Here is a 143123-nt window from a genome sequence, read left to right as displayed (position 1 = left end):
GAGCCAGGGTTAGATGTCAAACCCAGGTATTCAGGGGCTGGCACTGTGGCATAGTGGGTAAACCTGCTGCCTGTGGTGCCAGCATCCTATATGGGCGCTGGTTCGAGTCTCAGCAGCTCCACTTCCGATCCAGCTCTCAGCTATGGCCTGGGAAAGCAGTGGAGGATGGCCCAAGTCCTTGGGCCCCTGCACTTGCATGGGAGACCTGGAAGAAGCTCCTGGCTTCTGGCTTCGGGTCAGTGCAGCTCCAGCCATTGTGGCCATCTGGGGAGTGAACCAGCAGATGGAAGACCTCTTTCTCTCTCTCTCTGCCTCTGCCTCTTTGTAACTCTGCCTTCCAAATAAATTTTTAAAATATTAAAAAAAAAAAAAAACAGGAATCCCGACGTGGGGTACAGCCATCTCAGCTGGTGTCTCCAGAGCTCAGCCACATGCCCATCCTGAGGCCTGGCATTTTCAGATTGCTTCCCAACTTGTCATGGCTTAGAATTTTAATCACTGTTAGATTCCAAAAACCATGTATTTTCTTTCATACTACACACCTCTCTTGTTGGGTACAAAACTAACGACAAAAACAATTTTTTTCCTTTTTTGGATAAAAATGTGATTAATGCTGCCTTTGCTTCTGGAAGAGGAAGTTTCTAGCAAATGGCCAGAAGTAATCATCTCTAAAGTACCTGAAAATGGTTGGAGGACATTTTCAGAATCTTTGCTGAAATTTGCATTTATTTCTGTTCCTCTTTGAGTGATTTTGGAGCTCCCCAACACAGATATTTGAGGTTGAAAAAATGTACCTCGTTCACTCTATTTGCTTTTGTATTTACTTTCATTACCATCATTGAAACATCTTGTTCTTGCTGTTTGTCCTACAAATAGGTAGAACTGGACCAGCATCAATGCATAAATAGACCTCAGTGGGTTGATCTGGGAGCCCTACCACTTAGAAATAGCTTTTAGCATGTTCCAAAGGTAAATAAACAAATCAGAACATAATCCTTTAGTACACTGAACATGGCTAATTGGTGCCAAGTTACGAGCATGGATTAGAAGACTGACCAAATTAAAATCTCCGCTCTGCTTCTGCCTCGCTGTGTCACCTTGAGCCAGTCGCTTAACCACTCGAATCTCTGCTGCCTCTTTCCTACCCTGGGGGAACTGACAGAGCCTACTGCAGAGGACGTCTGTGTGCTACGCATGAGATCATACACAGTCAACGCTCAACAAATAATAGCTTTTTTGACCATGTTTGTAAGGTACCCATCAGGCCCTTGACTATTCAAGTCGGAAAGTAGAATGATCTGGGCCCAGGTTTTGCTTCTGGGGTTGCAAGGCCACTGGAGCATGAAGCCCAATGGTTTATTACCGAGGGATCTGCTGCAGTGGGGATTCTTGGTACGATCCTGAGCATGTCACCAGCTCTTGTGCCTCTGTTTTTCTTCCTTAGGATTTCCTACTTAAAATTGTCCATCCTTAAACCATTTATCTTTTCTGAGTTGCTACTGGCAGCAATGGCTTGAAACACAGATGTGAGCTCTCCAAAGATATGCCCTCCGGTCTTCGGATGAAGTCAATTTGAAACTATTGCTCTGGTTAAATGACTGTGTTGGTTTCACATCTACCTTCTGTTCCATAAACCATACACTTGTTAAAAGAGAGAGGATACTAAACATGCCTATTTACTTTTTACCTTTTCAGTTCAAAGGAATGAATTTGCTGATTGAAAATTATTCATCATATTGGCAGGGCATGCAGATTGTCCCTTTTTGGATCCTCGTGGTGTGTGACAAGATCCGACAAGAGTTTTCAAACATCATTAGGCTTGTCAAAGTTCTACTCTGTACTGTCAGGGCCTGCTACACACACTATCCATCTGAGAACTTATCAGAGACATGAGCCACCCCAGCAGTCTGCCTGTGCCCCTGGGGGCCCCTGCTGCACCTTCAACCCAAGGGGCCTGCATTCATACCCAGAAATCCCAGGCAAGAGTTCATCTGAAAAGAGGGTCCATGGCTAGCATGCTTGTGTGTTGTACATCGTGTCTGCTGAAGCCTTAGACCCGAAATACCTTTCCAGGCTGGGAAAAACACGTTAGCCATTTGTAGCGAGCCAGAAGAGTAGTGGAGGAACAACGGGAAATAGGGAAAAGAGAGGAAACTAAAGATTATGAAGACAGACAAGGTATATTTAAGGAAGGAAACATGTTTTTAAATTTGATATATTTAGGGGCCGGTGCTGTGGCATAGTGGGTAAAGCCGCCAGTACAGTGCCAGCATCCCTTATGGATGTCGGTTCAAGTCCCAGGTGCTCCTCTTCCAATCCAGCTCTCTGCTGTGGCCTGGGGAAGCAATAGAGGATGGCCCAGGTCCTTGGGCCCCTGCACCCACATGGGAGACCCAGAAGAATCTCCTGGCTCCTGGCTTTAGATCGGTGCAGTGAACCAGCTGAGGGAAGACCTTTCTCTCTGTTTCTTCCTCTCACTGTCTGTAACTCTACCTCTCAAATAAATAAATAAAATCTTTAAAATTTTTTTTGATATGTTTAACATATCCGTGAAATCTGAGTTTACTGCCAGTAGTTCATTGAGGATGGGAACTGGGTTTTGAACTTACTTTTGTATACCCTCAAGATCTGGTCTGGCAGAGATCAGACATGGTTGGATCCAGATGCTCAAAAATTGGTTACTAGTTTCCTTCCTTCTGGCTCTAGGCTCTTCTTTCCTTTGTTGGTGCCTTGTTCAGATGGGATTTCATGGTTCCTAGTGAGTGATCTTAGGGATGGGGATAAGGGATTAAAAAGCATTTCTCTTGGGGCCAACACTGGTGGAACAGTGCCAGCATCCCATATGGGCACCAGTTCAACTCCTGGCTGCTCCACTTCCAATCCAGCTCTCTGCTGTGGCCTAGGAAAGCAGTAGAAGATGTCCCAAGTCCTTGGGCCCCTGCACCCGTGTGAGAGACCTGGAAGAAGCTCCTGGCTCTTGGCTTTGGATCGGTTCAACTCTGGCCATTGTGGCTATTTGGGAAGTGAACCAGTGGATGGAAGATTTCTCTCTCTCTCTCTGCCTCTGTAAATCTGCCTTTCAAATAAAAATAAATTTATTAAAAAAAAAAAAAAGAAAGCACTTCTCTTTTCTAATATTACTAGGATCAGTCCCAGACCTGACTCTCATTGGCCTGACTTGGGTCATGTGTCCATCCATCAGCCAATCAATGCAGTTACAAAAATGAAGTGTTCTCATTGGCTGTTTCTGGGCTACATGTTCATTCACTCCTGGATCTAGGGTGAGGCAGTGAATCCTACATGCTATGCATGGTCCTGAGAACAAGGGAGGAGTGTTATCCCAAAGGAAACAGGATTCAACTCCCAAGAGGCAAAACAATTGATACATCTTATACCCCTGACGTTGCGCTCTCATCTCTCCTCTCTTCATTTCTAGGTTCTCTTTTGAGAATTTGTACACAGAGAGTTAAAACATCAGCTTTGTTTAAGTTCTGCTACTGTACTTACTAATTTGGTGTGTCCCTAGATGAATATTTAACTTCTTTCAACCTGGACTTTCTCATTTCTAAAATGAAATGATGATAGCATTTCTTCATTGGTTGCTGAGGATAATAAATGAAATAAAGGTAAAGCAACACTTGAGGCTGGTGCCGTGGCTTAACAGGCTAATCCTCCACCTTGCGGCGCCGGCACACCGGGTTCTAGTCCCTGTCAGGGAGCTGGATTCTATCCCGGTTGCCCCTCTTCCAGGCCAGCTCTCTGCTGTGGCCCGGGAAGGCAGTGGAGGATGGCCCAAGTCCTTGGGCCCTGCACCCCATGGGAGACCAGGAGAAGCACCTGACTCCTGGTTTCGGATCAGCGCGATGCGCCAGCCGCAGCGGCCATTGGAGGGTGAACCAATGGCAAAAAGGAAGACCTTTCTCTCTGTCTCTCTCTGTCTCACTATCCACTCTGCCTGTCAAAAAAAAAAAAAAAAAAGAAAAAGAAAAAGCAACACTTGAATGCTTAGACCCACTAAATACAGATTTGATGACATCTGCTGCACAGAAGCTCTACCTTCTGTTGACCCCATCCATGTGAGCAAACTCATTCTCCAATCCCTTATAAAACACAAAAGCACCATGACATGCCTATAGCATGTCACGAATATCTGGCTACTTCCGTTTCTGCCCTTGGAGTTGTAATTGGCCCCAAACCTGCTTACTCCTGCCATGCTTGTTATTATAATCACATAATTACAATAGCACTAATGCAATAGCCTGTAGAATTGAAAAGAGGCTTGTTTCTCAGGAGTTCCCCCCCCCCACTTTTTTTTTTTTGACAGGCAGAATTTCACAGTGTGAGAGAGACAGACAGAGAGAAAGGTCTTCCTTCCATTGGTTCACCCCACAAATGGCCACTATGGCCAGCGCGCTGCCCAATCTGAAGCCAGGAGCCAGGTGCTTCCTCCTGGTCTCCCATGTGGGTGCAGGGCCCAATCACTTGGGCCATCCTCCAATGCCTTCCCGAGCCACAGCAGAGAGCTGGACTGGAAGAGGAGCAACTGGGACAGAACCGGCGCCCCAATCGGGACTAGAACCCAGGGTGCCAGCACCACAGGCGGAGGATTAGCCTAGTGAGCCACAGTGCCGGCCTCTGGAGTCCTTTTGAATGCCTTCTGAATACTTTAAAGGACCCAATAAAAGTGAATTGCAAAGGGGGATTCCTGCAAAATTAGACATCAGTAAAACTAGTGTAAAAAAAGGGAAATATTGTAAACCTCTAGAAGGATTCCACACACACAGTGGTTTGTGAATGCGGCTGATTCAAGAAATACGATACTGAACTCTAATCACGGACCTCAGCCCAAATGCCTGTTGAATATCAATCAACTGCAGAGAATTATAATATTTTAAATTCAAATGATGCTTAAGGTTGCTTATGAATTTTAAAATATAACTTCCATGCTCTAGCTATTTTTTTTTCAATTAACTAAACAACAGCCAGTCCCATTTGCTTTAAATAGATAGGCAATAGCAGCCACTGTATTATTATTATTATTATTATTATTATCACCTATACTCATTGCCATCATTTTTAACTGCCTACTCGTTCCTCAATCATTTACAATCTGATTTCTATAACCACCACTCTCTTGAAACCTCTGCCTAAGAAATTGCCGGTTTCAATCCTCTACCTGTTCTGTAGACACTGGGGATTTTAGAATTCTCTCTGTTCTGAAAGTTCACACTCCAGGGGGGCCCTTCCAAACACTTCACAGAGCAGAGGAAGGAGAAGATCCAGTCTGGGGCCAGCATTGCAGCAAAGCAGGTTAAGTCACTACTCTGGAAAGCAAATGATGGCCCAGGTACTTGGGCTCCTGCCACCCACGTGGGAGACCCGAATGAGTTCTAAGCTCTTGGCTTCAACACAGCCCATCCCCAACTGTTCACAGCCATTGGAGAGAACCAGTGGATGGAATATTTTTCTCTGTCTTTCCTCCTCTCTCTGTCACTCTGCCTTTCAAGTAAATAAAATAATACCTTCAAAAGAAAGAAAGAAAAGCCAATCCATCTTTTAGGGATCCAATGCTGAGCCATCGCCAGCACTACCTGTGAAAACCCACGTGGTATGGTGGGTCCTTGCCCACTGCTGTAGTGATGTCTTTGTAGACCAGGTTACCTGCCCTGGTCTCTTGCTTGGCCTCCGACGTTCCAGGTCCTGGACTGGCACTCCCACACTCCTCACCACTCCTGCACCTTGCCCACCACGGGCTTAGGAGCCGAGGGAGCTCAACACTGAAGCTGGGCACGTGTCACTACTTCCCTCAGACTGGGGTCCTCCTTGGAACCCCTCTGCTTTTCTCCTTCAGCCAGATTTCATTAGGACAATCTCAACATCCCAAAGAGATTTGTACTGAAAAACAGATTTTAAATCAACCGAAAAGATTTCTAGGTGTCTCCACTGAAAAATAAGGTGTTTTCTAGCACATCTTTAAAAAAAAGATTTATTTATTTATTTGAAAGGCAGAGTTACGGAGAGGCAGAGGCAGAGAGACAGAGGTCTTTCACCCACTGGTTCACTCCCGAGATGGCCACAATGGCCGGAGCTGTGCTGATCCAAAGCCAAGAGCCAGGAGCTTCTTCTAGATCTTCCAAGCGGGTACAGGGGCCCAAGGGCTTGGGCCATCTTTTTTTTAATTAATATAAAATTTTATTTCTCTACTTTCACTTTATTTGAATGGCAGAGAGAAAAAGAAAGAAAGATCTTCCATTCACTGGTTCAGTCCCCAAATGTACAAAGTAAAGGCTGGGCCAGTCTGAGGCCAGGGGCCAGAAACCCAATCCAGGTCTCCCAAATGGGTGGCTGGGACCTAAAGACTTGAGTTATCACCTGTTTCCCCCCCAAGGTTTGCATTAGCAGGGAGCTGGGTCAAAAGTGGGAGAGACAGGACATGACCCAGATTGGGCCATCTACGACTTTCCCAGGCCGTAGCAGATAGCCAGATCGGAAGTGGAGCAGCCAGGACTCGAACCAGCACCCATATGGGATGCTGGCACTGCAGGCGGCAGCTTTACCCACTATGCCACAGCACCAGCCCCTCTAGCCCATCTCTCTGAGCTATCTGATTCAGTGGGGCCTCTGTGCTTCTGACTTTGAATGATTTTATAACTTGGATTTGTAGACAAAACACAGGAATGCAACTGCTAAATCTGTCTGCTGTGAGGCCCCTTGATCCCCCTTCTCACTTATTTGTAAATTCCTTTTAGCTTTCATGATTGGGCTATAGAAGGATAAGCGTGTGACACTTTGGATTCTCCATTGAGCGGCTTCACACGTCAATGAACGAGTTAACTAAAATCTGTCTGACAGTCGTGACGGCATGACTGTTGGGAACATTCTTCTTGAACAGCTCTTTGTACCCTGGATCCTTCCCAAGGGGAGCCTTTGTCAGACCAGAGTCATGGAGCCTCCTCTCCCAGGAAAAATGGCCCCTTCTTCCCATTCGTTCTCTACAATCCTTCCCAGAACAGAGACATGTTCTCTAAATGTTCCCATTTAGAGAAGCAGCAGGCAGCTTTCGCCCAGTGCCTTCTAACCAGGCACCTCCCTGCAGAGAAACATTTGCAAGCTCACTAGCCACAGTCTGGGTGAATCCGGCCCGTGAGCCTCTTGTATCGCCCTGTCCTACCATTCACTTGCTAGCTCCTTTTCGTGCAAAACCACATTTTATTTACCTGGTCTTCCCTGTGCTTCATATTGTGCCTTGGACGTAATAAATGCTCACAAACCATCTGCTGAATTTATTTCCTATTTTAAGGCAAAAATAAATAAAACAAAATGGCAACCTGTTAGAGCAAATATAGTACCAGGCTGTGGAATTTCAGAATAAAAAGGAACCTTAACAATCTTCCAGTGGATATGAGGAGGGGAGAATATTAAGGGGGAGTGGTAGCTGTCCTCGTGCCATTGTTTCAGACATCCCTTTGTAATGCCAAGGTCATTGTCTCCCTCCCTGATCCTAGGAACCAATGTGTTCTTATAGTCCTAGGCAATTTTCCGGAAAGTGCCTTTACAAAAACAAGGCTAAAACATTGTATCATTTCAAATCTGGGACAGGCTGAACTCACAAGGGCCAAGTGATTATGAGCCAAATAATAACCCAGCACTGGCTGTACAGGGAGCGCTAGATAATAGAAAAGTATTCTGCAGTACCTTGAGATTTGTTTGCAGCCAGCACTCAGCGATCCCAGAGGAGAGGAACACTTCCACCAAGATTATCTTGTTTCAGAAACCAACCCACAATGTCATCAGTTTAATGGAGAACACATGGCTTTGGCATGCTTCTGAAACTCGTTACATGACTGCAAATTCGAAGAACAGTGGCTGTCCATGGGCTTACCAGCGGATTGTTCGTTCTTGATACGCTTGTAAATGAAATCCCACAGAGTCGGTTAATGAGATTCAGTGCCTTTTGGAAGTGGCACATTCAGCAAAGCGGAATTTCGGAAGTGCAGAGCTAGGCTTATCTTGGCTTTTCCACGTTAGCATCAATGGTGAGGACAGTGTTTATAGTTTGTGAGCGAGGTGCAGCATCAGAAGAGGAGGAGAAGCCAACTCCTCTCCATGGGAGCTCTCCAGACCTGCGGAGTGTTAATGTTCTTTGGCCAAAGACCGCCAGGAGCGGCTGGCGTTGTGGTGCAGTGGGTTAAGCAGAAGCCTGGCTTCTCATAGCAGCACTGGTTCGAGTCCCGGCTGCTCGGCTTCTGTTTCAGCTCCCCGCTAACACGCCTGGGAAAGCAGCAGAAAGCCTGGGCCCGTGCCATCCACATAGGAGACCCGGATGGAGTTCCCGGTGGTGAGTAGCCAGCACGCAGAGCCAGAAGTGAGAGGTCACGCACTGTCAACCACTGACACACTTGATGCCCGGGTGCCTCAGAACCGGGAAAGGACAGAGGGTGCGTGTGCTCGGGAATGGCCAGCCGGACTGCGGGATCTTGACATGGGCCCTGTGTTCTCCTAGCTGTCTGTCACCGCGATTCCAGGATACTTCAGTCAGTGAGCCACCCGGCTTTCCTGTCCTCCCTGGTCCTCCACCCTCAGCGCTTCTGCTGCAGGAACGTTCATCCCCAAAGCATTCGGCCTTCTCCACTGGCCTGCCTGTGTTGGGGACTTGCCATCTCTCACACGGTCCACCTCCAGAAAGCAAAATTCTGAAATTCCCCTCAGCCATTTTTCCCATCACCCCAAATTCTTCCGCCCCTTTACATCTCCTCTTGATTCCCCCCTATCCCCCAAGCCCACCACACCCTCATGGCCTCATTTTCCTTTCCCACCCTGTGCCCCATCAGGGAACCACCAAATCCCTAAATATCCCCCCTCCCTTCACCTTCTGGCGGCTCTCAATCCTGACTCAGTCATCTGGATTTAGAACTCCTACCCCGGGCCAGGCATTGGTCTCAGCTCTTCTTGAAGACTAATACAATAATCCTATAAGCTAGGCACTGATACATCCTCGTGTTACAGTGAGGGAACTGGGGACTGGCACTGTGGCATAGCAGGGAAACTGTGGCCTGTGATGTTGGGATTCCATATGAGTGTCAGTTCGTGTCCTGGCTGCTCCATTTCCGATCCAGCTCCCTGCTAATGGCCTGGGAAAAGCAGTGGAGGATGGCCCAAGTGCTTGGGCCCCTGCTTACCCACATGGGAGACTCAGATGGTGCTCCAGGCTCCTGGATTCAACCTAGCCCAGTCCAGGTTGTTGTGGCCACTTAGGGAGTAAACCAGTGGATGGAAGATCTCTCTTTCTTTCTCTCTCTCTCTTTGTAACAGACTTTCTTTTAAGATTTATTTTATTTATTTGAAAGACAGAGTTACAGAGAGAGGCAGACAGAGAGAGAGAGAGAGAGGTCTTCCATATTCTGGTCCACTCCCCAGATGACTGCATTGGCCAGAGCTGCGCCGATCTGGAGCCAGGAGCCAGGAGCCTCCCCCTGGGCACCCTCAACGTGGGTACAGGGGTCCAAGGACTTGGGCCATCCTCCACTGCCTTCCCAGGCCATAGCAGAGAGCTGGATTGGAAGTGGAGCAACCCCTGTAACTGACTTTCAAATAAATATATACATCTTTTTTAAAAACAAGGAAACTGAGGCATGGAGTAGCTATATAACCAAGACCAACCAGCCATGAGAGGGCAGAGCTGGAATTTGAACACAGGCAGTGATGCCCCGGAGTTCACACCGGTAAACACCACATCACGCTGCCTCATCCATTGTCCTCTGCCGACGGCTGTCCCTGCTTCACTGCGTCTCCTACTTACTGAATGCAGGGCTCAGTGCTTGCAGGAAGTCGACCCACAAAGCTAAGTCCATCCAGTTCTCCCCCTCCTCCCCCAACTTTCTCTGCATGCTTTCTTGGTCTCTTCCTTCCTGCTCATCGGGGGATACGACAGACCTTGTCATCTGTAACTGAGTTATCTGATTTTTCTGTGCACCTTCCTGTACCACAAGCCAACTCTCACTACATGAATGCCAAGGGTATGTTCTACTTAGGGTTTCTAGCCGAAAGGCTCAGTTGTTAAGAAATCAATGCCTAGTAACACCAAGCACCCCATTTGCACAAGAGCAGGGGTTGGAATTTCTGTTGCTCTCCAAGATGGGTATTCACCTGGCATCAGTGACTCCCTGCATACCACGCAGCCACTCAACTAGAGCCGTCCATCCTCGCCCACATGCTGGGTCGGATCTGAATGGCAGTGTGAAGTCAGCCCTGTATGGACGGAACATGTGCCGGCCTTTTCTCTCGAGCGCTGAACCGTATACTGATCTCCGTTCACTGGCTGGAATTGTCCCTCATCCCTGGTGACGTTTCTCCTGGAACCAAAGTGAAGCCACCTACCACGTGATGCAGCTCATTGCTGCCTAAGGGCTCCTGTGGCCACATGCTCCTAACGGCATGGACTGCTCCAAGCAGTGCGTCCACCTTTGTGTGTTATGGACACACTGTCATGCACTTGAGGACCTGCTGAAGGTAAAGAAGTAGACCTCTTGGGGCTGGCACTATGGTATAATGGGTAAAGCCACCGCCTGTAGAGCTGGCCTCCCATATGGGTGCTGGTTCCAGTCCTGGCTGCTCCACTTCTGATCCAGCTTCCTGCTAATGCACCTGAGATAGCAGCAGAGGATGGCTCAAATCCTTGGCCCCTGCACTCATGTGGGAGACCCAGAAGAAGCTCCTGGCTCCTGGCTTCAGCCTGGCCCAGCCTTGGCTGTTGAGGCCATTTGGAGAGTGAACCAGCAGATGGAAGAGCTCTCTCTACCTCTTGTTCTCTCTGTAACTCTGCTTTTCAAATAAATAAATAAATCTTAAAAGAAAAAAAAAGGACACCTCTTTCCAGATATAGGTATCATTTAATTAAATATCCTGCAATTTTGCAAACAAATTAAAGATTTATAGATTTCCCCAAAGTTTCCTGTTGAACTACTCATTGTTGGGCCCAGTATAGCATCTGTATGTGGTACTTGCTAAATATTTGTTGAATTAAATTGCATGGGCTAAATCTCAATTTAGCAATCTTAAGCACAAAAGTAATAATTAGATTTATATGTTTGCTACCCTTTGTCTTGTTACAAAAATAGAACTTAAAAAATAAATGTCTAGATATTTACCTTCTTAAGGATTTATTTATTTGAAAGGCTTGAAAGGCAGAGATACAGAGAGAAAAGGAGAGAGAGAGAGTGAGCTTCCATCTGCTGGTTCACTCCCCAAATGGCCACAATGGTCAGGACTGAACCAAGCTGAAGCCAGGAGCCAGTAATTTCTTCCAGGTTTCCCACAGAGATGCAGGGGCCTAAGAACTTGGGCCATCCTCTACTGCTTTCCCAGGCCATAGCAGAGAGCTAGATTGGAATGGAGCAGCCAGGACTCAAACCAGCACCCATATGGGATACTGGTGCTACAGGCTGGGGCTTTAACCTGCTGTATCACTACACTGGCCCTGATATTTACTTCTTTAAAGCATCTTTCTAAGAATTAAACCTCAGTAGAGACCAAGCTTTTCCCCCCTTTAATTCAATAGGAAGTCACAGTTTAAAAAAAAAAAAAAGTTATTATTGGAATAGAAAATTTTAAAAAATCCATCAAAATCAATTAAAAGACATAAAGTTTGCATATTCCTTACCACAGCGGTTCTTAACCTCCCTCTGTCAGCGACACAAGGAGCTGTTAGCTTGTGATATCATCAAATAACTGGCCTCACGCAGGAGTTGCTTAGAGGAAAGCCTCATCTACCGGTGACAAGTGAGGAACTCCCCTCCTGGGAAACCAGGATGAAGGGCGTGTCAGGGATGTAGAGGGTGGGGGAGTGAGCGGGCTCTTCCTGCTCACGTGACAAACATTTTGATTCCAAATCTGACCCCACCTGGGCTTCTGCAGCTTTCCCTGTCAGTGGTGGCCTGGCCCCATGCAGAGCAGGATTGCAGGATTTCCTCGACTGGTGCTTCCAGGCCCTCCTCTTGCCTGAATCCCGCATTGTTGGTTGGGCCTCATCCTGGTTCAAGAAAGGTATTGGTAATAGCAGCTCACACAGACACAGATTCCGTGAGACACGGGTCAAGGGTCACCTATGTGTTTGGGGTCATGGTAGAATCTCTAGGGAAAGGCCAGAATTCAGAAAAAGCAGGGATCCTGATTCTCCTGCTCTCTATGGTCCCATTTCCCATTCGTGCTCTGAGATGGTAAGGTCTACCCAATCATTCACTCCATCCTAAGACAATTAGGTCTACCCAATCATTCACTCCTTCTGGCTGGTTGGGCACTAGACTTTCTATTCTTTAAATCTGGTGAGGAAAGCAGGAGATGCGAGTGGGGAATGTCTGGTCCACAGGCTATATACAGCCTGCAAAATCATTTGCTCTGGCCCTGCCAAAGCAACTGCAAGCAGCACTCAAAATTCAATCAATGCATAGCAGGTGGGGTTTTAAGTTGATCTGTTTGTACAGCCCGTGAATAACGTCAGAAATATCCAAAGGGCCCTTGGCAGAAAAGCGTTTCCCAGCCATGGTACAGAATTCTGCCTGGGTTTGAATCTTGGCTCTGCCACTTCACCTCTCCATGATGCAGTCCACTGACACCATCATCTGCCAAAAGCTATCTCCTGCCTGTAACAGAGCGTGGATCTGTTCGCATATCGGTGCGATTCTGTTGTGGGTCGGCCGAGACCAGGTTCTTGTCTCTCGCGCAGGATGAGACATGGCTGAAGATCCGCAGAGAGGTGAGACTTATTCACTTGGGAAGGAATGGGCACGTTCTGAAGAGAGAACTGCAGGAGATGGCGCTGTGGCTCAGCAGGTTAAAGCTGCAGCCTGCAGCTGGTTCGAGTCCTGGCTGCTCCGCTTCTGATCCAGCTCCCTGCTAATGTGCCTGGGAATGCAGCAGAGGAAGACGGCCCACGTGCTTGGGTCCCAGCACCCATGTGGGAGACCCAGAAGAAGCTTCAGTCTCCTGGCTTTGGCCTGGCCCAGTCCTGGCTGTTGTAGCCATTTGGGGAGTGGACCAGAGGATGAAAGGTATCTCTCTCTCTCTCTCTCTCTGTAACTCTGCTTTTCAAATAAATAAATCAATTCAAATAAATAAATAAATAAATTTTGTTTAAACAACAGAAGACAAGGGGCCGGTGCTGTGGTGTAGCAGGTAAAGTCACTGTCTGCAGTGCTGGCATCCCATATGGTGGCTGGTTCGAGTCCCTGCTGCTCCACTTTGGTCCAGCTCTCTGCTATGGCCTGGGAAAGCAGTGGAAGATGGTCCAAGTCCTTGGGCCCCTGCACCTGCATGGGAGACCCAGGAAGAAGCTCCTGATTCCTGCCTTCGGATCAACTCAGCTCCGGCTCTCCCTCTCACTGTTTGCAACTCTACCTCTCAAATAAATAAATAGAATTCTTAAAAACAAACAAACAAAGAGAGAGAGCAGACTGCACTCAGCAAGGTTCAGGGCTGTCCCTTTTTTATTTGATCTGGAGGCACAGGGGGTGGTGCCTGGGGTGGGGGTGGGGCTGGGGCTGAATCGAATATCCAAACAGGGCAGAGTTTGGGCAGAAAGCCAGTACCACTCATTTCTTTGCTCTTTTTTTTTTAATCTCAGAAATGTCATGGTATGCAGTGTGTGATGAGAAGGGAATGGGGGTGTTGGCCATGGTCATTTTGTCATAATAACCTTATCATGAGCTAAAGATCACTGCAGGGTGCAGCTGGCAGCCACGTCGGGTATTTTTAGCCATTGTTGGATCTAAGGGGCGAAGCCATGGAAGTTGTGGTTTTCTGCTGCACAGAAGCAGGGCCTTGGGGTGGCACAGGAGGGGCTGTGGCACAGATGGATCTGCGGGGAGGTGCTGGCAACCTCAGCTCCTGTAGCTGCCAATCTCCCTGCCTGCATTAATTTCTCTCGACCTCACATGATCGTATATCCTATCCTTGAGATCACCAAATCCTATCCTTCCACCAGCCATGAGTCACACTTAGTCAAACACGATCATAGAAATCTTATTCTTTTCAGCTAGGGCTTTATCTACAGCTTGCAACCCAACAAAGCCAGAGATATGCAAGGACAAATTGGCTGTGGCCAGGTGGGGGCAGAATCCATCCGAGTATGACAGATCCTTAGGAGAGGAAAATCCGCCCTCGGTCTTCCTGCAGGATTCTCACAGGACCCTGGAGGCGCTGCAACCTCAGGTGACCGGGAAAGGAAGGCAACCTGCAAAGAGGGAGGAGCGGAAGACGTGTGGGGATGGAGGGAGGACTAGGCTAGCTTATTATTCAGCCTCCGCTCCTGCTGTGGACTTTGGACTTCTCACTCAGTGAGAAAAGTAAACAATTCATTTGACAAGCACCAGAAAATTGTGATATTTACAGCAGAGGGTGTACTTATCTGATAGACTCAGTTTCTAACTTACAGAGCAAGGATAAAAATAGAGCCAACAAGAAAGGTAGAAATGACATTAGCTTTGTCCACAGATGGCAGGATCTTATATGTGAAAAGCCCTAAAGAGTCCATAAAACAAAGCAAATGCTTAGAACCAATTAATGAATTCAGCAAAGTTGCAGGATACCGAGTCAATGCACAAAAATCACTTGTTTTTCTTTGTACTAGCAACGTAACTGAGAAAACAACTGTGTTTACAACAGCATCAATTGTGCAAAGATGACACACAAATCTGTGAAGTGTTCCATATTTGTCACACATACAATAACATCAAAAAGAATAAAATACTTAAGAATAAACTTAACCAATATGAAGATTGACCCATACATTGCTTAACTGAAAGAAGGTAGAGAAGTCTGAAATGGAAAGATATCTCGTGTTCACTGGTTGGAAGATTGTCCTCAATGCAACCCCTTTCAAAATCCCAGTGACGGCCGGCGCCGCGGCTCACTAGGCTAATCCTCCGCCTTGCGGCGCCGGCACACCGGGTTCTAGTCCCGGTCGGGGCACCGATCCTGTCCCAGTTGCCCCTCTTCCAGGCCAGCTCTCTGCTGTGGCCAGGGAGTGCAGTGGAGGATGGCCCAAGTCCTTGGGCCCTGCACCCCATGGGAGACCAGGAGAAGCACCTGGCTCCTGCCATCGGATCAGCGCGGTGCGCCGGCTGCAGCACGCCTACCGCGGCGGCCATTGGAGGGTGAACCAACGGCAAAAGGAAGACCTTTCTCTCTGTCTCTCTCTCTCACTGTCCACTCTGCCTGTCAAAAAGTAAAAAAAAAAAAAAAAAAAAAAAAAAAAAAAAAATCCCAATGAGCTTTTTTTTTTTTCAGAAATAGAAAAAGTCATGTGGACTCCAAATAATCAAAATAATCTTGAAATGAAAAACAAATTAGGAGGGTACATATTTTCTGATTTTTAATTTAACTACATAGCAAAGGTAGCCAACAGTAGATTACTGCCACACACAGAAACAACCTGTTTTGTATGTGATCAAATGATAGTTGACAAGCACGCTAACATCATTCACTGGGGAAAGGAAAAACTTCAAAAGCTCTCTCCCATCCCTCCTCTTCTTTTTGTTTATTTGGAAGGCAGAGTTACAGAGAGGCAGAGGCAGAGAGAGAGGTCTTCCATCTGCTGGTTCATGCCCCAAAAGGCAATGGCTGCAACAGCTGAAGCCGAAGTTGGGTCAATGCGAAGCCAGGAGCTTCTTCCAGGTCTCCCATGCAGGTGCAGGGGCCCAAGGACTTGGACCATCTTCTACTGCTTTTCCAGGCCATAGCGGAGAGCTGGATTGGAAATGGAGCAACTGGGACTTGAACTGGTGCCCATATGGGATGCCAGCACTGTAGGCTTCGGCTTTACCCGCTATGCTACAGCATCAGCCCATTGCTCCACTTCTGATCCGGCTCCCTGTTAATGTACCTGGGAGAGCCACATATTGAGGCCATTTTGGGAGTGAACCAGCAGATGGAAGATATCCCTCTTTACTCTGTTACTCTGGCTTTTAAATAAATATATAAATAAATAAATAAATTTTATAAGGGCAGTGTTGGAAAAACTGGATATCTACATGTAGCAGGAAAGTTGGTTTTTACCTAATGCCATATACAAAAAGTAATTAAAAATAGATTAAGGACCTCAATGTAAGGCTTAAAACTAAAAAAAGTAGAAGAAAATATAAGGTAAAACTTCATGACAGTGTATTGAGCAATGGTTTTCTGGATACGACATCAAAAGTTGACAGCAGGAGAAGAAAAATTGTAGTTTGTTAAAATTAAAAATGCTGTGTATCAAAGGATATTGATGGAACGAAGACATAAGCCTGGACCACTCTCACTCATTGTGCAAAAGATAAAAAACATTGGAATGTCTTCCTTGCCCTTGAATCTCAACTGGGTCTCACACCCTACTGCTTTCATACCCCACCCCCCACAACCACCTGAGAGACACTGCTGGAACACTTGAAAGACTAATTCCAGGAATTCCCCTCCACCTGCTGCCCCCGACCCCACCCCCATCCCTGGCCCTCCTAAAATAAAAAAAGGCCCAGCCCCTGGGGGTCAGGGCTTTCTGCCACGTGTTCCATGAATGTGCACGTGGGCAGTTGGTCACCCACCTCTGCGAATTTATTTTCTCTGAATAAATTCGGTTTGGCTGTAAAATCGTACACTGCCTACTCTCTATTCGGCGCCTCTTTTCCTAACAGATACTATTACTAGAATGAAAGAATAGCCTATTGAATGGGAGAAAATACAAATCATTGATTTGATGAGGAACCAACATTTAGCACATATCAACAAGAGCAAAAACAACCCAATTAAAAAATGACTTTAACTTAATAATTGACTTCAATTAATTTATTTAATTGAAAAATTTGGAGCAATATTTCTCCAAGGGAGTTTTCAGATAGCAAAAACCGCACACACAGACTGACTCAGCATCACTGATCATTAGAGAAATGCAAATTAAAACCACAATCAGATACCACTTCACACCCATTGGGGTGCCTACTTCAAAACAGGAAGTGTGGGCAAGGATGTAGGGAAATTAGAGCTGGTGCATTGCTAGAAGGAATTAAGAGTGTGCAGCCACCTGTGGAAGATGGTAGGAACCCTACGAAAGTTCTCCCAAGAGCTGAAATGTAATCACCATAGGAGCCAACACTTCTACTTCAAAAGAACGGAGTGTAGGAATTTGAACAGATATTTGTACACCCATGTTCATGGCAGCATAATCCATAATAGCCATAAAAAGGTAGAAATAACTCAAAGGTTCATTAACAGATGTATCAATAAGAAAAATGTGGTATAATCATATAAAGGAATAATATTCTGTCTTAAAAAAGAATGGGAATCCCAATACAGGCAACAACATGAATGAATCTTGAAGCCATTATGCTAAGTGAAAGAGCTAGACTCAAAAGGACACATATTGTATGATTCCATTTATGTGAACTATCCAGAATATTCCAGTTTCCGGGGTTGAAAGTGGTAGCCCACTTGGGTCTCATTCCTTTGTAATCATAGCCTCTACTCTAACATCAATGGCTCTACTCCCAACCTGTGTGTACTGATGGTCTTCTCCCACACTTAATGTCGCATGATTATTCAGAATTTCTCTACAGACAAACCCCTCTACCAGCAAAAGTTGAGTGGCCTTTCTCCTGGCCTTGGCTGGGATCAGATTTAAACCACGTCCATCAAACAATCCCACAAGGGTCCAGAGGCCTCCCCCCTCCCATTTCCTCTCCTCTATGAAATCCTTTCATTACCTGGTTAATGCCACTCTTAGGATCATTGGTTGCTATTCTCACCCTGACTTGTATACTACAGTGTCTGTTTAAGTGTTTATAGCAGGTGATAATGGAATGAACCGAGGCCTTCAGCAACCAGGCAGTCAACCAGATGCTTCTCCATCCATACATGCCTGTCCCTGCGGAGCCCCAAGATACCCTCAGCGGGCCCCTGTAGACGACATCCCCAGTCAGCAGGAAGTAGCCAGAGAGATTCCTCATCACCCCCTTTCCTATCATCAAAAGGTCGGGATGGCAGCTTTGGGATCCGCAAGGAGGGAAGGCCTATACTTCCGGGGAAGAAAAGTCCTTGTCAAGGTCCCTGCAGGTGCCTAAAGGTCAACCAATGAGGATCAGACCCGCCTCAACCTTTAACCCCCATGCCCTGAATCTATAAAAGGAGCCCTCCCAATCTCTGATGACCCCCCCCCCAATTGGGGACCCTCGCCCGGGAGCGGAATCTCAATAAAAGCCTGTGAATTAATTGATTCGTCTGCCTGGGAAGATTTGTTATGCGCCAGACACCTTGCAGAAAGTAGAATGGTGGATTCCAAGGGCTGGAGAGACAGGAGAGTGAAGAGTTGATGCTGAATGAGTCAATAGCTTCAATCTGGGAAAATTAAAATGTTCTTTAAAGGAGAATCGTGACAATTGTGCAACAATGTGAATCTATACTTTATGCCACTGAACTGCATACATTAAAATAGTTAAAACAGTCAATTTTATGTTATGTTTATTTTTCCACAGTAAAAAATAAACAGCACCAGTCCCTCAAGGGAGTTTGGAGTTTTAAATGCAGTGAGTCTTATAAAGCTAGGTACAGACCCTAACACGTATCACAAGCACTGTATTACACTTCTCATCGCAGCCCTTGTAGTCTTGACCTTGAAGGTGCTGCTGCCCTCCAGTGTTCTGTCTTTTCCAGCTTTGAGGACCAAAGGCCTGGAATTCTTAGGCTCAGTTCCTTCTTGTCCCCAAACCAATGGCAACAAACACGACTGAAAAGAGCACCCCATTCCCAGAGAAGGTGTCCTCCTATGCCCCCATGGGAGCCCCAGACCACAGGAGCCTTTGGTCCAGGGCCCAGGCTCCAGATTCCTCTGTACCATCCAAGAAGGATGGATTCTGAGCCTGCCACCCTCAAGGTTGGAGATACAGCAGAAAACAAGGCTCTGTCTTCCTGCCAGCTGAGCAAACCAGGCAAGCATCAGGAGACTGAGTAAAGAGACAAGATGACCTCAGACAGTGACGCTAAAATGGGGCACTGGAAACACAGTGAAGGGAAAGTTTAAGTAGGGTGGCCTCTGAGGAAGCGACGGCCGAGATAAGAGCTGGATGAGGAGAAGCGCTGTGTAAAAATGGGGTAAAGACTGTGCCAGGCAGAGGGAGCAGTAAGCACAAGGTGCTGAGAGGGCAATGAGCGTGCAGCATTGGCAGGATGAGAGGTGGCAGGGAGGAAAACGCTGAAGTGAGGGGTGAGGGTGAGAATGGTCAGAGGTGAGACTGGAGACCTCGAAGAGCACCACAGGATTAGGATTTTGAGTTTGGTCTAAGGGTAATGGTCAGCCATTGGCAGTTTCTAGAAGAGAAGTTAAGGAGTCTTGCCTTAGCTCTGGCCACTGCATGAGGGATGGGCTGTGTAAGGGTAAGAGTGGAGGCAACGGGACCAGTTGGGAGGTTACTGCAAAGATCAGGTCAGGCACTGTGGTTTCAGCTTGGGTGGTACAAGTGGAGGTGATGAGAGATAAGGCTGTGGTCTGTTTTGGAGGTAGGGTTGACAGCAGCCACTGATGCACTGATTGTGAGATTTTAGGGCCAGGCATAAATCAGAATAAGCTCTATGCTCTTGGCCTGAGCAATTGAGAGTAGAATGGTGGAATTTTGAAAAAGGAGGCTTAATGCAGAGACAAGCACAGGGCTGGTGGGGTGGAGAGGCAGTGGTAGAAAAGTAAATGCAGAAGCTTTGTTTTGGTTTTATAAAAGTGGGATGCCTATTGGACTTCCAAGTTGATACATGGTTATGGAGTTGGGGGTGGGAATTGAGAGCCATGAACAAAGAGTTGGCCATGGAAGTCAAAGAATTAGAGAGAAACCAAAGGAGAGAGGGCCAAGGCAAGAACTTTTGGTCCTCTAAATGTAGAGGTCTTGGAGAGTAGAGAGCACAGGAAAGAGATTGGGAAAGAGTGGCCTTTGAGCCAGGAGAAAATCCAGGTGATTCTGATCTCACCAAGGCACGGAGAAGACTAACAAGAATGGAAAGTGGTCAGTGATGTTGCTGAGAGGCTGAGGACAAGGGGAATGGACAAGTGGCCACTGGTTTTGGCCAGCTATAGCACATCTGCATCTTGGTGATGACCTTGATGATGGAGACATGGGAGAGACAACATGCCAGCTGGACGGACTTGAATAGATCAGGGGAGGAGAGAAGTGACCATGTCAAATATGGGGAATTCTTGGCTGAGGAGGGCTCTGTGGTTGATTGGAGATGGAGGGTGAAGCCAAGAAATTTACCCCAAATGATCCCCATGGTTATAGTCGGTGCAACTGGGTGGAAGGCAGTCCCAGACCTGGAAGCTGGGTTGCTGGTCCAGATGCTTGGAGCTGAGGAAGCAGAGAGGGATGAGTGGTAAGCTGAGGCACTCGGTCATTAAGAAACAAAGATGAATTTCATAAGAAACCCACTTGACAGCCTGTCTCAGTCCATGTTCTGTGTTAATATATAGAAAAGAGGTTGAGTTCAGCTCACGGTTCTGGTCCACAGTGGACAGGCCGGATCGGATGATGGTTTTCTTCCTGGCAGAGTCCCAAGGAGACACAGGGCATTCCATGGTGAGAAACAGGGAGCCAGCAAGAGACCCAGCCTGGCTGCTTGTATAGCAGAGCCCTTCTGGAGAGACACCATTAGCTCATTAATTGCATGAACGTGTTAAATCCAAGCATGAGGGCAGAGCACTAATCACCTCTTAAAATGTGCTACCCACTCCATCTTTCCATCTCTCACAATGACAATTAAATTCCAGCCTGAGTTTCAGAAGGAACAAGCTATGCTTAAACCACAGAAGAGCCCAAAAATTGACACATGGGTTTTCAGTTGAGTGTATTTTCAAAATGCGAAACAGCCAAAGGCAAACATGAGATATTAAATCCACTCTGCTGGACCACTTCTAGGATGGAGGAGGCATTTCTCCGTGACGAAGAAAGGCTCTCTACCGCCAGCAGCTTTCTTTTCATTTTCTTTAGAAAACACCAATCAGCATATGCGGCTTTCAATTGTTCAAATGAATTAGTCTCAATTTATAGACTCACTGGGAATTATTCCAGGATTGCTTACGCTATAAGTAAGTTATTAAACACAATGAAGGCATGAAATAAAAGTTGATTTTTAAGGTTAGCCAGAGAAAAGCAAAAATTAACCTTTAGGATAATTTTTAGTTTGAAAAATACTTACATGAAAAGAACACCCTCCCCTTCCATTCTTGGGATGACTTGCCAATTACTTGGTGTTTCCTACTTTAAAACACTTCTGATTTGTTGCTTTTAAAACACATGAGAAATAAAGGAGAGGAAACTGGAAAAAAACTTCAAAAAACCTCAATGCTTTTCCTACAATAATGCAACAAATTCTAAACAAAAAATGTAAAAATTGTTAGTGTCTGTGGAAAGGAGGAAAATTTAAATCTTGCTGGTAATCGCAAATTTGTTCAACATTCATTCTTATGGCGGGAGCTGCATTTGACTACTTTCTTATAAAACTGCTCCTTTCAGCAAATCATTTTTAAAGAAAGAACAAAGCGAACTTGAGAGAAGACAGGCGTTTCCTTTCTTTAATCTAAAGAACACTATTCTCACGGCAGATGAGCACATTGGGAGAAAACCAGGGTTGAAACCTAACACTCATTTGTGACTTCTACTTCTTTTCCTCTGTTTCATCATGTACCTTCACTGCTCAAAGTCTTCTTTGAAAAACTGCATTTTTGAGGCAAGATTCTCAGTTTATAAAGAATAAAAACAAATACAGGAATACCCTCCAGGAGTTCCCAAGCCACCCAGCTCCCTTTTCCAGAGACAGAATGTTCAATTGGTCATGTGTTCCTCCCTCCAGATATTCACATGCAAATACCTAGACACAGGCACACAACATAGAGTGATTCCTTTTTAAAATGACGTTACATTTTGAAATAGTTTATGAATCACAGAAAGTTGTAAACATGGTACAGAGGGTTCCTGTGTGTATTTCACCTAGCTTCCTCCAATGATTAACATCATGCAGGGGTCCAAGGACTTGGGCCATCTTCCACTGCTTTCCTAGGCCATAGCAGAGAGCTGGATTGGAAGTGGAGCAACCGGGACTCGAACCAGCGACCACATGGGATGCTGGTGCTGCAGGCTGGGGCGTTAACCTGCTGCGCCACAGCGCCAGCCCATGAACCTTTCTAATAAATAAATCTTCCAAGTTCTGGAGATTGATCGCACACAACGTGAATGTACTTAATGCTACATCTCATGGTTAAGATGGTGCTTTTTTTTTTTTTTTTGACAGGCAGAGTGGATAGTGAGAGAGAGAGACAGAGAGAAAGGTCTTCCTTTTTGCGGTTGGTTCACCCTCCAATGGCCGCTGCGGCCAGCTCATCGCGCTGATCCAAAGCCAGGAGCCAGGTGCTTCTCCTGGTCTCCCATGTGGGTGCAGGGCCCAAGCACTTGGGCCATCCTCCACTGCCTTCCCGGGCCACAGCAGAGAGCTGGCCTGGAAGAGGGGCAACCAGGATAGAATCCGGCGCCCCAACCGGGACTAGAACCCGGGGTGCCGGCGCCTCAAGGCGGAGGATTAGCCTGTTAAGCCACGGCGCCGGCCTAAGATGGTGCATTTTAAGCTACATGTATTTCATTACAGTTTCAAAAAAGGTAACAGGAATGTTCAAGATCTTAAGAGGCAGAATTTATTCACCATTAGATGTAGCCTAGATCCAGGCAAAAGCCCTCTAAAATATTAAATGACCATGTATGGTCAGGCCCTGAGGATTCATGATCTGAACATTTTTAAGCCTGAGGCTTTTCAGTGAAGGAAAATGAGAACCAGTGAAATTATCCATGGGCAGCTTTTATGAAAAAGCTTTTTGATGTTGACTGTGCTTTTAGGATATGTAAGGAAAACAATCTAAAATTTGTTCTTTGGCATTATTCTCCATCAAAATCTGAGAGTCATTTAAGTAAGCTCTGATATGCAAAACTTTGTATAATTTTACCTTTATGAATAATTCACCAGGTAGACTTCTGAGCCAAGAACATTAACGGGCATAAAGAAGGCCAAAGATTATTTCCTACTAACAGGGGACAAATTAATCGACAGGGCATAGTAACCATCGAGTTTTTTTTGAAAGGTCCTATGCTCGCCCCTCTTCTGCTACTTGGGAGCCCCCAACAAAGCCACCAGGGGGCAGTGGGTCTGGGAGCTGTTCTTGCAGAGGAGGTGCTGAGTGGACAAGAAATATGCATGACAAGGGGTCTGAGCCGGCTGAGGGTGGAAATGGTGACCCCTGCTTAGAGTGTTTGACATCAGTATGGCAAGCTTGGGGGACACCTGGAACAAACGTGTACTGCACCCTTTCGCTCCTGCTTTCAGGGACGTTTCTGATGGGCATTTGTGACAGAAGAGGAGCTGTCAATTACAAACCTAAAATCAACACTTTATTTTTCAGGGACAAACCCAAAACTCGCAGAAGTAAATCATTTTGTGATAACATGGCTGATAAATGGTGTGCATTTGATACATCTGACAGGTTTTCCAATGCGTGTGTTTATTTTACAAAGGGAATGTACTTTCTGCTTCTCAGGGAAAGGGACCTTTTTTGGCAAGGTGACCCTCTGGTATTTAATTGGTTCAGGGGCTGGTGCCGTGGCATAGTGGGTAAGGCTGCCGCCTGCAGTGCCGGCATCCCGTATGGGCGCTGGTTTGAGACCTGACTGCTCCACTTCAGATCCAGCTCTCTGCTATGGCCTGGGAAAGCAGTGGAAGATGGCCCCAGTGCTTGGGCCCCTGCACCCACATGGGAGACCTGGAGGAAGCTCCTGAGGCTCCTGGCTTTGGATTGGCCCAGTTCCGGCCATTGGGACCATTTGGGGAGTGAGCCAGCAGGTGGAAGATCTCACTTTCTCTCTGCCTCTGCCTCTGCCTCTCTGTAATTCTGCATTCCAAATAAATAAATCTTTAAAAAAATATAATGGGTTCAAGTTTCTGTTACTCTAAATCTGTAGCTTTTAGACTTCATTTGCATGACAGGTTGAAGCGGATGCATGAATGCATAGGGGAAATTTTTGTTGGGTTTAACTGACAGTTATGCAGCTTGCTTTCCATGGCCATTTCTCTGCCTTTAATGTGCTTTCACATACATTATCTCTGTGATTTCATGCCAACTGTTTGTCCCCACCCTCCACCGCCCAGATTTGAGGAGACAGTGTGCTTAGCACCATGGGGACTTTGCTGACTAAGCACCAGTGCTTGCATTTGTGTGATTACAGTCTCACTGGTAAGAGAACTTACATTGGAAAACAAGGTATGATCAGGAAATCATTTGCATTTCCATCCTGCAGTCCTAGTTTGCAGGAGTGATTTGGAATCTAGCTTCATATTTACTTAAGATTTAATGGGTCTTTTGGGAAAAATAATGAAACGTTTAGAACTGGGGGCTGGACATGCAACATTTGCTTTCTTTTACAAACACTTTCTGACTCTCTCTCTTTATAAATAAACTTTCTTGTTCTAAAATAGACTATTTGCCCTTGAAAGAAAATTTTTCCCAAAAGCTCGATTTGTTGAAGCAAAGCTTTTATTTAGAGAAAGAAATTGTCTGGAAGACGGTTCCAACAATCCAGTGTGATTACCGTCCTCTTGGAATGATAATGCATTTTCTGCAAGATTCTCTTTTACCACTTGGTCACCTGCTGTCTTTGCCTTATTGCATAACAGTTTCAGGCTTGAATATATTTTATGCATTAACTCCAGGGGAGAGGGATGCCTTATTCTTTTTGCATTTCCTTTAGTGCTTAGCTCCCACAGGCAGGTGATATATGCAATAAGCATTTGCTTAATGATGAATAAATCCACGACTAAATGAGTGCTCAAAGCCTGATGATTGTGAGGCTGTCTTTAATGCTTATTTTAACTTATTGTGCAGTATAGTTTGCTTTATAATCAAGCAATCTCTATGTAGACATCTCACATTTAGATGCATTTACATTTTGAGAAGATCATAGGAAAAGGCAGGACAAAGTTCTTGGGGCTGGGGAGAGATTCCCAAAAGTATAAAGAGTTTTTGGAAGAAGGGTTGAAAGCAAGAAGCAGCAGCTTGGGGCTGGCATTGTGGCATAGCCCATAAAGCTGCCACCTGTGATGCCAGCATCCCAGGTGGGAGAGATATATATATATTATATTCACATATATATATATATTATATATATATATATATATATATATATATATATATATATATATATGAATCCTGGCTGTCTCACTTCCAATCCAGCTCCCTGCTAATACGCCTGGGGAAACAGCAGAAGATGGCCCAAGTCCTTGGGCCCCTGCACGCACGTTGATAACCCAGAAGAAGCTCCTGGCTCCTGCTTTTGGCCTGGCCCAGCCCTGGCCATTGTAGCCATTTGGGGAGCGAACCAGCAGATGGAAGACTCTCTCTCCTGTTAACTCTGCCTTTCAAATAAACAACAACAACAACAAAAACATAGGAAGCTTTTTAGAGAAACTGGCCATCAGCAGGTGTGACAGTTATAAGAGAGTGAAGGGGGAACATTGGACAACTGAGGATATGCAATTTACTGGGTTCTACAGATAACTGCAACCCCCACTTGGTAGCTTCAGCTCAGCTATTTATTTGTCCTGCGTCTAGGGGTGGCCAGCTCATGGTGGTGCAATGGGTCAGCAATGCAACCGGGGCCCCCATTTTCTCTTTTTCTCTTACCCTATCCTGAACACATAAATGTGGTCCTCTGTCTCAAGTATCTAGGCATTTCAATATGATTACTGCACATTCAGCCTTCACATCCAAGTTCAAGGCTACAAAAAGGGAGCGGGGAAGTGAAGGGGCAAAGGGTTTGTCCTCTTACTCAGGAAAGAACAGCTTCCTTGGGAGCTCCTGTCTGTATCTCACTGGACAAAACAATGTTATGTTACCATGCCAAACTGCACAGAAATCTGGGGGGTTGAATATTTTCACTGGCCCTGAGAAAATGCAGCCACAACGAGCGTGGGTGGGGTGAGTGCTGGATCAGCAGCTAGCTTTGACACTGACCCCCTCTAATGTAAAGGCCAAGACTTAGCCTCTCATCTGTTCCCCTTAGCCCAAGGCTCCTTGCCTGTCCTTTACCAAAAGGAGTTCACTGAACTGAAGGAGCGACACAGGTGGCCCCACAAGGTTGTCATCACTGGACTCAAGAAGCCATGTGCTTCTGCAATAAATAAAACTGGTGGCTGGTATTGTCTGGGGCTTTGTTAGGGGAATTCCATGGCAGGTCTGGGGCAGAGGGTGACTACTGCTTGCCTGTAATCACCTCCCCACCCCCCAGACCAACTGAAGCCCACGTGTCCGTCATAAGTTCCAAAAGAGCGTGGCATCACTGACCAAAGAAAGGTTACAAACACCACTGACCAACCAGGAGCTTGGAACAGCTGATCACCCACCTCTCAGTCCCAATTTCAGTCCATGAGAACCTTTACCCCTAACTCCGTGGGGAGTCTGGGAATTGAGCCATTGCCTCCCCGCTCCTCCCTCTGCATTTTGTGATTAATGCCCATCGTCCTCTACCACCTCAATGTCAGTGATTGGCTTTCTGTGCGTTAGGCAAGCGGACCAGGTTTGAGAGTTGTATAGCAACACCTCTAGCTAGCTTGGGGTATTGCCATAGCATGATCTCATAGTTAGAGCAACCCAGCTGGAGGGGCAGCTAACTGGAATGTACTATGTGAGCAGTCAGTGCCAGGGGAAAGGTGACCACCTGGCAGGCCCACTCCAAATTACTTATCAGTACTTCAAGGCAATTCCATGGTCCAGGAATATCTGGCCTTGAAAAATAACTTAGGGGGCCGGTGCTATGGCTCACTTGGTTAATCCTCCACCTGCGGCGCCGGCATCCCATATGGGCGCCGGTTTTAGTCCCGGTTGCTCCTCTTCCAGTCCAGCTCTCTGCTGTGGCCCGGGAAGGCAGTGGAGGATGGCCCAAGTGCTTGGGCCCCTGCACTCGCATGGGAGACCAGGAGGAAGCGCCTGGCTCCTGGCTTCAGATTAGCATAGCTCTGGCCATTGCGGCCATTTGAGGAGTGAACCAACGGAAGGAAGACCTTTCTCTCTGCCTCTCTCTTTCACTAACTCTATAAATAAAAAAAAAAAAAAAAAGAAAAGAAAAAGAAAATTAACACTTAGGAAGACTCAACAAAAAGGACCTTGATTCCTTGCTTCAGAAGAACCCCTGAAGAATGTTCTAGGAGGCAACAGAGGTTCCATAAAGGCCTGATCCCTCTGTTAATGTTTTGTATCATAAAAATTTAGAGGTTAAAGAAAGCTCAGAGATCATTGTTATCTAATCCTTCATTCAACGGAGAGAAAACTAAGGGCAAAGGAGATAGAAAATTCTGCTTCCCTCCATCTCCAGTCACCTCTGGTGGCTTCACCTAAGGCCCCAATTTTCCCAGCATCTGCTTTCTGATGTCTGTTTTAGAGCAACTCATTGTGTGCCTCACCAAGCAAGAGTTGAATTTAATATGCTTGACTCCTGTGAGATTTGATGCTCTGTAAGAGCAAAAACCCAATCTGTGTCCTGATTGACACATCCTGGCTGCTTTCTCTCCTGTTCAGTTTGATCCAAAGTGGCTGCTAGGAACTGATTTGAATTGTCCGGAAAAAAACCCCAGTCAGCGCCAGACCTCGGCCTGCCATTTAAGTGTTCCAGTGTTCAGCTCAGAACTGGTTTCATATCTGTGGTTCCCATAAAGAAAGCATCAGAGTCACTTGGGGCATTGGTTAAAAGGTTCAAATTCACGTTCCTGGGACAAGGAATCAACTAATTGAATCAAAAGTACAACATTTAGGGCCAGCGCTGTGGTGTGGTGGGTTAAGCCACTGCCTGTAATGTGGGCATCCCCCATGGGTGCCGGTATTGCTCCACTTCCCATTCAGCTCCCTGCTAATGTGCCTGGGAAAGCCACAGAGAATGGGCCGAGTCTTTGGGCCCCTGCACCTGCATGGGAGACCCAGATGAAGCTCCTGGTTCCTGACTTCGGATCGGCTTAGCTCTGGCTGTTGTGGCCATTTGAGGAGGGAACCAGTGGATGGAAGACCTCTCTCTCTGTGTGTGTGTGTGTGCTCTACCTCTCTCTGTTTCTCTTTCAAAAGAGAGAGAGAGAGAGAGAGAGAGAGAGATTGAGCGAGCACCTGGCTTCCTGTCTCATCATATGATTACCTCCACATACACGTACACACCCACCATTCTCATGTCATCCACCATGGTCCTCACCAGAAGCCAAATAGATGAAGCTCCTTGATCTTGAACTTTCAGCCACCAAATACGTAAACTAAGTAAGCCTCTTTTTCTTTGACAGAGTGGACAGTGAGAGAGAGACACACAGAGAGAAAGGTCTTCCTTTGCCATTGGTTCACCCTCCAATGGCCGCTGCGGCCGGCGCACCGTGCTAATCCGAAGCCAGGAGCCAGGTGCTTCTGGTCTCCCATGCGGGTGCAGGGCCCAAGCACTTGGGCCATCCTCCACTGCCCTGCCGGGCCAGAGCAGAGAGCTGGACTGGAAGAGGGGCAACTGGGACAGAATCTGGCGCCCCGACTGGGACTAGAACCTGGGGTGCCGGTGCCACAGGCGGAGGATTAGCCTAGTGAGCTGAGGCGCCGACCAGCTTCTTTTCTTTATAAAGGATGCAGCCTTAGGTCTTTTGTTACAACAACAGAAAATGGACTGACGCAGACTCTAAAAGAAGATTCCATTTTGTGTTGATTCAGCCTAATTCACTCAATATGTTGGGTACTGAACAATTAAAATTTAAACTTTTTCAGAGGGATTTAAGGCAGAAAGGTTTTAGCTTGATTTATGGATCTTTCCATTAAAGGAAATGAGGCACAGCACTTTATATATTGGAAGTATATGATGGTGAGGAGGAATTCAGTTTTCTAACCTGCTGTCCCTTTAAAAACTAGTTCAAGACTACTTCCCCCTCCCTGGCCTATGTTTCTACCTCCGAATTTCAATATGAGCTGTTTGTTTCTTCTCTGCTTTATTAGTTGCTATGTAGACAAGTGCTAGCAGGTGTCAACACTGCCTGAGGCTTGGTAGTTACACGATAATTGGAAGAACTTGCATCTTGAAGGAAAGCTCAGTTCCTTTAATTGCAAAATTAACCGAATGGATTTTTATCTCATTTGCCTGGGTGCAATAGCCCTGAGACTGGCTGATTATCAGAATCTCTTGGGAAGCTTTTAACATATTTTTCACTCTTGATTAATTTTAGTTATAAAAGTAAAGCATGCCTTTGTTTAAAACAATTCAAACAACGCAGAAGGATGAAATGTGGAAAGTAAATCTCTTCCCCACTTGGCACTCCAACCCCACTGTTAATACATTATTGTGTTTGCCTTCCAAAAACCTGTATAATGGTACATAATATAATCATATGCATATTATATAATTTTCACAGGTATGGTGATGCTAAACCTGCCGTTCTGTAGCTTGTATTTCTAGGCCACTGTGTCTTGGACACCTTTTTAAAAGAATATTTGTTTATTTATTTGAAATCCAGAGAGAGATAGACAGATTCAGATCTTTAACCTGCTGGTTCACTCTCCTAAAGACTGCAACAGCCAGGGCTGGGCCGGGCCAAAGGCGGGTGCCTGGAACTCCATCCTGGTCTCCCCCGTGGGTGCAGGGGCCCAAGCACTTGGGCCATCTTCTGCTGCTTTCCCAGGCGCATTAGCAGGGAGCTAGATCAGAAGTGGAGCAGCCAGGGCTCCAACAGGCACTCACACGCAAGTACTGACTGAGCCCCTTGAATGCCTTTTGATGTAGCACACATGGCTACGCTCCATTCTTTCGAAGGGACACATGTTTTTCATTCAAGTGGTCCTGACTCAGAGGATTAGGTGAGGCCCAGGTATCTGTGCATTCACGTCTCCCCCCCATTACTTCTGATGTGAGCTATTCCACAAGCTAGCATTTAGAAACCGCTGTCCCTGATGTTGTGGCAAGGCATGTTTTAAGATACATCATGATTCTATTTGGCCAGAAATGTTCCTTAATGAGGATTAGAAACTATGTTTTCTGTCCCACTGTCTAACAAGAATGAGAAATGCAGCATACAATTGCCCCCGAAGACATTTTTTTAAAAAGCTGCAAAAAAAAATTCTACTGTATGTACAGGGAAGAAAAGTTTCCTTGGCAACTGATGGAGTGTATGGAAGAGAACAGATAGAATTTACACTGAGAGCAAGGCAGGGCCAGCAATGTGGTTAAGCCTCTGGTTGCACTGCTGGCATCCCCTATGGGCACCGGTTCTAGTCCTGGCTATTCCTCTTCTGATCCAGCTCCCTGCTATGGCCTGGGAAAGCAGTAGAAGATGGCCCAAATGCTTGGGCCCTTGCACCCATGTGGGAGACCTGAAGAAGCTTCTGGTTCCTGGTTTTGGATTGACTCAGCTCTGGCTGTTGCAGCCATTTGGGGAGTGAACCAGTGGAAGGAAGATCTTTTTCTGTTTCTCCCTCTCTCTGTCTATAACTCTGCCTCTTAAGTAAATCAATAAATCATTTTTTTAAAAAAAGAATAAGGCACAGTTTTACTGAGAGAGTGCCTAAAAGAAGCAATCCGAACACGGTATTAACAGGTCAGGAATGGGAGCCAGAATGAACACCTGGTGTTCATAGATAAATAGTGGCAAATACAGTTCCCCTAACAGAAGTTAGGGTCCACTCTTCTCTGGGAGGGGAATGTGAGGAGTCAAATCGGTTAATAGGCAGTCAGGGAGTTTCCCTGGTAGAAAACTGAGGTTGCAGGATGTTTCCTTCCCCCATACAGGGTATCTTTAGCAAGGTCACAAAGTGCCTGCCTGCCTACTCCTTCCTGTTGTACCAAGAGAATAGCGAGGGAGTGGTGATTCCTTCTGACCTCCCAGTTTATTGTACAGCAAATTGATTTCCCAACCTTCCACTGGCTCTTTGTTTTATCTTGAGCAAGTCAGACAGAATAAAGGATTGAAAATCAGGCCTTTTGATGGGTTTTGTCCCTAACTGAATGTCAAGCTGATAAGTTTTTTTCCTCTCCAAAATTATGCTTAAAAACCCTGGTGTCACCAGCCCCTTTGGGTCTTTTCCTCCCTTGGAGCCCTCCTCCATGCTCTCTGGCTGGAGGTCTTTGGCTCTAATAAATCTTGCTTTTAAATCCCCAAAATAAATAAATTTAAAAAATAGTGGCAAAATAGTGAAAATGAAATAGTCTTCCTAAAACAGCTACGTGTATGCTCTTCTACCAAAATCGTCTTTACCTTGAACTCGGGTCCTGGTGAATTGCTTTAGCTACTTTTTCCTATCAAAGGATTAAGTCTTTGTGTTTGAAAAGGGCTGTTTTGAGTGTTAGGATGTCCACATCTCACATCAGAGTACCTGCTGTGATTCCTGGCCTCTGCCCCCCATTCCAGCTAATGTGGACCTGGGGAGAAAGCAGGTGATGGCCCAAGCACTTGTGAAACTGTTTTTGCTTATTAATATTTTCCAAAGTAAATAAGCTGTGTGGGTTCTTGCCACATATCCAGAGAAGAATTCTGAATACTAGCTCAAATAGACCAGACAACATGGTAAGTGTTAAGGATTTTATTGGGTGAGAGAAATGCATAGGAGTGAGGGCTCTATCTAAGGGAGAAAGAAAAGTCTAGAAACTAAGTTGGGGCCATACCAAGCAGAGAGCAGGCCAGGAGCCATGTACAGCAAGCATTTGGTTATGAGCAATATTGAAACAAAGGCCAAGAGAGAGACTGATTTGGGGACACTCCTTGTCTTTTATGTGGATTCCAAAGGGGAGTGGTTACATAGTCTGGTGGGCAGGTGGGCATTCAGGCGAGATCAGGTAGGGGCGTGAGATCACACAGCAGATGTGAAGGTGCGGCCTTCCAGTCATAAACCTAATCAACTTTATCCTATCTGCCTGCCTACATCACTTGGGTCTCTGCCACCCATGTGGGAGACCTGACTGCGTTCTTCGGCCTGACCCAGCCCCGTTATTGCAGGTATTTGGTAGCGAACCAGTGCAGGGGAGCTCTCTTTGTTTCTTTCAAGTTAAAATAAATAGAGAGGTTTTGAGCTGGCTTCTAGGAAACGAGAGATCAGCAAGCTTGCCAAGGAGCTTCTCTGGGGCGCCCCTGCATTAGCAGCTTGTCATCCACCAGCAGTGAAATGTGTTTTCCTTACAGGATGAATCTTGGCTCATCAAACTGACTTGCCAAGAACGCTAATGAAAGTAATGTAAGTCAGAGTCCGTTGTCTTCCTTAGGAAGGATTCTGAATTGTATGGGGGAGAGGGTTAAGAATGGTGAGTCTCTTCAATTCCTTAGCCTAGAGAAAAAGACCTGCAAGTCCTCAGCAGGTGCCAAGCAGCAGAAATAACGTGTTCCCAAGGCATGGGATCTCGCTTTATTGGACCCGTGTTATGTCTTCCAGAAGGAAAAACCAAGAAAACACAGAAGACCTTTTATGCACACAGTTTTGCATCTATATACTGGAACAGCTGGGATAGAAGTTGATTACTTTCTTTCTTTCATTTTTTGTCTTTTTGACTGGCAGAGTTAGACAGTGAGAGAGAGAGAGAGAGAGACAGAGAGAAAGGTCTTCCTTTCACCCCCCTCAAATGGCCGCTATGGCTGGCGCGCTGCACCGATCCGAAGCCAGGAGCCAGGTACCTCCTCCTGTTCTCCTATGCGGGTGCAGGGCCCCAGCACTTGGGCCATCCTCCACTGCCTTCCCAGGCCACAGCAGAGAGCTGGACTGGAAGAAGAGCAACCGGGACAGAATCCGGTGCCCCAACCGGGACTAGAACCCGGTGTGCCAGCGCCGCAGGTGGAGGATTAGCCTAGTGAGCTGCGGTGCTGGCCAGAAGTTGGGTACTTTCAAAGAACATTCTCAGAGATCCAAATTTGGCTTTCAATAGCCAAGGAATTATTTGCACTCTGAAAATTCCCACTTAAAAAGGTAAACTGCATAACAATGCATATTATAGCTGTGACAAGGAAGGAAGAACTGGACACTTTAGTTTCTATTTCTACATTGATTTCTGGAGAAGCATCAATTCATTAATGTGTTTGTTACTCACGGTACTAGTTATATTTACAATTAGAAATCCACTTAAGTACACTTCAGAAAAACAGAATATATTGAAAGGAAATTGCATAGAGAGAAAGAAGTAACAAGGAAAGCTCTGGAGAGGTCATGAACAAATCTTTGGGACATTGCCATCAGCATTACTCCATCTTTTTCTTGAAGTTTATTTTTATTTATTTGAAAGGCAGAGCAACAGAGAGACAGATCTTCCATCTGTTGGTTCACTTCCCAAAAGCCTGCAACAGCAAGGGCTGGTTCAGACCAAAGCCAGGAGGAGGAATGCCATCTGGGTCTCCCACCTGGGTAGCAGGTACTTGAGCCATCATCTACTGGCTCCCAACATGCACATTAGCAGGAGGCTGGATCAGAAGTGGAGGCAGGACTTGTTCCCAGGCTCTCCGCTAGGGATGCCGGCATCCCAAGTGATGGTTTAATCCACTGTGCCACAACACCCGCCCCAGCCATTCCATTCTTCTGTCACTCTGTTCAAGATTCGGACTTTTGGAGAGAGTTTGATTGGCTTAGTTAGGACCGCTCTTTGTCCTTGATGAGCTGTCAGGGCTCAGAGCCCCAACAGAAGCATATTGAATGGGAAATGGATAGTCACCCAAATGGAAGTCGGGTTTTGTCACAAGTAAGAAAGGGGAAGATGTGCTGGCACAGGCAAAGCTCACAGCAGCCCACCCCCATTACTTAGTGTATCAATCAGGACGCATTGTAAACAGTAGAGACTTGCTTGTTCCCATCTCCTTATAACAACTCCAGAGGTTGGAAGTTCCAGAAAGTGCTCAACACTCACGATGACTAAGATTGAGAGAGACTGTGGAGAGGCAGGAGGTTGGCCCATGAGCTGGGGATGGAAGAGCAGCCCCACAGAGCAGGGGTACAGGAATCAGGAAGAATTTATTTCTGTAGTTGGGGAGATATTCACATTCTGAAAGCCAGAGAAGATATAAGAACTGAAGCCCCTGCAAGAAAGGAAAGTGATAAAAATGAGATTTCTTCAGTAGCAGAGTTCGAGTCTAAGCTATGGATGGATTGCCTACTTGCAGAAAAATTAGAAATGAGGTTTTATACCTGTATGCGGTTGGAAATGCACATTATGCAATGACCCTAGCAGCCCAGTTCTAGTGACATGGAAAATAAGAACAGGGAAAAAGATTGCTGATTTTAATGCATCACAATTTAAAGTTAGGTTGGGGAGGGGGAGCAGGAGGAAATATTAGGAACCGTCATGCGGTTTCCATAGCAATGTACTTGCTAGGTCAATGTCGATCAGTTGGTCCTTGGGAGATTAGCATCTGTATCTCCTGGTGCAGAGCAGGGATGTGTGTGCTAATTTAAGGGGCAGATTCCTAGGTTCCTATCAGACTGACTTAGTTTGAACTTCTACGCTGCACAGTTCCAAGGGTACATTGCCAACGCAGACCACACACTCCAGGGATGCCATTTATATTGAACACAGTGTGAGTCCCTGAGCCAGGTGATATGCAGCAATTGTCTGACTTGATTCTACTTTTGCTGCAGGAGGCCTTGTCCTAGTGGGAGCTCTTCATTCCCAGTGACTGCGATGAACCATAAAGCACTGTGCACTGTGGGGAGTTGATAGCCAAGGCCCTACTTTTAACAGCAGAGCCCAAATGGATCTCGCGGGTGTTCCTAGCAACCTACGAAGGAGGAGAATTCCATTCATTTCCATACCCCTACCGAGTAGCTCCAATCTATTGTGCAGAGAAATCTAGGTCCTTGTCTCTAACCTTGATGCATGCTCACCAGGCAGCAACAGAAACCCCAACTCCAGGACTGTGTGTTTCACAGGGATGTGGGCCTCTGATGGCGTAATGTATTCCAATTACTTTTTTCTGATTGGCTGCACCTTTCCAAAATCAGGGTTTGGGATATTAAGGAGAGAGGAAATGGCACACAAAATGTCTGCTCTAGTTTCCTTCCTCAAACAAGTTCTACTTATGCTGGCTCCGTGACTCAAGGAACCTTCACTCAGCGTCCATCAGAGTAATAACAACTCCAGCTGACTGACAGCTTCCTGTGTGTTGGGACTCTGGATTTGCACAACCAAACAGAACCATCCTCTGGAGTGCATATTTTAGTTGGAGGTTGGGTACTAAGACATAATGATACCACAGGCCGGCGCCGCGGCTCACTAGGCTAATCCTCCGCCTTGCGGCGCTGGCACACCAGGTTCTAGTCCTGGTTGGGGCATCGGATTCTGTCCCGGTTGTCCCTCTTCCAGGCCAGCTCTCTGCTGTGGCCAGGGAGTGCAGTGGAGGATGGCCCAAGTGCTTGGGCCCTGCACCCCATGGGAGACCAGGATAAGCACCTGGCTCCTGCCTTCGGATCAGCGCGGTGCGCCAGCCGCAGCGCGCCGGCCGCAGCAGCCATTGGAGGGTGAACCAACGGCAAAGGAAGACCTTTCTCTCTGTCTCTCTCTCACTGTCCACTCTGCCTGTCAAAAAAAAAAAAGACGTAATGATACCACGTGGTTAGGAACGTGCCTAAGGGGTAGAGGGAGGAGGGATTAATTCTTCCTGGGCAGACGGGAGTTGTCATTTGATGGGTCTTGAAGGTAGAGGATGAAGAAGGAAGAGTGCGCATGCCCACAGCAAGGATGAGGTGGTAAAGCCCACTGGAGTGCTTAGAGCAGAGTGCTTATCAAGAGGACCAGCTGAAGACAGGGCACCAAGGGAGGTGGGGAAAGACTGAACAGGCTTTAGATGCCAGCCGAGAGAGAGCTTAGCCTTTACCTTCTTGGCAGTGGGGAGCCGAGATGGGATGTCAAGTAGAATGACAAAGATCATTAAGATATGTAGCACTTGGTGTCACTGGGAGGTGTGGCTGCTTCCTCTCCCGGAATGTCTTTTCTCTACTGTCTATAAAGACTCAGCTCCTGTGCCACCTCCTTCAAGGAGGCTTCCCTGATCTCCCCCATGTCCTTGTCCCCCTCCCCTCCTTTGGGCCCGTGCGGAATCCTGCGTGAACGTGCAGCACAGCTGCTTCGCTGCCAGCCTGAGGGGTTGCTGGGGACCGGCTTCCTGTCTGCATCTCTGGAGGCTGGCACCTGGCGCCAGATCCAGCATTTCATCATTGACTCGCTCAACATAGCTGTTGCAAAACAGAAAGGGAACACGTATGCCCTGCCTTTATGTTTTCTGAAGTCACACATCTACAGTAACTACTGAAGACCAAATGCAAACTATCAGGCACTTGTGATCTCACTGAATTTTCATAGAAATCCATCACATAATAGTAACAGTGACATTACTACCTCTGCCACTGCTGCTGGAACCTCACACTCACACGGTGCTTGCTACCTGCTGGCCCCTGGTGTGATTTGCATAATGTAACTAATTCGATTCTCATAGCAACCTTCTGATGTAGGAACTAGTGGCCCCCTAAACCCCCTCCCCTGACTTTTCCAACCGGTAAGGGAGCTCAGACACAGAGAGCATATCACTTGCTACAAAACGGTGGAGCTAGAATTTGGACCCAGGCAGTCTGGCCCGAGAGGCTGTGTAGCTTACGTCCACACCACAGGTTTAAAGAGTCCAGGGGCTGCAGGTTAGGCAGGGGGTGGACCACATGTCTGTCTGGCTGTGAGTCCTAAGCCTTCCGTTTCCTGCCTGGTTCCACCTTGTTCCGCACAGTGTGAGTGTTCACCAAGACAGAACACGGGATTTCTGCTGAATGAACAGAGCACTGTGGGGGTGGTTAGGTCCTTGGTGGGGTTAGAAGCAGCCAGCTGTGGGCGAGACTGGAGAAACTCAAGCAGGGGCAGGGAGGAGATAAAGTCTGCAAGAAAGAGGGATGGCAGATGCGATGTCAGTCCAGCAGTGTTTAGCCTGAAGCATTGCCTCTAAATTCCCATTTTAAGAGCTCTACGCTGGAAACATTAGCTTAACGTAATGCATTTTCTTCATGTCTGTTGAGGCACTCAGACACGGAAAATGGGGTGGGCATTTGGCACAGCAGTTAAGATACCACCTGGGACTCCTCTGTCCCACACTGGAAGGCCTGGGCTCAAGCACTGGCTTTGCTCCCAAGTCCAGCTGCCTGCTACTGGGCTCCCTGGGAGACGGCAGGTGATGGCTCAAGTACTTGGGTCTTTGCCACCCACATGGGAGACCTACCCTGAGTTCTCAGCTCCTGGCTTCAGCTTGGCCTAACTCTGGCTGTTGCAGGCATTTGAGGTCCAAATCAGGGTATTGTAGCTCTCTGTGTCTGTCTCTCCCTGTCTTTCAAAAAAAAAAAAAAAAAAAAAAAGGCCAGGAAATGATGCCCTCATTATCTCTCTGAACACTGGCGTATTTTCTTTACCAAAAGGACCTGAATTTGGAAATCACTTCCTTCAGAAACCCCTTCAAGTGCAGGTTGCAGACAGAGAAGTGCAAGTTCCTTTTGCTTTGGCTAATGATTACATATCTCCTTTTCACCTTCCAGTTCTCTCCTTCTTTTTCAGGCAATTTAATCTTAACCATTCACGGATACTGTTTAGTTAGTCATGGCAACCAAGGCCATTTGATAGCCCAATTAGCAACTACACTTAGACCCCATATGGACCTGCCGACTGTGGCAGTCAGATTTCTGAGATTCTAGCATCAGGTTGGCCAGATTTCCCTGAACGGCCAATCAACCTGGACAGTGAGGGTTTTGTAGCTAAAGAGTTTCCCCAGCATGTTAGAATATGTTGATTTGGTTTTCAAATACATTTGTAAATTAATCATGATAGGTCAGACCACAGCTCATTTGGTTTCATTTAAAGTAGTCTATGAAATGAAAATTCTGGGCCAGATGAACTCTTTTGGAAGAAAAGGACTTTTCGAGAGACAGTGTGATATTGAAGTTGCAGAATTTCAATAGCAGGCTTCCTTTTATTTTACAGTTTAGAAAACAATGTGAAGTTGTTAAAAATTCCATTTTTAAAAATTGAAATTTAAATGAGCCTTTTGTAATAAAAACTTCATATAAACATCAAAACTGTCACCCACAGTTTTTTGTTTTGTTTTAAAATTTATTTGAGGGACTGGCATTGTGGTATAGTGGATTAAGCTACGACTGCCTGTGATGCTACCATCCCATGTAGGTGCCAGTTTGCCTGCACCCAGTCTGCTCCTCTTTCAATCCATTTCCATGCTAAAGTGCCTGGGAAAGCAATGGAAAATGGCCCATGTTGTTGGGCCCCTGCCAACAACGACAGAAATCCGAATGAAGCCTGGTCCAGCCCTGGCCCTAGATCATTTGGGGAGTAAACCAATGGATGGAAGATCCTTATCTCTCCCTCTCTCTCTATAACTCTGCCTTGCAAATAAACAAATCTTTAGAAGAAAAAGTTCATGGGAAAGTGTAATTAAAAGATAAGTTTATTTTTAAAAAAGATTTATTTGAAAGTAAGGTTTACTAGGGGTGGAGGGGAAAGGAAGAGTGAGAGAAAGAGAGACAGACAGACAGAGAGACATCTTTCATTTGCTGGCTCACTTCCCAAATGGCTATTTTAAAAGCTGGGACTGGGCCAGGACGAAGCCAGGAGCTGGAACTCCACCTGGGTCTCCCACGTGGCTGGCAGAGGCCCAAGAACTTGGGCCATCTTCTGCTGCTTTCCTAGGCACTTAACAGGGAGCTGGATCAGAAGAGGAGCAATCAGGACAGGAACTGGTGCCCGTATGGGATGCTGGTGTCCTAGTGGGTGGTTTAACCCATTCTGCCACAATGCCAGCCCAACTCCAGTTTTCTCTAAGCTTTGACAGTATTTATTATTAACAATCTGTGATGCTAAAATGAAACTCACATGCAAGGGCTATGCCCAGTTCAGAGTTGTGGCTGATGCTAAATTTGTACATGGATAGATAACATCGAAAGGGCCTTTGTGTTCCTGAATCATCAAAATTTATTCAACCACGTTTGTAATATTCAAAAATAAGGTTTAAAACATATAGAATTGAGATAAATTTCAGGCAACTTACTTCTGGCTCACGGTTTGGTTCCAGCAGGATCTGCGCGGTCACAGGGGCGAGCTCCTGAATCCAGCACTGGTTCATCGATGTCTTTCCAACCCTGAGTCAGACGCCCAAGGAAAACGCTCGGGGTTCTTGGAAGGAAACAAGGCCGTTTTCTCAAGAATTTGCTTCAGAGAAAAAGCCATAGCATTATCTACAACACATGTGCATCTCAAGGTCATTCCGAGGCTGAGTAGCTGGGGCACGGCCCGCTTGCCTGCTGTCAGTCTCTCCCCCGTCTCTCATGCTCCTATATCGACAACTGGTACTGCAGCGACCCTTCTTTCGGAACTCAGCTGAGCCTGTTGAGTCGATAACAAGTGATAATAAGAGACCACAGGAGCACAAAACACTGTATGAGGGGGTTTCAAAAAGTTCATGAAAATGAAATTAAAAATAAATGTATCATGGTGCAAAGAAAAAACCCACTGAAATCCATGCATAGTTTTTTTTTTTCCACAATATATATTTCCATGAAGTTTTTGAAGACTCCTTTTATGCCTGGTTTGAAAACCATTTTTGCACCAAAATAAACTTATCTTTTAGTTCCATTTTCTATGAACTTTTGGAAGTACCTATGTACGAGCTTTGATCATGTAAAAATACAACAGAATAACCCCGGATTTAAAATGAAATGGCATGCCCATTTATATGAAATAGCCATAATAGAGAAATCCATATTGACAGAAAGCAGGGGAACAGGTGCTGGTGAGGAGACGGTCATTAAGACGGTGGCTTAATGGGGCCAAGGTTCCTTGTCGGGCAGTGAAAATGTTTTGGAACTAGATATTGGCGAGGGCTGCACAGCCCTGCCCACGTACGAAATGCCCTGGAATCGTGCACTTTACAATGATTAACTGACATGATGTGAATTTTACATCAACTAAAAAAAACCTGTGGTCACATTGGATGGGTAGGAATGGCGATATTGATTGGTGGGGAAAAGGGTGCTTTACCAGCCTGAGATCACACATCTATTTTGGTCCTGGCCCCACTCCCTCCCTCTTAGCCAACTGTGTTCAAAAAACGAATTCAGCGCCTGCCTGGGGAAGACGTAGAGGAGCCATTGTGTGGCCTCTCAAACGGGGTTGCACCCTGGCTACACCCGATGGCAGTGTAGACAGAGTACCCGATCACATTTCCTGAGATACCCCCCTTCCTGCTCCAAAACCCTAGGGAATTTTTGCTGCACACAATTTTTTTGCACTCTTGGAGTTCCACCCGTGCCTTGGCTCCAAGCCCTGAGTCCTGGCACCCCGAGGTGACCATATTTGATGGAAAGGCAAAGTCACGAAGCTTTAAGGAGTGTGGATCTAGCTCCTTTCGCCCCTCAAGCCTCACCTTCAATGTCACCATCACCAGCAAGGGCTTCTCCACCTGCTTTCTCATCTCAGCCTGACGTGTGGCTGCATAGCTTCACTACACTTATGCCCACCCACTCTCCCCCACATTTGTATGTTGGGTGGGTGGGTGGTTGCTTTGCCTGTCTCCTTCTCTGGCCTTCCCGAGCTTGGCTGGATGCTCACACACATTTCCAAGCCCTTGCTGATCCAACCCCAGGTTCTTTGAGTCCCTCCTTATGGAAATTGACAAGGCAGCAGCATGCAACCCAGACAAGGCTTGTTGGGGGAGTTGTGCTCCAACACAAGGCAGGAGGCACAGCAGGAAGAGACACTGCTGATCCGTTCAGTGAGCGGAGCTGGGCAGGGTTTGTTATCATACGGGGAGGCATGGAGGTTGCCCTTCACCACAGCGCACACTGGTGTGCATCCAGCTCCGGTTCGGTTCTGATCAGGCACCGTTGGCTGGTTTGTTTTGCCAAGGACAGGCTTAAAATGGTGATGTCTCTCACTGCTGCCACCTCCAGGAAGGTCGCACATCGATCGCCTATTTTGGACAGGGTGCAAGGGTTGTTGGGGAAGTCCCTAATAGAGCCTTAGGGTGTCTTGCTGCTCAGGTCTGGAGGCCCCTTGCTCCTTATTGGTTTGGAGCTGGAGGTGGGTCACGTGGCAGGTGGGGATCAGCTTGACTTATTGAGTTCCTCTTCTCTCTGCTTTGGCCCACCCGCTGAGAAAGGTGATGGAAAAAGATGAAGCAAAACCAGGTCTGGTCTCTGCCCCACTGAACAGCTCGTCTGGTGGCAGAAACAGATGTTCCTTTCAGAGTCATATTCAAACATAAAGGTGCAACAGCGGCAACTGCTTTGAGAACCAAGCAGCTCTGTGTTAGGGAAATGTAACCTTGCATGAGGTGGGTCAAAGGCTTCTCTGAAGACATTAACTGTGAGGAAAAGCGGAAGGCTCAGCAGGAATTAACGAGACAAGGAGAAGGAAGGACCGGTCAGGCAGAGGGAACAGCTTGTGCAAAGGCCCTGTGGTAGGAGGGGAATGAAAAGCAGCAGGAGCTGAAACGCAATGAGAGGAGCTGTGCCACACTCTGCACGGCTTCTCCCAGCTCTCCCTTGTTCACCTGGCTGGCTGTCAGACCCGCAGTGCAGTCTGAAGGGTTTCCCCACCTACTCAGAGCCCTCCCCCTGTATCTCACAGGCATGACCCACAGTAAACCTCTCACCTTCCTAACTGCCAGCACCCAGCAGCGCAGAGCCCATGATGCCCCGCAAAGCCGGATGTTGCCTTTACCCGCATATTGTTTGCTGTCAGCTCTCCACGGCTGTCTTCAAAGGCAGGAAATGGGGTACCTTTGTCATGTCCATCATGGACTTTTTTTTTTTAAGATTAATTTATTTGAAAGGCAGAGTTACAAAGAGAGGGAGAGAGAGGAAGCGGGGAGGGGGGAGAGTGAGAGAGAGAAAGAGAGAGAATCTTACACCCCCTGGTTCACTCCCCAAGTGGCCATAATGGCCAGGGCTACACCAGCAGTCAGGAACTCCATTTGGATCTCACACGTGTGGCAGGAGCCCAAGTACTCGGGCATCTTCCACTGCCTTCTCAGATGTACCAGCACCCAGGGTTCAAACAGGTGTTCTCATGTGGGATGCTGGTATCACAGGCAGCAGCTTAACCCACTGTGCCACACAGTGGTCCCTCGATGGGTTTTCCTGATAAATCTCATCTGTAAGGCAGGGAGTGGAACTGATAATGAACCGGCCAGCAACATTGTCACCAGCCATCATCTTAGCCAGGATAGGAAAGGGTTGGTGCTTTTGTGGTCTGCAGAGTGGCGTTATTTTTATCACTACTTAGACTAGATTTTTGAGTGGCCTTGTTTTTCTCTCACTTCATCAGATATGGGCTTGCCTTGTGTGATGTGTTCTGTGCAGCCAGGCTCAACAGCCAAGGGCCAGCTGGGAGTGTGGCGCTGGGTTCTGGATGTTGTCCCCAAATGTCCTAGGGTTGGAGTCCAGCACCAGATGGCACAGAAACAAGCAGGAATATTTGTTTCTTAAAAAAAGCTTTATTTATTTGAAAGGCAGAGTGACAGAGAGAAAGGGAGACAGACAGACAGACACACAGACAGAGATTCTTCCACTGTTGATTCGCTCTCCAAAATGCCTGCAGCAACTGGGGCTGAGAAAGGCCAAAGCCCAGAACTCTGTCCAGGTCTCCCATGTGGGTGCTAGGGACCCAAGGACTTGACTCACCCGCTGTGATCCCCCAAGCACACTATCAGGAAGCAGAGGAGGGACTCAAGCCCAGGCATTCACTCTGACATGGAATGCGGGCATCCCACGTGGCAGCTTCACCTGCTCCACCACAGCGCCCGCCTGAAGATTTCTTTTGGCTGTTCCATAGCCTCCCCTCCCCCAATTCTGGATCTTTAGTGGAGGCCAAGGTAGAGAAGCAGCACTTTAGAAGTCAACTGGGAACGCCCCATTTGTCCAAGGATTAGTGATCACCTCCCCACCTGGTCAGGCAGATCTAACTTTCAGATGGAGCACCGTGGACGTTTTGTATTCTGAACGGTATGGAGTGCTCCCTCTCACAGTCTCCTCGGAAGTCACGTTCAAAAGTTCTCCAGCGCCTTGGTGCGGCTCAAGTTTGTCTCCAAACACAAGTGCATGGCTCCAGGAACGTCCTTTAACCAGTAGGCCAGGGTTGTCTGGGCTCCCACGACACCCTGTAGTTCTCGGTTAACATCCTTGTTAGACCATAATTAATTTGTTTATAATGTGTCTGCCTGGGGAGACTGTCTCCCACATGTTTGTATCCCCGGAACTTAACAAAGAACTTGGCACGGGCCAGGCTGTCTGTAAATATTAAGTGAGTTTGAGATGGAGCTTTAATTCCTGGCTCCAATCCGCCTCACCAAGCATTTAAGGAGTCTGTTTTGCCAGGCAGGAGGAGACTGGAACATCTGATAGTCCTTGCCTTCCAGGAATTCGTATCTAACAGATTTAAGGGTACTTCATATTAATATTTAAGGGTACTTAATATCAGCATTCTCTGCGTGCGAGGTAGCTGGGATGTCGCCACGAACAGGTTCTGGAACTTTCCTCAAGTCCACCAACCCTCAGGCTGACAGCTCACAGTTCTGCCATGAAACCTGAGCCGAGGTTCTGAGCCCTAGGGTGTAGACATCGCGCTGACAGGCATTTTTCAGGCAGAGTTGGTTGATTTGACCAACCTGGGGAAGAACTCAGGTCTCGTGCTAGGCCGTGCGGATGGGGAAACAGAGATTCTGGCTTCAGACCCGGACGCAACGGTCTTCCATCGCGGTCACCGCGGAGCCCCTCGCCGCTCAGGTCCTCTCCTCACACAGCTGGGCAGGGAACAGAAGCGGGAGGAAGAAAAGAAAAAAGCCGAGGGGGCAGAAGGGGCGCAGGTGAGCATCCTCCGCCCCGCCCCCGCCGGCCACGCCCTCGCCCCCAAACCCACTTCAAACTCCCGCCCCCTCTTAACGACGACCAATGCCCGGGCGAGGAGCGCGCAGAAGGCTGCGGATTGGCCGACGCCGCGGTTGCCGCGGTGACGGGTGGGTCCCGCGGGGGTCCCCCGAGCGGGGCCGCGACCCGGGGCGCCGGGAGGTTTCCGCTCAGCTCGCCGCGCCCCCCGGCGGCGGGAGGGGCGTCCCCCGCGCGCCCCCCGCGCGCCCCCCGCCGGCCTCCCGCTTCCCCCCGCGCGCCGCCCTGCGTCTCGGTCTCCGCCCCCGGGACCTGCGGCCGTGAGCTCCGGAGCGCTGCTTCCCGGGCCGGCGGTGCGATGGGCTGCGGGAACTCCACCGCCAGCAGCGCGAGCGCGGGCCGAGGTGAGCGCCCGCGGCGGGGGCTCCGGCCGGGGGGGGCGGGCGCGTCCCGCAGGTCGGTCCCCTGGCGCGGGGGCGGGCGCGCGGTGGGGCTGCGGGGTCCGCACCCTCGGCCCCCGGCCCTGGCCCCGACACGCGGGACCGTGGAAAAGTGCGGCGGAGCGAGTCGGGACTTTCCTGGGGGCGGGGGCCGGGGACTGCAGCCCGGGCTCCGGGCGCGCGTCGGTGCGGGTGTGGATGGCTCAGACCCGCGGGGGCTGCTCCGCGCTTTCCGTGTGTGGCTGCGTGAGGTGCGGCTGTGGAAAAAAAAAAAATTTTTTTTTTTCATTAGAAACACGTTTGGAAACTTCTTTCTGCCACGCTGCGTCGTGTTGATTGGCATGGTTTTTGGATTCCCCGGAGCCAGCCGGGCTCCGGATGCGGAGACCCCAAGACTCGGCCCGCCGTGCCGGACGTACTTGGGGCGGCCTGTGTCCGTTTTGACGTTTTGGGGGACATCCGCGGGCCCCCTTTGGTGTCCTGGAGCAGCGGCGCCTGCCCGCTCCCGTGGAGCCCCGTCGGGTGCCCCGCGCCGCCCCGGCCGGCGGATGCGCCTGCAATGTCTCCGTGACCTTGGCTCTGTCACTTGCTCCAGCCTAGGCTCCGGGAGAAGGATGCGGCTTAAAAACTCCGTTGGTTCGTTGGTTTTGATGTTCCCGTTGCATGTGAATGGGCCCAGGTTTTTTTTTTCTCTTTGACCATCATCCGTGGCCCGCGCACGCACGTGGGGCATTCGGTTTCCAAAAGAGGAGAAGGCGAATGAACGCAGGAAGTGATTCATACGGAGAGTTTATCTCGTTCCTGGAACCTCTACCGTGTGGAATGAATTTTCTGCCCCTGTGCTGGGCAGAGGTTTGCTGGGGAACAGCCTGGTACAAGCCTTGAGCCGGTGGGGGTAGGGGCAGGGTGTCTGTCTTCCCGGGGCTGGAACCGGGTCCGGGCCACAGCCTGCTTTCAGGATTGTCTGGGTGTGCCGGGCCCTGTGTGTGCACCCTACCCTAAAAAGCTCCAGAACATTTAAAAAAAAAAAAAATCTTAACACGTTTCAAGTGGAGCTCAGTTTCCTGCATTCACATTTTTATCTATTAAGGAGCTGTGTGTCAGGTTTGGGGGTGGGAGGCGTGTGATTGGCAAAAAGAAAATTGGAGCTCCTTACTAATATTTGCTAGACTTTTTTTTTTTTTTTTTTTAGGGAGGTTTAGTTACAGTGAGGGAAACCCACGTCCTCGCTTTTGGTTCTTGCTCCTCTTAAGGCTGGCTCCGTGGTAAAAATCACTTGAGGTTCAGGTCAGCGCAAGATAGTGAGTGGAAACCGCAGCAGCGGCCAGCAAAGAATTCGTGGAGCAGGGTGCTGTTGCCTTGCTGAGATGCTGGGTCTGCCCTGGGTCTTTGAGAAGTCGCCTTGAGAGAGCTCCCTGCTTTCCCTCCTGCTGGCTGGCTTTGGGGTTGGGTCATTGTTCTTTTGCTGTTTTCTGTAGGCTGGTGGTAGGAATGAGTCTAGTTTCAAAGGAAATGCATCCGTGTGAGAGATGTGGGGTTGAGAAAAATAAACAGCAAGGCAGCCCTGCGGAAATCTGTTTCACCTGTGAACTTTGGTATCTGCATTAAGTAAGCTGTCATCCAAGTTATAAGCTTGGACTGAAGCCAAGCGATATGAAAAGTATTAAAAAAAAAAAAAAAAAACAGTGTTGTCCTTGTCCTCCGAGCACTTTGAGTGTACAACTTCTGAAGTGCTCCAGGAATCATGCAGCTACACTGAACTTTTCAGGAAAAAAATAAAAAGTAGGAGAGGTTGAAAAGGTGTCGTGGTGAAGCGGTCGAAGGCTGCTGGCTGTGGCAGCCGGGGAGTGAGGCTTTGCCGATCGCGGGACCGTGGGCGGTGCACTTTGCTTTTCTGAGCTGCGCTCCCTTCATCTATATAATGGGGATAATTGGACATCTGAGGGCTTATGTGAAGCTCAGAAATTAGCTCGTGTGGGAAGGCACTCTGTAAACTGTAATTACCATAGAGGAGTCAAAAAATGATTACCCTGTTGAGGACGAAGTGGCTTTCCTCGAATATTTTTCTACGAGAAAGTGATGTCCTCACACTTGAAACCGTTCCAAGCCTTGTGGGGCTCCCTCCGTTGAGTCCGGTGTTTGCCCTTTGTCTGAGCTTCCTGGGCGACTGCCTTTCTTGGCTTTTGTCTGGTGAACTTGGTCAGTGTGACAGATGGCTGTGCCGTCGTGTACTTGAGTGAATGTGGTGTCCTGTGTCCCATGGGGATGTGCAGCAGGGCGCTCAGTGGCCGTAAGGAACAGCGGGTAATAGATGGGTAACTTGGTAACTCAGGGTAGATGTGCCCCTCCCCTAGATTTCTTTCCCAGGTGCATTAGCAGGGAGCTGGATCGGAAGTGGAGCAGCCCATGTGGGATGCCGGTGCTTGCCTGCGGTACCACAATGCTGGCCCCTGCAGGCTTCTACGAGGTTCACCCCATGTGCAGAGCACTCTACTGGGAACTTTTAGGGGGCAAGGCTGGGGGTGGCCAATATGGTGGCTGAAGAATGAAATCCAGTGAGAGGCTGATGGTCTGGGTGGAAGGATTAAGCATTTGGGTATGATTGTGCAGCAGTCTGTAGTAGATTACACCTTGACTATCAAAGTGCACAGGAAAATGTGCCTAGTACAGCTTAATCAGAGCAGCCTTTCTGGAGGAGGTGAGCTGCAGCTTAGATGGGATTGTTAGGACTTGTTTAAGTGAAGAAGGGCTCTCCATTTTCATCTTTTTTTTAAAAAAATTATTTATTTGAAAGGCAGAGTGAGATAGAGAAGTCTTCGATCAGCTGGTTCACTTCCTAAAAGACTGCCAAGCTGAAGCCAGGACCTTGAAGCTCCGTCCTAGCCTCCCTGGTCTGGGTGGCAGGGGTCCAAGTACCTGTGCCAACTTGCGCTGTTTTCCCAGGTGTGGTAGCAGGGAGCTGGACTGGAAGCAAAGCAGCCAGAGCTTGAACGTGCACTCCGACGTGAGATGCGTGCCTTGCAAGGGCATTGGAGGGCGTATGGGAAGCTGCTTAACCTACAGTGCCACAGAGCTGGCCCCTAGGTTTAATGTTTTAATGTCAAATCGCTGTCTCCATAGGAACTTGATTTTTCCCATCTTAGAAACATAGTAGAAGGGCTTCTTGTATTTTCCGTTTCACGAGGATTCGGTTTATTTTATCTTTGCAGAGTCCAAAGTCTAAACCCTAAAGTATAGAAAAAAATACCTGGAGTAAATGATCTATTTTAAAGTGTCGCATTGATTAAGGCAGGGAGTGTCCCTCCGCACCTGCAGCCGAATGCCGTGTCCCCCTTGCTCTTCCTGGACCGTCCCCTACCTGGGCAGAGATGAGCGCACCTGCTCACCTGCAGCAGCTCAGCCAGCCCCTTTCATGGGGTGACATGTGAGTGTGACAGTTTAAGACTTTGTAACCTAAGGCAGGAGGGGGCTTCCAAGTCTGGATAGCTCCAGGTGTCTCCAGCAACCGCTTCCAGTGCAGCCTAAGGCTGTGGACATTTTTTGCAGAAGCAATGATTTCAGAAGTTGTGTCGCCTCACGATATTTGGTTACTTTGCTTAGGTGTAGTTTTTTTGCCCGAAGTTTGGCAACTCTCTGACCATCACTTTTTTTTTTTTTTTTTTTTTTAAATTGAGAGGCAGAGAGCAAGATAGAGGCACACAGACATCTCAGATCTGCTGGGTTACTCCCCAGAGTCCACAACAGCTGGGGCTGGGCCAGGGTGAGGCCAAGAGCCGGGAAAGCAGTCCCGGTCTCTGACGCCGGTGGCAGGGACCCGTGTCCTTGAGCTGCCTCCCAGGTGTGCATGAGCAGGAAGCTGGAACCTGGAGTGGACACAGGGCTCCAGCCCGAACACAGCGGTGTGAAATGCAGGTGTCCCAGGTGGCGTCCCTACCGCCAGGCCAGTGCCTGGCTCCTGGCTTCAGCCCGGCCCAGACCTGGCTGCTGTGGCCTTTTGAGGCGTGAACCAGCTAGTCTGAGGGCTCTCTTTCTGTTTCTCTGTCTCTATCTCGCTCTGTCCCTCTGCCTTTCAGACCAATATATAAATCTCTCTCTCTCTTTTTTTTTTTGGAAGGATGTGTCTCTAATAGCTCTGCTATTTATATAATAGTCTGTGGAGGAGGTGCTTAATAATGATTTATCCTGGTTTATCAGTGTCCTCAGGGAATTAATATAATCCTTTTGGGTTCAATTATTTAGATCAGTTATTTCCTTGTCCTCAATTAGCGAGATAATTGCCTTCTCTTTTGCTGCAGCCCTGTTGGTCCAAGCTTAATGTACAGCTGTAAAGGACTGCGTAGTGTTGAAGTGATGGGATTCGGTCAGCAGACTTGGGGGGAAGTCCTACAAGAGAGAACTCATCACCTCTACTTAGCTAAGAGCCGGAAGCTCCCTGCTATTCCTTCCCTTCCTTAAACACGCCAGCCCCTCCCTCTCCCGTTTGCTGTTTGGGGTACCTTTGCTGGAGAGCTGATTTGTTAATGTCTTGTTTCTTTGCCCCCCCCCCCCCCAAGGGGGTAGGCCTACTGACAAGCCCATCAGCCTTCTTCACTGCTTCTGGACCCACCCCCGCATTGTCAGGGGATTTTTTGATAGAAAATTAAATCCTGGCTATGATGAGCATTTGGGGAGTGAACCAGCAGATAGAAGCTCTGTGTCCCCACCCCCCTATCTGCCTTTCAAGTCAATCAGTCTTTAAAAAAAAAATTAAGTTTTAAATTATGTGGGCACACTGTGACTGATGTAGCAATCGAGAGAATGAATGACCAGAGGGCTTCAACAATTCCAGCGAAAATGGACTGAAAGGATAAGAAGCCTATTCTGTGAGCTTGTTTTGAAACCCTTTTGTAAGACTTCAAGCAGTCCTGGAAGCCTGCTAGGGGGAGGCAGACCTGGGTCGGGCTTTGAAGAACAGGGAAGGTTCGGATAAGCAGAAAATGGTGGGAGGGCACTTTTAGTGCCGTGTCAAGTCTGAGAGCCAGCAGTGGGCTTGGCGCGTTTCCGGGCACGAAGGCGTCTTGCCTGGCTTAGCAGTTCCCCTGGGTTGCGGGGTGATGGGAAGGAGGGAGCCTGCATACTGGAGAGTCGGCGCTACTCAGGCCAAAGGTAAGGTCGGAGGGGGCAGGTGATCAGCTTGCCCTTGGAAGTGTGGGGTTCGCGGTGTAGACGCCGAAGGAAGAGATGCAGAGTTATACCTGCCTGGGCAGTTGTCACTGGGGCGACAGAATCAAGAAATTCTGTGGTCACTCCTCAGCTCCAATTCCCAGAATTCACATTGCAACCCTGGGCGTTACTCTTCAAGGTGTCCTAAGAAAATTATTCATTTTTGCCATGAGCCACTCACAGCTCAATATAGACATCCTGTTCTGGCAGTACCAATGCCTTATGTGAGAAGGCTTCAAAAAGTTTGTGAAAAGCGGAATTGAAAAATGATTTTGGGGGACTGGCGTTGTGGCGCAGTGAGTTAAACCACTGCCTGTGATGCCCGCTTCCTATGTCATAATGCCTGTTGGAGTCCCGGCTGCTCCACTTCCAATCCACTTCCCTATTTATGCACCTGAGAAGGCAGCAGGTGATGGCCCTTGTCCCTGGACCTCTGCCACCCATGTGGGAGACCAGGGTGGACTTCCCAACTCCTGACCTCCCCCACACCAGCCCCCAAGTGTTGCGGCCACTTGGGGAGTGAACCAGCAGGTGGAAAAATCTCTCTGTCACCCTGCCTTTCAAATCAGCAAATAATCCTATAAAAAACAGACGTTGGTGCAAAAAAAGTTTTTGGAATACATGCATAGTTTTTTCTTAATATGCATTTTCCATTAACTTGAAGACCCTTTGTATCTACATTTCTTTATGGCTGACTTTATTTTATTTTCTCCTAAAGTATCACTACTCAACAGGGACAACCTGTAAACAAATGTTTTCGGCCAGAGCTTCTGTATTCATTGACATAATTTTGTATTTCTGGAACACATTGACCTAATTTTTTTCCTCCATTATTTGAAGAAATTACTTATGAATCTGTTCTTTTAAAAATCTATTTTTATTTGCAAGTCAGAGAAAGAGAGAGAGTTCCTGTCCACCAGTAGTAGTCAGGCTGGGCAGGGGCAGAAGCTGGGAGCTGGGAGCTCAGTCCAGGTCTCCCACGAGAGTGTCAGGAACCCAGATACTTCTCCATCACCACTGTCTCCTAGGGTCTGCACCTGCTGGAGCTGGAGCTGGACCCTAGCCCAGGTACCCCAGTGTGGAATGCCGGTGTCTCAACTGCTGGGCTACATGCCCACTCTGGAATCTAAACTTTCTATTGGCTTCTTAAAAATAAACCTGACTTTGGATGAGCTAAAGAGCTGTTGTTCCACTTCTTTGGCTGTGCTGAGACTATGACAGTTTTAGGACTTTTATGTGTCGGAAGAGCCCTAGCAAGCTTCAGAATTAAACAGTTTTGTCTCTTTTTCTTTCTTTTTTTTTTGGTAAGATTTATATAGCTCTGAGAGGGACGTTTTCTCTTACAGAACAAAGCATGTTTTTATTGATTGCCAGAAGAGCTGTAGTCATTTTGTTTCTAATCATTTATGCTGAAAGAGGAGAGATTTGTGAATCTTTAGTATTTTATAAATGCTTTTTTAAAAAAAAGATTTATTTATTTAAAAGGCAGGGTAACAGAGAGGGGGAGACAAAGAGAGAAGAGATCTTCTATCCACTGATTCAGTCCTCAAATGGCCACAACAGCTGGGGCAGTGCCAGGCCAGAGCCAGGAGCCTAGAACTCCCACATGGCTGCAGGGCCCAGGTACTTGGGCCGTCTTCCGCTGCTTTTCCAGGTGCATTAGCAGCGAGCGGGGTCGAGTGGAGCAGCCAGGGCTTGAACCGGCGCTCAAATGGGATGCTGGTGTCACAGGCAGTGGCTTCACCCAGAGCAGCACTGTGCTGGCCCCATAAGTTCTTCACGTACATCATCTTATTTTTAAAAATTTTATTTATGTTTATTTGACAGGCAGAGTTAGAGAGAGGGAGAGACACAGAAAGAGAGATCTTCCATCTGCTGGTTCTCTTCCTAGAGCTGGGCCAGGCTGAAGCCAGGAGCTAGGAGCCTCATCCTGGTCCCCCACGTGGGTTCAGGGGCCCAAGCACTTGGGTCATCCTTCACTGCTTTCCCAGGCTATAGCAGAGAACTGGATTGGAAGTGATTCAGCTGGGACCTGAACCGGAGCCCATATGGGATGCTGGCGCTGCAGGCAGCACCTCTACCTGCCATACCACAACGCCGGCCCCAGCAATAGTGAAGATTTTTAATGGGTAGTGTGACTTAGTCTTCTTATATAACAGGTTGGTTAAATCTCAAAGGAGCATCTGTAGGAATCAAGATATTATACTGGGGGCGTCTTCAAAAAGTTCATGAGACATGTATATTATGAAAAAAAAATCTTATGTATAGACTTAAAATTACTTTAAATTAAAAGCTTTTTTGCTTTTCATTTACTTCAAAGAAGGAATGACACAGAGAGAGAGAGACAGAAGGAGGTATCTTCCACTCACTGGTTCACTCCCCAAATGCCTGCAAGAGCCCGGGGTGGGCCAGGATGCAGCCGGGAGCCCAGAACTCCACCCTGGCTCCACACATGGATGGCAGGGTCCAAAATCCTTGAGCCATCATCTGCTGCCTCCCGGGCGGCATTCTTAGGGAGCCAGAGTTCCCGGGGCTTGAATGGGCACTGTGGTGATGGGATGCTGGTGTGGCACCTTGCTCCACTCTGCTGCAGCACCCACCCCCGAAAACTTTTGCACCGAAATAAACTTACCTTTAAAATTTTTTCTTTAAAGATTTATTTATTTATTTGAAAGTCAGAGCTACACAGAGAGAGAAAGAGATATTTTCTATCCTCTGATTTACTTCCTAGATAGCCACAATACCTGAAGCCAGAAACCTGGAACTCTATCCAGGTCTTCCACACATGGGTGCAAGGGCCCAAGTACTTGGGCCATCTTCCTCTGCTCTCTCGGGCACATTAGCAGGAGCTGGATCAGAAATGCAGCAGCTGGGAGCAGCTGGTGCCCATAGGGGATGCCAGCGTTGCAGGCGGCACAGTTTAATTCACTGTGCTGCAATGCCAGCTTCTAAAAATTTATTTTCTTTAAAAATTGTGAGTGAGACAGACAGGTAGGCAAAGAATGATCTCCCATTTACTGGTTTACTCCCAAATGTTCTTAATAGCTGGGACTGGGCCAAGGCTCGAGCCAGGAGCCTGAACTTGGTACAGGCTCACTGTTGCCTCTTGGGAGACGAGCTGGGGCTGAGAGGTGAACCCTGGTTCTGAGCGGTAGCCTGGAATTCCGTCTGGGTCCCTCACACTGCTGGCAGGGGCCCGCACACCGAAGCCATCACCTGCAGCAAGTTGGATTGGACGTGGAGTGGCTGGCACTCGAGCTGGAAGTCTGGTACCCGTTGCAGGTGTCCCGAGTGGCAGGTTCACGCACCGTGCTGTGACGTCGGCCCCTCTAAACTTACCTTTTAATTCCCCTTTTCCTGGACATTTTGGCGCGTGCTCATGTCTGTCTGCTTAAAATTGCTCATCTGATGCAGTATGTTGCTGCTGGCTTGCTTGCTCACTCACTAGGAGTATAGTTTTGTGTTTTTGGGAGGTATGATATGTTCATTTTGTCTCCTTCCGAATACTAATGTTTTATATTTCTTCTCGAAAGAGGGTTTCTTTTTGTGAGGAAGGGCAGGAGAGGGGTAAGAAGGCTGAGGTGGATTGAGTCGCAGGCCCGAAAACCCACGTGTGTGCCCTAATCCATGGAGTGTGAGTGTGACCTGATTGGGATAGGAGAGGCTTTGCAAACGCGGTGAAGTGCCGGATGTTGCCATCAGGAGCTCACACACGGGCGGGCCCTCAGTCCTCTCTGTGTCCTCAGAAGAGAAGAGGGGGACAGAGACACAGATTGGCCAAGGTGACGCTCACCGCCTGCGGACGCCGGGAGAGCCGAGGGCTGCAATCTTCCTCCACGGCCTCTAGGGGGAGCCAGGCAGTGCTGCTGCCTTGGTTGCTTGCTTCTGGCCTCAGCAAGAGAAGCGTCTTCTTGCCGCTGTGTGAAGTCACCCAGTTGTTGCTGATTTGTTACAGCAGCCGGAGGAGGCCCATACAGAAGGGTCTCTTCTGCAGCCGTTCAGGAGGGGGACAGAGTCAGAACGTAAGAAAATACTGCTAAAGGTTCTGTGTAGCTGGAACATGAGTAATTATTTGAAATAAATATTTCACAGCTCCATCTCCATGTAATTCACACAAACTTCAAGGCTGCTTAGAGGTTCAGCTGGTATTAGGGCACTGCGTTTTTATATAAAAATAAGATGTTCAATGGCCAGCGCAGCAGGGAGAGCCCTTGCTGATGGGGCTGGCCTGGTGCAATCAAGGTGGAGTGGCCGGTGTGCGGAAAGCTGATTAAGGCAGTGCCGACTGCATGGCACACTGCCATTTACCAACTCATTTCACACCGGGGACCGCACTTTCCTGCTTAGCTGCCCTGCGGGGCCCAGTGTGTCCTCACTTACCACGTGCTGCAGTGCGCAGGGGTTGAGAGGGGCTGGCAGACAGACAGACCCCAGCCGCAGCTGCCATCCCTGAGTCGAAGCGGAGACTGGCTGCTGGCCGTCCTCTCGGAGCAGCCTCTCCGGGTTTGAACATGGAGATCTCGCCGTCCACGTTAGAGTCTCTGTCTCCTTCCCTGGGTCATTCTTGCAGGAGCAGTTTCCCACACCACACCACACCCCCCCAACCCCCCAGCACTTCCCATCTTTTCCTATGAAAATCAAAGAAATATTATTTTTTGTCTAGAATGCCTTCTAGAATCTCATACTTGCTTTGACTTTGAAATAACATGCTCATTTTCATGAGTTTATGGTGGCACTAATCTTTGGCTTATTTTTTTCCTATCAAAACACTCCACTGTTGGCAGTTTTTCTTATGTTAAGTTTTTTTTTTTTTTTTTAATGTTAGGATTTCTTGGTTTAATGATCTTGGATTCCAAAGCAGCATATAGGTGTGTGCAAAATTGTAATGTGGGGCAGAAATGTCACTCAGAAGAAGGGGACTCAGTTTATGACAGAGTTCAGGGACAGCTCTGAAAGAATTGTTTGAAAGGATCTTAATGGTCAGCTTTTAATGACAGATCTTCATGATTAGCTTTAAATTATGGGTTTTTTTTTTTTAAAGATTTATTTTATTTATTTGAAAGACAGAGTTACAGAGAGAGGTAGAGACAGAGAGAGAGGTCTTCCATCCGATGTTCACTCTCCAGATGGCCGCAATGGCTGGAGCTGCACCAATCCGAAGCCAGGAGCCAGGAGCTTCTTCTGGGTCTCCCACGTGGGTGCAGGGGCCCAAGGACTTGGGCCATCTTCTACTGCTTTCCCAGGCCATAGCAGAGAGCTGGATCAGAAGTGGAGCATCCGGGACTAGAACTGGCACCCATATGGGATGCCAGCACTTCAGGCCAGGGCTTTAACCCGCTGCGTCACAGCTCTGGCCCCTAATTATGGATCTTTATGATTAGCTTTTTTTTTTTTGACAGGCAGAGTTAGACAGAGAGAGAGAGAGAGACAGGGAGAAAGGTCTTCCTTTTTCCATTGGTTCACCCCCCCAAGTGGGCGCTATGGCTGGTGTGTTGCGGCCGGTGGGCTGTGCCGATCTGAAGCCAGGAGCCAGGTGCTTCCTCCTGGTTTCCCATGTGGATGCAGAGCTCAAGGACCTGGGCCATTCTCCACTGAACTCTCGGGCCACAGCAGAGAGCTGGACTGGAAGAGGAGCAATTGGGACAGAATCTGGCGCCCCGACCGGGACTAGAACCCGGGGTGCTGTTGCTGCAGGCAGAGGATTAGCCTAGTGAGCCACGGCGGTGGCTATGATTAGCTTTTAAAGTGCAGATCCCAAATTAATATCAGGGGTATAGTTCTTTTTTGTTGTTACAGATTTATTAATTTATTGGAAAGGGAGAATGAGAGGGAGAGGGGGAGGGGGAGATTGATCTTCATCTACTGCTTCAATTCCCAGATGACTGCAACAGCCAAGTCTGGGCTAGGCTAAAGCCAGGAGCCAGAAGCCAGGTCTCTCCTGTGCATAGCAGGGACACAAGCACTTGGGCCATCCTCTGTTGCCTCCCAGGCACGATAGCAGGAAGCTGGGTCAGAAGTGGAATAGCAGGGACTTGAACAAGCACTCCAGTAAGAGACGCTGGCTTTGGAAGTCGTAGCTTAACTCACCTGCACCATGCCAGCCCCAGGGGCCTAGTTCTTGCCACTTTGGCCATAGCTTTTCCTGGGAACTCACTCACTCTGTGCCCATTTTCCTTTATTTTCACATCTTGGTGTCTTAGGCAGAGGTTATTTTCGTTTCCATTAGGTGGATGGGGAAGTTGAGATATGAAGTTAATTGCGACTGATAATAATGACAGGTTAGCGTGCTGGTTTTATGTGTCCTTCTTTGTGCTAAAAGTGCTTATGCAAACCATCTTCTACAATCTTCACAAAGCCTTTTAGCAAGTGAATAAATTTATCCTCATTTGACTCAAGAGGGAGGTGAGGTTTGAAGCAGTTAAAGGTCGTTAGTGCCATGTAGAGTTGGAACCAAGTTCTTGGTCTCCAGGAGGAGGGTATTGGGTGGAGGAAGCCTGGAATGGGATCTTGTGGGCAGAGAATCTGTGGGCAGTGATGGAAGTAGGGTCTAAGGAGACGGGCTGGCTCTGGGGGCGGAGGCAGAGAGGTTCAGGAGCCATGGGGAGCAGCTGGAAGTGCCCGGGGCTCCTTTTGCAGCTGGATTGGTGCCTGTGAGACTTGTCGCTTCCTGTGGCCCATCAGCTACGTGTGTCCTGTGACTCTGCCATCCCTTTGTGATGAGCACACGGTGTGGCCTGCAGCGGTGCTGTATAGACACCCACTTAGAAGGCCGTGGCTTAGGAAAGAGAGTATTTCTCAAAGTCTGTTGGTTTCCTTATTAGTGAAATGCGAGATTGGCGTGAGCCATCAGTCACATCCCCTTCAGAGTCAGGCCCTTGTCATCGGCATGAATTGTTAAAAGTGAGTGAGGTGAATTCCAAGGTTTGAAACTTCAGGTTTGAGTTTTGTGATTTTCTTGCCCCCCTCCTTATCTGTTTTTTGAAATGAAGTTTTTATTTTATTATTTTTTAAATTTTTATTTATTTATTTATTTATTTTGACAGGCAGAGTGGACAGTGAGAGAGAGAGACAGAGAGAAAGGTCTTCCTTTGCCATTGGTTCACCCTCCAATGGCCGCCGCGGCTAGTGCGCTGCGGCCGGCGCACTGCACTGATAGGATGGCAGGAGCCAGGTGCTTCTCCTGGTATCCCATGGGGTGTAGGGCCCAAGCACTTGGGGCATCCTCCACTGCACTCCCGGGCCACAGCAGAGAGCTGGTCTGGGAGAGGGGCAACCGGGACAGAATCTGGCGCCCCGACTGGGACTAGAACCCAGTGTGCTGGCGCCGCAAGGCGGAGGATTAGCCTAGTGAGCCGTGGCGCCGGCTGAAATGAAGTTTTTAAAGGCTGTATCCTAGGGGCCAGTGTGGCAGCATAGTGGGTTAAGTACCTGCAGTGCCAGCGTCCCATTTGAGCACTGGTTTGAGTCCTGGCTGCTCTGCTTCTGATCCAGCTCCCTGCTAATGGGTCTGGGAAAGCAGCAGAGAATGATCCAAGTACTTTGGCCCCTGCCGTCCACGTTGAGAGACCTGGATGGAAGGAACTTCAGGCTCCTGGTTCCAGCCTGCCTCAGATCTGGCTGTGTGGCCATTTGGGGAGTGAAGATTTTCTCTCTCTCTCTCTCTCTTTCTCTCTTTATCTCTCTCTCTGTCTCCCACTTCTTTGCCACTGTGCCTTTCAAATAAATAAGGCAATCTTAAACAAACAAGAACCCACCAACCACCCATATTCTCAACTTGTCTCTTCGAGAATATTAGGTAGGTATTAGGCTTAATTCTTTGTAACAATATTGTCACACTAATACTGTCCCATTTTTTTTCCTCCTAGGCCCTGCAGGAGCAGCTAAGGACGTGTAAGTATTCAATATTATGGCTTTATTATTTCTCTTTGTGGGGAAGATGCTGGTTTTCAGGAAGCGACCTTTTCAGAGCTGTAGCTGTGAAAAGACATGAAATTCCTTGGCGCACTTGCTCGTAGCGAGTTTATCATTTGCTTTTTAACTGAAGTGCTCCGTGGAGAATGTAGTTATTTGTGACTTTGCATGTCAGCCTTTCCGTTACCCTGGCATTTCAGCTCAGACTCCCCAGAAAGGGGAAAATGTGAATTGTGTTGACGTCCTGGCTTGTGTAGACATTTCGGCTAGTTAGAGGCAGGTGGTTGTGGGGGAGTTCGGCACTTGGCTCCTGTGACGATGCAGTGTCATGCAGTCTGCCAGGGAAGCCAGGCTGGAGCCAGGCATTTCCCCCAGTGCACCCTGCGCTCCTTGGCCGTGGGTGACCAGATGCTCAAGTGAGCACAAGTGACCGTTTGCTGTGGATGGTTTGTCTGTGCCTCCCAAGAGTTCCACATTGGAAACTTCATCCCCAGATGCCTTTGTTAATGCTCTTTGTGGGTGGGAGCCTTTGGGAGGGCACAAGAGTAGGTGAGGTCATGGGAGGGTGGTGCTGCACGAGGTGCTGTCCAAGAAAAAGAAGGGAGACCGGAGCTGGTGCACTTGCTGTCTCACCGTGGGGTCCCTGTGCCGGGTCCTCATCAGGTGCTGAGCAGATGCCAGCGCCATCTTGGACTGCCCAGCTTCCAGAACCATGAGCCACGTAAACTTAGTATTTTTTATAAATTGCCTGGTCTCGGGTATTTTGTTAGAGCAATGGAAAGGAGAGGAAGAGAGCATTTGTGTGGTCAGCATGATCTGGGCTTCGGGCCGCAGGCCACGGAGCAAAGCTTGCCGGCCCGCACAAGGTGTCTGGAGCCCAGGATCCTCGGAGTGCTTCCCATAGGCTCCGTCACTGCACCCTCTCTTCTGGTCTGGGCTGGTTAAAACGTGGCAGGTGGCTCACAGCTTAAGGGTGTTTGTGATTAGCCGCGAGGGTGGGATCAACCCTCCCATCCCAGGTTGGGTTGGATGTCGGCTGGTGGCACCCACATGACATCGGGGGATGGATGGGATTGTGGGTCACTAATGAGGCTTTCTGGAAAGAGCGAGGTGGGCATCCTGGCATCCTGCTCTCTGTCCATTCATGTCATGGGCCAGTCGGCGACTGTGGGGCAGCCGAAGGGCAGAGCAGTGGGCGCTGAAGGAGCTACAAGAAACAGAGTAGAGAGAGGAGAAGCAGGGATCAGGGGCTCTTGGCATGACAGTTCAGGAGTCCCGAATGCCTCTTGCCCTTCATTTTTATTGAGCAGCACTGGTTTAATCAGTAATGTACCACGTATGCAGATACAATAGCATCGAAACTCGGCCAACAGTTTGAAACTTATTAAACTTGTGCGAAAGAAGCAAGGTGTAAACAAAACTACTACAGTTCTCTAAGCAAGAATCTGAGGCTGGGGATGCCGGGTCGTTGGGTGAACAAGAGGTGGCCTGTCCCACAGATGCCGTTCACAAGGAGAGAGGCCCCAGGTACCCTTGCACCAGGTTGTCTGTGGTGGCAGCGTTCTGTATCCACTGTCCCGTGTCTAGGACTTGGAAGGGTCAGGCGTGGGGCAGCCCCACATCATCAAAATCCTTGAAACTTGTTACTGATTTACAATCTATAAGCAAGCACAATTCTAAACTATACTACATAGCAGTAAAAAACCCTAACAGTTCCCCCTTTTTATTTTTGTGAACAGGATCTTTTTGCAATGGATTTTTTTCTTGACTCGATGAGCCTTAATGCTGCATAGCAAGGTGACTCTGAACTTGTTTTATGTTGTGCTGAATCCTTTTAGCAAGACAGGATAGCATGCATGGTCTGAGTAACAGACACAAAAGGACAGTCAGGACAGGTGTCACAGATGGGAGAAGCCACGCTAACCAGGATCCTCTTAAATGCCGTAATTCAGATGATACTTTTGTATTATTCATTTCTTTTTTTTTTCCCATATTTTATCAATTTCTTTTTGTGTCAGATGAGAGTTATCAGTAATGTTGAAACAGCACAGACCCAGAAATTTTTGACATCTGGCATGTTCTTTTAACAACAAATAATCTACAGAAGCTGTGTTTTGTAATACTCCTTTTGGAAATTGGCTTATTTTGATATTAATATAGTATAAACTGTTGCTGTAGCACTAGCTGCTTTGATAAAATACAAGGCAACTTTCCTGACATTTTCTGTGCTCCCACTACTAGTCCTGGTACGGGCAAAATGAAACCCGGCAGTGGAGGCACCACCGAGTTAAGGTGATCATCACAATCAGAGTAAAGATCGCTATCTCCGATTCTGTTCGGTTGAGCTGTTTCCTGGAGAGGAGGCAACGGTCATGGAACAACCTGCCCCACAGAGCAAAGGCAGCAGAGATACGTATGAATCATTGCCATGGAGGAATGCTGTCCTGTAGGGACGGGAACAGCAGAGGAGAAATGAATGTGGCTTGTTTTAGAGCTGTTTGACAGCAAGGCATGATCACAGAGGACTGAGACTTTCCTTACGTAAAGTATGTCATGTTATCCGAAGTCAAAGAGGTAGGGAGATGAGGGACAGACAATATTGAGGGTCTGGAAGACCAAGTGAGTGGTCTGATGTCCAGTTGTCCTTTGAAAACAGTCAACTGATGAACCCAGGCCAGTGAAGTTGTTTTTTAGGATGTCAGAAGGTGAGGGCCCTTCTCCCATGCAAAAAGAAGTGTAACACATTTGAAGCCATATGTAACCAAAAGTTTGTCTTTGGACCTAGAGCATTGAAATTACTCTGTACTTTGATGGTAATATTTACCTGAGCGTGTGTGGAATTTTGAGGTGGACATGTTGACAGATCCAGTCGGGCTTTGACACCGCTGTAATGCCCACTGTCTTTTAGAGAAACTCGAGTTTTCCAATTGAGAAATCATTAGCACCCCGTTTCCGTAATTGCAGACTGGTCAAATTGTACCAGTCAGCTTCCTGATGTGTGGGGTAGGTAGCGTACAACACCTGTCCATCCTTATATCAGCAAACATGCCTGAGTACAGAATCAACACATGACAGCAGTGAGGAGCCCCCTTCCCCTGCGGTTCCAGTCGGATTATCTGTAATCTAAAGACAAGCAGAAGCAGTATGTACAGTGGTTAGCATTGCTAAAAACAATGTATTTGCGGTGCGGTTGTTGTCTGCTGCTTGTGTCTGACTTTTTAGCTGTCCCCATTAGGTGGGGCTGCCTTCAGTGTTGGCCCCTTTCTCCTGAGGGTCAGATCACTGAACTTCTTCACAAGAGGCTGGATGTTCTCATCGATGTCAGATCTCATCGTGACCATTTCGAAGCTTAATCCTATGTGCTCGAAGCCACTTGTAACTACACCCTGTTGATGCATAAGCATACCCTCGTCCCCAGGTTACACCTTCTCCAGATTTCCTTTTTCCTGGACGTCAATCTGTCTGTCATGCTGGCTGTGGAGTTATTTTATCCAAAGTAGAGGGCCATTGCCTTTCTGCGGTGGTTAGATTTGTTTCATCAATGTCTAAAAAATTTATGGTGCAAAGGGCTTGGGATAACTGCATGTGAGGACTGGTGTATTCTCTCTTTTTGTTTAAGCAACCGATGTTTCAAAATAAGATGTGTTCGTGCAACAGTGGCCTGCCCTTGAGGGTTGTATGGAATACCAGTAGCATGTTTGATTTTCTGAGAGGCAAAATGTTTTCTATGTTTTGGCTAAGATAAGAAGGCCCATTGTCTGTCTTAACATATGAGGTCTACCTAAAACCGAAAACGCAGATAGTAAATGAGCAATGACATGTTGTGAGGGTTCACCTGTAGAAGCTGTAGCCCAAATAAATCTGGGAGATGTGTCCGTGGAGACGTGAAAAACATCTAATTTACCAAAGATGAAACAAGGGTGACATCGATTTGCCGTAACTCGTTAGGCTGTAAACCATGAGGATTAACACCCACAGAGAAAGGAGGAGAGGTCATCCGTGAGCAAGAGGGACACTGAGAAAGAATCCGTCGTGCCCGAGCACGAGAAATAGGAAGTGATTGTACAAGACCATCAGCATTAACATGAGTTAATCGATACCACTGTTGGCATCAAGAAAGGAGCTGGCAACCAACCTATCTACTTTACCCTGGGCTAGAGGGCCAGGTAATTGAGAAAGAGAACAAATATGCATAATGTAAATAGGATGAGCAGGCTCCTGAATAAGTGTGTGAACAAGAGTAAGTCAATGGTGGGAGAGGTATCCTTACCCAGAAGAGATACAGTTCCAATTTTGGGTTCAAGTCTGAACACATATTGAGAATGTAGATATTAAGGGGTCCTGTCTGATCTTGCAACAACATAATGAGAGCCATCAACTCAGCTTGTTGAGAAGTGTAATTGGTTTACATAGTTTTAGACATTGGGCCCAAATAAGCAGCTTTTTGCATTACTGCTACTGTCAGAAAAAGGAGGCATAAAAGAGAAAGGGGTGCAGATTGGTGCTGCCTCGCATGGGGCACTAAACATTAAGAAAAGAGCGCAGAACAGAGAGGAGAAAGAATATGAACTTGCAGCCAGACCAAATTATTCAAAGAAAATAAACTTGCAGAGGTTGACCGACTGCCAGCGTAGCATCACACAGACCGAACATGTGGCAGAGGGCCTTTGTGTATCTTAGGTGGGCTAGGAGAGGGGTGGGGGGCTGTAGGCGGGAGGTGAGCTTCCTCATACAGGTTCTTCAAATGTGGACCACCAGCTTCCAAACCTGGGGAAGAATGCAGGGGGTGGGGTGGGGGACAACAGCGTGTGAGACAGAACTCGTCTCTTTTTTTTTTTAATTTTTATTTTTTGACAGACAGAGTCAGACAGTGAGACAGAAAGGTCTTCCTTTTTCCGTTGGTTCACTCCCCAAGTGGCCATTACGGCCAGTGTGTTGCGGCTGGCGTGCTGCGCCGATCCGAAGCCAGGATCCAGGTGCTTCCTCCTGGTCTCCCATGTGAGTGCAGGGCCCAAGGACCTGGGCCGTCCTCCACTGCACTCCCGGGCCACAGCAGAGAGCTGGACTGGAAGAGGAGCAACTGGGACAGAACCGGTGCCCCAACCGGGACTAGAACCCAGGGTGCCAGCGTGAGCTGTGGCGCCGGCCAGAACTGGTCTCTTGAAAGAAGGCAGGGGTAAGAAGAACCTAAAATGGCTGAGACTTCTGTCCTTGTTCCATCAGCTCCCATTTGTAAAATATGCTGGAGCGTTTTAAAGAGGTTGTCCCATAGGATGGCAGATAATATCCAAGAGGTAGTCTTTAGAAAATCAAACAGTTTGCAAGAAGGAGAATGACAGTCAAGTGTACCAAGACAACTTGCTAAAGCTATTTGTCAGCCAAGGGATTGGTAAAAAGCAGATTCAGTTTGTTTTTTAGACATTGGCAGAATAATGTGATCAGGATCATGACCAGCTAGAGGTTTTAATCTTTTATGCCCCTTTTCTATAATTAATGCTATTTTATCTAAATAAGTCTCCATTCGTTTTTAGCTGTTGATTAGGTAAAGACATCCATTCTATTTTTCTTGTTGGCTTAGCAATCCAGTGGGAGAGTGAGGAGTGGGAAATATTATTAATGAAATTTTTTGGGGGGATTAATTTGAAATAACTGGGCTTCATGAATATGACTTTTTATCTGCTCTAATTCTTGTTTTGCGAGTGGAGTTAACTTTCTAAGGCTGTTTAAATCTGGTTTACCTTTTAAGATAGCAAATAAAAGTTGTAGTTGGTAAGCAGATATTCCAAGAGAGGGGCGTAGTCAGTTCATATCTCCTAACAGTATTTGAACATCATTTAAAGTTTGTAATGAATCTAACTGAATTTGGACCTTTTGAGGAATAATTTTATTGTTTATTATTCTTGTTCCCAAATAATCATAAGGGGATGATCTTTGCATTTTTTTCTGCTGCGATATGTGATCCAGCAGTAGTCAGGCAATGATTTGCATACTCAAATAACTCTTGAAGTTCTAAAACATCCTGGGTTGCAAATAGGGTATCAGCCATATAATGAATAGTATAAGCTTCAGGGTATTTTTGACGAACAGGAGCTGTTGCCTCTCCCATAAAAGTTTGACATATGGTAGGGCTATTTAACCTGCCTTGCGGCAACACTTTACATTGATACAAGGCTGGTTTTCTTTTATTAATAGGAGGAATGGTAAAAGCAAACTTTTCACAATCAGTGCCATGTAATGGGATGTTGAAAATAAGTCTTTTTAAATCAATAATAATTAAAGGCCAGTTTTCAGGAATCATGGTAGGAGAGGGAAGAGCTGCCTGCAAAGCCCCTGTGAGTTGGCTGACAGCGTTAATTTTTCTCAAATCCATTAACATTTGCTCTTTGCCAGATTTCTTCTTTATGACAGGTACTGGACTATTGCTAAGACCAGTAGAAGGTTCAGTGTGACCGGCTTTGAGTTGTTCCACTACCAATTAGTGTATGCATCTGATTTTTCCTTGTTCAGGGGCCACTGTGCTACCCATACTGGCTTTGAAACAAGCCATTTCAGTGGAACAGGCAGAGGACCCAGAACAGCAGCCCCGTCAAAAAGATTGATGTGAGGGCTTTAATTTTTAAATCGGGGGCATAACCCATATTACACATTATATTTTTAGCTTGGTCAGAGAGGTAGAGCATATATTAACATATGTACACCACTGACAAAATGTCTTGTTCCCACAAATTGACGGCTGCATTAAAGACATGGGGATGAATAGTACCTTCTTGGCCAGCTGCACCTACGCAGTACAAGGGGAAAGTACTCTTTCAAACCTTGGAGACACTAGCAACACTAACAAAATCTGAGCAGTGGTGTTTTGAATAGGGCCAGGGTACATAAGCTGTAACTGATACATCGGCACCAATATCAGTGAGGACCATAAATCTTTTGCCCTTAATTAGTAAAATTTTAATCAGTTTAATTATAACACAGTTTTATGCAAGACCTGCTTTTCAGCAGTTTCTGATCCTTTGTTACCAGATTGAGCTATTTTTAACTTTTGAAGTGATAAGAGTAATTATTGAGCTATCCCATCTCCCTTCCTTTGCTGGGTAGTTTCTATAGCTGGGGCCTCAGTTTGGATCTGTCCCATATGGTCAGAATGTATAATACCTGGATGTACAATAAATCTTTGTAAAGTCCAGTTATTTTGTTCCAAAAGAAGGCTGACCGTATTGGGAGGACCTGGACCCCAGACGTTAGTAGACAGTAAACACAGGGCAGAGTCTTTTTCACTAGCCACATCGTCACTTCCTGGAATACCTACAACTGTGCTTCCTTTCGTGGTTGAAGAGAGATCGGAGACCACGTGGGACCCTGAGTTGTGGTGGTTTGAACAGGGAGTTGCTGCATCCTTGGCCCCAGTATGTGATCCCATCTCTGTTTCCCTGAGCAGAGCACAAGGAGTTTCCTTCTTATCAAATCTAGAATGACATTGATGAGCCCAACGGCGTCCTTTCTTACATTGTGGACAAATGCTGGGGGTTGGTGCTGCAGCACCAGGCCGAGCAGACTGATTGGCTAAATTGTTCCGTTTATGGGTCCTGCTAGAAGTGTCCCACACAGCCACATTCAAAACAGGTGTTTTTAGTTTTTCTGTTTAACTTGAGACGGCAGTGGCCAACAAATTAGTGTGAAAGGGTTAATGTCACTACAAGCTTTAATGCGTTTCCCTAAGGAGCCGTTAGCTGCCCTGTGCAGAGCTCTTTGACATTGGTTTTTAGCATAATCAAAAGCTAATATTTCTATAAACAAATCCCTGACCTCAGGCTGTGAAAGTACCTTATGCAAACCATCCCAGAGCCGTGCAGTGAAGCCTGCACAGGGTTCATCAGGCCCTTGCTGCAGGTTAACAAATGAAGCGTGGCCTTAGCTGCTTCTGCCGGCCGCTCCCAAGCAAACTTGTCAACTAGCCTCATCAGGGTATGCCAGGTGGGCTTGTGGTCCCAGCCACGGGTTCACTCCCGCGAGGTGAGCTGCAGGGAGACGTACAGCAGGGTCAGCTCTCTGGTTATGCGGCTCTGCTTGTCCCGCCTCATCTTTCCACCAAGTCTGAAGCTGTAAAAGTTCACTGGGACTCAAGTATTTACCGTGAGTTTCCAATCCCATGGAATTAGTCTTTCATGATCAGCTACCCCTTTAAGAATTCCATGTGCCTATGGAGAATTAACGCCAGATTAAGTAGAGGCCGTCTTAAAATTGTGATGCATTTAAGAGGCAGGACTTCATGTTCCCAGTGACAGCCTCTCTCAGGAAAGTTGGGATCCTCGCCAGGGCCAAGAGGTGCAGCCCTGACAGGAGGTACAAGAGCACAGTCGCGGTGAGCCGCGGATTCCCGTCCCTCTGCCTTCCTGACACCTGAGCGCCAAGTCCTCCAGGCTCCCTTGGTCCTGTTCTAGGGCCGGTGGGGCGGAGTGGAGGTGCCAGGAGACATCTTTTTGACTCCTTACGCATCAGGAGCAGGAGCTCCGCTGTCCAAGGCGTCATGGGGTGCGCGCCCAAGGGCCTTCTCGTCTCTTGCTGGTCCTCCCTCTCCGTCCCTTCACACCCCTCTTTCCCTTCTTCTTCCCCGTGTGTGATTCGGCATCGGATTCAGAGGAAGACACCTCCCTTCGTAGAGGCTGCAAAGCCATGGAAATAGATTCCAGAGTGGCCACACGGGTGCTGGAATTCATTCTCCCTGTTCACGAGCGCTTTGAAGAGACGTGATGACGTCCTTGTGTGGAGAAACATCCGAGGTGCCCTGCAAGGGAACCAGTACCAATGCTTCCTCACACAAGAGTCCTTACAGGTCTCAAGAGAGACCCCTGCAGAGGCAAGACTTCCCTCCGTTGAGTGTGGGTATTCCTGTCTCCACTCCCTCTGCCGCCTTGTCACCCTGAGGAGGGGTCCTGCCAGCGTCTCCTCAGTTCCTTCAGCGTCCTCACGCCTCTGTGCTCCGGCACCTCCCAGCCCCACACCGAGCGCCACTGTCGCGGGCCAGCCAAGGGCAGAGCAGCGGGCGCTGGAAGAAACACACAGTAGGAGAGAAGAGAAGCAGGGGTCAGGGACTGTGCGCATGCCAGCGCAGGAGTCCCGAGTGCCTCTTGCTCTTCCTTTTTATTGAGCGGCACTGGTTTAATCATTAATGTCCTAGGTACGCAGACACAGTAGCATCGAAACTCAGCGAATAGTTCGAAACTCATTAAACCTATTGGAAAGAAGCAAGGCATAAACAAAACTATTAAAATTCTCTAAGCAAGCATCTCAGGTGGGGGTGAGGGGAGGCACCAGGTTGTTGGGTGAACAACAGGTGACCTGTCCTGCAGATGTGCCCTTTACATGGAACAAAGGACCCAGGCGCCCTTGCACCAGGTTATCTGTGGTTTCCAGTGTTCCGTGTCTGACTTGGGTCAACCCCGGGGCAGCACAATACCACCAAAATGCTTGAAACTTGTTACGGAATTACAGCCTATAAGTCAGCACAATTCTAAATTATGCCATCTAGCAGTAAAAAACCCTGACAGTGAAAGGGGTGAGTGACTTGGGTGTTTGTTCTGGTTGAGGGGTGGGCCGGTCAGGGCTCCCAGGCATGGGTAGGGGGTGATCTTCCTGCTGGCTGGGCTTCCTTACTGGGTTGTGCAGGTGCTGGGCGAAAGGAGTAGTGGGGCTCGAGAGTCGGGGAGAGGGTGTTGCCCAGTGCCACGTCGAGAGCTGGCTCCTGTCTGCAGCTTTTCAGCATGCAGACTCTGGGCGGGGGGCACCGGGATGGCTCAAGTGAGTGTGTTCCTGCCACCCTCACGGGAGAGTTCCCAGGTCCTGGTTTTCCTGGGCATTGGGGAGAGAACCTGCAGACAGGCGTTCTTGTCTTTCAAATCAGTAATTAAAAACAATGGGGTCAGACGTTAGTCATCAAAAAGAATTCAGAGGCATTGCAGTGGGGTTGTAAAGCGTTCTGGGCCTTAGCATGTTTCAGGGGACCTTAGGTATGGAAACCAATAGTCGATTTCTTTAAACTGTAGAGTCAGTGGTTGAGTGAGACCAGAACACTGAGCGACAGGGATTCTGCACTCTGACCACATTCCTGGTACTGCAGCGTTCTGGCCTCCTCTCCTGCCTCTCCCTTCCATTTCTATTTGTTGTTGCCATCTTGATTTTCTTCAAGCCGTATCTTACACTTGAGGAGTTCTGCTGAAAATCTTTTGGTTGTTCACCACTGCCCCCTGGATGGAGTCCAGAATCTCTTGGGAGCTGACAGGCGTGTGCACGCACTCTCTCTCTCTCTGTCTCTCTCTCTCTCTCTCTCTCTCTCTATATATATATATAAACGTTCATTTATTTGGAAGGCAGAGCAACAGAATGAAAAAGAGAGACCCTCTCGTCCCCTGGTTTACTCCCTCAGTGCCTGTAGCAGCCAGGGTTGAGCCAGGTTGAAGCCAAGAGCCTGGAACTCCTCCTGGGTTTCCCACATGGGTGGTATAAACCCAGATACTTGCACCTTCGTCTGCTACCTGCCAGGGCATGCATCGGCAGGAAGGTGGGTTGGAAGTGGACTCGGAACTCTATCTCAGGTACTCCCCAAAGAAGCTGCGGGCAGTCCAGATGGTAGTTTACCCTGCCATGCCACAATGCCTACCCCGTTTATGTCTTTTTTTTTTTAATTTTATTTATTTATTCGGAAGTCAGAGTGTTACACAGAGAGAAGAGAGGCAGAGACAGAGAGAGAGTCTTCAATCTGATGGTTCATTCCCAATTGGCTGCAACTGCCAGAGCTGCGCCGATCAGGAGCCAGGAGCTTCTTCCGGGTCTTCCACATGGGTGCAGGGGCCCAAGAACTTGGGCCATCTTCTACTGCTTTCCCAGGCCATAGCAGAGAGCTGGATGGGAAGAGGAGCATCCAGGACTAGAACCAGTGCCCATATGGGATGCTGGCACTTCAGGCCAGGGCGTTAACCCGCCGTGCCACAGCGCTGGCCCCCTGTTTATGTCTTGTACTAAGCTGCTGACTGGCTCAGTTTCAGGGTGGTGTGGAGGGGCTCGCTGGGATCAGGAGTGAGCAGAGCGGAGGAGACTGCAAGGGGAGCTGCAGACCTGCTCAGCCCAGCAGCGTGGCTCTCGGGGCCCGCACTGACCTCACACTCCGTCTCCTTTCCCTGTTTCTTGTTGCTCCTTCTACCTGGAGAGGCTGTTCTTCCTATTCTGTTTGTAAAGCTGCCCTCTATTCTGCTGGGCTTCGTGTTGTTCTTTGCAAGAAATATTTGCTTCATGCCTCACTATAGTGTCTCTTTTGGATTTTATATCACTGGGGGCCTTTATCATGATAGACATCATATTGAGGGTTTTTTTTTTTTTTTAAGATTTTTTTAAAGGCAGAGTGAGAGAGAGCGAGAGAGCACTTCCATCCTCTGGTTCACTCCCCAAATGGCTGCAACAGCTTAAGCTGGGCCTCTCTGGATCCAGGAGCTTCATCCAGGTATCTCACATGGGTCCAGGGGCCCAAGGACTTGGCCATCTTCAACTGCTTTCCCAGACGCATTAGCAGGGTCAGAAATGGATAGAACAGCTCGGACTTGAACTGGACGGTGCTGTGACTACACCACAGTGCCAGCCCTGGTACTGGGTTTATAAGTAGCAATTCATGTGCTGTCTTTTTCTCCATGGGAGTTGAAATATCTTCCAATTTAATATTTTCTAGAGTTATTAGCATGCTTGGAACATTCTATTTAATAAGTAGTTGTTGAATCAATTACATCATTTGCCTTCTAGGAGACAGTGATTCTGTAACTTCTTCTTTTGTTTAGAGGTATGGGAATTTCTAATAAAATTAAGTGGCGATCTTGTCAATAGAATTATATGTTCCAGAACATGAGATGCCATTTAACTAGTTTTTAAAATCCTGAATTCTTCACATTAGGTTTTCTGTGATTGTACCTCATTGTACGTCTCCTAATTAAAAGGTATAATTTTATTAAGTAAGTGGCCCTTTAGATAATGAATGCATTAGATTTAATTGGGAAAAGTTAAAATAATATTGTTGCTGTCGCAAAAGGCATATTTCAGTACATTCTATTTTTTGAAGTTGAAGAAGGTATGGATTCATACATATTGATAATAACATTTGGCAATGAGGAGCTAAGAAGTTAAGATGATTTAAGGTTGTTATTATGAAGTTATAAAAATTTTTAAAAATCTAAACAAATGGATCCCAAGCCAAAAAGAGTGGTCAGATAACATGATGGCTACGACTACTGAGAGTAGAGAACTTCAAATAGAGCAGCCAGTATATTGTACAGACCACAAAGAAACCTCTTGGGAGAATTATGGCTATTTTTTAAGCCAGAAATATAATAATTACTCCCTTAATATATATTAAAAATCAGCTTTCTAAGGAAGGACTGCTCTTTTATTTTTTTTAAACTTTCTCCCTTTTCCTATTTATTTGCCCATTTTCTGTAGGCAAGAAACCAGCAGTATATGAGTTTGACAGTAAATCAAATATTTCTGCCCTTAGTACATTGCATTCTACCAGAGGCCAAAATACCACCTAAGAAATGCTAATTATTGAAATACTCAGAACCCAGAGCCGGTCTGGGTCTTGAAGGTTGAGGAAGAGCTCGTGCAGACAGGAGGAGGAAAGGGAACGCAGGGCACCTGAAAGAGCAAGAAGGAGGGTGCAGAAGGGACCCGCGGGGCTGCGGGCACAGCCAGCAGCTGCGTGTGCTGGAGCCGGTGGTGTGGGCTCAGCTGAGGGGGAGGGTGAGGTTGACAGGCAGGGAACAGTCTGTGCATGGCCTTTGATGCCAGGCCCATAATTGGACTTGATTTTGTATGCATTCAAGAGCCATTAGGGGTTTTAAGGTGGAGGAATTAAATGATGATGTTTGCATTTGAGAGTGACAGTTCTAAAGCACTTGATGGATGAGCTGGGCGCAGGGGACAGGCACAGAGGAATAATGGAAATGAGGCCCAGAGGGGCTTGGTGGGGCTCAGACAGCAGAACGTTGCCATAAAAAAGAAGTGACACCCAAGGTGTTTGGAAATAGGCCAGTAGGTGTTGAATGACCAGGTGGAGAAGGAAAAGAAAGGAAGATCTGAGCCTGAGGCTGAAGCTTCAAACCTCAGCCAAGGGGAAGGGCTGGCTGATAATCTAAGAGACCAAGCAGCCTCAAGGAGGGAGAGAGCCATCAGCGGTGGTGTGATGGCCACATTGGTCACTCGGGGGACTGTGGTCTCCAGTAAGTGGTGCAGTGACTGCTTCAAAGTGGAAACAAGCAGAGGGCGAGGACGTGGGGTTTCATTTTATGGGTATTTACCAATCACAGATGGGAGCAATGTTGGTAGCGTAAAGAGGAAGAATAATTGGAAGATACATGTTTCTGTTATAAAAGTAATACTGTGAAAAATGGAAAAGTATGGAAAACTGCCTTTAAAAAAAAAAATCAGCCATTATCCCACTACCAAAGATAGCCATTGCTAGCATTTTACATTGTTTTCTTCCAAATTGTTTTGTTATTATTTCTTACTACTTGTGTGTGTGGATGATTTTGCATGTTGAGGCCTGGTTTTTCTGTCTATCTTAGGTGGAGGGGACGTGGCTATGTTATGGCAAATATGTGTCTCAGTTTTCATTCCAAGTTCTTCTGCTTACAGAGATGCGAATTCAGAGCAGAGTCAGGTACACAGGTGAGAGCAGGGTTCATGTAAAGTGAGAGAGTGAATGTGCACTCACACGTGAGTGTGGGCAACTCCACATAAGAGATACTCATCATGAGTAGGCCAGAGTTGCCTATGAGGAGAGAGAGTGTGGGAGGAGGTGAGAGATGGACCCACAGGGGCAGGAAATCAAAAGGGCAAAGAGGGCAGCTGCCATGTGCAACAGTCCCTTTTATGGGATTAGGGCATTGTCCCCTAATTGAATATGCAAGTGGGGTATAGTTTGGTCAGGGCTTAGTGTGTGTGAAGCTCTCTGGGAATTTTAGAGTAGCTGTGTGGAGTTTAACTTCCGTGTGGCCACGATGCTATCTTCTCTTTCTTGGTCCCCAGATGAGACACAGGTGCATTATAGGAAAGTTGTTGTACTGGGTTGACAGGGTAGGGGGTGGAGTTACAGTACAAGGCTTGAGGCAGAAATTGTGGGAAAATCTTCCAGCTCATTTTTCCTACCTAGTCTTTCTGTCCATTTCCCTCATGTCAGTTGTACTCAGGGATTAAAGGGTAGAAACCTGTAGGGTATGAAAAGCTAGGGACAGTTCGAGGAGGGGTCAGGAGGATGGAAAGAATAATGGATAACTATAGATCCCACAGCAGGCTTGAGGGATTAAGACATCGATGGAAGAGCCAGTGCTGTGGCACAGTGGGCTGTGCTTCTGCCTGCAGTGCTGGCATTCCATACGGGTACCATTCTAGTCCTAGCAGTTCTTCTTCCTATTCAGCTCTCTTTTATGGCCTAGGAAAGCAGTAGAAGATGGCCCAAGAGCTTGGGCCCCTGAACCCTTGTGGCAGACCTGGAAGAAGCTTCTGGCTCCTGGCTTTGGATTGGCCAAGCTGTAGCCATTGCGGCCACTTTGGAAGTGAACCAGTGGGTGGAAGACCTTTCTTTTTTTCCCAAAAAACCCTTTTATTCAAGGAGTACAAATTTCATAAGTACAACTTCAGGAATATAGCGATTCTTCCCACTATACCCACCCTTCCACTGCCACTCCCACTCCATCTCCTCCTCCCTTTCACATTCCCAGTCCCATTCTCCATTAAGATTTATTTTCAATTAACTTTATACACAGAAGACCAACTCTATACTAAATAAAGATTTCAATAGTTTACACACACACAAATTGTTTGATACAAGTTTTACAGTTAATTCTGATAATACAACTCGTTGAGGACAGAGGTCCTATATGGGAAGTAAGTGCACAGTGTTAACACTGTTGTTAATTTAACACACTTATATATGACGTCAGTGATCACCGGAGGCTCTTGACATGAGCTGCCAAGGCTATGGAAGCCTTTTGAATTCACAATCTCTGTCAGAATTTAGACAAGGCCATAAGCAAAGTGGAAGTTATCCCCCCCCTTTTGGAGAAAAGTATATCCTTCATTGATGGCTGCTTCTTTCCTTTGGAGTCTCACTCACAGATTCTTCATGTAGGACTTTTTTTTTTTTTTGCCACAGTGTCTTGGCTTTCCATGCCTGAAATGCTCTCATGGGCTTTTCAGCCAGACCAGAATGCCTTAAGGGCTGATTCTGAGGTCAGAGTGTTACTTAAAGTGATTGTCATTCTATGAGTCTGCTGTGTGGACTGCTTCCCATGTTGGAACATTATCTCTTTTAAATTCTATCTATTATTATTATCAGACACTTGATCTTATTTATATGATCCCTTTAACACTTAATCCTATCTATATCATCACTTTAACACTTAATATGATCACTTTAAGAGGAAGACTTTTCTTTCTCTCCCTCTCTCTGTAGCTCTACCTCTCAATAAATATTAAGACATAGAAGTTAACCTTAGAAACTTGAAAGCATCAGTATATATAAGAGTACATATATGAAGATATATATATATACATATATATATGACAGTACTTTAAAAGCTTGTAGAAAAATATAATTATAAGGTTAATTAATTTTGGAGCAAAACATTTTGAAATCCATGCATAGTTTTTTTTCATAATGTATTTTCCATGAACTTATTGAAAATACCACATGTGCATGGATTTCCCAATGTTTTTGCACCAAAATAAACTCATCTTTTAATTCTGTTTCCCTTGAACTTTTTGACATACCCTTATAAGATTTAATTATCACAAGACAGACCCACATGTCAACCCGTCTTTTCCTCAGTCCTTCTGTCTCTTTAAATCATAGTGCAGTAACACACAGAACAAAACAAGTGAATTCAACGTGATGACATCTGGCTGCTTTCACAAACTTGCAGAAACCAACCATGCTTTCATTTTATTTCAGTGAATTATCTTAGCTATTTGGCACAGGAAGGTTGTGTTGGGTTATTTTTGGGTGGAAGTGGCAGAAGCCCAGCTTCAGCCGGTCTAAACAAACAAACAAAAAGGAATTTATTGGCCCGTGTGGTGGAAAAGCTCCAGGGGTTTGGCTTTGGTCACAGCAGGGTGCAGGTGGCCCAGGGGCCCGGAGAAACCTTCTCCATCCCTGCTTTCCTGTTTTGGGCTTGGTCTGAAGGCAGCCTTTTCTGAAGTGGTGTCAGAGATGGCTGGTTTGTATCTTAGTAATTCCTGCCGAAAAAATAGCTTCTCTTTCCTAGTGGTTCTGAAACTAAGCCCCCCAGACAGTACCTTGTATGCAGATACTAGGTGCCTTCAGGTCCTGGTATTCTACCTACCCTCCCTCAGCTTAACTCACTGAGCTGGGGGAGCCATACAGCCGGCCCTAACCACTGGACTCATGAGGTCATTCGCTTCTCCCATAGATAGAATGATGGTGTCCAGTGTTGTCTTGAGCGATTTTGTTTAGGCAAATACCAGGTCTGGGCAGAATGTAACAACCCCCTGCACATGGCCCCCAGGTGGACTGAAGCCACCTTGGCCATCATGTGAACCAGACAGCCAGAGCAGGCTGGCCAGGCTAGGTCTCATCGAGGACTACCACGATGAAACAGAGAAAGGACGTGTTGCCATTGATCTAGTGACAACCCTTGGCTCCTGGCTCTGCTACAGCAGGGGCTCATGTTGCCATTGTGATCCAGCCATACCTGCTCCACCAACCTGTAGCCTCCTAACCCCCCAGCACCCTCATTCAGGAGGGCAGTAATTCTGGAGACTCTGAGAGACTCCCCCCTCATCTGTCCACAGATTAAGCTTTTTCCTTCACCCTCAGACAGTGTCCTCGTTATTTTGGTTGTCACCAGGGTCAGGGACCCAGCTTTCCCTGACAGTTTGATCAACAGACCTGGAGTGGGATGGTCACTGGTCAGAAGGGGGCTTATGCTTGCGTCTGAGTCAGTGAGGGGCCAGGAGGCTGTGGGATTGTCATTGACCAGGCCTCGTCGTGTGGTCACTGCTGGAACTCACCCATGTCACCCAGCCACGTGGCCAACAAGAGGGGACAGAGGTGATTTCCCCAAGAAAAACTGGGCTTCTGTTGACCAGGGAAGGGGGCAGCTGCACATGTATAGGCAGAGACAAAGCTTGCGTCATATGAGTTGCTTTTCATGTTTTGAACAAAATCTCTTGATTTAAAGTTTGTGTAATGTGTAATGTTTGTAAGACTATTACAAATACGTTTCAGATAACAAACAGTATTATGTAAGTTGGCTCAAATTAAATGTTTGCTGTTGGATATGAAAAACTCAGTCACTTGATTGAAACAAGGGAGTTCGAACTTTCCCTTCAAACTTATGGAGTGATGTTTCATTAAGACTGCTTCCTTACAAAGTGGCTTCATTGTCAGATAAGGTAGCAACTATAGATATCTGGGAGCGAATTAATGTGAAAATACATTGGCAATCTCTCTCTCTCTCTTTAAGATTTATTTATTTATTTGAGAAGCAGAGTTACAGAGACAGAGAGAGAGGTCTTCTATCCCCTGGTTCACTCCCCAAGTGGCCGAAAGGGCTGGAGCTGGGCTGATCTGAAGCCAGGAGCCAGGAGCTTCTTCTGGGTCTCCCATGCGGGTGCAGGGGCCCAAGGACTTGGGCCATCTTCTATTGCTTTCCCAGGCCATAGCAGAGAGCTGGATGGGAAGAGGAGCATCCGGGACTAGAACTGGCACCCATATGGGATGCCGGTGGTTCAGGCCAGGGCGTTAACCCGCTGTGCCACAGCGCTGGCCCCCAGGTTTCTTAATATAAGGAGATGAGGAGAACATTACTGCCTTACTTACAGCAAATGGTACTTGGACAGCCAGTGCTGAAGTAACCTCTGACCTGTGTGTTCCTTACCAGGAGGGCGGTGGAAGGGCGGGGGTGGGGGTGAGGGTGGGGTAGGGAGTGCAGCTTAGCTCTTGATTTGTTGTATCCCTGAGAAGAGAAGTTGAAAGTGTTGTTGAGATGTGAATATCACTGAATTAGTACATTCGGATGAAAGAAAGGGACATTGGCTAAGGGACTCATCCAAGGAAAGAGGTTGAAAGATAACTGTCCAAAAAAGTTGTGAAATTGTGAAGAAATGAATGAGTTAAACATGGGTCAGAATGGTCCATGGTAGATTATGACTTCAGTCAGAAATCATCTGCCATTGTTTGGTAGAATGGATCGGAACCACTGTGAGAGGCAGGAGCCACTGTAAAAGCGGATTATAGGGGGTGGTGCTGTGGCGGAGCGGGTAAAGCTGCCGTCTGCTGCAACCCCAGCATCCCATGTGGGCACCAGTTTGGGTCCTGATGTTCCACTTCCGATCCAGCTTGCTAATGGCCTGGGAAAGCAGTGGAGGATGGCCCAAGTGCTTGGGCCTCTACCACTGTCATGGGAGACCTGGATGAAGCTCCTGGCCTCTGGCTTCAGCCTGGCCCAGCCCTGGCTGTTGCGGCCGCCTGGAGAGTAAACCAGCAGATGGAAGATCTCTCTCTATCCCTCTGTCTCTAAACTCTTTCAAATAAATAAATAAATCTTAATTTTAAAAAGATGATAAGGAATTAAATGATTACCTGCCATCTGAAGCTTTATCGTGTAGATGGAAAGAAATAGTTTCAATGAAGAAACCTACTCCAGAAGATGGTCACATTGGTGACAAATGCCGATCCTTGGAGCTGTGTGCGTGGTCTCGGGGCGGGGGAGGGTTTGTGTGAAACCTACAGGGTTTACAAAGCAAAGGGACCTTAGCCTCTTCACTGGCCCTGCAAATATGGGAAAAGAAAAGACTATAGGCTGTTTCTCTGCTTCTTGGATCAGCTGTAATAAGAATAGCTCTATATTTAGGACATTTTTCTGGATGAAAAAGTAAAAATACATCCCTTCTTTACGACGTAACTATGTTACTTCTGGAAAGGGAAGGAGTGTGAACTGTGACTTCTCAGGCAAGTTGTGGCTGGGACTGGTTGGGAGAGGCTGGCTGCAGCGGTTGGCTGCTGTCCAGAGTTTGTCACCTGTGTTGGCCCTTGATGTCATAATTTGTTTGAAACCTATTTCATACACTCCAGAAAGTAAGCAAATACAGTGATAAAGTCTCTTCTCTGCCATCTATTACGGAGGAAGAAAAAAGTAGTGGCTTACATTGTGCACACGAACCGTGGAAGGGGCAGGTGAAAATGAGGTGGTGCGATGAAGATTGCATCAATAAAATGATTGAAAGGGCAGGTGTTGTGCACAGACACTTGGGTAGCTAAATAGGCATGCGCAAAGTGCATTCATGAGAAGCAGAAAAGCAGCTGCAGACAAGGTGCCAGTTTGGCGGCCGTGCACCTCATGGAACCCTAGCTTAAAAGAAATCAGAGCTTATTTATGAGTGAGGAGAAATTCAGTCTCTTGGTTCACTTAGGAAAAGTCTACAAAGTTTGCATGAAGCAGAAAGGTGCGTAATTACCCAGGGATTCTGGATCGATGTCCATCTGCCATCTGAGAAGGGTGAGAAGGGCACCACGCTGGTCCTAGCAGGTTCACAGGAAGGGACTGAAAGCGGAATTAATGGAGGCTGTGCGATAAAGGAGACGTGGGGCTGTCCATCTGTCATCTTGATTGTTAGGGGTGTCTTTTGGGGGCCCGTGTTGTAGCGCCCCGAGCTAAGCTGTCACCTGTAATGCTGGCATCCCACATCCGAGTGCCAGTTCAAGTCCCGGCTGCTTCACTTCCAATCCAGCTCTCAATGTGCCTGGGAAGGCAGCGAAGGATGGCCCAGGTGCTTGGACCATCATCTGCTGCTTTTCCCCCCTGCATTCGCAGGGAGCTAGATCAGAAGCCGAGCAGCCGGGACTCAGGCCTGCCCTCTGCTGTGGAAGGCTGGTGTCACAGGGGTGCCTTAACCTGCCGTGCCACAGCGCGGTCCCTGCTCTAAGGTGTAGCACTGCTCTCTTAGTGCTTTAGTATTAGTCTGCACACGCTGAGGGTTAGAACCACAGAAGCCAGTCTTCCCTCTGAGAGATTGGTGCTGGGTCCAGCTGTCAAGTGACCCAGGTTTCTGCTCCAGCCCCAGCGCTCAGTTCCAGTGCCTCCCCCGGCTCTCCCCCTTCTCTCTAACGCGCCTCTTCCTGCATCGATGTTGAGGCATTCATGGCTGACCCTAGAGAACTGGAATGTGTGACTGTGGCCGAGAGATCACATCAAACTGTATGTAACTCTCAATAAAGATTTTTAACAAAAAAACAAACAAAAAGCCAGCCTGCCTCTTTACCCTCCCCTCCCTGTACTCCTAGCTGGGGAGGACAGAAGTCCAGTGGGGCTGTGGCTTTCTTGTCTTGTTGCTCATGGCCCTGATCGGATGTCGCTGTAACTGCGGGGAGTAGAAGGGCAACCGCTCTGTTAGCTGTTTGCGATTCAGGCGCACGTCTCAGAGGGAGGTGTTCTGGGGCTCCTTCATCCCTGGTGAGAGGCAGACAGCTGTGGTCGCCTCCTCTATTGCCCATTTCCCCTCTCAAGAGCACCAGGCTGGCCTAAATTAGAACTGAAGTGAAACTAATGCTGAACAGCTGACTCTCTCCCACCCCCCCCCTTTTTTTTTTTTTTTTTTGCCAACCAGAAACTCCTATTCCCCTTTGAGACAGGGTTCAGCCAGTGGGGGGCGGGGAGGAGCATGCAAATTGAGTCCCTCAGCTTGGGTGTGGCCTTGCTGGGTGGTGGGGTGTGGGGGGAGTTGCTTATCTTCTGCACCTGCTGCAGCCACGCCCTGAAAGCCCTGAAAACCCACAGATGGAGTCAGGTCTTCGGCTGCTCCAAGAAGATCAGGAAAGTCGGACGTGGGAGCAGAGCGATGAGGCTGCCCGATGATCTCAGGATTCTGTAGTTGGTATTACCAGGAACCTAGGGAACGCAGGGGTGCTTCTATTTTTGGTGCTTCTCCCCCGATTTTTTTTTTCTCATAATATGTGGGAAATGTGTATTATGCAAAAAATTATGCATGGCCTTCAAATTTTTTTTGCACCAAAATAAACTCATACTTTTCATTCCATTTTTTCATGAAGTTTTTGGAGGACCTTTGTATATATGGGAATGGATTCTAAGGATTTAAGACTAAAGGGAGTAGATACTATGTACTGAATTAGACTGAATTTATTAATATTTCTTTTTTTTAAAAAAACATTAGTTTATTTGAGTAATTGAGAGGGAGAGAGGGAGAAAGCGAGCAAGTGTGAGAGAGACAGAGAGATCTTCCAGCTGCTGGTTCACTCCCTGAATGGCTGCAGTAGCTAGGACTGGACCAGGCTGAAGTCAGGAGCCAGGAATCCCATCCGGTTCTCCCATAGGAATGGCAGGAGCCCAAGTGCTCGGGCCATATCTGCCTTCCTGGTCGCATGGAAGTTAGATTGAAAGCAGAGCTTTCAAACTGTGACTCTGATATGGGATGCTGGCAACACAAGCAGTGGCTTAACCGACCACCGCCACACCCACCCCTAATATTGTTGTCTGTAGCAGGGACTGACCAGAGGAACTCCATGTTAGAGCACCTAAGACTCCATCTGAGAAAGCACACCCACCGGGAGACTCTGGTCTGACACTAGCTATGGTCTAAAACTAAGACAGTAACACTACACTGCATCCGACTTGGCAAAACATAGAAATCCCCTAGCATGATCGCTCAAGCTTAAAACAGATAGGCTGCACCTGCATTGACGTTACGATTGTAATTTGTCTGTGTCGCATGTAGGATTTAGGTTGGTACCTGGACTCGTGTCAAGACTCTAATTGGTGGGCCAGCGCCGTGGCTTAACAGGCTAATCCTCTGCCTTGCGGCGCTGGCACACTGGGTTCTAGTCCCGGTTGGGGCGCTGGAGTCTATCCCGGTTGCCCCTCTTCCAGGCCAGCTCTCTGCTATGGCCCGGGAAGGCAGTGGAGGATGGCCCAAGTGCTTGGGCCCTACGCCCGCATGGGAGACCAGGAGAAGCACCTGGCTCCTGGCTTCGGATCAGTGAGATGCGCCGGCCGCGGTGGCCATTGGAGGGTGAACCAATGGCAAAAAGGAAGACCTTTCTCTCTGTCTCTCTCTCTCTCACTATCCACTCTGCCTGTCAAAAAAAAAAAAAAAAAAAAGACTGTAATTGGTATTGTCAACATTGTAATTGGTATAGTTTCACACAGGCCTTGGGTCAGCTTGACCCTAGCAACCATGTATCCCCCCTCCTCTCCTTGAGAAACCCTGTTGCTCTGAGCATCGGGGTGGAGAGTTCTGTAGGGCGTGAGCCTGCTTTCCACTGCCGGCAATAAGAGACCGGCATATTTTATCCACGTGTGGTGCTCCTCTGTTTGCTCTGGCTCAGGCACAGCAACTTAAGGCTTTAGGTGCATGCCTGGAACCCTGTCAGCGCCAACAGTTTACTTGAGGGGTGAAGTGTGGACTCCATGGGCTCCCAGTCTGACCCAGGGAGGAGTTTGCTGGAAGCCCGTGGTATGATGGAGAGGAACGGCCGCAGAGGCTGAAGGAGACAGGGATGTTGAGCTTCTGCAGTGTGACGTGCTTCCCAGCACGCAGGACGGCCCTTTGCTAAGGGCCCGAGGGATCCATTAGTGAAGGGATGGCCCCAGGGAGCTCTTTGCTGTGGCCAGCTGTCAGATGGCTATGACGGTGGGAGATACTGCCGTTGAGAGAGAGGGGTCCTGACTTCCCTGGGCGTGGTGGCTGGCTGGGTGTAGGACTTACCCATCTGAGCCAGCGGGGGCACACCATGCATGAGGTAGCAGGGGCGAAGAAGCAGATAAAATGCTTTTGTCCTGAAGGGGTCTTTAATGACAGCTGCTTGGTCAGTCTCTGGAGGGGTGACTTACAACAGCTTTCTAAATGTGACTTTCTCCCCACTTCCATGTATTCCCCCCCCCCCCAATTTTTAAAATGCTGGTGAGATGCCTATAAAACTTAACTGTTTCTACTGGAGGAAAACTGGATCTGAGAGCCAGAGGCCTGGCTCAAGTCACCGCAGTGGAAAGGTAGGGTCCTTTAAGCCAGGTCCAGACCCGGGGGGGCTCTGAGCCCCTGGATGGAAGGGGAGCCCTCAGCACTGCTGCAAGGATGGACCGGCGATCACTCCTCATGCCGTCCCCTGAGAGCCTGTGTCCGGCACCAGAGGATGTGTGTAGGCTCTCAGAGACTTCTAGACCCTGACTGAGGACCCAGAGTGCCACCACGGGCTGCCAGGCCAGGCCTGGACTTTGGGTAGTCCGGTGAAACGTGGAATGCTGGTTCAAGGTCAAGGTACAGTGGGTCCAGCGGTCTGCACACTGATGCTGTGGTTGTTTCTCACTTTCTTTTTCTTTTTTTTTTTAAGATTTATTTATTTGAAAGAGTTACACAGAGAGATGAGAGGGAGAGAGAGAGAGAGGGAGAGAGAGAGAGAGAGAGGCCTCCCATCTGCCAGTTCACTCCCCAGTTGGCTGCAATGGCTGGACCTGCACATGGCACCCCACAGCACGGCCTCCTGGTCCAGTCCGTCTGTGTCAGGGCGAGTGCACTTGATAAATAGGAAGTGATCAGACCTTAGATGTTGCGGTGAGACGTTCAGAAACATCAGTCGTTTAATGCCACTTTCCAACAGTTTGAAGCCAGGAGCCAGGAGCTTCCTCCAGGTCTCCCATGTGGGTGCAAGGACCCAAGGACTCGGGCCATCCTCTACTGCTTTCCCAGGCTGTAGCAGAGAGCTGGATTGGAAGTGGAGCATCCGGGACTAGAACCGGCACCCATATGGGATGCCGGTGCTTCAGGCCAGGGCTTTAACCCACTGTGCCACAGCGCAGGCCCCCATTTCTCACCTCTTAAATGCTGATATATTTGGCCACTGGCAGGTTCCCCACCTTGAAGAGCCACCAAGGTAATGAAGGCCAGGGGGAAGCCTGTGGAACTTCCTCTTTGTTCAAGGATGGTGAGCTAAGAGGAGCACTGCATCCTGGGGTGGGGCAGGCATCAGTGCCCCCCCCCGTGCCCCCCAAGACTCAGAAACCGCAGGTGTGGAGACGGCACTCACACCCCCATTTCTCTTGTCTGTCTGGCCTGTGCAGGAGGCAGATTCACTGTATAGAGAACTTGAATCAGATGGTGACTCCAATTTCAGCTGCTGTTCATGGTGTAGGGTGTCTTTATTGGAAAAAATCATCATACCCCCAATTCTGTTCTAAAACCGTAGGTTTGACAAATTCTTTATCTGTATACCGGTGTGCAAGGGTTACTAGAAGGCCTCTGCTTCACCCAGCCTGACCAGCAGTATACATCACAGTCTCGCCTCTGTGTCCAAAAGACACCCTGCACTCTTTCACCTCGATTCTGTGGTGGCTCAGTCTGCCTGTTACCCCACAGCACGGCCTCCTGGTCCAGTCCGTCTGTGTCACGGCGAGTGCACTTGATAAATAGGAAGTGATCAGACCTTAGATGTGGCGGTGAGACGTTCAGAAACATCAGTCGTTTAATGCCACTTTCTAAAGGTTTTCTGAGATACCCTTGGATCAGGGAGCATCCAGTCGGGGGTAAAGGAACCATGTACACCATTTTAGTGGAGAGACTTTACTGGGAGGAGTGGGTGGAGCAGGTGTTGGAGGACCAGGAGTGTCGGCAAGGAAGAAGGCAGTAACAGGGCTATGGCGTTGACCCTGGGCGTGGAGAGCAAAGGCGAGGGCTTGGGGCTGGCAGCGTGGAGGTGCTTGAGGCGGGGACGTGGGGCCCCAGACCCCTGAGTGCACGCTGCTGCTGGCTTTTCGGGCTCTTGGAGGAAGAAGCCACGGAGCCAGGAGTCGGACAGGTGAAGGCTGTGGCTTTTGTGACCCATCAGTCATCTGGGCTGCAGGCCGCCTGGTCGCCGTCGCCTGCCCATGTGTGCCATATGTAGTGTCAGGAAGACATGACGACGGCCTGTTCCTGGGAGGGGAGGGCCAGTGGCGGAGCATCCAGCAGAGGTCCCCTCGTCAGTGCAGCGTCTGTCGGCAGAGTTGTTTTTAGGGCAGCCTGCCTCCCGTGTGACTGTGCCACTTCCCTTCCCCCTTACTGACCGGCAGCCTTTGGCTCCGTGACCGTGACCGGGAAATTGGAGAAGTCGTGGTAAGTGTCAGCTTTGGGGCCAGAGCAGGGGAGGCGAGAGGGCGACTGGTGTAAGTTAGCTTTTATGTTTTTAGCTGATCGGTTTGTGATACCTGGTCCCTTGTCTCCTCTCCCTCCGCCTTTTGTTTGTCTTGGTGGAAGCCTTTAACGTTCCAGGTTCCTTCCCGCTCTGTGCTAGCTCAGGGCTGCTCGTGTCCTGAATCCCTCCTCTCACATGTCAGGACCTCTGGTGCAGGTGGCTGGGCCCTGGCCCCCGAGCCACGCCTCCCTCTAAGGAGGCTGTTACTTGAAGCGATCCCAATGGTAGGGAACTTCTCCGGCTGCGGTGTGCCCGCTTGCTCCTCCTCTTAGGGAGCAAGACTGTGGGCAAGCCGCGTGTAGGGACATCTGGACCAGGTCCTTCCCGGAGAGCGTTCTCACGGGCGGCAGGGCAGGCTGGCGGCTCTTGGAGTTCATCCACCGGGGGGGTGGCCTCTCTTTCGCTTTGTCTTTCCCAGCCTGGGGTAACTCAGCCTTCTGCCCCGTCTCTCCCAGGCAAGACTCTGGGGAGTGAAGTCGTATCCTCTGCTCCTGCCGACCGAGCACAAACCTGTGCTGCCCATATCCGAGAAGCTTTTGTAGGCTGGAGCAGGGCTGCTGTCCCCCCAAGGCTGGGGCACAGTGGCTCCGTGTTCCGCTGTCCGTCCCCACGTCCTTTGCTGGTGAGGGGTTAATCCATTGGCAGTTGCAGCCGCAAGCCTGCTGTCACCCCTGCCCTACCACTGGGGGCTGAATGACCAGCAGGAGACAGCCACGCCCTCTGTGGCTCAGCCTGGGGGTGCCGTAGCCTGAGCCTGACCCTCCAACCCTCGTGCTTGAAGAACTCTTTCCATTACTGACGAAACCTAACAGAGATCTGTGTGTGCCCACGGCGGTGTGCACAGGTACAGTCGAAACGTAAGATGTGTTTGTCCCTGATCGGGAAGCTGTTAGGTGCCAGTGGGAACCTTGGCCGTCCCATGCTCACCAGAGACGCTTTGATGCCTGTGCAGGGGAGGCGAGTGAATTGTTAGGGCAGGGTGGTAACAAAGCCTTTCCATCTGTGGAACTTGGGGAGGGAAAACGTACGATTCCTTAAAGTGGTGGGCGCAGGGGCAGCCCAGGTGTTCAGATGCGGGGGCCTCACGCACAGCTTGAGGACAAGGATTTGAATCGTGATGACTTAACGTTTTCCTGCCCCGTTGCTGAGTGGCGAGATAAATGCAGGGAAGCTCTGGGTGCCCACGGGAGGCACCAGTGACCCTGGGGCAATCCCAGCCGCCCACGGGGCCTCCTTATCCAGGAAGCTGTAGTGGTACTGGCCAACCCATTTCCTCTCCCCCCGCAGTGGCCTGTGCAGCTGGGGCAGGACCACGTCACCCCAGCCGGCAGGAGCCTGTTCTCCTGGCCTCAGACAGGGCAGCACTTGTTGCACCCCAGGCAGCTCAACAGTGGCCTGCGGCGGCCCTTCCAGAAAGAGATTCGGGTAGACAACCCCTGTTATCCAACGTAGCCTCAGTCTGGACCTGGGCGGCCAGAGGAGTAGATTCAGGGATACCTGCCGAGCAGGGCAGCCTTTGAGCCTGAGTCAAAAAGAGCAATGGGTGTGTTTGGCGAGGTCGGCAGTGATGGCTGGCTCTCCGCAGCTGTTCCACATGTCTTGGAGTAACGCTGAAACACACACTAGGATTCTGCTACCATCTGGGGTCTCTCCGTCCTTAAGGGGGTGGTAACAGTTGGAGAGATCCAGCTGGGGTGAGGGGGTAGGTTGTGTGCATTTCTGTGATACAAGTGAAGACGCAAAGGCATGTGTACAGTGTGGGGGACCTGGATGAAGCTCCTGGCCCCTAGGTTCAGCCTGGTCAGCCCTGGCTGTTGGGCCATTTGGGGAGTAAACCTGTGGATAGAAGTTCTCTCTCACGCCATGGGCCCCCCCCCCCCAATTCTGAGTTTGATATAAATAAATACATAAATCTTAAAAACAAGAATTGCCGTGGCAGAAAACGTGAGACAATATGTGTGTCTGAGTCTACCAGTTATTTATAGCTTTGAAAGCGATTTCATGATAATGTTAGTCACACAGGACTGGAGTAAACAGTTCTAATGATCTTGAATGCGTTTGTCACAATCAGTTTCTCATGATCTATATTATGGGGTTATAAATCCATTTTCATGTAAAGTAGCAAACAGCAGGTGGTTGTCTACATCAATAAGTAACACTATTTCCAATACAGGATGACTTTGACACTTTGCAATTAAGCAAGGATTCAACCTTAGGAAGAGGTAACCGAGGCTGGTAATTGTGTGGCAAGCTTAGGTTCTGTGCTCTCTCTGCATGAATGAGGCCTCATGGCGGGCGGGTTCTGCACTGTTGGGTGTACAGCGGGCGGGTTCTGCACTGCTGGGTGTACAGCGGGCGGGTTCTGCACTGCTGGGTGTCAGCTGTGTTCCGCAGCCGGTGGTTACCAGATGATGGCCAGGTCTTCTGGGTGGACTTGGGACGCACTGGCTGGTGCAGTGAAGCCGACTCTCCCGCGCATCCATGACCTCATACCTGCAGCTTTTAAGAGGATGAAGCTGTGGTTGACGACTTCTAGAACCAGAAAATCCAGTGAAGATGTTTCAGTGACTGTCCTCCTGACTGAGGCCCCTAGAATTACATGTTGAATTCACCAGATACGTTTGTGTCTTGTTGATTTTTTTTCCTTTCAGACGAGCAACATCTGTGCTCTAGCTGGTGCTTCCAGGAATCCTTTCTGATTCTCTTAGAAGGACTGCTAGTGGAATGTTGAAGTGCATATTAGAGCAATGTCCTCTAAAAGCTTCCTTTTAAACATTGTCTCCCTCTCTTGGTGGCCAATCACATATAACATGGCTCGTGTTTTTGGGTAAAAGGAAATCAAGTTGGCCTTAGTTCTTTTTGCATGGACTAGGTTGTTCAGTACCTATGTTTGCACCACTGAACGGGCAGAGCGGTCACTGTCATGGTTAGGACTAGAAAGGACCTTGGGGGCCATCTGGTTGACCCCTCCCTTCCCAGGCGGTACACGCAGCCTGCCTGTCACGGGGAGTGGGTGGCACAGCCGGGAGCAAACCCAGGCTTCCTGGGCCCTGACTTCTGTGTTCTCCCCAACCCCAGCCGCCCTGCGGTTCTCATTTTGTTTGGCAGTTGGGCTTTTGGCTTTGTTGATTTGCACATTTTGGTAAGTAGAAAATTACCTCTTTGCTGTGTACGTGTGGATGATTGAGGCGGAGACAGAATCCCGCGTTTGCAGAAGTACTTACTTGATGGAAACACTGGAAGTCAGCCTGAGCGCAGCAGTTCCTTTTTGCTCCTAACCGGAAGTGAAGTCTCTGTGTCACCAGGTGGCTCACGGCAAATGTCTTTGGCCTTTCAGAGCAGAAGAGTCGATAAGCGAGGACGACAAGAGGAGGTAGGTTTGGCATCGCAGCCGCTTCTAATTTCTGTAATTCTGGTCACACCTCGTGGAGCTGACACGCGGTAGCACGTGACCAGCAGTGCAGCCTCCACCAGGAAAACTTTGGCTCAGAGAGCACAGGTAGGCACATGTGATCTGGCAAAGAACCGGCCCAGATTTCCTAATCTTTGCTTCTTTCAAGCAGGCCGGGGCTTGGTCCTGTGCGTTTGGCCCGTGCCCGTTTCTGTTGTGTGGCCTTTGCGTGTGCTCTTTCTCTGAGGCTGGAGGACTTCCCTGGCTGCCCCAGCCCTCTCTGTCCTCCTCCTCCTCCTCCTCCTCCTCTTCCCCATCCTCCGAGTGACTACACTCGGATCTCGGGACTCCTTCACACGCTTGGCCCTCGTTTTATATGAGGGCCTTTGAAAAAGTCAGTGGGGCCAGCATTGTGGCACAGCGAGGTCAGCTGCCGCCTGCGCTCCCACACTGGAGAACCGGTTTGAGTTCCAGCTGCTCTGCTTCCACTTCACCTCCCTGCTCATGGACCTGGGAGAGCAGCAGAAGGTGGCTCCGCACTTGGGCTGCTGCTCCCATGTAGGAGACCTGGATGGAGTTCTAGGCTCCTGGCTTCAGCCTGGCCCACACCTGGCTATTGTAACCATTTTGGGAGTGAACCTGGAGGTGGGAGATCTCTCTCTTTCTCTCTGTTTCTGTCCCCCACTCTCCCCACCAATGCCTCTGTGTCACTCTGCTTTTCAACTAAATCTTAAAAAAAAAAAAAGAAAAGAAAAGAACTTTATAGAAAATGAAGTTAAAATGATGCAGAGGTTTTGGAATCCATGCATATGCAGGGTGTTTAAATAGTTCATGGAAAATGTGTATTATGAAAAACTATAGATTTCAAATTTTGTATTCATATCTCCCTATAGGTAAAATGATTTTGTGTGCCATAACACCTGATTCCATGCTGACCACTCTGAGTTCATAATGAATGAGGCTTGATGAACCATGACATGTCACTCTGATGATATTTAGTGCTGTACCAATTATAGCTTTCCAACTTCTGTTCTTTGTCATTGCAAGTAAAATATCTAAAAATCCTAATTCAGTGTGACTTTATGTTTTTTCTTTTAAATAGCTTCTTTTTAATAGAAGAAAATAATTATATTTTCAGGGACAGTAATATTCTGAATTCTACTTCTGAAAAATCAGAGTGATTTTAGCAATTACGTCATTGTCTGAAGTACTCCTTGGCTTTTTTTTGCTTCCTATGAATATATAGTACCACTTAAACTGGTCCAATTTCTTTTCTTAAAGAAACTACGGAGGCGTCTATGTTGGTCTACCATCTGAAGCTGTCAATATGGTGTCCAATCAGACAAAGACTGTACGAAAAAGTAAGTTAAATGGTGTTTATTCTAAGCACTTATTTTCATGTTTTATGAAAAAACCAGAAAATGCTTATCTCAGCTTGTTTGACTCAACCTCCATGAGAGTTAGTTGCAGGGAGCCGTAAGTATTGTCTGTTCCTGTGCTCATTTGCTGAAAATACCACTCACATAGTAAGAGTAATTCCAGGGCAAAATTTAGCTCTTATTTGTGGTTGTGTACTCATAGGCACTTACACTTTCTAAATTTCAGTGATCAGTGTGAAAATGCAAGCTGGCATTGAAGTCAGTTCATGGAGTTTTTGTAAAACATAAAGGTAATTTCTCTGATATAGAAAGGTGACTAACTTTGATCTGGTGATGAATGGAGAGAAAGTAAGGTTCCTTCTGCTCAGCTTTCGTGTAGGGCCCTAAGTCAGGGTTTAAGCGGGGTTGCTATCAAGTGTGCTGAATACGCCACGCCCTAACGGTGGGTAGCTCTCCATGACCATACTTACTGTGCTTACTTTGCGCACAAGACTGTCTGGCACTGTAGGTAAGATACTATCATTATTTGATCCTCATTATTTGATCCTCTTTGCTGTTTCTCTACTTGATGATGTAAACTAGCAAATCCTTGTGTGTCACTGCTGTTTGCAGTTCTGTTGGGAACTAGAGTGTGTTCCTTACAATCCGAACACTCAACTCTTCTTAATTTTCTCTTTAAGATTAGAAGAACATAACACGGCCCAAGAATCAAGAGGTATTGTATATTTTCCTAAATAGTTCTGTGGGTTTAGCCTTGAGGATGCATGAGCTGCAGCTGTCACTGTTACTGTTTCTAAGAAATCCTAAACTTGAGGGTCAGAGGGAGGCGTCTCAGCCCATGGAACTGAGTGTTGCATTGTGAAGAGGTTAGCGATCAGGACAATTTTCTTTCCAACTACTTTTGTTTGTAGTGCAACTTAATGTATTGAATAAGAGCAAGTACAGGATCTGCCTAAAACTGGGAGGTCTCAGCCCTTCCCCGCTGTCAGCACTTAGAGGGCCTTGTGTTGACAAATGACAGCCAAGGAGGGCTCATTAGGTTAGGACCAGTGTCAAGTGTATGGCAGAGCCAGAGGTGAGTTCATGTTCAGGGAGGCGGTGTCTGAGTCCCAGAGCTCCAGCAGGACAGGCAGTCCTCACTGTTCTGACCTGCAGGAGTCGGGGGATCCAGACCAGTTTGCAGGTGGACAGAAGAAGCCGTTGTCAAAGACGAGTCCTGGTGAGGCGCTGGGAGTTGGAATTACACCGAGACAAACAGGGAGAAGGACAAGAGAAGAGTCACACTTGGTTGCTAAGTACCTTCTGTGTGCCAGTGTCTTAAAGCGATGGGGCAGCATTTCCACAGGGGCAGAATCCCAGTTCCCCTGGCCCAACGCATGTTCGATGCTTGGACCCCATTGTGTTTCGGCCTTGCGAAGTGACACCCAGCCGCTTTGCCACCTTAGCCGTCAGGAGGCCCCATCTCCTGGGGTAGCTCCGTAGCTTCTGGGACTTTTTGAAACCAGTGTAGAAATGATTTTGGAATCCATTCAGATGATTAAAATTTTAATAATCGGGAAGTGCAGTATCCTCTGTAGGTGGCTCTCGGCCGGGCCCCTTCAGATGTGTGAGTGCTTCCAGCACAGGTACCCAAATGCCGGCACGCAGACCCCTGGCAGGTGGACGGCCCGACTCCCGCAGCTGGTTCTGACCAGGTCTGGGAGGCGTGGGGCTGTGCCCAGCCAGTCTGTATTTTTAATATGGGTGATAGTGGCATATATGCAGGTAGGCTTATCATGTTGTGTTTTAACTGTTAAGTTTCTAAGTCTTTTTTTTCCATCCACTTTGTCTCTTTATATGGATATCACCAGTGCTCAGCTTTGCAGCTGCCTCAGGATGAGTCGTGCATCCATGCATTTGGGTGGACACTGAGTGTGTGCTTTACTTAGAATCAGTGACCACTAGGTAGGCTCCAGGCTGCCGGATTTGTATCTAAGTTGCACCTTACAAGTTTGCTAACTCCGTTTCTCCTTCTCTGTGTTTGTTGTCTCTGCAGCTTGCTCATCCATTTGGAAAGAATTTGGCTCTGACGACATAGTGATGTGTGCAGATGTTTCCCAGGAAACTACGGACTGTCTCCCTCGGCTCCCCTCCCGCCCCCCCAACTCTTAGGTGCATGGCTAGGACGGCAGGTGCAGGCTGAGGGCTGTGGTAACGAGGAATTCATTAGACAGTACATCCGTTGATGGAGCTCCCTGTGGTCCACCTGCGAGAATCTGGGAGGTGGCTGCGTGCCCCAGGGCCGCCATGCCCCACCCACTGCATGACCCCCTCGGCCACCCAGCACAGTTCATAGAACTCATGTCTTTTCAGATACTTTTTTGATAGTTTTTTTATATAATGAAATCCTTATTCTGTTTATAACTTAAAAATAATAAGCCACTATAAATGAATTCCTTAAAGTAATATATTTGTTCTCTTTCGCTATTTCTACTTCTCATTACTTTTTAGCTATAACATTGGTAAACTGATTCTTATTAATCCCTCCCTCTTTTTTACTATTTGGTTTTAAAATTTTATTTGAATGTCAAAGAAATTCCTTTATTAGGAACAATATTTCACACAGAAGTATTCAAAGGAAAGCTACTTAAATTTGCATGCAGTGTGCACGTGTTGATTGAACGCCTGTTTTCTGTAGTCAGGCTGCTGCATGGACGTCAGTCTCCCGTTCCACCTTGGTGTGACTGTGACAGCTTTCAGGGCCCTGTGGATGATGACCCGTGGGCTGTCTGGGAAGTCCTTAGTTTGATCATGTTGCGTGTATCTGCTCAGTACTGCAGTGTAAATCGCTGTGTTCGCCAGTGTATTTCAACAATTAAAACATTTTTAGCCCTCTTTACTTGGATTTCTCAATTATTTTTCAGAAAAAAAAACCCAATTTCTTAAAAGATTTATTTATTTGAAAAGCGGAGCTGTCAGAGGCAGAGACAAAGAGAAAGATCTTCCATTTGCTGTTTCATTATCCAAGCGGTCGCAACAGCCATGCCTGGGCCAGGCCGAAGCCAGGAGTCAGGAACTCCATCTGTGTCTGCCTCATGGGTTGTGGGACCCTAAGCACTTGGGCCATCTTCCACTGCCTTCCCAGGTACTTTAGCAGGGAGCTGGATTGGAAGCAGAGAGGAACCAAGCATTCCTACAGGGATGCCAACACCCCAAGCAGCAGCTTAACCTGTAGCGAGTGCTGCATTGCCAGCCCTCAAAAGAGCACTTTTTTTTTTTTTTTTTTTTTTTTTTTGACAGGCAGAGTGGATAGTGAGAGAGAGAGAGGAAGGTCTTCCTTTTTGCTGTTGGTTCATCCTCCAATGGCCGCTGCGGCCAGCGCATCTCGCTGATCCGAAGCCAGGAGCCAGGTGCTTCCCCTAGTCTCCCATGCGGGTGCAGGGCCCAAGCACTTGGGCCATCCTCCACTGCCTTCCCGGGCCATAGCAGAGAGCTGGCCTGGAAGAGGGGCAACCGGGATAGAATCCGGCGCCCCAACTGGGACTAGAACCTGGTGTGCCGGCGCCGCAAGGCGGAGGATTAGCCTGTTAAACCACGGCGCCGGCCAAAAGAGCACTTTCAAAACGAGTCACATATGCCATTGCGATACATGGATACACTATACAAATACATAAAGATAATTCATAAATAGATTACCACGAAAAGCATTCTCATATATTAAGTCCATATGACAACCATAGGGACATCAAATTAATAAAAAAAAAAAAATCAAAGATTTAAGACTAAGAAGTTTCCCCAATATGTACACTCCTGTCTGCTGTCCCCAGTGCATAACAGCATTTAAGTGGATCATGAGCGTTTGTCCTGTAAGATTGACTTTATTTAGATTGAAAATGTTTACTTTTGAAACAGTTTTAGATTTCTAGAAGAGGGTGAGGATTGTACAGAGAGCTCCTGTTTGCTCTTAACCCAACTCCCCTAATGTTACTCTTGCATAAATAGTTGTTTTTCAAAGGTTACAAGTTAGACAAAGGCACAGCACTCGGAACTACACCCTTAAATTCGATTCCATTAATTTTTTTCTCTTATTTCCTTTGTTTGCTTCCAAAATCAAATCTAAGACTCCACTGGCCATCCTGCTCCATTAATTGTTCCATTTGCCCATCCTGTCTCCTGTTTACTTATTCAGTCGTTTTTCTCTATTGATATGAACTTACAAGTGTTTATTTTGTTCTGCAGGTTATAATCTAATACTGTCACAAGTTGCTGAAATTATTGCAGGTTTGTCCATTGGGAAATTTTCATGTTGGATTATAACATGCCCCCATCATGATTTTTTAACAGAGAGCAGGCCTATACAAAAATTCAGCTCAATAGTTAAAACACATCCCTAGAATTCCATCAAATTTCATTATAAATGAAGAGTGTTTTCCATATTATGACAAGTCTTAACATTTTCCTTCAACCAGACATGATTTAAATTTAGAATCCTGCAATGCTTAGATGTTAATAATACTTGCTACCCACTTACCTGTGTCTGGAGGCTAAAGATGATCATCTTTCTTAAGTACTGCAAGAATCTTGAGCGAAAGACTCAAAGAATAATAACCGTTCACATGAGAGGCTTCAACAGCACTGTGAGAGATTTGTAAAGCCTTCAAAACGCCTGAAATTTAAGAGTTAATACCTTTTCAAACAACATATTCTGTTCCTTTGCAAGGTTATTGTTAAAAATACAATGGAGATGTGAGTTTAATAGAATTCCTGATTAGTGGAATTGTGTGATGATAAAAGATTCTCTTAGGAAACCTTCTAAGGCAGGAGCTAACTTGCCCCTAAGCCTCAGAGCTGAGCTTTGAGAAGCCACCCCCAGCTCTGGCCTGTGGAGATCTGCTTCTAACTAGCGTTAAGGACCCTGGGGTGTCGCTGAACATTGGTGGCCTGCTCAGCGGAGTCCTCAAAGGGAATTGGGCTGGCTTTGGGGAGGCAACCGAAATGCTAGATGATGCTAAGTTAGTACAATGGGAAGCTACCTTTCTGGGGTTTCTGAACGGGTAAGAGTTTGAAGAGGAGGAGAATCCAGGCTGGCTTGTGCATGGGGAGCTACGGGTAGCAGTGGTATATCCGTGCCCAGTGCTGGGAAAAATTATAGGCGTGAACTCACTTCCAGGAAAATCATACTCGTACTACATGTACTCGATGCACCTGATTAACCCAAGCAGGGCCAGATGGTGAGGTGCTTGTCCGTAGTGTGTGTGCTAATCCCGCTTCTGCTGTTCGGTCACCAAACAGGGGTTGGGTTCTTGCGGCACCCAGGTGAGCACTGGTGACTCAGGGTTCAGCTGGAAAAGACCCAGGCGGTGGTAGAGACGTAGTAACCTGTAATGAACTTGAACACAGTGGCCAAGATGAGCATGGCGCACAGAGCAGGGACACCCAGGTCCGAATGCCAGGTGAGCAGTGACTCTGGGGTGTAGGCCCCCGTGCAGAGCTGCGGGGAGAGTGTCAGTTTGCTAGCGTTAAGTGGGAGGAGGAAAGGCATTGTCGCCGAGAACTGCAGGCACAAAGGCACGGAGCCCTGCGGGCCGTGGTGTAACCTGGGACCTGGTGGGCACTGTACCTGGCAGGTGGAGTGATGAGAATGGTGGAGGAGTGGGCTTGTGAGGAGTCCTGTGGGCCGTGCTGGAACTTCTCCAGAGGCTGGGGTGTGAGCTCAGGTGCTGAGAGAGGCCCCTCCCTCTCTCCCCGGAGCTCTCAGAAGCGTTGGTTTTCCTGTATCTTCCAGCGCCTGCTCTGCAGGTTTCTCTCTGGAGGAGGTGTGACTGATCCTTGCAGTTCTGTTTGGTGAAGGTGCAGTTTTGATACAAAATGCAGGGCTAGTGTTTGGGCACAGCAGGTGCAGCCGCTGCCTGGGACGCCTGCATCCCACACTGGAGAGCCTGGTTCGAGTCTCGGCGGCTCTGCACTTTCCACCCAGCTCCCTGTGCCACCGCACCTGCGAGGCAGCCGACGGGAGACCCCAGGACTCCGTTTCCTGCCACCCGTGTGGGAGACCTGATGGAGTTCCTGGCTCCTGGTTTCAGCCTGGCCCAACCCTGGCTACTGCAGGCATCTGGGATGTAGATGGAAGGTCTCTCCCTCTCTCTCTCCCTCTCTCTCTCTCTACTTGGAGTTTTCAGACACAGTGCTCGTGGCTGGATGTAGCCAGACAGTGAGGGTGTCGGGAACATTCCATTAGGGGAGAGCCAGGCTTTGGCCCCAGGTGCTTAGTAATGAGCTAATTAGGTTTGCAGGGATGTCGGGGCCACCCCACTGTGTCACATTTTTCTCCCACTTCTTTTTCAATTAATGTCTTTTCTTCGTTCTCAAAATATTTAATATTAAAGAACCCAGGCTCCCTTGAAGGCAGGGGCCTGGTATACTCTTCCATTCCTTCTTACAGTGGAGCCCCTGGAACCCACTGTGAAGAGATGGCCTTTGGTTGGTGTGGAAGGAACATAGTTTGTCTTCCAGAGAAGGAAAGACTTGTGGGGCAGCTGCACGGTCTCCTCTCTCTCTAGAGCTGTCATCTCTCTGGGACCGTTGTTAGAGCCTTTTGGTGTCAGTTGACTTTTCTATGTCTTGAAAAATTTCAGCCAATGGGACACAATGAATTCTGATTCTTCCCCAGGCTTGTTAGCAGAAGTCAGCCCATGGATACGTGCATCGTTGGTTATGTCCCGGGTGTCTGTTCCATGCCAGGCCTTGTTCTAGGCCTTGGAGCAGTGAACAAGGCAGAGGGAAGTCCCTGACACGATGGGCCGGCCCAGTGAGTGAATATTGCGATTTCAACAGCTCTCAGGAGGTCCCAGCAAAGAGGGAAGAAAGAGCTGGTTGGAACGGGGAGCAGTGTGACCAGTGATTAGGGAGTTACTCATTGCAAGGTAAGACGCTGCAGGGGGAAGTAACCACCCTTGTTGGTTTGTAGTGGAAGTCACTCTAAGGACGAGGGACAAGTTACGTATGTGTGTCATTTGAAGAAGAGCAGACAGTTCAGGGTGGCAAAGATTGCAAATGGGGCCGGCATTAAAAGGTGTATCAAGTTAAGCCTTTGCCTGTGACAGCAGCATCTCCTGTTGGAGTGTGGGTTCAAGTCCTGGCTGCTCCGCTTCCAATCCAGCTCCCTGCCAATGCACCTGGGAAAGCAGCGGAAGATGGCCCAAGGGCATGGGACCCTGCCACCCATGTGGGAGACCTGGGTGGAGCTGTAGGCTGGTGGCTTTGGCCTGGCCCAGCCATTAGGGGGAGTAAATATTAAAAAGGAAACAAGATCACAAATGGAAGAGGGGTAAGTAACGTTAGAGGTTGGCTGGAGGGGGACCAGGTCCAGTGCAGGGCGGTGGCTCTGGCCGTGAGGGGGACGCCTTGGCAGGCATGGAGCGGGGGAAGCGGCCCGCTGGCCACTGTGCGGGTGTGGTGAGGCTGGAAGCAGGGAGGTGGTCCGAGGAGCCGAGGAGGGCTGTGACGGCCATCTGGGCAGGGCAGTGGCACTGGAAGCAGTCAGCTTTGGCATGGATTTTGAAGATGCAGTGGACGGAATAGAAACAAGGAACATTCGGGATGGTGACCGAGCAGCTGGGAGAACGGGGGTGCCGTCTGCTGAGGTGGGGAGCACGCGGAGGAGCAGGTTTTGGGCGTCACAGGTGATTGGGACGCCAGGGCGAGGATGCCTCTTGGAGCTCCCTGGGGAGCCCTAGGATGAGCAGGTGCCGTGCTGGGAGAGAGGTCAGGGCTGCAGGCGCAGGCTTGTAGGCCACGGGGTCTCCAGCAGGGGAGTGGATGGGAAAGAGATTCGAGGGCTCAGCCCAGCCACTCTGTGTTTGGAACTCAGGGTAAAAGGAAGTGGCCTAGAGGAGCAGCCAGGAAGAGGGGAGAGAATAGGAGTGAATCCAGGAGTTTGTCCTGGAAGGCACAGGGAGCGAGCACAGGGTGAGGTGGGTGTTTGGAGGGCTGTACAGTGTAGCCGGGGTTGGAGTGATCATGCCATCATGGGCAGGGGCTCCCACGGGAATGGAGGAGAGGGTCTGGGGATACTGATCTTGTTGAGGGAAGGTGGTCTGTTACTATGTATGGCTCGAGTATATTTTACAAGCGATACCGATTCTGTTTGGAGCTAACGGAGGAATCCATAACCCTGGATGCTCTGGTTCTCTGTTCAGAGGGGGTCACCTCAGAGGTCAAGTTATTATGTTTCTGTCTTTACCTGGAGCTTTACCGCAGCTACAGTCATAAAACATGCACTATGAGGGCGTGGGACATGACTGACTGGGCATCAAACCATTGATAAAAACCACAGTAGCCGTAACACAGGCATAGAGAGCCCGAGAGAACAGAAAAACTCATAAATAGAAATTCTGCATATCATGTCATACACTAGAATGTAAAGGAAGTTACTTTTTTAAAAAAGTGTGTTTTTGTTTATTTGAAACGTGCAGTGAGCGAGCTCAGGAGCGAGCAGGCTGCCACCTGCTGGCTCACCCCCAGAACAGCAGGGGCTGGAACATGACGGAGCCAGGAGAGGAAACTGCATCTGAATGTCCCACACGGGTGGCAGGGACCCAAGTGCTTGAGCCATCACCTGCTTTCTCCCAGGGAGGCTGGAAAAGCCGGATCAGAAGCAGAGCTGGGACTTGAACCCAGGCTCTTGGATATGAGCTGTAGGCGTCCCGTGGGCGTCAAACCACTGTGCCACAACACCCATCCAAGGAAGTCTTTTTTTTTTTTTGACAGGCAGAGTGGACAGTGAGAGAGAGAGACAGAGAGAAAGGTCTCCCTTTTTCCGTTGGTTCACCCTCCAATGGCCGCTGCGGCCGGCGCACCACGCTGATCTGAAACCAGGAGCCAGGTGCTTCTCCTGGTCTCCCATGCGGGTGCAGGGACCAAGCACTTGGGCCATCCTCCACTGCACTCCCGGGCCACAGCAGAGAGCTGGCCTGGAAGAGGGGCAACCGGGACAGAATCCAGCGCCCCGACTGGGACTAGAACCCTGGGTGACGGCGCCGCAGGGGGAGGATTAGCCTAGTGAGCCGCGGCACCAGCTCCAGGAAGTCACTTTTTAAAACTGGTGCTGGAGACACCACATGGCATCCTGTAAGTATATTCCAGTGGACCGGAACATAATAGAAATGAAGAAACTGTGAAACTAAGGAAAATATTGGACAGCAGTTATTTGAATTGAGATTGGGGAAAGAGAATGAATGGAGATTTGGGAAAGAGATTTATGTGAGTGACACGTGAAGCCGAGCCCACGAAATACCATATTGGCAGACCTGGTTATAGAAAAACAGAAACCAGCTGTGTGTTCAAAGAACATAGCTTGGAATTGCTTAAAAGGGAAGTGGAAAGCAGTTGGATAGCCACTGCGGACAGGGTTAATCTCTGTAAAGAGCTCAGATGAAGGCCCTGAGAGACTAGGAACAAAGGCATTAGAAAGTTCATGAAAGGACACGAGTGGCTAGTGAGGCACAGTGGGACACTCAGCCTCATTAAAGACAAAGGATTCAAAATAAAAATAATGAGACAATTGTCACCTGTCCAAGGATGCGACTCACCGCGCCTCCTGGTGGTGGTAGGCTGAACTGCAACTGTTGCTGCTTAAGGATTTGTGCCCTGGTTCACTGCTCCCTCGCCAACTAATGGGTGACAACTTGAATATCTGTGTGCAGAACCTTTCCATACCTGGGCCTCGAAGGTCTTTCCCTGTCCTCCGCTAGTTATGCCCTGGCTCTTATCCCTAGGTGCAGCTTTTCATAGTGATTTCTTTCAGACTTATTTATCTGAAAGGTTTACAGAGAAGGGGAGAGAGACTGAGAGTGAGTGATCTTCCATCTGCTAGGCCAGGCCAGAGCCCAGAGCTTTATCTGGGTCTCCTACATGGCTGGCAGAGGCCCAGCCTACTTGGGCCATCTCCCACTGCTTTTCCCAAGCCATTAGCAGGGAGCTGGATCCCACAGACGTGGAGCAGCCGGGACACAAGCCGGTGCCCGACCATGGGGGTGCTGGCATTGCAGGCGGCAGCTTTACCTGCAGAGCCACAGCGCCACGCACAGCGACCATTTCTGATATCCCACCCTCCTCCCCACTCAGCTTCGCCGGCGGTGGTTTCTGGCCCCCATGGGACCACTCGTAGCTGCTGTTGCTGCCTCCCCCCCCCCCCCCCCAGCACAAACACCAAAGTCATTCGTTTGTGGAAGAGTCAAAAACATTTGTGGAAAAATCGAAGTCAATCCCCCTTTGCTTATCTTTTAATTTAATTAGCGCGTGCACGTGCGCGCGCGCGAACACACACACACACGATGGTGTATAAAAGAGATAATAAGGAAATACTACTTTGTGTGTAAGTGTATATTCCTTATGTAATTTCTCAAAATGTTCCAAATGAGATTTTGGACTGAGAAAGACAGAAACTTTTGTTTTTAAAGCACAAGGAGTATTTACCTCCTACCTGAGGAGAGGGTGGGGGAGTGGGCTGGGGGTGGCCAGTTTCCCCTTCGCCTCTCACGACCTTACCGGGAGCTTCCGTGCCCGGAATGGTGGTGGAGAGTAGCTGCTCCTGGAATATTTTCCCGCCTCTCTCCACCTGCCCTTTGCATCTGTGAGGCTGAGCTGGCAGCTTGGGTCCCTCCCTCTCCTGCACTTGGGCGATGGGCCCCAGGAGAGCGCTTGCCACCTGCATTGCAAATCCACATTCACCCACTTGCTCCAACGGGTACTGAGCCCATCTGCTTCTTTCCCTCTTGGCTGCAACCCTTGGAGCCCAAGCCCACACCATTTTGTGCGGGGACCATCGGAGCGGGGCGAGTGGAGGGTGACACAGTGGTGGTCCCCATCTCTCACTGTTCAGTGGCTGGCAAGCCTGCCCTCTGGGTCCCCAGCACTGGCACGGGGCTTGGCCCACAGGTGTGATTGACAAGCATGCATCTGACATAGGTGGAAGCCTGGGATTTGCTTGACAACATCAGACCCTTCTACATCCATGCTCATGCCTAATCCTCATAGCAGTCTCTTGCATGATAAGGTAATAGGAAAATAAAAAATTAGAATCATTTATTTGAAAGGCAGAATTAGAAGGAGGCAGAGGCAGAGAGGAAAGGGAGGGAGGGTGAGGGATGGTGGGAGGGAGGGGAAGAGAGAGAGAAAGAAAAGCATGTCTTCCATCTGCTCGTTCACTCCCCAAATGGCCACTACAGCTGGGACTGGGCCGATCCGTAGCCAGTGGCCAAGAGCTTCTTCTGGGTCTCCCACATAGGTGCGGGGGCCCAAGCACTTGAGCCGTCTACCGCTTTCCCAGGCCATAGCAGAGAGCTGGATCAGAAGAAGAGCAGCCAGGACTTGAATTGACGTTCATATGGGATGCCAGCACCTCAGGTAGAGGCTTAGCCCACTACGCCACAGTGCCGGCCTGAACCATGCTGTTCTCTAACAATTGGCATAAATTCTGCAATGAAACTTGCATGCAAACTTCCCACTGCTGCAGGGTAGGGTCCTGCCCAGGTAATGTGTGCCTCTACTGCCACCTGGTGGGATCAACTTCCAATAGCAGCTTGGTTTCCCTTGTTGGAAGTAGCCTCTTTTCCTTAATATATTCGTGGATTCCTGGATTGAGCAGTTTGTTCTGGGGGTTCCTGTCGACAGTGCCACTCACTGGCTGTGTATTTTGGGCAGTTTGCTACACGTCTCTGTGTCTCAGGTTCCTAACCTGTGAAATGGAGTCATTATTAATAATGAAATACTAAAAACTCCTATGGGTGAAGTGCTTACTACACGCTGTGTATTGTTGAGTTTCCACAACGATGCTGTTGTATGGGGACATATATTATTTCCCCTTTACAGCTTCTGTGCAGAGAGGAGTGACGTTCACACGAGTTCCTACGGGGAACTCACTGCCTCTCCTTCATGCGGTTGCCTTGAGTGGAGTGGGCGGGGTCCGGCCCACCGCACACTTCCCTGGCACCCACATTCACACACGGCGGCCTTCGTGAACACGGATGGCATCAGCACAAGGTTGCCGGCGCTGCCACTGAGCTCTGCAAGCGAGGGCTCACAGCGCGTGCAGAGACGCACCCCCCAGCCCTCTGCTGGCTCTGCCTTGGGCCCTGCTGCTGCTCCTCGTCCTAGGCTTTCTCTTGTTCATGCCTCCTTGGAGCAGAATCACTTGTAAAGAAATTCTAGACTTGGAGAGCAACACCCCAACACACACCTGTCTGCTTTGATAGTGTTGGGGCCGAGTCAGGTGTTTTCTCAGGAGGATTTTAGGGGTGCCAGTACAGTAGCACCTACCAGCTTTAGGCAGGCCTGAGTGTAGGGGGGAGGAAGGGGAAGACAGAGAGAGAGAGAATACGAGGATGGACACACCAGGTCCTGCAGAGGGTCACAGGCTACCACGGGCGCAGCTCCAGGCATTGGGACTTGGCTTGGAAGAGCTCTGGGGCTGCTGTTGATTCTGGCGAATTTTCTGAGTCCTCCCCAGGACTCCGCAAGCCATCGGATGACAGCACTCCAGTTTCCTTAACAAAAGCACTTATTTTGCAGTGTCGTATCTTATCCATCAAGTGCAGGGAGCCCCGTCTGTGATGTTTATTGTCAGTGCCACGTTTCTGATGAGGAGGCCGCGATGCAGGGCAGCAACACGCGCGCCTACAGGCCCTTCATCCTAAGCGGGGTTCATAGTTCAGCCCAGGGAGCAGCTACAGAGGGCCCGGGAGGTGGCAGAGCTGGGGGGACCTGCGTTCGGGTCAGCCTGACGTCAGCAGGGTAACATCTGTCAGAGCTGTGACTCGCAAAGGAGTGGTCAAAATGCACAAAGAGACAAGAAACGAGGGGAGAAGAGGACGCTGTTGGAGGAAGGGAAGGACCTAATTAAGGCTGCAAATGGGTAGCGTTTGGGATTTTCGGAGATAAGCCCAACAATTGCGGTTTTGGGAGTTCTTCCTCAGCAGTTGGAACTAGCGTAGAGATAAATGCAGGAATCAGACGGGTGGAGCTTATAATAGCACTTTTAAGGTGGGGGACCCCAAATCTATTGGGTGGCCCCCAACTGATGTCCACTCAGAACCTCGGAGTGTGACCTTACTTATTCCAGAGTTGGAGACATACGTTCCATCTGCTGGCTCACTCCCCAGATGGTCACAACAGCCCAAGCCGGGCCGACCCAGAGCCGGGAGCAGCTTCGGGGTCTCCCACAGGCGTGCAGGGCCCATCCCTGGATCGGAAGTGGAGCAGCCGGGACTCGAACCGGCGCCCATATGGGATGGCGGCTTTACCCGCCACGCCACAGCGCCAACCCGAGTGTGAGCTCATTCAGAAAGCCGGTCTTGGTAGGAGTAACCAGTTAAGACGACGTGACTCTGTGACGACAGTGAAGCTGGGCATCGCCAGAATCTACCAGAAGCTGCGGGGGGCCAGGGAGGAGTCTCCCCTAAGCACGGAGGCGGCCTCGGTTTTAGACGTTAAGAGCCACTCATTTCATGCAGCGCCGTTAGAGCAGCCATAGGGAGCTAACGTACCAAGGAGGCCCCTCGGAGAGCACGCCTTCGTGTTTGGAAGGAAGTGGGTTTCTGGGCTTTGCGCCTCAACACTTTCCAATCCAGGGAGGCCGAGCCTGCGCGGTTGGTCCAGGGCAGGTGGCCTCTGGCGGAAGGAGAGAAATGCGCATGCTCAGCTCTTTCCTAACCAATCAGAGAGGCAGTTGCGAAGTTGGGGGCGTCCCATTTAAAGGGCCCCCACGGGAAACACGGAGCGTGGGACATGGGTTCCTCTTACCTACCATGGGCTCGTGCCACCTTTTTTTTGGGGTGGTGGAGTGGGGAGGGGTGGGGAGGGGAACGCAGTAGCCAGCATTGAACAGACTTCGTGTAAGGCCCAGGTTCCGAAGTCCCCTTCCAACATGGAGCCGGCCCTGGCGCACGTGCCCTCAGGGCTGCAGCTGGCTGGCGGTGCAGAATGGGCCTCCTCCGGGTGGGGCGCAGGTTTCAGCCCCCGGCCTCGTCCCCTGGTCTGAGCCCGCCTGGCGCCCGTGGGGGTCCCGGGGTTGTGGTTAGGAGCAGAGATGCTGGAGCCACAGAAGCCCCGAGCTCAAGCCTCACTGGAGTCGGGCCCTCCACGGGCTGGCGCTGGGCAGGTGGCCGTGTGTGCAGGAGATGGCAGTGAGGCGGGAGCCCCGGGTTCTGTGCGCAGGCTTGGCTGTGTGGGTCCTGAGGGCCTTCCCGGGCTTCCTGGAGGCTGCGTCTCTGATCGCTCCTCCTGGGAGCCCCGGAATGACGGAAGGCGCAGGAGGGGCCGCCCGGCTTCCAGCCTCCAGTTCCAGGTCCAGGCGAGGAAGCAGAAAGGGTAATAGGGGGGCGGGAAATTTGTGACGTCCGTGTCCAGTTCTCGCCGTGAGGAGACTGACATTGGCCTCTGAAACTCCTCCAAGCTATGGAAACCGAGTCAAGCCTGTAAGGGCACCGCAGGGGCCGGCGCTGTGGCGTAGAGGGTAAAGTTCTGCCCGCGGTGCTGCCATCCCTTATGGACGCTGGTTCAAGTCCCGGTGCTCCACTTCCCATCCAACGCCCTGCTATGGCATAGGAAAGCAGTGGAAGATGACCCAGGTCCTTGGGCCCCTGCACCTGTGTGGGAGACCTGGAAGAAGCTCCTGGCTCCTGGCTTTGTATCAGCGCAGCTCCAGCCGTTGCAGCCAATTGGGGAGTGAACCAGCGGATGGAAGACCTCTCTCTCTACCTCTCTTTCTCTGTGTGTGTAACTCTGATTTTCAAATAAATAAATCTTAAAAAAAAAAAAAAAAGGCCACCACAAGACACATCAAACACCAGAGTTTAAGAGAAGGGTTTATTGTCGGGTGGGGGAAACCCAACAGGTAGCAGAGAAAGGGCAAAGAAGAAAGGGGGGGTTGAGAGAGAGTGAACGAGAGAGAGCACGCATGCGGGAAGCTGGTCCTGTTATGCTCTCGCATGGGGTAGGGAAGTGGAGCAGCGAATCCCGCTAGGGTAGGGGTGGAGCTGACACTTGTGGTTGGGGCACTGGGCTTAGGACGGAAGCTTACTGTGCAAGGTGGTGACAGGGGCCAGAGCCCAGGATGGTGCCACAGATAAGCTGGCACCATTTTACTAACAAAGCCAGTCCTTATACACAGGGAGATGTGTTTGGAAGGATGATAAAGTATTCCGTAGGACCTAAGATCAGTCAGATCTCCCTGGGAATGAGATTTGGAAGCTGGAAAGGCGTAAGGGGCAAGGCATGAAGTTTGGGTACAAGGAACTTAATCTAATAGATGACTACCCGACTGTCCACACAAGCATAGTGAGCAACCCAAGTTTTCTCAACTGGGAAACACCACATTCACCTCAGTCTTTGGGTGTCTATTTGGGTCAGGTATGGTTAAGAGAGTTCTCCATCTGCCATTCAGGCTTGTCATGGGTTGGAATGTGTCCTCCAAACAAAACAAAACAAAACAAAATACCTAAGTCCCAATCTCAATAACCGGGAACAAAACCTTTTTTTGGGAATTGGGTCTTTTTAGAGGTCATCGAGTTAAAATGAGGTCAATTAGGGTGGGCCCTCATTCGCTATGACCGGTGTCCTCCGTCAAAGGGGATGTTTGGACACAGACACAGAGGGACAGCAGCCATGTGAGGCTGAGGATCAGAGTGAGTCATCTATAAACCAAGGGGAGACCAGCATTATGGCACAGCAGATTAAACTGCTGCTTGCTTGGGACACTGGCATCCCTGATCTGATTGGGGGCTCCAGTCCTGGCTGCTCCACTTCCAATTCTGCTCCCTGCTGATAATGCACTTGGAAGGCAGCAGATGATGGCTCCAGTGCTTGGGCCCTGTCAGCCATGAGGGACACCTAGACACAGTTCCTGGCTTTGGCCCGGCCCAGCCCTAGCTGGTGTGGCCAAGAAACTAGGAAATGGCAAAGAAGGGTCTTTTCTGTGCAGGTCTCCAAGGGGTAATGGCCTTACCCAACCCCAGCTTCCAAACTTCTAGCCTCGGGCATGTGAGACAATCGGTTTCCCCTGAAAACTCATTTAAAATATACTCTTCAAAAGACTTATTTATTTTAAGGCAGATTACATGAAAGAGTTCTTCCATCCGCTGGTTCACTCCCCAAATGGCCACCACGGCTGGGGTTGGGCCAGCCAGAAGCCAAGAGCCTGGAACTCCGTCTGGGTCTCCCATATGGGTGGCAGGGACCCAAGTGCTTGGGCCATCTTCCCCTGCTTTCTCAGGCACATTAGCATGGAGCTGGATTGGAAGTGGAGTAGCCAGGATTCGAACTGGTGTTCATATGGCATGCTGGTATCATAGGCAGTGGCTTAACCTATTGTGCCATGACATTGGCCCTAACAGAAGATGGGCCAAGTGCTTGGGCCCTTGCACTCACGTGGGAGACCTGGATGAAGCTCCTGGTTTCTGGCTTCAGCCTGGCCCTGCCCTGGCTGTTGCGGCCCTCTGGGTGGTGAACCAGAGGATGGAAGATCTCTCTTTATCTCTCGCTCTGCCTTTTGAATAAATAAAATAAATCTAAAAAGTATATTCCTGACATTGGTATATTTTATTGCATGTTAATTATACCTGAACAAAATAATAAAAAAGAGGGGCTAGGCAAGCGTTGTGTAGCAGATGAAGCTGCTGCCTGCAGCACAGGCATCCCATATAGGTGCTGGTTCGAGACCCAAGATCCAGCTGCTCCACTTCCAATCCAGCTCCCTGCTAATGTGCCTGGGAAAGCAGCAGCTGATGGCCGAAGCATTTGGGTTCCTGCGCCTATGTAGGAGGCCTGGAGGAAGTTTCGGGCTGGCCCAGCCCTGGCTATTATGGCCATTGGGGGAGTAAGCCAGCAGACGGAAGATTCTCTCTCTGTAACTGTCCTTTCAAATAAATAAATAAATCTTTTAAAAAATGAATCAAAAAGAGCCATAGTGGGCAGGTGTTTGGCATAGCAGTTAAGATGTTTCCTGGGATGCCCGTGTCCTGTATCAGAATGCCTGGGTTCATGTCTCAGCTCTGCCCCCGATTCTAGCTCCCTGCCTGTGCACACCCTGGAAGGGTGGGTGATGGTTCAGGTCATTGGGCCCCTGCCATCCATGTGGGAGACCTGGATTCGATTTTTTGACTGTGCCCTGCACCCATGTGGGAGACTGGATTTGATTTTTTTGGCTATGCCTTGCACCATGTGGGAGACCCAAGAGGAAGTTCCGGGCTCCTGGCTTCAGGCTGGCCCAGCCCCGGCCGTGATGGGCATTTGGGGCATGAACAAGCAGATGGGAACCCTACGTGTCTCTGCCTGTCTCCCTCCCTCCTAAAAAAAAAAATAAGTGAAAACTGAATGTATACTGCATTGGTTATGCAAATGTTGGGTTAGAGCTATGCATTTCTTTAACATTCTTGTGGCCATCTCACTGACTGGTGAGGCTAGGCTATCACACTAATATTTAGAAACGAGGCAGGCCCGCACTCATTCACTTGCCTAAGAGGGCAAGTGGGTAGATTCTCACAACACAGGTGCAGTGTATGCTGAAGTTCAGGCTGGGCGAGGCCAGGTCACGGCACACTAGGTCTGCTGGGTGGTAATGGCAGAACATGAAGCTCGCCGAGTTGTGACAACAAAAATGTCATCGATCATTCTGCATGTAAGTTTTTGTGGCGATGCTGGCTGCAAGAAGAAGAATGGTTTCTACATAGCAATGTGGGCTCACAATATTATGTTGCCTACAGGAGCAGCGACAATTTCATTAAAGTGATGGAAAGATTACATTCTGGGCTCAGCATTCAAAACCAAATCACTTCGATGGTTTAGAAGCCTTTTATGCATATCCAATAGAAACAGAAACTGAGGTTTCTAAGAGTAAGACATGTTGTCATTGAATGTGTCAAGATATATTTGCAAAGTATTTTTTTTTCCACAACAAAAATGGAGCTGGTTGCAGACCTTGTTCCCCAGGTCCCTCCCACGTCAGGCCTTGATCATGCAAGGAAATGAACAATTGTTAGGGATTCATTGTTAGGCCAAAATTCCTACTGAGGCACTTGAAAAGATTCACAGGAAAATGGAATTAAAAGATGTTAATTTTGGTGCAAAGCATTTTTGAAATCTCTGCATAGTTTTTTCATCATACACACTCTCTACAAACTTATTTTTCCAGATTTATTTATTTATTTTTTTGACAGGCAGAGTGGACAGTGAGAGAGAGAGACAGAGAGAAAGGTCTTCCTTTTTGCCATTGGTTCACACTCCAATGGCCGCTGCGGACGGTGCACCGCGCTATCCGAAGCCGGGAGCCAGGTGCTTCTCCTGGTCTCCCATGGGGTGCAGGGCCCAAGCACTTGGGCCATCCTCCACTGCACTCCCTGGCCACAGCAGAGAGCTGGCCTGGAAGAGGGGCAACCGGGACAGAATCCGGCACCCCGACTGGGACTAGAACCCGGTGTGCCGGCGCCGCAAGGCGGAGGATTAGCCTATTGAGCCGCGGCGCCGGCCAGATTTATTTATTTAAAAGGCAGAATGACCTCCATGGTGGAGTATGTGGGGTCCCAGTTCCATCCCTACTTCCCATCCAGCTTTCTGCTGATGCACACCTGGGAGGCGGCAGTTGATGTCTCTCCACGTGGGAGAGGAGAGACAGGGAGCCAAGAGACCTGCCATCTGCTGGTTCACTGCCCAAATGGCTGTAAAGGCTGGGGCTTGGGCGGGTTTGAAGCCAGGAGCCCAGAGTGCCATCCAGGCCTCTCACATGAGTGGCAGGGGCCCAAGTGCTTGGGCACTCTCTGCTGCTCCCCCAGGCACATTAGCGGGGAACTGGCTAGGAAGCAGAACAGCCAGGACTTGAACCAATGTTCTGCCATGGGATGCTGGCATTGGAAACAGCAGCTCAACCCCTCTGCCACAAGGCCAGCCCTTCTCCATGAACTTTTTGAAGCCTGCCATATGCATGTATTTCAGATTTTTTTTTGGCACCAAAATAAGCTTATTTTTTGGTTCCATTTCCAATGAACTCCTTGAAATATCCTCATAGTGTCTCCTGAGCCCCGAATCCAGTCCATCATTTAAAAACTTTTTCCTGTGTCGCTATTAAGTAGGGTCAGTGCGCGCTGGCAGCTGTCTACGGGGTTTGTCTGCCTCACAGAGTCCCTCTTCCCTCCGGGTCTTCATCCTGACGTCGATCTGGGCCCCAGTGCCCTGTTTTCCTCATCTACAGTCACTTGTTCCAGGCCAGCTGTTTGGCGCAGCTGCTAAGATGCCGCTTGGTTTGCTCGCATCCCGTATTGGAGTATCCCAGTTCCACCCCTGCGTCTGATTCCCGCTCCTTGCAATTGCACACCCTGGGAGACAGCAGCTGATGGCTCAGTATGTGTCCCTGCAAGCCGTGCGGGAAACCCAAAGTGCGTTCTGGGCTCCTTGTTTGCACCTGGCTCGACCTTGGCTGTTGCAGGCATTTGGGAGGTGAACCAGTGGATGGGAGATGCCTGTGTGTGTGTGTCTGTCTGTCTGTCTCTCTCACTGCCTTTCTACACTGTGGTGTAGCGGGTAAGGCTGCCGCCTGCGGTGCCGGTATCCCATATATATATTGTTAATCTGTCCTGGGCAGGGCACCTGACCCAAGTCTGCACGATCAGGGGTTGCCCTAGGATTTTCTACAGAATTTGAGAGGAAAATAAGAATCAGGTTTTCTCTCTCTGAGCTTGAGCTTTAACCAAGAACAGCTGGGCCGCTTTTTTCTTCAGTCTACGGAGCCTCTCTGAGGATAAAGTTGTGGGAAGGCAGGGCTGCGAGGTAGAGAGAGGGGGAGGGAGAGAGACAGCCACGGCTGGAGCTCCTCACGTCCTTGGCTTTTCTTTGTGTGAACTTATAAATACCCTTCCCCATATTTTTCTCCTTAATCTAAATTAAATTGAGTTTCTCTTGTTTGCAACCTAAAGATTACGGAGAAACACATTGCAAAAAATAGAATCTTTTTGCAATTATGCAGCAACCACACACACACAAATTAGATGCAGAAGCTAAAATAAAATGAAATCGTTATGCAGAAGTCAACATTCTAATTTGGGGGTTCCTTGAAAGAACTTCCTTCAAAGTCATTGGCAGCCTTTATAGAAAGAAAACTTGAAGTTAAAATGATACATTTATGGGAAAAAGCTTACTTTCCCCCATTTTCTGTATTGGATTTTTGGGTAAAGTTTCATTAATGTTCTCTTGGGACAGGCATTTGGCCTCGCAGTGACGATGTCTGCCTATCATTAAGTACCTGGGTTCAATTCCCAGCTCTGGCTCAGGACACCGGCTTCCTGTTAATGCAACTCCTGGGAGGCATTGGAGATGGCTCAAGTAATTGGATTACTGTTGCCTGTGTGGGGGACCTGGATCGGGTTCCCAGCACCCAGCTTCAGCCTTGGCCCTGCGCTGGCCATTGTGAACCAGCAGACAGGAGCTTGCTTTCCCTATCTGTGTCTCTCAAATAAATAATTTCAGAAAGTGTTTCCTTGCGAAAGTTATTTGATAGATGACTATGTACATCATCTGAGAGGTCTGTTAGCCTTGGAATGCCGAGACTCGAATACGTTTCTCTAGGCTGGATGGAAAAAAGACAAAGAGGAAGGAAGAGGAGCTGTTAACGTCCCGGGATTTTTAATTGTGATCCCCCCCTGCCCTGAACTAACCAATCTGTGTTTGTCTTCAACTGGCCTAAGCCGGGGAAGAGACCCCTTACCAATACGTGAATTCAGGGGGCTTCAGGAAACGCTGAAGGACTCAGAAAAAATGGCCAGAGGAAATTTGAAAAGGCCGGGCAGGGAGATTGTTCCTACTGATCTCCTTATCCAAGTGTCAGCAGGGCCTCTTCCTCCCCTCTCCTCCCCTCCCCTTCCTCACCCCCACCTTCTAGAATTTGGGGACCTGGAAGTGGCCCTCGTTTTGTTTTAAGGTTTCCATACAACCCAGAGTCACACATGCTGCTTCAGCTCTGGGGACAATTTGTTTTTCCCTTCTTATCATTATCATAATAATCACAACAACGATCTCATTACGTTTACTATGGAGAGTAATACTGACCGTACAGTGTGCCCAGTATGTCGCTGAGCCTAATCTTCATGGTGACCCTCTGGGGCAGGTTCTACCTTATCATCCGGATAGGGTTTAACTAGTTAGACTTGAGGTGAGTTGCAATGCTTGTATCCCTGCCTAATAATGCTTGATACACCCACCTTCCCAGGGTGCACCTGTCCCACCCTATTTGCATATCCAATTGGGGTACCACCCCCTTCCTTTAAATCAGAGGTGGACGCGGGCAGGAGCGCTCTTTCCGCCGTGGCCGTCCTTTGGAGGGGCTGCTTCTGTTTTTGCTTTTTGTGCTGCCCAAGGCTCGGGTGAACGGCTGGGGATTCGCACCCTTTCCAAGGTGAGCTGTGCTCTGACCGGTCTCTCCTGCTCTCCCACTCTCGGCAGACTTTTCCAGTTAGAGGTACGGTTCTGGCTTCTCCTTTCCCTCTAGTTTATGGGCAGTTCTTTGGCCCACTCCTGCTGGGTATTTCTTGAATGAATATATGTTTATCCCCTCACCGCCAAGTTAGCTCTGTTTCTATTTGCACACGATGCCAGTGTCCATTCAGTATTTATCTCCTTGGGAGGCAAGGACCTGGGTTCTAGAACGGACAAAGTCGCTGCCCCCATCAGGACCCACTGTACAGATGAAGAAACTGAGGCACAGAGGGCTTAGTGGCTTCCACAGGGTCGTTAGCTGCCAAGCAAGCACCTGTGTCAGATCCTGAGCGTCCACTGATTGGAACTACGGCTTGGCCTTCTGTAAACCCTTCAGCCAGAAGCCTGGAGCTCCATCCCAGTCTCGCTTGCAGGTGGTAAAGATCCAAATACCCTGGTCAACTTCTACTGCCTTCCCAGGCACGTGAGCACGGAGCTGGGTAAGGAGTGGAGATACCAGCATCCAGGTGGCTCACCTTACCGCGCCACAATGCCGGCCGCTCTTCTGTGTTTTTAAAGCCAAGTTTGCAGGCAATTAGGTGGTTGCCCAATTGATGATTTCTAGGTGTGGGGCTGGTGGTTTCTCCTTAAGTGAAAGTGGAGATGGCCAAGGCCTGGTCGTTAGCTTCAGAGTTGACAGCTGATGCTTCTAGATTCTCCTTTTGCATGTAACAGCTTTTGTCTGGGATGGAATAGTTTATAGTTTTTTTTTTTTTTTTTTAATGGCCTTTTTTGAAATTTGAGGGTTGGAGGTGATGGCTGGAAAAACGGGCAGGGCAAAGGCGAAGGTCTGCATTTTCTGGTCTGGTCCCGTTTAAAAAGCCCTTTGGCTCTGTCCTCACACGTTGGCTCTCCAGCTTTTATCCTTGGTGGTTTAGCCCTGTGTCTGTTTATGCTGTGGCTCGTGGCTGAAGGGATGTTTTCTCAAAATTCGCCCACACTACATCTTGTTCTGGCCACGTGTTGGCCACCCTCTCGGTCAAGGCCTTCTGTGTGCAGAGGCCCACGTGTTGACTGTGGTTCCCGAGGATGCCACTCGGAGGCGATGGTGGAATGGGGCAGGGCCAGGATGAGCTGACCAGATGTTGGAGATGGAATCCCCATTACAAGATGTTTTTCCTGGCAGCAGAAGCATTTGAGAGGTGGCTGAAGCACATTATCATTCCACTGTTTCTGTCAGAACTAAGAACACTTCGGAATTGGCTCCAGGGAGGGAGCTGTTCTCCCTGGACCACCAGGGTGCTCGGGCCAACAGGAGCTGGCATTAGATTGTATTTGTTTATTTGCTTAAACGTATTCATTTAATTTATTTGAAAGGTAGAGAGACAGAGACAGACAAAGCTCCCATCCACCGGTTCATTCCCCCAGAACTTGCAGTGGCTGGGGCTGAGCTGAGTCCGAGCCAAGAGCTGAGATAGGTCTCCCGCATGGGTGACAGGGACCCAACTACTTGTGACATCACGGCTGCCTCCCAGGGCGCGCATTAGCAGGAAGCTGGACTCCGAAGCAGGGTCCGGACTCAACCCAGGCGCTCTGATGTGGGATATGAATGTCCCAAGGGGTGTCATAACCACAGTGTCAAAAGCCTCACCCTGAGGTGAGGTGTATTTTAGGGGCACTGGTTATACCCTCTGGCTCTGAGGCAGTGCAGGGGCTCCCTCCTCCCATTTCTCAGGGGCCGTGTGATCTTCTCTAAGCCTCAATTTCCTCATCTGTATAATGGCACAGCCATAGAGCCGTTAAGTGTAAAGACTTGGAAGCAGAGGTGATGTTAGCCTTTTGCTTTCCCTACTTCTCCAATGTTTGGCAAACATGGATTTCCTTCCATTTCCTCATTGACGAAATGATTGTTGCCAGACCCTGGGGTTGTTGTGAGGCTTAAGAGGATTAAAATCTTTCAAATACTTAGCACAGTACCTGGTCATTCTGGTTTGAGCTGAAGCCACGTTAGTGTCCATTGTCTCTTGCAATTGGCTGCTTTTGCTCTCACTTGGCCAGATAGCGCCATCACCAAGGGTAGTATTAATACTGCTAGCAATAACAGTGGTTGCTAGTAATTATTGAACTTGTCCTATATGAGCATCCTGGAAGCTTTTTGGAAAGATTATTTACTGTGTTTGAGGGGCAGAGTTACACAGAGAGAGGGAGAGATGGAGATCTTCCATCTGCTTGTTCACTCGCTAAATAGCTACAATGGCCAGGGGAAGGCAAGGCTGAAGCCAGGAGCTTCATCCGGGTCTCTGATGTGGATGTAGGGTTCCAAAGACGTGGGCCATCCTCTGATGCTTTCCCAGGCACATTAGCTAGGAGCTGGGTCAGATGTGGAGCAACCGGGACCCAAACTGGTACCCATATGGGATGCTGGCATCTCGGACGGCAGCTGAACATGCTATGCCACAATGCCAGCCCCCAAGCATTTTCATGTTATCCCCATGAAAATCACTAGGAAATAGTTCCTTTCATAATCCCCATACTACAGATAAGGAAACTGAGGTTCAAGGAGCCTAGGCAGTTTTTTCCCAGTCACACAAGCCCAGTTGTGCCAGCCTGTGTGGTGACACATGATCTTATTGTGCCCTGGCTCCACTCCCTGGTGGCAGGCTTCATGGTTCAGTCTTGTTTGCTTAGCTCGAATGCTTGAGAGGAGCAGCATGGACTAAGCCTACAGATAATTTTCCCCTCGTGGGTCAGGTGTATACTCTTGGATCAGTCAGCTGTGGTCAGAGGGGTGTGGTCATGTGGTTCCAACATGGCGACCTAAACCACATAAAGACTGCAAGTTTTTCCCAGAAAGGGAAGGCAGGCAATAAGACCTTCCCAGGATGCACCCCATTCAATGCAGAAATGGCCTTGCTCTTCTCTCTGGGGTGTCCAGGGCACTACAAGCTTTACTGTCGGCCTTTGTCCCACTGGGCTTGGTGGAGGCACTGGGGGCTTTCGCTGGCAGGCTTGTCCTGCCACTTCTGGAATCAATCTACCCGGTGTTGGCAGTACACTGAGTGCCCTGTGCCTGCCAGCGGGTGGGGTCTGGAATTGGTCTGGCAGCCCTACACAGCAAGTATCTCTGTGTCCACCATGCTGGTCCCCCCCCCCCCCCCCCTTGCTGAAGTCTTTCTGACAATGTTCCCGCCTGGTTCTGGAATGGACTCAAGTTCTGATTCTGTTGTTAGACCCTTTCAATGAGCCTATTTAGCTCTTTCTCTTCCTCCTCACTCCCTGGAGCTCCAACCACTAGCTAATGTTCCACCTTAATCCACACAGGGCTGAGAAGCTTATAGAATGTGCTTGTAGAAGAACCCTTTCTCCATGACCCACCCATCAAACCAGGCCCCTCTGCATCTATATCTTTAAATTCTTGTGTTGGAAGCCTTCAAACACACAAAAAAAATACACAGCATTATGTAAGAAGTTGTCACGTACCCATCACCCAGTATCAACAGTGGTCAACCTCACAGCCAAAGTTGTTTAATCAATACTTCCAGTTACTCTTCCTAATATTATCTTGAAATAAAATTCTAGACATCTCACTGTAGCTGAATATTTCAGTGTACATCTATAAACTATTAGATACATTGGTTTTCAACACAATCACAGTACCTTTGTGCTACCTACATACCTTAGTAGAAATTGTTAACTATCACCAAATAATCAACTCAGTGTTCATATTTATAGTTGGCCCATAAATGTTTAGTTTGACCATTTGAGCCAGCATCCAAATGATCGAACACATATGGTGATTCGTTGATGACATCTCCAGATTTTTGTCTCCATTTCTATTTTTCTCGTAATTAATTTATTTCTCAATGAAACCTGTGGAGTTTCTCAGCTGGGAGTTGCTGACAGGACAGTCCCATGTAAATGAGTATGTAGATAAAAAGTCTTGATCGCATTTGGATTTGATTTCTCTGGGCAAGACGTCCCATAGGGGATGCTGGGTTCTTCCTCGCGGACGCATGTGATATTGGGTTGTCTGTTTTTGTGGGTATAACAGTTGTTAATGATCAGTGCTAAAATTCATTAATTTATCCAGGCTTGAAAAATGGCTTAGTTTGAGTTCTGTCATTCCTTCTTCATTTATGGAGTATTTTTTAAAAAACAAACTTCAGCTCATGTACATTTGGTTACCCAATGGGACAGAAAACTGAATAAGTGCTCCTTTTCCTTCACCCCCTCCCGACTTTGTGAATATGGTAGAGATCTTTAGTCTTCTCCATCAGTGGATGATTAGGGTTTTTGAGAGAGAAAAGCTCATAGTATTGAATATACTCAATACCATATTCAATACCATTCAACCCACTTTGGTGATTATCATTATTCTTGCTCACACTGTCCATTTTGGCCAGAAGAACCCTCTTCACTTGACTTCTGATTCCTTATAACATTCCCCTCTCCCACCCCATCAGACTGACAGGCGCCTAGACTGAGCCAGAGTTTTCCAGGCTGACTGTATGATCAGCACAATATGTAATAAGTGGTACAGAGTGAATATTCAACAAAATGGCACTATGAATGTTGTATAGATATCTGAATCCATTCCTGACCCGGGGCCGGCACTCTATTTCTGGTTTCCTTGATATCTGCCCATCCTGCCCTGGCTTCTGGGTGAGGGAGTAGAAATTTCCCAGACAGTACTGTGGCGATGCCCGTCTCTCCCTTTCCCTACTGACCCATCTCCTGGAGCTATGTCCGTGGCGAGCTTCAGATCAGAGGAAGCAGCCTTGTTCAGCAGAGCCTCTTCGCGTTCTTCTCGGGGGTGGGTTTTGTCATAAGCTGTGTGTGTTCCATTTGCAGCTGTCTCCTCCCCAGGGAGAGCTGAGCATCTGGAATGACAGGGCCATCTGCAGCCATCCCTGAAGATCAATGTAAATTTAATTCAACAGGGAAGGTGTAGAGTCCCGAGTTTGGCTTCCCATCCAAGCCATGTTCTGTGATCCAGCTGTAGCAGCTGTCTGTTGCTCTGTGTCCTTGCCTGACCCTTCCTTCTGCTTCCTGCAGAACGAGGGATGTGATAAGCCAAGACCTTATGTATTGATTTTGTGTGTTATGTGCTGATTGCCTTCTTTCCCCATTGGCTCACTCCTCAGCTCCCACCCAAGGTGGTCCAGAAGGTGCTTGTTCAAGCGCAGATGCTTCTTAGAAGAGTTGCTCTGAGCTATGAGGCTGAACAAACAAATCATCTAGCACATTTCTTAAGCAGGTGTGGTTGAAGCACGGAGAGGCTTTGTTTCTAAACCTTTTAGACATTTGTGAGACTGAAGACTGTGGCGTCAGCGATGCTCTCAGTGAGCCCTTCAGGTGGACGTGCAAGGTGTGTAAGAGGAGCCTGGAGTTGCTAGTGTCCCATCCCAGCCAGCCCTTGTTCAGTTTCCTCGAGGCTGTTGTGAAATAAGCTCATGGCTGGCTGGTTAGCGTATACATTGGACTCCAAACAGGTACATATTGAATAGGCAGAAATCTTTCTCTCTTAGGTGGAAGTTTGAGGTGCCAGGAGCCCCAGTTCCTTCTATTTTTTTTGCTCCATCACCCATGAGGCACCACCCTTGTCCTGATGGAGTGTTACCTGTGTTCCTTGCCCGAGGTGGGGCTACTTTCCCAGGCTCCCGTTCCACCTGGCTTTTCTGTCCTATCTATAGGCCAAGGAAGCAAGGCGGGGCTGTGCCAGCCATCAGTTACACCTTCAGAGATAGAGGAAGTGACTGCCGTGTTCATTTAGGGATGCTGTGGACCCACTGTGAGGGGATCTGGGCTGTGATTCTGTTTGTCACCTGGTCTCCACGTATTCCTAACTCTAATGGTGAATAAGCAGTCATGAACATGATTTAGGTCTTTGAGTAACTAACGTCAACTCAGATCCTCTGTCAAAGAGTCCTCAAAATGTTTCGGGATTCTCCTTTGCCTCCGAATAACTCGGCACAGGTTCGTTTGGGGAGCAAGGCGCAAGGAGCTGCCATCACACAGTCTGCTTGTAGACTCAAATGACCAGCTTCTCCCTTCCTCAAGGAGTCCTGGGATGGACGACTGGGTTAGGGGTGGAAACTGGGCAAGGGGCAGTTGCCCACAATCTCCTCACCATGGTCTTGGTTTCTTTTGGCTGTACAGATTGAGCCAGTCCTTGTTGGCTGTCTTTTACCTTGTTTCTGGGAATTCTGTGTTCTGTGGATCTGCATGCCTCTCTCTGGGTTAGATCCCACTGGTAGTCAGTCAGCTTTGTCATTCATTTAAAAACAAATTGTGCCAACTGTGTTTCTTTCTTTTTTTTTTTTTAAGATTTATTTTATTTATTTGAAAGAGTTACAGAGAGAGGTAGAGGCAGAGAGAGAGTCTTCCATCCACTGGTTCACTCCCCAGATGGCAGCAATGGCCAGAGCTGCGCCGATCCGAAGCCAGGAGCCAGAAGCTTCTTCTGGGTCTCCCACATGGGTGCAGGGGCCCAAGGACTTAGGTCATCTTCCACTGCTTTCCCAGGCCATAGCAGAGAACTGGATTGGGAGAGGAGCAGCTGGGACTAGAACCGGTGCCCATATGGGATGCTGGCACTGCAGGCCAGGGTTTTAATCCACTGCGCCACAGCGCCGGCCCCCCAACCATGTTTCTGATGTGTAAGCATGGCCGCTTCGCCTCCATTAGTTTGGGATGGGGTTACTCTCCTTGCTGCAGTGCACCTGGCTCTGGAATGACCTCACCTGACTCATCCCTGCTCCCCAGCCCAGCCCGCTGAGCCTGCAGCGGGGACGGTGCTTCTGTGCCCAGCCTTTGCTTACCGTGTTGGCCATGGAGCTTCCTCTGGGACTTCCCTGGCCTGGCGGGTGTTCTGGTCTTCACAGTTAGTTCACTTGATTTTGTCTTCTGTGAGCCTTTTGATCTCTTCTTCCACAATTGACCGTGGCAGCTCGGGCTTATTCAGCATGAGCTGTTATTTCTCCAAGCTTCTGGGAGCCGTCCTAGCAGCATATCTTCACTGTTGCTCAGGGTCCTTAACTCCCAGAGTCCAGAGGGAGAGCGAGCGAGAGAGCACATCTCTTGTTGACCAGCTCTTTCCTATCCAAGTTTCTTCTCTCTCCTTTTTTTTTTTTTTTTTTTTAGAAGTGTTAAATACTCTTTATTTGAAACACATAAACCACACTAAAATGTCTTTCAGTAAGTAAAAGGCAGCAGTTTAGATACAGGAAATCCTAATGAGCTTGACAAAGCTAAGACCAGAAATACAAAGTAGACATTTCCAACTGTCTGCAGCTCTTGCCTTTGGCAGGTAAAGAACACAAGTGAATCTCGGGCCCGGCGCCGTGGCTCACTTGGTTAGTCCTCCGCCTGTGGTGCCGGCATCCCATATGGGCACCGAGTTCTAGTCCCAGTTGGCTCCTCTTCCAGCTCTCTGCTGTGGCCTGGGAGGTCAGTGGAGGATGGCCCAAGTGCTTGGGCGCTGCACCTGCATGGGAGACCAGGAGGAAGCACCTGGCTCCTGGCTTTGGATCGGCGTAGCTCCGGCCGTAGTGGCCATTTGGGGGGTGAACCAGCAGAAGGAAGACTTTTCTCTGTCTCTCTCTCTCTAACTCTACCTGTCAAATAAATAAATAAATAAAAAGTGACTCTTGCTTGGGTCTGAGACAGTGAAACGATTTCCCCAGTATTTAAATATAAATCCAGTCTCCCAACAAGTTTTGGGAGACATTCACAATTTTTGTGAACAGTTGAACATTGTTAGTTCCGTCCAATCATATCCTTAGAAGGGGAAAACAGTGAGGGCATTTACTGAACTGGAATTACTACCAATATTTCAATTAACCCAGTACTATTTATTTAACCAAACAAGGCGATCTTAGACTGTGGAACAAAACTATTCTGCCAGCCATTCATGATCTGAGTTCTGAGAATTAAATTACGGTGCACATAAAAAAGTCACGGAGCATTGCTCTTGTCTAATACATAAGGCAGTGGCCAACTATTCCTCGTTAGTAACTTTTTTGAGATAAGCTATCAAGTCTGCCCTTTGATTCTTCATCTTAATGCTAGCGAAGATCGTTTTGGTTCCAGGGATGTATTTCTTGGGCTCCTCCAAATCTTCCATCAGAGTGTCCCCTCCCCAGGTGATGCCTTTGTTCCTGTTGGCGTCCATGTAGGAGAATCCAGCGTCCTGACCTGTCTTCCACCCAACAGACCATGGAGATTTGGTCCAGTCTTGTGCTTGCCTCCCTTTTCCACAGTGTGGCACTGGGCACATTTCTGAACAAAAATCTTCTTGCCTTTCTCAACATCACCCATTTTTATCTTGCTTGTTTGTCACTTGCGCTCCAAAGACCCGGACTGGGAAGCCGGACTTCCTGCTCCCTCCAAGTTTTTTTTCTAACTCCTTTCCCACTTCGATAAGCCTACTGACAAGGCAGCCCCATGTGTATTTTCCTGGCTCCTGCCAGGAGGTGAGGTCTTGGTGAGCTCCTGCAGTTCCTCCAAGGTGTAGGCTGTTCCTGGTTGAGTGAGTTCAGCACCTCCAAGCTGGGTTGTGCTGGTGGTTGGGACTGATACCTGGTTGAGAGGCCAGAGGGAGGTGCAGGCACATGGCGAGGGTGCACACATTCTGTTCTGTGGGGGATGTCCCCACCTCACCTTCAAGGAAGCAGACAGTGATCAAGCTTACCAAGAGTTAAGGACCGACATTCAGAGAAATCTGAGCATTCAGACCTTTTCAAGCGTATTAATTCGGTCATCATCCTGTGTCTCCAGGTCCCAAGCTTTGCTACCCAGTGTCCTGACCTTCCCATCACAAAGTTGCCTAAGGCTGAGAATTTGATATCCTTTGTTGCTGGAGATGAGAGCCTCTTTGGATGGTGCCATTGAGGCCCTTGTACTTTTGTGCTCAATTTTTGTTGGCTACTGGTCACCCTCCATCTTTGTCATCTTTTTTCCAGGGTGTACACTGCTCTCCAGCAACAGCTAATAAAGCCCACTGTCCTTAGAATGACCACGTCCGAAATAGCGTCAAACATCTAGTAGGTTGTCCCTTCTAGCGCCTTTCTTTCTAGCAGTGTGTCTGAGTCCATTCCATCTCTGGTGGAAGTTGGATCAGTTTCATCACCATCTTGTGTCAGGGACCCTATCAACTCCATGAGCCAATGGTAGAGAGTGGGTTCTCATTGGTCTTTGAATGGCAGCGCTGGGTTCCATCTTAACATCTCTTTCCCAGACTCCTCTGGTGTCACTTGTTAGATTGGGTTCCCAGGGAAGAGACACAGGGTGGAGATTAGGAAATCGAGGTCTGGCAGGGGGTGTGTCTAGAACTGACAGGTGTGGTAGAAAAGGAAGTGAGATCCAACAGGAGAGAGAGATGAGCTAGACTGCAGTTCAGTGTCCATGGAGGGCTTGGTTGACCTCAGGGAAACTCTACAGTTGGGATGACCCTTCAGACTTGTCCCAAGATTGGGCAGAGGGCTAGGCCTTTATTTTTAATTTTTAAATATTTACTTAACGCAGAGTAACAGAGAAAAAGCGAGAGGGGGAGAGAGAGAGATGGATCCATCTTCTATCCATTGGCTTGGATTGGCCTGGGCTGGGCCAGGCTGAAGCCAAGAGCCAGGAATTACATCCAGGTCTCCCATGTGGGTGGCAGGGGCTCAAGCCATCTTCTGCTGCCTTCCAAGGCACAATATCAGGGAGCTAGATCAGAAGCAGAGCAGCCAGAAATTGAACCAGTGCTCTAATGTGGGATGCCAGTGTCACAACCCCAGCTGTGGATTCATGCTTCTAAGGGATCTCAGGAAGCTCTCATGTGAGGAGACAAGGAGGAGACAACCATCTGCAACCTGGAAGAAGGCCCTCACCAGAACCCAAGCATGCCAGCACCCTGATCTTGGACTTCCAGCCTCCAGAACTGTGAGACTTCCGGTTCTCTTGACAATCCACTCAGTCTATGGTACTTTATTAGAGCAGCCCAAACAAGCTAGGACAACCTGTTACCATTGCAGGCTGCCCCTGGGAAGGGAGACGTCCTGGAGGGAGGTGGCTCTCTTCAGGAAAGAACAATTTCTGGAGACAGCGGACAGTTCCTGTAGATAAAGAAAGGAAAAAATGGGCACAACACTTTATAGATCCACCCATGAAGAGGTAGAATCTGTTTTTCCACTCCTTGAATCTGGCTTGGTCTTGTGACTTGGTTTGGCCGAGAGGACAGTAAAGCAAACGTGATACGGGGAAGACTTGAAAAGTGCTTGTGTGTTGGGGCTTGGCCTCTCTTGCTGTTGAGAATCCTCCCAGGGCAGGTGAAGAAGCCTAGCCAGGCCCCTAGAGGAGAAGAGCAGCCCTGCGTCACCCAGGAAGGGGACCTGGGTGTATGACCATGGTATCCTGGACAGACAGGCTGTGCAAAGGAGCCCAGAACCATCGAGCAGACATCATGGGAAATAACCAGCGTTTGCTATTTTCACGCTCGACGTTTCAGGAATCGTCCATGACACAGCACAAGCTTATTGAGGAGCGGGCCACATGAAGCTGACACCCGGGCTGACCTAGAATGGTCAGTATGCTTTGGTATTTGGAAAACTAACTTTATTCCCTCGCCCCAGGTTTCTAAATTGCTAATGAAACTCCAGCCAAATCCGTGTTTTTGTTTGTTTTGTTTTTTTTAGAGCCTTTTCACAAAGCACTCTTTCAATGACCCTCTTCAGCTCAGAAAAAGGACTGTAAGAGCTTTTACTGTTCATATTTACTGAAGAAAATACGTGCTTTCAGCGCTGCCAGTGTTACTGAACAGAAAACAGTCACTGCCGGAAAAGCGGAGAACTTGGTTATTTGATCATAAATGTTCCAAAGAGAGCAGTGCGCTGATGGTTCGCTGGCCAGTCTGTGAGCAACATTTCAGGGCCCGATGCCGCGCGTTAGGTGGAAATGTGCTAAAATGAAAAAAAAAAAAGAAAACCAAGAGAAAACGCAAGGCAAGCACCTTTCACTTGCTTATTGGAAAAATATTTTCATAGTACATAGTTCTTGGCACCAAGTAGGGGCTTGATAAATGTTTGTTGAATGAACAAATGAATACATAAATGGTAGGAGTACAGGCTACTGTGCTTGAAAAATATGCTACTCTGCTGCTGTGGCCTTGAGAGCTTGGGAGGATCAAGCTGGCACAGAAGTAGAGGAGTTGGCTCCAGTATTCTTAAAGATCTCTCTTTCCAGCCCCTGTGAAACTGCAAATTCTAGGACCACAACTTCTGTAAGCAATGTCTTTGCCTTCTCTATGCCTACGCTTTTTTTTTTTTTTTTTTTTTTTGACAGAGTGGACAGTGAGAGAGAGAGACAGAGAGAAAGGTCTTCCTTTGCCGTTGGTTCACCCTCCAATGGCCGCCACGGCCGGCGCACCGCGCTGTTCCAATGGCAGGAGCCAGGTGCTTCTCCTGGTCTCCCATGGGGTGCAGGACCCAAGTACTTGGGCCATCCTCCACTGCACTCCCGGGCCACAGCAGAGAGCTGGCCTGGAAGAGGAGCAACCGGGACAGAATCCGGCGCCCCGACCGGGACTAGAACCCGGTGTGCCGGTGCCACAAGGTGGAGGATTAGCCTATTGAGCCGCGGTGCCGGCCTACGCTTTTCTCTTCTGAAAATGAGAAGGTATTGGATTCCAGGATTGACATCCCCAGTTTGGGGACTGGCCCCGGGACAGTGGCAAGCACCTGGAAACAGTGGTCTGGATTCACGTCCTCACTTGTCCTCTCACCAGCTGCCTGTGTGACCTTGGGCAAGTTCCTCCGACTCAGTTTCCAAGTCTGTAGGATGGGAATCACAGGACTACTTGCAGGGTTCTTAGGAGAATTAGACACGAGTTATGTAAAATGCATGGAATGTGAGTGTGAAATGTCTGGAAATTATTACTCTGTAGTGGGTAGGTTGGAGATGGGAGTAAGATTTGTACTGTTTCAAGGATCTTGTGCCCATCTATTTCTGCTTTAATGCATAACTGTCAGATCCTGGGGACACTGGTCCTGTCCCTTGAGGTCCGCATCTTCCTTTAGAGACCTGAGCGCCTTCTACTCCCTCTCCCAGTGCCCACGGGGACAAGTCCTGTTTCTCAAGCTGCTAAATGGAATGGCAGCTGCCTCTTACTCCATGTGTTTCTCATTCCAAAATGTTGTTTCGAATATTTTCAGCTACTAAGTACAGACTCGGGTCTGCTGTGTTTTGCCTTACATTTTTTTTTTTTTTTTTTTTGCACTTTTCAGATGCCTGCTTTTGGGTTTTGCATTTTTCTGTGGTTTCCTACCCATTGGCTCCACCCTTTAATTGGTCCACCAGCCCTTGGTCTCTGCTGCCTGCCAAGGCTGTCTCCCCCTTTTCCTAATATCCCGGCTCTCCCCAAGGGCTGTCCCTAATCCAACGGGCTCTCCTGCTTTGCAAAATTGAAACCCCTCTGTTTATCCTGCCCCCACCCCTCAATGTCCGTGGCAGTTATCTCACTTGGGCTCCCATTTCCTGCTCTTATTCTTGGCTCCCTGCCAGTCATCACACATTCCCATGAAATCCCGCCTCCCCTCACCGAAGGGAAAGGCTGTTTCCATTCACGGAAAGCTCATTTGCCGCAAAGATGCTACACCCTGGCCATGGGCAGAACATTCTCTGGTTTCCTGCCGTGCCCAGGGCAGGGTTGGAAGGCTCTGAGCCCAACAGTTATTTACACTAAAAGCAAGTCTGAATTGAGAACAATCTGGTCTTTCTGGTGGCCGGGGGTGGGGCGAGGTGGGGGCAGGTGGGGGAGCATGGACCACCAATTCGAAGTGACAGAGATTTGGGTCCATATCCCATGTTTCAGCCACAGGTTGTTTATCTTCGACATGAGAATCCTAGCAGTACGCACCCCGCAGTGGTATTGGGAGGATCCTGAACAGGAAACTCTTAGGATAGGGCCTGAAAAATAGGAGCTGCTCCATTCGTGTTTATTTTCTCTCCCTGTATCTAATGGATTGCTAGGGCCTCCTGGTCCATCAGGGAATGGCAGCTCAAATGGTTTGCATGAAGACAGTCAAACTCGAGGCTTAATTCACCCAGATGTGGGCAGGGGCTCAGAAACGCATAGGGACCAGCAACAGTGAGAAACCATATGCACCTGCCAGAGGCAAGGTCCGGCGAGTTCCTACCCATCTCTGGCGAGGGCTGGAGCAGTGAGTCAGGGTTCAGGGCTGGCTGGCACTGGGAAAGGTTCTGGAATCTCGGGGAACTGAGATAATTTCCTTCACTCTTTCCCAGGACTCAAGATTTCTAAAAACCCTATATGAATGCAAGTTCCTTAAAAAGAAACAATGAACATGGTTGGATAGGAGCTGTGGCTCAGGTAGAGAAGTGCAGCTGTTCCTAAAAGTACAGCCCATCAAAGATGGAGTGGGGACCTAAATTTCCCCTCTTGTCTCTGCCTCCTTCCAGTTCACTCCAACCGTAGGCCAGAGGGCAAGGGGCCCTGGGTGGTGAAATCCAGTGGTTTCAGCCTCATGTGCACAGAGAAAAGACAGGGAAAGATGGAGAAGGGATCTACAAGAGAGGAGAATCATCTTTGTTACTTGTCACCCGTCGGTGATCACTTTGTGCAAGGCTCTGAGCCTTAGTTTCCTATCAAATGGGCATCAAGCAAATGGGCTTCTTTAATGCCTAGGGCTGCAACGAGGAGCCAGGAGAGCATCATAGCCATCTGCTTTGCAATCGGAGTCTCTGCTTCTGTATGTTCTCCCTTAATTCCCTGATGGCATGATAGGATGTGAGGCAGAGGAGCCAGGGGACAGGAGCAGGCATGCTGGAGTCAGAAGTAGGTCGCCAGTTGTGGCCTGATCACGTTTTTGACTGTAACTTGACCTCTCCGAGCCTCTGCTGCCCTCTTACTTGAGGTTCTCCCCAAAGCGGATCCTAAGACAAGTATTGGAGCTCAAGTAGTTTACATGGGAGCTAATCCCGGGATGCAGAGAGAAGGGGTGGGCGATACATCGTGGAAGTTAGAAAAGTCAAGACTGGGTGCAGTAATGAGCGGACAACTTGGTCTCAATTCCACGGGGGCCTCTGAGAGACCACGGAGGACACATCCTTGGAGTATCCCACTGCAGGGTGATGGTTCTGAGGGATCTGTCCACCGACTTCCGTCCCCCGTTGGCTGGGGGTGCTTCTGGGAGCTTCATTTTTAAATCTGTGACTGCCTGATGCAGGCAGAGGATACTCAAGTGGCCAGGAATGCCAAGGAGCAGAGACGCAGGAAGCCACAGCTGTCCCCCACAAGGTGGAGCTGGGGGAAGTGTCTGGGGGACTGAGAGCATATACTTGGACTTCCTGATTTGTATGATGTAGTTGCTGTCTGTCTCACAGGGCAATTGTAAATATCTCATGATTGTTAAGGGAGTGAATGTCTTACAAATGCCTGGTCCATAATAGATATCTAATGAAAAAGGAGGCATTGCTAAAAAAAAGTGGGGAAGCATTATTTCTGTGCTGCAGATCCAGGCAAATGGGTCTTCAAGAAGCTAAGACATTTGTCCTAAATCTCCCACACACAGGTCTGATGTGGCCAAGTCTGAGCTGATTCCAAGTGTGTACCCCTTTTGCTCTTGGCTGCCTGCTGCTAATGGACTTGACACTTACAGAGCTTTGGCTTCATCAAGTGTGAGAAGCTCCGTAAATAGAAAATGTTTGTCGTCCAGGCTTCCTAGCTCTTAGGCAGTGCTTCCCTCAGCCCTGACTCTCTTAAGCTTATAGATTTAAAAGATATATAATTTTTTTCTCGGTCCCCTGGGATCTTCTATTCTGTTCCCCAGTCATCCCCAAGCTGAGTGAGGTGTCTTTGCATATTTCAAGGTGCCAGAAAGTCTCCAGACAAAATAAAATATGCTGTAAAACACTAGGAGCATAAAACCCTAAAAGATCTTGCTCTGCATGTAGCGTTTCCTTTGGAAAACAAATATTTTGAAATGCCTTCTTGACTCTCCTACCAGTATATATATATATACCAATGAGATGCATAACTTAAAAATGGTAAAATGTGCATGACAAAAACTTCACCATTGTGACCAGTTGTGAGTGTGCACCGTCACACTGTTAGCAGCAGTCACCACTGGTCACCTCTAGAACTTTCTTCATCTGCCCAAACTGAAACTTGGCGCGTACTACGCATTTACCGCCTTGTTCGCACTTCCACCACACTTGCCATTCTGCTTTCTGTATGCATCTAACTTCCCTGGGTATCTCCTGCGAGTGCAGTCAGACGGTAACTGTCTTATGTCTATGGCTCGTTTCACATTCAGTCTTCAAAACACACGCGTATGGTGGCATGTGTTGGGATTGCCCTCCTTTTTAGCACTTGCTGGTCCGTCATTCATTCGCTGATGACCACTTGAGGTACCTCCACCTTTTGACTATTGTGAATGAGTCTGTTATGAACATAAACGTACACGTATCTGTTCGAATCCATGCTTTGAATTTTTGGGGGTGTATATAGACAGAAGTGTAATTTATGGGTCATAGGGTTAATTCTGTTTTTCATTCTTGTGGAACTACCGTACACTTTTCTATTATGCTCTGACTGGCAAAACTGTTTTATAATGGAGAAAAATAGGACAGTCATGGGTGATGAGTTGTACCGGATATTTCGGAATGCCGGCGCTGGACGTGGAGATGGCACAGTCACCTCTTGTAAGTCACAAAGGCGGACAGATCGACACAGCCATGCTGCGGCAACTGCTGGCCCTTGAGTGCGTCACTGTCGGTGAATTTTTCCCAAAGCGATGAACAACTCGTGGTAAAGTTCTAAATTAGACACCGTGCTATCTGCACCTCTCTCGTTACATTCCTAGAGATTTGAGTGAATATTAACAAGGTACAAAGGGTGCCATGTATTTCTTTGTGAAACTCTGTTATAACCAGAGAATTATGAACAGGGTTTTCATCCATGTGAATTTCCAGCAGGAAATTTGAAAGTTGCATGGGGTGGGGATAATTTTTTCTTGTGTGCTATTTTGCTATGCCCCATTGACTAATTTCTGTGTTACCCCAGGTCCTACAGATTCTCCGAATGGCCTCTTAGGAAGTGAGATACAGTCCCCATTTAGAAATGCTCTCAGCAAGCCCGCCCAGCCTTTTAAACATGGCACTGTCTGATCGCTTGGCAGGAACAATGGGAATTGTTGGAGTCAAGGCCCTGGGCATTTAAAAATGTCTGAGGGATCTGAAAGGTCTTGGTTGCAACAATGAGCACATGGCATTTCCTTCACTGGTTTCTTACATCCCACGAGAGCTCAATTGTTTTCAAAATCTGTTCTGTGCCCAACCTACAGATAAGAAGGGCCCAGGGCATGGGCATATGTGACCTCCATGGGGAGGGAACAAAAAGAGGACGGATATGTGAGACATTTATTGAGGCTGGCGCCCCAAAGACTTAAGATTAGATGTGGGGTGTGAGCAAGGGATGAGCATCAAAACTGACTTAGTATTTCTGAGCTGGCATGTTGGAGAATTAACATGCTGTTAACCTGGAGAGCATGGCCACGTACAGTATTCTCGGGTCTGCGAGGGCTGCATTCCAAGACCTCAGTAGATGCCTAAAACCATGGATAGTACCGAATCCTATGTATACTGTTCTTTTCCCTATATGTCACGTATGAAGTTTAATTTATGAATTAGGCACACTAAGAAATTAACAACAATTATTCATAGTAAAATAGAACAATGAAAACAATATGCTGTAATGCAAATTATGTGAATGTGGTCTCTGAAGACACACTAATATTTTTGGACTGTGGTTGAACATGGGCAGATGAAGTCGTGAAAAGTGAAACCAAGGCCGAGGGAGGATCAGTGTTAGATGCCACAGATGGAGAGCTGTGACTGCACGCTCTGCTGTGAACGTGCGGCCTGCGAGATGCCCTGCGAGGACCCACTGGGACAAAGAGCAAGACATTTTGGAGGAGGAAGACTGGGGTGTAGGTTTCTGTTCTACCATCCATGAGATGTGAGCTTGGGAGCAAATGGCTTCCAAGTGCCAGTCTCCTGTGAAATGGGGCCTGCTGTCTGCTCACCACATGCCCACAGTGTTAATTACCGCGTGCATCACTAAGGGTTCTTACAAGAAACAGAACCACAGGATGCACATTTAGCTGCATTGAGAGCTCTATTTTTAGCAAGTGGTTCATGTGATTTCGAGGAAGGTGAGTCCAACATTTGTAGGGCCATGCCAATAGCCTGGAAACCCAGGTAATTAATGATATTGCAGCTTTTTGTTTTTCTTTCAAGGCTTATTTATTTGAAAGGCAGAGTGAAAGAGAAAGGGAGACACAGAGAAAGATCTTCCATTCACTGGGGCACTTACCAAATGGCTGCAAAGGCTGGGGCTGGGCCAAGCTGAAGCCAAGTCTGGAACTCCATCTGGGTCTCCCTCATGGGTGGCAGGGGCCCAAGTATACTGGGGCCGTCTTCTACTGCCTTGCTGGGTTTTGGCGCTCTGACATGGGTCACAGGCAGTGACCTAACTCCATGCACCACAGTACTGGCTGCTGATGCTGCAGTCCTGGATCTGAAATACTCAGGGTAGGCAGGTGTGCTGGACGTGGCAGGGGTTCTGTTAGAATCTCAGCATTGGGAACCTCATTGCTGATCTTGAGTCTTTTTTTTCTTTTGACTGGCAGAGTGGACAGTGAGAGAGACAGAAAGGTCTTCCTTTTTTCCGTTGGTTCACCCCCCCAATGGCCACTGCGGCCGGAGCACCACGCTGATCCGAAGCCAGGAGCCAAGTGCTTCCTCCTGGTCTCCCATGGGGTGCAGGGCCCAAGCACTTGGGCCATCCTCCACTGCACTCCCAGGCCACAGCAGAGAGCTGGCCTGCAAGAGGGGCAACCGGGACGGAATCCGGTGCCCCGACCGGGACTAGAACCCGGTGTGCTGGCGCCGCAGGTGGAGGATTAGCCTAGTGAGCCGTGGTGCCGGCCATTGAGTCTTCACCTGATTGGATGAAGACTCACATTATGGAGGCTAATCTTTACTTAGAGTCAGCTGATTGGAGATGTTAATCTCATCTACAAAATACCTCCACAGAAAATCTATACTTAGTGTTTGACCAAACCACTGGATACTGTAGCCTGGTGAAGTTGACACAAAAAGTTTTACCCTCATCTCTTAGATACATGGAAAGTCAGACACAAGGGAGTTCTAAGCACTGACTAGGAATTGAGTGCTTGGGGTCTGTTCCCTTTGGGTCATGGCCGATAATGCACCCCTGGATTTCTCTGGGCCTCATATCTTCCCCTGATGAAGTGGCTGTCAGAACACAGTCCTTTCAAAGCCTTGGAAGGCATTTTCATGTTAAAATATGCTTGAGAGCGAGCAGGACTCAGTGTCTGCCTGGCTGAGTGTGGGCTCAGCACCACCTTTACTGCCACAGATCGCCTAGGCAGGTACATCCGTCTGATAAAAAGATGTATCTTACTTACTTGAAACTCAAAATTAGAAATCTTCCATCTGCTGGTTCAGTACCCAGATGACCTCGATGGCAGGGCTGGGCCAGACCGAAGCCAGGAGCCAAGAGATTCATCTGAGTCTCCCATGTGGGTGCAGGGGCCCAAGGACTTGGGCCATCCTCCTCTGCTTTCCCAGGTGCATTGGCAGGGAGCTAGATTGGAAGTGGTGCAGCCGGGTCTTGAACTAGCACTCACATGGGATGCTGGCTTTGCAGGGGATGGTTTTACCCTCTGCTCCACAGCTCTAGCCCCTATTAATAGGATTTTTGTTGCTATAACAGAATGTCTGAGGCTGGGTGCTTATATAGCAAACAGGTTTATTCAGCTCACAGTTTGGAGGTTCAGGAGTTTGATGCCACCTGCTCCGGGGAGGACCCTATTGATTGGATTATAACATGGCAGAGAAGTGGAAAGGGATGTGACATGGATGCACAAGGGACCGGGAACATGGGCTGGCTTCATTTGATGACAGCCCACTTACATGGAACTAACTGGGGTCCTTTAGGAGTTACATTAGTCTCTTCAAAAGGTAGGGTGCCCAGTGACCCAACCACCCACTAGGACCCGTGTCTGAAAGGGTCTCTCAACTTGTAGCACCCTGAGAACCAAGCACCCAGCACGTGGACCTTTAGGGCCACATTTGCACCCGATTAGCATGGGTGGGTGAAGGGAGCAGGGCCGCAAAGAAGTGATGCCATTGTTCCCGGCACTCTGCAGTTCTCTGATGGTCATTGCCAAGGTCTTGCCTTCTAGACTGAGTGGCCCGTTGCGTGTGCTGGCCTTTGCCTGGGCCGGTAAGGGAGCCTGTGGAAGACACCATTTGCCAGCTGCTTGGGCTGAGCTCCAGGTGGTTCATCCTCCCAGGTTTTTGGGTGCCTGCTGTTTAGGACCCTTGGGGTTCACTGTTGGAGGTCAGGATGCAGGGAAATGAAGGGGCCACTGGAGGCTGTGGCTTTCCAGAAGGAGGTGGCCCAAGCAGCCTGAACCCCCCTGACTCTCGGATCGCAGTTGAGTGGCACCCCCGCCCCATCCTTGTCCCACTAACCGCCACAATCTGTGAAAACAGGAAGCTGTTAACCAAGGTTTTGCAATTTTGAAGCTGTAAACTCTTGTGGTTTGTGTCCGAGTTTGCAGTCTTAGTTTTACCTCTGGTGGCCTCCAGGAGCTAAACACAGCCCTCGTGATCGACTTTCACAAGCAATCCACATCCTCCAGATTTTTGGTGAATTTCAGTAGAATTTCCACAAGACCTCACGTGGCTACCACATTTAAGCCTCTCATTAGCTTTGGGAGGTAGACAGTACTGGTTCTACTTTAAGTACTTGACCATGGCCACACATGAGGGGCTTTCAGCTGCATCCTGTGTATATGCCTGTCCCTGGGGAGCATGGTGTCTACCATAAGGCAATAGAACTTACTGGAACCACTGGAAGGAGTGATGCTTCCCATTCAGTTCTTTATCAGTTTATTTATCCCATTTATGAATTCCTCCTGATGCAAAACTTGCTCCAAGGAGCCCGAGTTGAAGGAAGGAGCCGGCCTGGTTCACCAAAGAGCAGGTGATGTGTTTCCTGGCCTGTGCGCATGTGGAGGCTGGGCAGGCAGGTGTGAAGAGTGCTGCCTGTGGGCTTGGCACCAGAGTGCTCTTCCAAACAGGAACACCATGTCCTGAGAATGTTACTCTTCTTTCAAAAGATGTATGTGAAAGGCAGAGCTACAGAGAGGCAGAGGTAGAGAAGTCTTCTATTTTGTGGTCCAGTTTCTCAGTGTGAACTCTTGGTTAAGCTCCCAGAGGCCCAAGGTCCCTCCCTTCTCTAGGCATTCTCTCACCCTCCCCCACATTTAACACAAATCTGGGTGCTTTTATCAGATTCATTCATTCTCAGCCATCAAGGCCCAGAGGGCAGGGGCCTCCAGGCACCTTGCAAGAAGGCCCCTTGTGAGTCCCCACACCTGGCCTGTCTTCACCCCTACCTTCAGTGGGGAGCATTGAGACCACCCTAAGGTTGTGGAATTTAACTGAGACACTGGAAAGTAGTGAGCCTTGTCATTCATTTCCTTACTGGTTTATTTGCTGGTTTGCTTCACACTTGCACTTCTCCCAGGCGCATAGCTTGCCCTAAGGAGTAGGAGTCTAAGGAAAGTCCTGACTACTCTTCCCTCCTTCTGCTAAGTATCTGACCTTTGAACTCTAGACCTTTCAATTCCATTTTCTCTTGTGGCATTTATAATAGCAATAGCTCACTTCTGTCTGATGGAAGTTCCTTACAGAGCACTTTCCCCATCGATATTTTCCACAATCGCCCTGCATGATGTGTTTAGTATCAACAGATTCTTAGTATGACTTTTGATTATTACAGGAACACCACGAGGTGTGTGTCAGTGTGCCCATTACACAGATGAGAAACTTGGACTGCAGAGAAGCCAAAGCCCTTGCTCTGGTTTATCCTGCCAGGAGTGGAAACCAAGTCTGGCTGACGTCAAATCGTTCTTAACCTGCACAGCATGGGGATGGCGGCATGGGCAGGGTCCAGCACTGCTTCCCCTTTGCAGACCTGGGAACCAGCTCTCTTAGTCCGTTTTGTGCTGCTATAAAGGAACCACACAGACCTGGTGATTGCTGAAGAATGAGAGTTGATTTAACTCACAATTGATTTAACTCTCAATTCTGGAGGCCAGAAAATCCAAGAGAGTCGCACCTGCATCTGGTGAGGGCCTTCGTGCTGTGTCGTAACCTGGCAGTTGGAAGGCATCAGATGATGAGAAAGTGAGAGAACAAGAGAGCAAGGAAGGTGGTCAGACTGACCCTTTGCTTGGGACAGCGCTCCTACAACAACGAACCCACTCCCACAATAATGATGCTAACTGGACGGTTAACGTGAGGGTGAGGCCTGTGACCTGGTCCCCTCTTAAAGGCCCCACCTCTCAGCCTGTTTACAATGGCGACTGGATTTCGGCGCCAGCTTTAGGGATGAAGCTTGAACCACACCATCAAGGCGGCCCAGAAATGCAGATGCAAGACGTTGGTCCCGGCGTTGATCGCAAATCCCGGACTCCTCCCTCTACAGTCGCTGATGTTCTGGACCAAGCTCCAGTCTGATGCACCTGCATGGATGAAGGAGGAAGGATTAGGAGTGGACAGGAGACCCTCAGAGCACAAGGCTGGCCTGACACCTGCCTAGGAGGGGCAGGCAGGAAGGAGATGAGAGCTACCAACTGCAACACAGGCCCACTGGGAGCCTCCAGGCCAAGGCTGCCCGGACCTGAGTAAGTGGCCTGGCTCCAGATCTGCCCTTGTGCCCAGTCATTGGCTGGGACAGCCTCAGGGAGAGTGGCCCTGGGGCACATGGGGCGATCCCGAGACCAAAGGGGCAGTGGCTGGCGCTGTCAGTCTTCCACAGCGACATCTGGGCTGTGCCCTGGCAGGAGCACCAAAGGGTGGAGAGAATGCTCAGATCCGGAACAGCTGACCTGCCAGCCGTGGGACCAAGGGTAAGTCAATTTTTAAAAATAAATGTACTTAGCTTTGGCTGGCTGGTGGATTAAATGGGAGAATGTATAGGAGAAGCCTGTCATGAGACAGCTGCTCCAAAAATGTTGGTTGCCTTCCTTCAGGGAGACAGACTCATACTCCTACAGTGGTTAGCAGGGCAGACACTGGAGAGAGGCGGTTTGGGTTCCAATCCCATTTCTGCTACTTGTTAGTGGTGTGAGCCTGGCTAAGTTACCCAAATACTTGGGGATTCAGGATTTTCCCTGGAAAAGTCGAGATAATAATTGTGCTTAACCTCATGGGGTTATTAAGAGAATGACATGAGATGCTCCACATGACGGAGTCAGAACGTTAATATTATTTGCTGGTATTCTAGCGTCAGACTTCTTTTTTAAGGATGGTGCATGACAGAGCCTGCAGGGGGCAGCATCCCTGCAGTAATCCGATTTCACTCTGGGCTCCTGGAACTGGGCCTTTCAAGATCAGGGCAAGAAAGAAGCAAGATACACAAAGCACCTAAGAATGACCAAATGACGGAAGGCGCCAGAAGAGATGCTTACGGTGCAGCAGAGTGGGTGTTATTAAAAATATTTGTGGGTAGGTGGTTGTGATAAAACAATGGAGGAAAACACCAAGGATCTTAAAGCCCATGTACAATTAAAGGTGAGCCGGTAACACAAGAGCTTCCTGCAGAAAATGACAAGCTTGCTGTCTTTGGGTCAGTTTGTGGTGTTTCTGAGACCAAGATACACTTGGACCACAACTTAAAGATCAACAGTCCAAAGGTGAATGAGTTGAGAGTGGGCAGTGTGGGACTTACAGAACAGCTGGTGTCCCCAGCCAGCTGGGTGACTCTAAGCCATGGGGATCATCACTGTGGCACACAGCCAGCCTTTGGAATGGTTGCAGCAAAGGGCCTGCTGGGGACAATCCTTATTCTGTGTTCCAGGCCACTTCCCCTAAAGTCCTTTATGATTTGCCCCTTGTTATCCTGCATGGTATCTTTTGTTCCTCTAGCATCTTTGATAAAGTGGTTATTTTGCTATACTCCTAATGTGCCTGTCACTCTTGTCGCCCCTGGTGACTCATCGCGATGCCTCTTAGGTGTCCCTCTTGGGACCATCATTGATCGTCATCAAACATGGCAGTTGCTTCATGCACAAACACATGGTTTGGTTACATGTTGTTTTCAACCTCCCTGCCTCGTTCTGTATGCGACTGTATACCTTGCCCTTTTCATGGAACCTCACACTTTGGAGAGTTTCCTATGCCACCCGTAAAAATTGACCTTGTTCTTTATAATGGCTTAATAACAACCCATCGTATGGATGTGCTGGAATGCAAGAGTTCTAGTGTCCACGGACATTTAGATTCTTTCCTTTTAAAAGCAGCGCTGCACGAGTGACCTGTGTGTGCCTTGCTGTCTGCTTCAGCAAGTGTTTCACTAGGATGCACACCCCGTGATGGAATTGCCACACTGCCAGGGTGAGCATGTGGAATTTTGATAGATACGACCACATTCTTCCCGAGGCTATGCCTGCTTCCATCCTAGTCTGCAACACAATCTTTTTTTTTTTTTGACAGGCAGAGTGGACAGTGAGAGAGAGACAGAGAGAAAGGTCTTCCTTTTTGCCGTTGGTTCACCCTCCAATGGCCGCTGCGACCGGCGCACCGCGCTGATCCGAAGCCAGGAGCCAGGTGCTTCTCCTGGTCTCCCATGGGGTGCAGGGCCCAAGCACTTGGGCCATCCTCCACTGCACTCCCGGGCCACAGCAGAGAGCTGGCCTGGAAGAGGGGCAACTGGGACAGAATCCGGCGCCCTGACCGGGACTCTTTATTACAGCCCTCAGATGGCAGGAGGGTTGAATGTTAAGACATGAACTTGAAAAATGTTAAGGCCTAGTGAAGGTCTGGAGTCAGAGATGGCATTCAATCCTAACTCTATCCTTCAGAACTGATGTGACCAAACCACTTAACCTCTCATGTTAATGTATGTCAAACGCCCAGGCAGATGCCAGACAAGCAGTAGGTATGAATCCATTGTTTGTGTCATTGTTGTCCCATTTTCTCTGATTTGTGACACCTTGGGGTGATTGATAGTTCACTAACTGTATGAGGAGCTGCAAGATACATGTGGCTCATGAAACCAGAAAATGCATTGCACTGGTAGATTGTGTTGAACTAAATTAAGTAGGGGTCGTATGGTCTAGTGGGTTAAAGCTGCTGGTTGGGATGCCCATATCCCATACCTGAATGTCTGGGTTTGAGTTCAGGCTCTACTCTCACTCTAGCTTCCTGCTAATGCATAGCCTGGGAGACTGCAAGTGATGATAGCTCAAGTAGTTGAGTCCCTGCTACCTAACTGGGGCACCAGGATCGAGTTCCTGGCTCAGCCTCGGCTGTTGTGGACCTTTGGGCAGGGAATCAGAAGATGGGAACTCTCTATGTTGTCTGTCTCTGCCTCTCAGAACAATGATTATGATAAATGGAACAATGAACTTTTTTAAAAAAAAAGATTTGTATATTTATTTGAAAGGTAGAGTTAGAGGGAGAGGCAGAGAGACAGGTAGAGATAGATAGACCTTCCATTGCTGGTTTACTCCCCAAATGACTGCAACTGCTAGCACTGGGTTAGGCCAAAGGCAGGAGCCAGGAGCTTCTTTAGGTCACCCACGTGAGTGGCAGGGACCCAAGGCCTTGGGCCATCTTCCACTTTCTCAGGTGCACTGGTAGGGAGCTGAATCGGAAGTGAAGCAGCAGGACTCGAACTGGTGCCCATACAGGATGCTGGTGTCACAGGTGTTGGCTTTACCGGCCATGCCATGCCAGCCCCTAAAGAGTAAGTTAAGCAGTTTAGTTCATAAATACCTTAAACTGCTTTTACATGGAAACCAATGGGTGTATTATGGAATAGATTGCAAAACTGGCATGTATTTGAAGACATGGAACTTTGAAAATTGGATACCTGTGGAGGGCTGAGATATTCTGCCAAGAAGTGTATGCTCACTTTGGATTATTCTGGTGGGAAAAAGTTAAATAGTTAGAGAAATTCATGGTTGTTTACCTTCTGAAAACTGAGAGCCTTTATCAGTCTAGATTTGCTTTCATGGTCTCCTGACACTAATGACTGTTCTGAGCAATGAAATGCCAATATCGATGTTTTGGCAAATGAATGAACAGATGTTTTACTTGAAAACATTTCTAATTAATGCTCTAAAAATAGGTGGAGCTAGGCCAGTGCCGTGGCTCACTAGGCTAATGCTCTGCCTGCAGCGCTGGCACCCCAGGTTCTAGTCCCAGTTACTCCTCTTCCAGTCCAGTTCTCTGCTGTGCCTGGGAAGGCAGTGGAGGATGGCCCAAGTGCTTGGGCCCTGCACCTGCATGGGAGACCAGGAGGAAGCACCTGGCTCCTGCCTTCAGATCAGCGCAGTGCGCCAGCTGTGGCGGCCATTTTGGGGGTGAGCCAACGGAAGGAAGACCTTTCTGTCTCTCTCTCACTAACTCTGCCTGTCAAAAGAAAAAAATAGGTGGACTTACAATAGTTCATGGAGTACTCAGAGTCATCTTGATCTTCTATCTTGATGAGGAAGAGATGGGCAATCAGGAAAACCTCAGGTTTTCGGAGTCTACAGAAATCATTGAAACTTGGACCTCACATTATCTGTCACTCTTTGTCATTCCTTCACTCTCATTTAAAAAAAATTTTTTTTACATATATATGTACATTATAATCAGCTAAAACTTTCTCTCCCCCTCCTACTAACCAAGGTGAAATGAAGAATTGGCTTCAGGTCTTAGGTTGGCTGCTTTATGAATGTGGAGGTGAACTTGGACATGTTGGTTCATCTCTTGTAGACTCACTTGCGTCATCTAGAAAATGAGTCTCATTTCTGTATCAGGTGGGAATCTTTGTGTTGCAAATGTTAGGAAACTCGGCTTAAAATATACTGGCTCATATGCACAGAAAAGCTGTGGTTTCTCACTTATTTTGATTCAGGACTCAGAAGTCAACCTAGGGTCCAGTTTCTTCCACTTCATTTTCAGTCCTCAGTTTTGACTCCATTCTCAGACTGCAAATGGTAGCAAGATGGTTGTAGTGGCTCCACTCCCCATAGACCTCAGGTTTAAATCCCAAAGGAAAGCTTGTCTGCTTCTATCCCTGCATTCCCAGCAAAAGTCTCCTGAGGTCTCACTGAGGCTGGCTGGGTCTTGTACCTATTCCTGAGCCAATCACTCTGGCTAGGGAAATAAATGGGAGGTGTTGGTTGCCTTAGGTAAGGTCACATGACAACTCGCTGTACTGGGAGTGGTCTTTCCACGGAGTAGCCCCAAGCCCAAATTGTCAGATGTTGCCAGAGAGAGACAGAGACTAGATGTTGAAAGCTCTGTAGCCTGACATTCCTGTCTGTAGCACTTCTAATCCTCTCTGGCTCTGGGATATGTAATTATACACATCGCTTCTCAGCTCTGGCTGTTGCAATCTCACTGCTGCATAGCTTGTCTCTCTCCTCCTCACCTTCCAGTGACCCCTGAAAGGGTTGTTACTTGGGAGGTGGATTTCTCCGTGTTGAGGCAAATGCATTAAATGTCATTACCACCTCATCTACAGGAGCCAACAGGTGTGGGGTGAGTTAGTTACCTCTGGGACTGAACTTCTTTGTGAGTAGCCAGACAATCACACTTGGGGTGACGTAATGGCTGGGAGCAGAGAGACACACCTGGTTGGATATGTGCTACACCTGCAGTGTGCAATATGATAGTCACTAGACACAGCCACGTGCAGTGATTTAAATGAAAATTAATGAAAATTAAAATTTCCATCCCTTACATGTACCAACCACATTTCATGTGCTCTGTAGCCACTTGTGACTATTGGCTTCCATTTTGGATAGCACAGATACAGAACAGTTCCATCACCCCAGAAAATTCTATTGAATAGCGCTGTTCTGAAGTGCTGGCATGCTGGGTCCACAGCCAAGGATTCTAGGGAAAATAGAGGCCTGTCTCTTTGGCCCGCCTGGTGGCTGGGGAAACCGACTTGGCTCAGGGTAAGCCCTGGGAATGGCAGTGCTGCATGGAATCCAAAGAGTATACATACTGAGTAAAGCATCCTTGATGCTCTGTGAGGACAGCGGTCTCATCCTGGCCAAGCACAGCCTCGAGAGATTCCAGGCAGATGTGTACGACCAGGGCCGTGTGCCTTTTACAGGGCATTTTAGATAGAATCTTTCACTCAACCTTAAGGGGAGCTAATGTTACCTCTACATTATAGATAAGGAAACCGAGTCTCAGAGAAGTGGGTCTAACTGTAATCTCTTCCTTATTGCTCTGTACTACCTCTAGGTTGGGCACAGGGGACTTGAGTTCTGGAGGGGCAGCAGTCTGAGCTCTGGGCAGGAGGCTGGCTGGAATCGAGCAGGGCGAAGAATGAGGTACGCCAGCTGCCAAAGGGAATTGGAATGCAGGGCAGAGAGTAGCAGGCAGGGGCCCGGTAGGCTGGTGTAGACCTGGCTTTGGGGATGAATCAAATGCCGTAGAGTCATGCAGGTGCAGCCACTGTAGGTTGGTGCCTTCTGTAGATGCAAGGATAGGACTGCCAGTGCTCTGAGGGCAGAAGGAGGCAGTTGTGGTTTTGTGCATGGACTCTGTGGGGTCCCATGGCCCCTCTCTAAAGTCTAATGTTGTCATTTATTACTTAATGCAACTGCTCTGAGTTTCAGTCACCTCACCTGGAAAATGAGTGTGACAAATGGCAATTATTACCACCGCCACCACCTTGTAGCCTCCGACATGAATGCCATACTTTGCATAAGTAAACCCTCAAAGGAATGAAATGAGATTGAACACAGTGTAGACACTGGAGAAGGCCCTCCTAAGGTCAATAGCACAGCAGCAATTATGTAAATTACAAGACAATTTACTTCTGGCCCTCAAACTCATTAGCTTAATTTTGCTACTAGAAAACTCGATAGATGTGTCCATTTCCTGTAAAACTGACTGGTACAACCATTTTTGGACCACTGGCATTATCAATGTTGGGATCTTTATTTACACCTAATAAATTATTTGGATCAAGCTAGAAATAGCCAAATATTATTGTCCCTTGGGTGGGGATGATATTGTGCATCTGTGCAGAGTAGTTTAAGACCATGTAGTTGAATGTGGTTACACAATCAGTTATTTTGAAAATACTCAATTTCCAATACTCAAGAAAAATTTCAAATTGTTTATCTCTGTGTAGTGCTAAGAATTGGTACTTGGAGACTTTCCCAGGGCTTGCCAGACCCATATTCTGATGCTGAGTGACACTAGGGAGCTTTTGACTGTGTGTATCTTAGAATTAAATTCAGGGTCAGAGATATGTGGTTAAGGTCACCACTACCAATAGCACCGTTAACAAGTGTTATCCGATGCATATTCTGAGTGCTAACCCTCACTACACAATACCACTTGGTCAAGATACAGGCATCGTCCTAACCCACTTCCTCGCCTAGACATAGACTGCTTCCAGCAAACCCATTTGAGAGAGTTTAGTTGTGAAGTCACACAGCTTCAAGGACTGTCAGAGCATCTGACATCTCAAGAGATAAGATTCCTTGTACTCCTTCAGTTGAGTTTTCCAGACAGAGAACTTAGTACAGAAAACGCAGATGTTGTCTTCTGTCTGGTTGGTGTATGTGTGCGCCTGTGTGCAGATGCACACACATATGTGTTAACGATGGAGAGATGCATACACCCGTCCCGAGATTGAGTCTTTGTGTCTTCCCAGATGATGTCCCACAGTCCTGTTACCCTGTGTGACTGTGTAGATGAAGTTTCACGAGAAAGTCCAGGCTTTTAAAAAGCATATGTGTTGATAAGGTGACCCGAGGAAGCAGTGCTCTAAGACTGACCTCTGATCCCCTCTCTGAGAACTTGAGTCACTTGTCCCGAGATGGTCTATCAACTATGGACCCTTGGTCTCTTGTGTTAGTTACCACATCATAACTCACCTTGTTGGCATGCCCTGGTGTGCCTGTTGGAGATGTATTGTTGGGTCTCTGAAACTGAATTATTCTTGGTCCTTCTCTCTGGGTCATCCCCCATGGCTCCAGTTCATAGGAATGACATTTAGCTTTGATTCCCTGATGGAGCCGTGTAGTGCTCCTTCTTGTCCGGTTTTGCCATCCTCCCTAGGATCATGGGATAACTATGCTTCCCAGCCACTTGGTGCTCAGTTGGGCTACAGACAAATTCTCACCCAGGAAATGTGAGTGGCGCTGCTGTGTGGCACTTAGAGGCCCAAACAATTAAGAGACCGAGTACTCTGTCGACACCCTCTCTTCCTTCAACATATAGTTAGGGCTCAGCAAATGACACCCCATTACGATTACACGCATAAATGTTACGAGGACTTTCCTTGATGGTGGGCTGGCTTGGGAAAAGATGTGGAAGCCAGAGTAGAAGACCTGTTGCCTATTTAGAGAACAGAGAGGGATGAAGTTACCTAGAGTAGAGGGTAATGGAGTTTGAAAGGGCTTAGAACTGTGAGCCTGGGCTTCGTTACTACCTTGTCTCCCCTTAGCCGTATCCTTGGATCAGGTACCTCATCTGTGATGTGAGGGAAAAATGTGATATCTCTGCTGGATTGCTGTGAATATTAATATGTCAAAAATTCTCTATAAGCCAAGCAATACTCAAACAAGCAAAACAACCCTCTCTAGTACATTGTATCTCATTGTAGGAGGATGGGTATGAGTTTTCCCCTGAATTAGCCTGTTTCTTCCATCTGAACATTCATCCACCCATCTGTCCACTTATGTTGATTACTCACTACAAATAAAGCCTTGCAGGCAAAATGAGTTGTATTCTCTCTCTCACACTCATATGCACATGTATACACACACACACACACGTGCCTGTATCAGGTTAATCAACTATCACAGCTTTCTTGGAACTGACAGGTTTCCTGAGACATGGGATTTTCAATGCTGAACCCAGGAATGTCCCAGACAAATCAAAATGTGGTGTGTGTGTGTGTGTGTGTGTAGTGGTGCTTAGGGTATTGTGGATGAGTTGCGATGGGATGGTTCGTTGAGGAAATATTGGAGTAGTTGACATATGAGGTGATGAAGTCTAAAATGGGGAGGTGGGATGAGGTAGGAATGTTAAACACTACCATCGGTTGTGCTGTAAAGCAAAACCCAACAGGATCTCCACATGGATCGGATGCATCCCTGATGGTTGCTTATGTTTTCCTATTGCATCAACACGAGTTACTGGTCAACCATGGGAAGGTGTTACAGTCATACAGGCTCTCAGAAGTCCCCAGTGGTTCAAAACCATGTTCCAGTCTTCTCTCTTCCTTAAGAGATCATCTCTTTCAAGGGTTTTTGGGAAAGAGGATGGGATGGAAACAGGGGATAGGCTGTCCCTTATTGATCGGTGTAGGGACCAGAACACTACGTTCCTTTGCTAATTTCGGTTGTGCTAGCTCCTGCCAGGAGCAAAAGGACCTCTAGCCCTTGCTACAGTGCAGCTCTGTTTTCACCAAGAGCAGCAGCAGAGACATGGAAGTGGGTGTCCTGACCTTTCTCTCTCCATTACTCTGCAAGGCCTGATCATTCAAGGTTCTACTTTAGCATCTGACTTCAGTGTGGGACTGAGCATAAGAGAGAGGCATTTGAAAATTGTGTGTTAATTATTGATCTCACCATAGGGAGAAGCCCCCAGGGCAAGCTCTTTACTGCTGTTGGTTTCCTATGGACAGCCCCATTTCCTACCATTGGCCCTTTGTCCAAGATCAAGGCCTCTCTGGTATGTGCTTTCTCGTGTTCTTTGTCTCACTTTCAGAAAACCCCTCCTGATGGACTTGACCGGCCCGTCCCCTCCGAGTGGCTCATTTCCTAAGTCTGAGTTATTAAGACAAATTGCCATGGAGCATTGCTTCAAGGGTCAACCCGCTGTTGCCCTTTGCCACTGCACATTTAGTGTAGCCTGGGGAAGAGTAAGGTATGATGGGCCTGGCTTGGTACTATTGAACCCTGTGGTGGAGTCCCTGGCGGGTTTGGGTGTCCAAATGAAGCATTCTTGAAAGTTCCCACACCAGTTGTGAGCTTTGGTCTTGCCTCTCCATTCTTCTGATTGTCCAGGTAGTGATTGTCAGATGTCATTTCTTAGCTTCTTTTTTTAAAAAATTTTTTAAAAATTCCTTTTTTTAAGGAATACAAATTTCATAAGTACAACTTAAGGAATATAGTTATTCTTCCCACCATATCAGCCCTCCCTCTCATACACCCAGCCCTTCCCTTCCTCCCTTTTCTGTTACCAGACCCATTCTCCATTAAGATTCATTTTCAATTAACTTTGTACACAGAAGACCAAGTAAGTAAAGATTAAACAATTTGCACACACACACACACACACACATATACATAGACAAAACTGTTTTAGAACTGATTTTACAGTTAACTCTCAATACAACTCATTGAGGACAGAGGTCCAGCATGGGGAGTTAGTGCACAGTGACTCTTGTTGTTAACAATTAACACTCTTATATATGATGTCAGTGACCACCTGAGACTCTTGAAATGAACTGCCTAGGCTATGGAAGCCTTTTGAGTCCACAAACTTCATAGTATTTGGACAAGGCCATAAGCAAAGTGGAACTTCTCTCCATCCTTTAGAGAAAGTACATCCTTTGAGGGCCAATTCTTTCCACTGGGGCCTCACTCACAGAGATCCTTCATGTAGAACATTTTTTTTTTTTTGCCACAGTCTTGGGTTTTCATGCCTCTTTAACACTTAATCCTATCTGTATGTTCACTTTAACACATAATATGATAAATTTAACAATTAAGATGGCATTTTTACCACCAAGTTTAATGGGATTTGGAGTCCTATGTCAAGTTTTTAAACTGTACTCTTAGAAGTAAGTCAGAAGAAATGTATGCAGAACTATACAGCTTTATAGTTACGAACTTCCTCCTCCCTCTCTTATTCCACTCCTATTTTATACTGAGATCTATTTTCAATTGACTTTATACACATATGATTAACTCTGTGCTAAGTAAAGAGTTCAACAAATAGTATGAAGAAAAAAAGATGAAAAAATAAAACTGTTCCTTGACAGTCAAGACAAGGGCAGCTCAAGTCATTCTTTCTCCAAGTGTCAATTTCACTTCTACAAATTGCCTTGTAGGTGCTCTATTATCACAGATCAGGGAGAACATAAGGTATTTATCCCTGTGTGACTGGCTTATTTCACTAAGTATGAGGTTTTTTAGATTCATCCATTTTGTTGCAAATGACCAGATTTCATTATTTTTTACCACTGTGAAGTATTCCATAGTGTAATATCCCATAATTTCTTTATCCAGTCTTCGGTCAATGGGCATTTAGGTTGATTGTATGTCTTAGCTATTGTGAATTGAGCTTCAAAACATGGAGGTGTTAACTGATTTCATTTACCTTGGCTAAATTCCCAGGAATGGGATGGCTGGGTCATATGGTAGGTCTGTATTCAGATTTTTGAGGTATCTCCATACTGCCTTCCATAGTGGCTGGACCAGTTTACATTCCCATCAACAGTAGATTAGGGTATGTTTCCCACCACATACTTGCCACCATTTGTAGTTTGTTGATTTTTGTATGAAAGACATTCTAACCGGGGTGAGGTGAAACCTCATTGTGGTTTTGATTTGCATTTTCCTGACAGCTAGTGATCCTGAACATTTTCTCATGTGTGTGTTGGCCATTCGGATTTCCTCTTTTGAAAAATGTCTGCTTAATGTTGGTATTTTGATTGGTATTGCATTGAATTTGCAGATTGCTTTTGGAAGAATGGACATGATGATACTGATTCTTCCAATCCATGAACATAGAAGATTTTTCCATTTTTTTTTGTATCTTCTATTTATTTCCTTAATGTTTTGTAATTCTCATTGTGGAGATCTTTGACATCATTGGTTAAATTTATTCCAAGGTATTTTTTTTTTAACTATTGTGAATGGAATTGATCTTAGAAGTTCTTTCTCAGCTGTGGCGTTGTCGATTTTTGTGTATTGATTTTATATCCTCCTACATTACCAAACTTTTCAATGAGTTCCAATAGTCTCTTAGTGGAGTCTTTTGGATTCCCTATATATAGAATCATATCATTTGCAAATAATGATACTTTGACTTCCTCCTTCCCAATTTGTATGCCTTTGATTTCTTTTTCTTGCCTAATGGCTCTGGCTAAAACTTCCAGGCCTATATTGAATAGCAATGATGAGAGTGGGCATCCTGGTCTGGTTCCAGATCTCAGTGGGAATGCTTCCAACTTTTCCCCATTCATTAGGACGCTGGCCATGAGTTTGTCCTAACTTGCCTTGTTTGTGTTGAGAAATGTTTCTTCTATACCCAGTTTGCTTAGAATTTTCATCATGATAAGTGTCAAAGGGATCACATAAATAAGACCAAGCATCTGCTAATAACAATAGAGAGATTTAGAGGAATTAAAAAGGAAAGAACTATCCAACATGGGAAGCAGGACACACAGCAGACTCACAGAATGACAAATGCTCTAAACAGCACTCTGGCCTCAGAATCAGCCCTTAAGGCATTTGGATCTGACTAAAAAGCCCACGAGAACCTTTAGGCATGGAAAGCCAAGACACCGTGGCAAAAAAAAAAAAAAAAAAATGACCTAAATTAAAGATCTCTGTGAGTGAGATCCTGGTGGAAAGAAGAGGCCATCAGAGAAGGAGATAACTTTCTTTAAAGGGAGGAGAGAACTTCCACTTTGATTATGGCCTTGTCTAAATAATGTCAGAGTTTGTGAACTCAAGAGGCTTCCATAGCCTTGGCAGCTCATGACAAGAGCCTCAGGTGATCACTGATGTCATGAATAAGAATGTCAATTGTTAAATCAACAACAGTAGTCACTGTGCACTTGCTCCCCATGTAGGACCTTGTCCTTAATGTGTTGTACTATGAGAATTAGCAGTAAAACTAGTCTTCAAACAGTACTTTATACTTTTGTGTGTCTGTGTGGGTGCAAATGGTTGAAATCTTTACTTAGTATAGAGTAGATCTGCTGTATATAAAGATAATTAAAAATGAATCTTAATGAAGAATGGGATGGGAGAGGGAGTAGGAGGAGGGATGGTTTGGGGGTGAGAGGGTGGGTATGGGGGGAAAGAATCACTATAACCCAAAAGTTGTACTTAAAAAA

General features: G+C 48.2%; 1 protein-coding gene and 1 pseudogene across 1 annotated transcript; one reads left to right on the top strand and one right to left on the bottom strand.

The window, feature by feature from the left end:
• Positions 1-44249: 44249 nt before the first annotated feature.
• C10H12orf75 (chromosome 10 C12orf75 homolog) lies at positions 44250-89998 on the top strand. Its single transcript, XM_062201986.1, has 6 exons — positions 44250-44325; positions 57429-57453; positions 86049-86084; positions 87384-87463; positions 88162-88196; positions 89517-89998. Exons 1-5 carry the CDS (start codon positions 44280-44282, stop codon positions 88164-88166), a joined length of 192 nt encoding a protein of 63 aa, XP_062057970.1. The 5' UTR covers positions 44250-44279; the 3' UTR covers positions 88167-88196; positions 89517-89998.
• Positions 89999-116915: 26917 nt separating this feature from the next.
• On the bottom strand, positions 116916-117235 carry LOC133767984 (cytochrome c, somatic-like; annotated as a pseudogene).
• Between the last annotated feature and the right edge of the window lie 25888 nt (positions 117236-143123).

This window comes from Lepus europaeus, chromosome 10 (genome assembly GCF_033115175.1).
Source record: "Lepus europaeus isolate LE1 chromosome 10, mLepTim1.pri, whole genome shotgun sequence".
NCBI lineage: Eukaryota > Metazoa > Chordata > Mammalia > Lagomorpha > Leporidae > Lepus > Lepus europaeus.
This window is presented reverse-complemented; position numbering and strand designations above follow the sequence as displayed.

Excerpts from the sequence above, each read along its gene's own strand:
- C10H12orf75 (XM_062201986.1), top strand. The coding sequence starts at position 44,280 with ATGGGCTGCGGGAACTCCACCGCCAGCAGCGCGAGCGCGGGCCGAG. Across the intron at positions 44,326-57,428 it reads CAGCGCGAGCGCGGGCCGAG|GCCCTGCAGGAGCAGCTAAG; the intron begins GTGAGCGCCCGC and ends TTTTCCTCCTAG. Across the intron at positions 57,454-86,048 it reads GCAGGAGCAGCTAAGGACGT|AGCAGAAGAGTCGATAAGCG; the intron begins GTAAGTATTCAA and ends TTGGCCTTTCAG.